Genomic DNA, 103537 nt, shown 5'->3' with positions numbered 1-103537 from the left:
CAAATGTTTTTAACAGTGCCTCCTGAAAAGGGGTAGCATTTACAGGCTTGCCTTCTCGGCCTTCTCCGAGAGGAGAGTACACCGGATATTCCTCAACCCCTGCTCGATGCTGTTGTTCCATGGGTATGGGCAGGTCACCGACCCGGGAAGGCTAAAAATGCTGACCCTGTGAAGATTCAACTTTTGCCAGGGGCCCAGCCTCCATGTGTGAAACAATATCCAATGCGGATGGAAGCCAGGAAAGGACTGAAGCCGTTAGTTGAACGGTTCCTGGAGTATGGCCTTCTCCGTGAACGTACATCAGCTTTTAACATACCCATCTTGCCTGTGAAGAAGCCTAAGAGTAATGAATATCATTTCGTCCAAGACTTGAGAGCAGTAAATAAAGTGGTTGTGAGTATATACCCGGCTGTGCCTAATCCCTACACCTTGCTATCTGCTTTGAACCCAGATCATAACTGGTTTACGGTTATTGATTTAAAAGATGCTTTCTTCTGTACACCGGTAGAGAGGGGATCTCAGGAAATATTTGTATTTGAATGGGAAGACCCAGATACTAGCATTAAGACTCAGTTTTGCTGGACTGTTTTACCCCAAGGATTTAAAAACAGCCCAACCCTATTCGGCAATGCATTAATCAAGGATTTACGCAGGCTAAAATTGCCACTGTCCTGTGCTCTTTTGCAATATGTGGATGACTTGCTTTTAACAGCCACCACTGAAGCAAGCTGCCTGGAAGGAACAATTTGCCTCCTTAATTTTCTGGGTCAACAAGGATATCGGGTTTCCAGAAATAAAATGCAGCCCATATCCCAGAAAGTAACATACTTAGGATTTGAATTACAGCCTGGTCAGAGAGCCCTGTTGCCTGAAAGAAAAGAAGCTATATGCCAGCTGGCACCCCCAATAACAAAGAAACAACCACGAGGATTTTTAGATACAGTAGGTTTTTGCAGGATTTGGATTCCAAATTTTGGGGTTATTGCAAAACCTCTATATGAGGCAACACACGGAGATGAAAAGGTACTCGAATGGACTGAAGAGTGTGGGCAAGCATTCTGCCAGTTAAAGCAGGCTCTCATTGAAGCACCCGCCTTAGGACTACCGGACATGAGTAAGCCTTTTTCCCTTTTTGTGCATGACTGAGGTGGGGTAGCCGTGGGAGTCTTAACAGAAATTGGGTAGCTGGCAACGACCAGTGGCATATTTTTCAAAAAAAATTAGACTTTGTGTCATGTGGATGGCCTGCTTGTCTCTGGGCTGTTGCTGCTACCTGTCTGCTAATACAAGAAGCTGAAAAATTAACCCTAGGCCATGAAATGATTGTATATGTTCCTCACGCAGTACTTACAGTCTTGGAACAGAAAGGAGGGAACTGGTTAACTCCAGGACGAATGGCTCGATATCAGGCCATCCTCCTAGATAAGCCTGAAATAAAATTGGCCATTTCTCGCAATGTAAATCCAGCAACACTGTTGCCATCTATGGGTGACACCAGATCTTGTGCATGATTGTTTGCAAACATTGGAAACTGTTTATTCTTCAAGACCAAATTTGAGAGACAGACCTCTTGAAAAAGCTGACCTGGAGTTCTACACTGATGGCAGCTCGAGTATAGAGAATGGAATTCGAAAATCCGGATACGCTATCGTGACTACACAGAATGGGATAGAAGCAGGACCTTTAAACCCTTCTGTTTCAGCTCAAAAGGCTGAACTCTTTGCTATGACTCGGGCTTTGCAATTGGCGGCCAACAAAACTGTCAATATTTATACTGACTCTAAATATGTTTTCCTTGTTTTACATGTTCACGGAGCGCTATGGAGAGAGCGAGGTCTACTTGATTCAAAAGGAACAGGCATTAAGCATAGCAAGCAGATAAAAGCCCTCAAGGCAGTCTGGGAACCAAAAGAGGTAGCGGTAATGCATTGCAAAGCACATCAAAAAAAAAAAATGATGATCCCTCCACAAAAGGTAATCGATTTGCTGACGCTACAGCAAAGAAAGCAGCTAAAAAACCTCAGACAGACTTGCTGCCCGAAGTAAGTAATCTGTTACCTCTCCTCCCAGACTTATACCAGCCTGTGACACCACAGTACGGGGAAAGAGACAAACAATTGATAAGAGAGTTTCAAGCAAAGAAGGGGGAGCACGGGTGGCTAGTAGCAAAGGATGGCCGCATTATCATCCCAGCTGCCTGGGTTCATATGGTAGTGAAGAGAGCTTATCATGGCACCCACTATGGACCCAGGGCCCTGATAAGGTGGATCAGTCACTATGTAACTGGAGTGGGATTAGGAGAGGCTGCCAAGAAGGTATCAGAGACATGTGAGGTCTGCCAGAGAAATAACCCAAAAGGAGGGAGAAAAGAAACTTCAGGACATCAGAGAATAGGCAATGGGCCAGGAGAAGAATGGCAGGTGGATTTTACTGAGTTACCCCGGCAACAGGGGATGAGATATCTCCTTGTCTTTGTGGACACTTTCTCTAATTGGGTTGAGTGCTTCCCATGTCGGACTGCCCAAGCCCGAGAGGTGGTCAAGGCACTCCTACGAGAAATCATACCTCGCTTTGGACTTCCAAAAGGAATAGGGTCAGACAATGGCCCACATTTCATTGCACAAATTACTCAGAAGGTTTCTGAGTTCCTGGGAATCAGCTGGCATTTACACACCCCTTGGAGACCCCAGTCCAGTGGAAAGGTGGAACGTATGAATCAGACCTTAAAAAGACACCTTGCAAAGATTTGCCAAGAAGCTTGACTCAAATGGCCAGAGGCCCTACCCTTGGCCCTGTTACGAGTAAGGGTCGCACCACATTCTAAATTGGGATTAAGCCCATTTGAGATAATGTATGGTAAGCCTTACCCTCTGAGTCTGCCCATGGGTACTGAACAACAGTTACATGTTTTAGGGGAGGGAATGATTAGAGAATATGTATGGTCTTTGGTTTCTGTTTTGTCTTCCATCCATCAGCAGGTACGGGACATGCTGCAGACACAGAACCAGTCTCCTGCCCTGGAAAATCGATTATTACCTGGGAGTTACGCTCTTGTGAAAGATTGGAACGAGGAACCACTTCGAGCCAGATGGAAGGGCCCATATAGAGTACTTTTAACGACCCCGACGGCAGCAAAGCTCAAAGGAATCAAGACTTGGATGCATTCCAGTTGCCTAAAGCCGGTGGCTGAACCAGAACAAGAAGAAACTCCTGCAAACTCCGGGACCGGAGGCAGAGAACAGTGGAAGGTGGAGCCAATAAGGGACTTAAAATTCCTATTCAAAAGAAAGGAACTTTGAATAATTTGTCAATCTTTGATCAAGTTTTACAAGCCTTATTATGAAATTGTTCAAGGTTTTAGTGTGGGGCACCCTGATCTGTCCACTCCTACTTATAGGAGGGGAAAATCTTTTACCACAAGAATTTGACCCTCAGGAAAATGTCTGGATTTATCTGGCCCGGGAAATATTAAATAGAACAGACTTCTGCTTAGCGGGAGGGATCAATGCTCATCTGGTTTTTACCTCATGCTTAATTGCAGTACCTACCCCTTTGAAAATTTTACAGACTTATACTATGCTGAAAGATGTAGAGAAGGAAAATACATATCAGGATATATATAAGTGGGGGACTATTGTAAAAGAGAAAAGCAGAGACATGTTTTCTGTACGGGTTCAGGCAACAGCTAATGCTTCTGAATGTTTCTTAATAGTGAATTGTACCAATAATTGCTTTGAATTGAACCAAGGTAGAAAAATCTTCTGTAATAAGACCAGTCAAATATCCTATGTATACACACATACCATCCTTCCTCGAGGTTGGTTTCTGGCCTGCGGAAGAATGATATATTCATACCTTCCAGCAAATGCTACTGGGGGACCATGCACCATTGCCCGGGTAACTGCAGCTCTTCCAAGGAAATCTGACCTAATGCACACTGAATAAACCCCTCTTGGTGGGAGGTTTAAACGAGCATACACTACTCTCACTGCTGATTGTGACGAGAATGATTCCCCTGGACTATTATCTAAGGCAGAATACATAGCATTAGCTGCATCTATGGTGGGGGTTCCGGGTCTTGCTGTAAGTAATAGCAGAAATCTTAATGCAGTGGCCTGTGTTTTAGCAAAAAGACTAAATGCTACATCTCGAGCGCTCTCAGCCTTGAATGCTGAACAAAAACAACTAAGGGACGCTGTCTTAGAGAATAGAGCCGCTATTGATTATCTCTTGTTGCGACACAATCTGGGGTGTGAAACCTTAAAAGGAATGTGCTGCTTCAACCTCACTGATAATTCTGTGCTAATTGAAGACAAAATTGGTGCCTTACAACGATTGACACAGACGTTGAAAGAATCATCTGGCTTAGACTTTTCCTGGTTAACTTCCTGGCTTCCCAATTTTGGATGGTTGAAACAGTTATTTTGTATGGTGGTTCTGTTTTCTTTTATAGGGATTATGGTTTGTTTCTGTATCCAATGTATACCGGTTCGTATCGCATCTATCTTCAGGCCTAAGGTAAATCAAATGATTTTGCAAACAAAGAAAGCTGAGAATACTAGATTTGTGTTAAGTCAAATTGAATGGAGCAATCATAATTAATAATAATTATGAATGTTCCAGAGGAGGGAAATGTAAGGTTCGACCTAGAAACTACTATGCAAAGCCTAAGCAAAAGTGAATGTTATGTGACGAATGCCCATCTGCAATGATAAGGAGCAGACAGTCTTAGATAGAGGAAGCTTGAAAACAAAAACAGAATCAGAGGTACTGGAACAAAGAGTTCATTAAAATACTAAAAATCACACCCCTAGGCGGGGAAGATATATGCTAATGAAACATATATGTATGTTAATGAGATACATAGCTAAAACACAGGTATAGAGACATGCTCAGTAAAGAACTCCTTGCGTCACTCCTTTATAACCAATTAGCAAACAAGGATGCTTATGAAGATTCAAACTCTTGTATATAAGGGGCTTAGTATTGCATATCTGCTGTGCTTGTTTTGTGAAATTATTCCACTTGCACCTTTTATTGCTAGCAATAAATCTTTTTTATACTTTCACCCCTGGTATCTTTATTGGCCTTTGCATACTGGGCACGAACCCAGACTTGAGCTGGGGCCTAACACCCTGACATTCTCCTTTCAAGTGTGAAAACTGGATCTTTATATTTAGGGAGATACTTAAAAAAGAAATACTAAATGCAAGCATTTGGCATTCCAAAAACTTCAAGAAAAAAATATAGTGAAATCTATTTCACTATACAATTTTCCTTTTTTTTGATAGTGTATCCTGAAGTGCACTAGAAACAGCAGTCCTAATTTGCTTACAGCAAATGATGCAGAATCAAATTATTTAAACCAATGTTTTTATCACTAAAAAAAAAAATGGAGGCATTTTGATTTTTAAAAAAAATGAACACTTTGGATGCAATCTAAACCACAATAAAGTCAAAGCATTTTACAACAAACTTCAGAGGAATCAACATCTTCATCAGTGACTTGGATGAGGGGGTAAAAGCACCCTATTCAAATTTGCTGATGACACTAAGATGTGGGGTGAAGTGGGCATGCTAGAAGGGAGGAATTGGCTGCAATTGGACCTAGACAGGTTACAGGGGTGGGCAGATGAAAACAGGATGGGTTTAAACACAAGTGCAAGGTACTACACCTGGGGAAGAAGAACTAGCAGCAGCCCTACATGCTGGGGAACTCCCTTCTCATCAGGGCAGAGGTAGAAAAGGATCTTGGAGTTATTATTGATGCCAAAATGAACATGGGCCGACAGCGTGGGGACGCAGTCAGGAAGGCCAACCGTACCTTGTCATGCATCCAGAGATGCATCTCGAGTAGGTTCAAGGAGGTGATCCTCCCCCTTTATGCGACACTGGTCAGGCCACAGTTGGAGTACTGCATCCAGTTCTGGGCACTGCACTTCAGGAGGGATGTGGACAGCATTGAGAGGGTCCAGAGGAGGGCCACTCACGTGATTGGGGGGCAGCAGGGCAGGCTCTATGAGGAGAGGCTATGGGACCTGAACCTGTTCAGTCTCTACAAGAGAAGGCTGAGGGGGGATCTAGTGGCCATTTACAAACTAGTCAGGGGGGACCAGCAGGCATTGGGGGAGTCCCTGTTCCCCAGAGCACTCCCAGGAGTAACAAGGAATAATGGTCACAAGCTGGCAGAGGGTAGATTCAGACTAGACATCAGGAAGCCCTGCTTCACAGTCAGGGCGGCTAGGATCTGGAACCAACTTCCAAGAGAAGTGGTGCTGGCTCCTACCCTGAGGGTCTTTAAGAGGAGGCTAGATGAACACCTTGCTGGGGTCATTTGACACCAGTGCTCTTTCCTGCCATGGCGGGGGGTCGGACTTGATGATCTGTCAAGGTCCCTTCCGACCCTACAAACTATGAAACCAGGATTTCATCAACTGCCTAAGTTTCAGTCTATTCTTGTTTATGCAGGTCAAGCCTTCCATCAATTAAATACCCATTTCTGTATCCCCCACCCAGCTTTACATGTGGCACAGAAAGGTGACAAGTGGCAGTCACCTACAAGCACAGTTGACTTCAATGATAAAGAGTTTTCAATGCAGAGAAAGCGGAGTGTGACATCTTGCACTCTTTGACCTTCTGAGTAACCTATCAGGAAAAGGGACAAAAATCTAGATAACAGCAAACCAAAAAGTCATGGATGCTTAGCAGAGGCATAACGGGGCACTTATGGGGCACCCAAGGCTGAACCATCTGCCAACTGCAGCAGCAGTCAGCCCCTACGCCTATTTTTGTGCTCCCCAACAAAGGCAGTGTCTGGGGCTGTTGCCTTAGTTGCCCTCCCTTACCTATGCTACTGAGGCTTGCTACACTGCAGTTGTGCATTGATATTCAGTACAGTTTTGCTGGAGAGAAACAGAGAAGTCAGAAGGGGAAAGGAAAATGTAAGACAAAACAGAAAGGTGAGACTGAGTGGGGGTGGGAAATAGTTTCCATGGAGTGCTAGCTGTCAACACTAATACTGGAATGACTAGGATCATATGTTCTGTGTCTTGGGCAGATTGGCCCCAATCCTATTGTCAGACCTCACATAAAAAGTCCTGTAGGCAAAGTACTCTTGTTGACTGTCAATTTTCTAGGACCAGAATCATTATGAGGCAATGAAAATAGAAAGGCTAAAATACACATCGAAGGACAGGAATGGCAAAGTATGAAAGGGGAGAAATGGTTCATCAAATGCTATGGAGGGACTTGCAGAAAAGGAAGAATGAAAGATGGAGCAAGCATTTCTCTTTGGTACAGGCTAAATGTTATGTGTATTCCACAATCCTGGCTGAAAAAATCAGAGCTCTGCAAGTCGAGAAGAAAAATAACAGCTTTGAAGTAATTCTTCTACACACTGTGATGACTATTCCTTCCCTACTCATTCTTGTTTATCTCATAAGTTAAAATGTGAGGAAGGCCAGGACCAGAACCCTCTCCAGCTTGAGGAGTTCTGCTCTTGAAACCTTCAGGCTGTGGTCACCATCACACACAAATTATTCTAGACTGTGCCTTCGATCAGACAATCGGCAAAAGGAGGCATTCTTAAAATCCCAACCAGAGCCTGCACTACAAGGTTTACAGGTGTAGCTGTGTCAGCTAAGGGGTAGGAAAATATAATATATCCAAGCTAATGTAACTGCCAGCAAAGCCATGAGGGCTTCTGTCATCTTAGCTTATGCTGTTAGGAGAAGCAGTATAACTGTGCCAGTGAGAAAAAACTTTTTCTTCATTGGTATGCATTGTGTCTTCACTAGGCACTATGGTGAAATAATTACAGCAGCATAAGTTTTGTAATACTCATGAACCCTAATTAATTTCTTCATTTTCCCTCAGTCCCCTCCCATTTCCAATTGTTGCAATGGGGAGATGCTGCAAATGGACTTACAGAGAGCACGGGTATGAAATAGAAATAAATAAGGTTGGAATGTTACCCATTTTTCTTTTAGTTGCTTTCAAACTTAACTCTTATTCCTTTCATTCAGTACAGACTTGAATACTGGCCACGTGATGTGTACAGGCAAGGGCCAGGAAAGGCCTGGGCAGGGTAAGCACCAGGAATGAGTTTTCTGCTTCCTCAAAAGCCTGCAAGGAAAATGTTGCATTGACCTCTACAACAGGGGCAAACAAAGGTGTTCAGGATTACGGCTCACACCTTACATACATACATACTTATACTCTCTTGGCTAACAAGCAAAAATGAGGTAAAACACTCCTTTGCAGAATTATCCTGTTCTTGGCAGGTATCATCTATGCAGGGAGACATTGGGGTAAGGGATGTTCTCCACCCTCATAATAGCTTTGTTTCTGAACCAGGATCCATCAAGCCATTTTGGGTCTGGTTCTACAGTGGACTTGGACTCAACTTTCAGACTTAATCATCTCCAAACTGCCTTTCATTAACTCAGACTCCCATACCCATCCTAAATATACTGGTAATTCTAGTCAAACACACATCTTTATGTTTGGCAAGCTGAATCCTATATTTGTTTAACTCCAGCACCAGGCAAATGGGGCACCATGAGTGTCTGACATGCCACCATTCCAGCTCTTCTGCCTCTCTGTGTGTGCATTTGTATTTTCAAAATGCATGCATGATTATGTTTCAGTTAGATGCTTTCTCAGATAATGCAATGCTCCATTACTGAAATCTACTATGATCCTGTATATGTGGCATTTAACAAACAGATGTTAGAACAAGAACAGCAGCTTTTCAGGAGAAATTCTTGCCACCAAAACAAATTTGAAACCCAGAACTTTCATCCATTGAATACAATGAGAGTTTTGATCTTTACTTAGAAAGAAAATTGAACTTCACAGAAATCTCAATCTTTATTTCTAATTTATCTGTACATTTCCAGTTTTAGGACTACAAAAAATAGGCACAAAAGTTTCCTTCAGGCAATATCATACTAGAATCCACAGAACCTTCACGGGTTTACATTTTTACAACCACAGGTGTCAAGCTGCACATGCAGTAACATTAATTGGAAAGATAATAGACTAATTAACCACCTAACTGATTGTTTACAGGCACTGTAGTACTTGGCTAAGTAATAATATTGATAATTTTGCACCACAGGTTCTGAAAATCTGGTTTACATTGCATATAATATATAGTATATGTATTTTTTAGATTAACTCAACTGCTTTTTTAAGACTGAATATTGCGGAGCTACACAGAAACAGAATTTTTTAAAGTACATTCTCATCTGGTTTAGTGTACCATCTTGAAGAGTGCTATTTTGTCAGCGTTATCTACATCTCTCTAAGAATTGCAGCAGAGCAGAGTTGAAGAACAGTTTTTCCACAATGATATATTTTCATACTCTGTGACCCTACAGGGATACAAGGACTACACCAGAGATGATGAAATGCTCTGCACATTTAAAGTTGTTGACCTATGATTAGGTCTCATGAAAGCACCTGAGTATTTAATCTTAACAATTAGTTTCAAAAGCAGCAGCAGGCGAGCTTTAGCAAGTTGCAGGCCAGAACCTGGCTCTAGTTCAATGTAGGGTGGGTAGCTTCGGTGGCCTGTCAAGCAGCTGGAGTCTTTCCCTGCACCCTTACTAGGGCCAGGCAGCTAAAAGCTGGGTCTGCACTAACATTGCTTTTCCCAGGCCCCCAGCTCTCCACCCTACAGCCAGTGAGCGATGAGCTGGGGGAATTGGTGACTATGCGGATTCAAAGCAAAGTCCTTTGGCTCTGCAGGATGGATCCTGCTCTTGGGCTGTGCATTGCTGATGCTAAAGGGCCTGGAGCCTGTGTTCTAACTCCAGTTGAGCCACCAATTTGTTCTGTATTTGTTGCCTACTGTCACAACATCACTTATTCTGGGAGCCCAGACACAGTGCCTGTATCTCAGTTCCTTTCTACGTGTTTTTTAATTGAGAGACTTTGCAAGAAGAAAGTAAAGTTACTAAACAAATGCGTAGTGCCTGTACAGGAGGGTGTATTGCAATTCAATTGGTTGTAAAATTAGTTTCACAAACAACACTTTCCGCAGCATGTGTTCAGTTCCAAGCAATGCACTAAAATTCACTGCAGATACTAATATTTAGAATCACCACTGTACAATATGACAAGAACCTGTTTGTTACGAGTAGGAACAGTTATTTCTTAGAAGAAAGGGGAATTCCACAAAATAAGAAAGGTAACTGTTTAAAAGTAAACTGTACCATCTTTTATCTATATGAAAATGTTTCTCTAGAAAGTGAAATTCATCCCAGATGTAGCTTCCCTGTATCTAATGGAACTGAATTATGAACAAAATTTGACCCATTTATTGCGATATAGCATTTTCAAAACAGCAAGATGCATTTAGTTTCCAACTCCTGAATACTGTAGCAAAGTCATCTTTGTCCCTTGCTTTCGGAAATGCAAGTTTTCTTACGTGGAAACAGAATGAGAACCGGTACTTAGCATTTAGTGTTCAAGGCTGTAATCAAATCTCACAAAGGTCATTTCATTTGTGAAATCCACAGAGTTTTCATAGTAAGAACTGTGCAATCAGGTTTGCCAGTCCTAGGATGATTATAAAGATGTGAGTGACTAGTATTGGCCATGTCAACTTCCCCACAACACGCAGGGAGATCATGGAGATGAGGGATAGATACAGAAATACAAAGGAAAGAAGAGAAATAATGATTTTTTGTTGGTTATGGATAACTACCTCATTTAATCTGGTAGATTTTTGGTGGGTTTCTCACTGTAGCGGTGTTGGCCTTTGGTAAATTCTCTTTTAATAGAATATAGTAAATTAAATTAGGCAGGCAAGGTTCTTTGAGTAGATGTGATGATACCTTTTATTAGAACAACTGAGTAGTTGGAAAAAAGTTTCAAGCACAGGGAGTCTCTGCTGGTCTGAGACTCCAAGGAATGAAACTAAAAGTGTGGCAGGATGTCATTGAGAATGTAGATACAGTAAAAACTGTGCTATCTGGCACTTTATTAACCAGCGTGCTTGTGAAGGAGTGACAGAGAGCAAACAGAAGCCCCAAGGTGTCTCACATGCTGGGCAGGGGAGGTCAGGAGAAGAAAAGCAGCTTGCACCAACAGATGGAGGAAATGCAAACAAAAAACATTCGCAGCATGGAGGGCCAGCACAGCTGCAGCTGGAGAGCACAGGTGAAAAGCTTCCGGTTTGATAAAGGGTACTGTCATAACCCAAACTGAGAAGTGTCCCTGACACAATGAAATCTGCCTAGCAACTATCGTTGCTTTTAAGTTTGGTAAGTTCCATTTCCTCACTTGGCAGTGTGTTACAATCCTGGCACAGTGGAAAATCCCATTTAGTCTGCATGCCTGTGCCATAGTGGAAAATTCCATTGGTTTGGTTTGATACATATGGCACAGGGAGAAACTAGGTCACAGCGAGGAAAATAGGTCACAGTGGAAAATTCCGCTGAGACACAACCCAAGGACTGTATGCTATGTCATGGAAAAGTACAGCTTTAGAAAAAGTTCCCGCCAACTGTATGCAGACCTGCACATCACTATTGGCTTCTTCCATATTATTCATATTTAGTGACTGGTGATTGGCCTTCTAGCTATATAAAAGGTAAATCAGTTTCCGCCCACGTTGGAGAACTCCGCGCACTGAGAACTCTGCAAACACTTTGGAGCTGGAGAACTCAGAGAACTCGGAAAGCTCCGCACATTTCTCAAGTTGAAAGAACTCGGAGAACCTCGCGCATTTCTCAGAGTAAAACCTAGCGGACTGATCACCTGCCAGTGACTCCCCGTCATCGCCTCTCCTGACGTACCCCATACCCTGCTAGCTCGGTTCTGTTTCTTCGTTGCAACTGTAACCCAAGTCAGCATTCAGCCTACCTGTATTATAATCATCTACAGTGTAAGTAAAGCAATCTTAGTTTAACCAATACGATTCGGTGCCTAGTTCCTCTCCGTCTGTCAAAAAGTACCCACCTGCCGTTTCGGGCTACTGGCCACAGCCCGGCCTGCCACTCGACCGCCACAGGTACAACATGTCACACCGTGAAGGGAAGAGTACACTACACTTCCAGAGCAGCATCTCACTCAGGTTTGGGGGAAGGAGGCTGCCCAGAGGTATTTCTGGCCCTGGAGAAGGGCAGAGCTCGGTCAGTTTCCTACAGGCCACAGGGAAAGAGAAGCGGTGAATATGGATACATAGCCACCAGTGGATTGGCAACAGGCCCTTACCCTCACTAGCTCTTCCATTTGGACCTGTTGCCCCTGCAATATCCTGACCGTGAGGGTAAGGGCCCAAGAGGCAGAAGCCAGGATAATGATACTGTCACAGCAGCAGGAGCCGAGTGAGAAGCTAGAGGCCTGACCTATAGCTATTCACGCTGGAGTGGAGGGGACTAGGCTATCAATTAAATGCCTCTACATCATCAGATGCGGCTCTCAAAGCCTTCCAAGAATGACAGCAATAGCAGCAGGATGGGACAGAAAGGAGTGGGCAATACAGTTAGGCCCCTTATTGACAGGGCCAGCACAGGCGGCATACAAGGCCCTATCACGGGAAGAGGCCAGGTGTTATGGAAAAGTGAAAGAAGCCACCATATTAAACAGGCTTGAAATTTCACCTGAAACATACCAACAGAAATTTAGGGCAAGGAAAAAAATGGAAGAGTTGTGGCCCAGGGTAGTAGCTCAGATCCTAAAGGATGTGGCCACCTGGTGGATACAGCCCAACAGTAAAAAGGCAGAAGAGGCGGTGGACTTAGTAGTGCTAGAGCAGTTTGGGGTTCTCTATCACAAAGGGGAACTCACCTGGGGTGTGTGGAGCCGCTGCCGTGGAGCGCGGGGGGGGTGGCAGCAGCGACCCGGAGTGCGGAGCCGCTGCCGCGGAGCACGGGGGGAGCAGCAGCGGCCCGGAGTGCGGAGCCGCTGCTGCGGCCCAGAGCGCGGAGCCACGACTGCAGAGCATGGGGGGGGCAGCGGCAGCCCGGAATGCGGAGCCACCGCCGCGGAGTGTGGGGGGGTGGCGGCAGCCAGGATTGCAGAGCCACTGCTATGGAGCGTGGCGGCGGCAGTGGCCCAGAGTGCGGAGCCGCCGCCGCGGAGCACGGGGGAGGCAGCGGCAGCCCGGAGTGCGGAGCCGCCGCCATGGAGCGCAGGGTGGAGGGGGCGGCGGTGGCCCGGAGTGTGGAGCCGCCGCCGCAGCCCAGAGCGCGGAGCCACCACGGCGGAGCATGGGGGGGGCAGCGGCAGCCCGGAGTGCGGAGCTGCCGCTGCAGAGTGCGGGGGGGGGCGGCAGCCCGGAGTGCAGAGCCGCCGCCACTGCGGAGTGCGGGGGGGGGGGCAGAGGCGGCCCCGAGTGCAGAGCCGCTGCCACGGAGCACAGTAGGCTGGATCAGAAGTCTCTGTATGCTTAGGGAACATAAATGACGCTCTGTGAGGTGGCCCAGAATGCGGAGCGGCTGTGGGGCGTGGGATGGTGGCGGCCCAGAGTGCAGAGCCACCGTTGCGGAGCGTGGGGGCGGCGGTGGCACGGAGTGTGGAGCCGCCCACAGAGTGTGGGGTGGTGGCAATGGCCCAGAATGCGGAGCCTCCGCCACAGAGTGGACGGTGGTGGCGACCCGGAGTGTTGGGCAGCGGCGGCAGCCCGGAGTGCGGAGCCGTCGCCACGGGGTGGCGGCAGCGTGCAGAGCCGCCGCCACCACGGAGCACGGGGCGGCAGCAGCCCAGAGTGTGGAGCCACCCCCGCAGAGTGTGGGGTGGCAGCAGTGGCCCAGAGTGCAGAGCCGTCACCGTGGAGCGCAGGGTGGCGGCGGCAGCCCACAGTGCGGAGCCGTCGTGGAGTGTGGGGTGGCAGCAGCTGCCCAGAGCACGGAGCCACCGCCGCGGAGTGCGGGGTGGCGGCGTTGCCCCAGAGTGCGGAGCCGCTGCCGCTCCGCGGGCGGTGGCGGCCCAGAGTGCGGAGCCACCGCCGCGGAACACAGGGTGGCGGCGGTGTCCCAGAGTGCGGAGCCACCCCCGCGGAGCTGCGGCGGCAGCCCAGAGTGCGGAGCTGCCGTGGAGTGTGGGGCGGCGGCGGTGGCCCGGCGGCGGCCCAGAGTGTGGAGCCATCGCCACAGACCGCAGGCCAGCGGCGGGCCAAAGTGCAGAGCTGCTGCCGCGCCCATGGAGCAGTGGAGGTGAAGGAAGAGAGGATTGCAGGCTGCCATATGCAGTACTGGTACGGCAAACTGCCGCTTTATCGCAAGGGTGGGAGCATGGAAAATGCCATCATTCATGTTCCCTAAGCATACAGAGACTTCTGACCGAGCCTACCGAGGCATTGTACCAGTAGAGCTTGATCCCACGCCAGCAGTTAGGGATGGCAGCAGGACTCACTACAACATGTTGTACCCTTTATCAAATCAGAAGCTTTTCACCTGTGCTCTCTTTACCTTTTTCTTTTTACTCCCATTGAGTGCAGACATGGGAAGCAGGTGCAAACATGCCCATTGAGTGATCCAGGCAGCTCTCTCACAACCGGCATTCCAGTCAACGGGGCAAAACCCACAGCCCCCGCCACCCCATTCTATCACTGTAATGTCTCCCTTTTCTTTCCCCTGCCTTCCTCCTCCCTTCTCTGCTTTACCTTTTGCCTTTCTAATTTCTTCCTATTTACATTCTCACTGACATCCTGCCACATTTTTAGCTTCTCTCATTCCTTGGAGTCTCAGAACAGCAGACTCCCTACGCCTGAAAAAGGCTGACTGAGCCCAAAGGCTTGCTGAGAAATTTTTTCCAACTACTCAGATGGTCTAATAAAAGATATCATATCTACTCAAAGAACCTTACCTGCCTAATTGAATTTGGTAAATTCTCCATTAATAGAATATAGTAAAGGCTATGAATTGGTTATAGTTTAGGTAAAGTGAGTAAAAAGATACCCCTGCAATAGTGTATCTAACCACAATCTCCAAACTTAAATGAAAAACCATGCGTCTTCTTGAGTTTTTGTGATGATGTTTTGACGGCCTGCATCTTTTTTAAGGTCTGGAGGCTTTGACCGATATACCAGTGGTCTTCCCACCTAAAACATAAGAAAAGATGAAGCTACTGAACACAGAAAAGGTCTGTGCAGAACTGTGTAAAGACTTGTCTAAGTTAAATTCATCCTCTCCGTCCCTTTAATAGGATTCATAGAGATGCATTAAACACTGCATGAACATAACAACAGCTGCTGCCCTTTTAAACCCACCCACTCCGCCAAAACTGCTTCAGCTCTACATCTCTACAGTATTAGCTTATCCTTGCCATAGTTGATCATTTCACAATCCTTATGCTTTAATACTTTGGAAGTAATTACTTGATTTCCTTTTCCACTGGGGGGTCTCAACAGCTTTAAATGTACTTGCAGTGCCTTTTATCAGGTGTTTTTTATCTGACAGCAGTCTTACTTCACTTTCTCATTAACTGATGGGTGTCAAAGATCTGGCCTTCAGAGAGACATCATCTAGTCCCTGGAGCTGGCCCATGCAGGGCCAGTTCAGGACCACCCTTTCACCTAGGGGAAGGTCCTAGAAAAGATTATCAAAGAGACCATTCTCAACAGACTGGCCGATGACAAAATCCTGAGGGATAGCCAGCATGGGTTTGTTGCAGGTAGGGCTTGCTTGACCAATCTTATTTCCTTTTACAACCAGGTGACCTATCACCTGGACAAGGGGGAAGAGATTTATGTCATATATCTTGACTTAAAATAAAATCAGCTGTGACTAAACAAATTCCACCAGTAGGACTATAGCAGCCTTACTTCCTTTATATGTGAATGGAGGGTTCATTAAACAGTTGTTCCATTTGTAATGTGACACTGTTTAACTGATAAAATGGAAATTAAATGCACTTCTATAGCTTTAGATAGTTATGTATCAATTGGATTATTCAAGCTGTGTGTTTGCATACACAGTGAGAAGAATTACAGCTGGGAGAGGAACTTCCAATTTCCTGCTTTTACATTAGGCCAGTGATTTACAAGAAGCAATGGTCTCAAGTTGCAGCAAGGGACGTTTAGGTTAGATATTAGGAAAAATGTTCTCACTAGGGAGGTAGTAAAGCACTGGAACAGGTTACGTAGAGTGGTTGCGGAATATCCATCCATGGAGGTTTTTAAGACCCAGGCAGACAAAGCCTTGGGTGGGATGATGGAATTGGGGCTGGTCCTGGTTTGAGCAGGGGAAAAGATGACCTCCTGAGGTCCCTTCCTACCCTCATTTTCTGTGATTCTTGTCCAGGGTACTATGGGGTGTTGCCAGATCCTTGGACAGTTACTGAGAGGTGTGAGGAGATAAGTATGTAAACTAAATAGATAAAAGGAGGCTTAATTTTGTCCCTGCCTGGATGATCCCATAACCCTACTGCCAGCCTTTCAGCCAGGAGGTAACCACTGTAATACATAAATTAGTTTTTAAAATAGGGTGCCACTCAATCCACAGAAGTTATGGAGAGGTGCCTTGAATCCAAGAATACTTGAAAACCACTGCACTTAATGTAATCTCTTGTGGAAATTGAACATCTGCACACATCATTCTATATGTAAACTCTGAACCAGTCTACTCAATTTATGTAATAATGCTACAAGGATATGAAGTACAGGTAGTCCTTGACTTTACGTCGTTCGAGTTGCGACAAATGGCACTTATGACGTTTATAAATTGACACCCTGTTTCGATTTTTCCGACGTCAGTTTCGACTTTCTGACACCCATCCCCCTGACTCAAGACACTCGATCCAATATCACACCACACCAGCAAACGAGTTTGCTGTGCTGCCTATCTCCCTGCATTGATCCGCTGCACCACCAATCTCCCTGACTTAAGATGCTCAGTTGCTGTTCCAATGCCATTTTTACGTGGTGATTTTATGTGATTTTTTTATGTCAATACGATTGAAAATAGGGTATTGGGCCTTGGTTCAAGAACCAATCCCCCATTTATAACATTGTTCCTATGGGAAAAATCAGTTCCGAGTTAAGTTTCAACTTAAGACACGGTTTTCAGGAACCAACTGTGTCATAAGTCCAAGGACTACCTGTAATACTAGCATCCAGAAAATACTAAACAGATAATACTACATATTTGATATATTTCAGTCGTGTTGAAGGTATGTAGATAGTTCAAGCATCAGCCTATTAAACTGTGTAGTTCTATGATGATATCTGTCTGGTAATGTGTCCTCTGAAAAGAACATTGAATTGGATTATACACAGCCCAAGTAAATATCCTAGTTTCCCCATGAACACCTTAAAGTACAATTTTACTGGAACATCTTATTTGTCCCTATTCAAAATAAAGGCTATGTGTTTTCAGTTAGTCCCTTAATTGGCTACTTGCATACTGAAGTGCTTTACAATCATTTTGCAGTTAGGAGATATGTGAGCCCGAGGTCTATAAATTAGTGGTAATAACAGAAATACTGCAAGCCATTTTAGAGGCACAAACTGAGATCACAGCACAGCTTCTTTGGCCAAGAGCTGTCCAAACATGGTAAGAAATTATCTTAAAACAACAAAAATAACTTGGTTTAGAGAGATCAGAGAGGTAACAAGTGGGAGGGAAGAAATGAGTTGTCCCTAGTTCTCAGAAGGGGAACGGTGAGCTTACATGATACGCCTGATGTTATTTAGGAAGTGTGTGGCAAAGATGGGGATTGAGCCCATAACTGCTGAGACTTCCATTGGTGTGACTCAACCTTAAAAGCTCATTCTTCTCTAGTGTGCTAGCTTAGTAAACAGTAGAGGTATAACACCAAGAAGCGAAAAGGCTTTTTCCAAAGTCAAAAGTTGCAAGAATGTAAGAAGGGAATCCTTTACAATTGAACTTTCACCAAATACATATATTTACCTTTAGAAGCATACTAGTGCAGAAATTTTCCTAAGGAAGATACCTTAAAATGAGAAAAATGCACTAACCTTTTTCTTGGGTTCTGCTATTGCTCTTTGCAGAGAACACTTCAGACGTTCTTCCTGAATTTTCTTTGCTTCCTTTGCTTTTTCTTCACGCAACCTACAGAAGGGCAAAAAGATACTCCTTAGTAACTAAAAAAAAAAAAAAGTCTTGCAACTTTAATACATACTTTTTTGTCTCTAATTTTGGAGGCAATAAATACAGTGGTTTTAAAATGGAGAGCTGTCATCTTTGTGCAAGGAAGTTACTATGCTGAGTTGTTGGCAAACTGACTTAAAGAGAAGAGATTGGAAGGAAGTTGTAGATTAGAATTTTTGTAATTGAGGCTTACATAGTTTTACTATGGGAACAGTGCTGTTTCAGGTCTCACAGAGACAGGATCCATTCAGGAACTGATGGAGACAGCTTAGTTCTGGCAAACTTGCAGGATAGAGGGAAAGAAAAGCTATCATGAGCAGGGCCTGGGGAAAGCTGGTAAGTGATGCATTATTTCCACATCAATCATTTTCTTTTTTTGCCTTTTTTTCTTTGCAGCAGTATTTTTAGTATCTATAGCCATACCATTTTGTACCTTTCTCTCAAGCTAAAACTGTACGGCCTCAGCAGCACTTAGATGGGTTGCCATTACCTATCGTAGGACGTGACTTTATGGCTCTGTGTGTGGCTCTTCTTCCCCTCCAAATTCTAAACGGAGTTAATGTTACAATATGCTGGTAAGTAGGCTGCAGGAAGAGCTGCTTTTGGAAATAAAGCATTGCCACACCAGTGAGGACCTTACCAACTTTTTGCAAAAGAGAAATGAACCAGATGTGAATTTCCCCTAATACCAATTTGTCTGATTAATCTGACACTGCAAGTAAATAACAGTAGTATCATAGCCATGATGGTTAGTAATAGTAGTATCATAGACTATGTGAGAAGCAAGATTTACTTAGTAACATCTTATGTTTCTTAGATCAACTATACCGTTGGGAGAGTTGTTACACAAGCTCTAGGACACAAAATACCCTTCAAGTCACCTCAGTGACCTTCTGGTGCTCAAAAGCTTTTCTAACATTTCTCTTAACTAAAAGCAAGGAAAGAAGAAAGAACCCCTCTTGCGGCTGAATTAGAGCACCTCTTTTAGGCTTACATTTTGGCACTGTATGCCTTTACCCTCTGCACTGGACAGTCAGTAGACTATAAAACAAAACTCACCAAATGTACTGTGCAAGGAAAAAGCAAACAGGCTTCATAAAATTCTTATTCTTCCCTTTTAACTAGTGCACAACAACAGTATGCTGCTGAACGTGTTTAGTGTTTTATTTAAGAAGTTCATGTGCTGATGAATCCTGTAAGAGGGCAGCATAGTACAACTATTTACCCTACTAGACTGTAGACTGCAGTTTAATGCAAAAAGAAGAGCGTAAGTTTTCATCTACAAACGAGCAGATGGTAACTTTTCCACAATGCAGTAGAATCCTTAAATAGTGCTAGGAAAAAAAACAATTTACGTTTACTAACTGCATAGCAGGTGGTGCATTGGAGAGCAATGGTCAAGCCCTACATTTTAGGCTCTGGCCTTGCAAATACTCTTGCATGCAACATATTCCTGGGGTTTGCTGCCTGCAGGATCAGAGCTTCAGAGGAGGTTGCACAATCTGCTCAGGCCCTCTGATAGGGAAAAGAAAATATCCCTGCCTTGCAGAGAGGAAACCTCCTGCTGATTTGTAGCAATGGGCATGTTTCCTCTCAGTCCCTTCCTCCTGTGCTAGAAGCGCTTAAGTGTCCAGCAGTGGTACATCTTTAAGAGAGCAGCATTCATTTGTGAGAGGAAATCTTCCTGAAAGAAAGGCCTTCTGGCAGTTTAAAACTGGGGAGAGCGTACCACTGCAGAACAGAAAATATCTGCTGTTATTTGGAAAGGGCAAACTGTTTTTGTGTTTGATGTTTTGAATGAGGCAGACACTCCCTGGTTTAAAATGGACTGTTGGTGCTCCAGAACAGACATCCTGCACCCTGCCACTGGAGAGCAGCCAGATTGCGGGCTTTGTTGTTTTTGTAAGGGATCATTTAGAAACAGTCTGAAGTACTGAAACTTTTAAACATGACCTTGTTTCAACAGATACATCTGGTGTGTTGACTGGAAAGGCTAAGGAACTTGAATTTTTACTGAAAGACTACTAAAAAATATATCACTGATTATATGTAAATAAACACACACACACAGAGCTCTCATTATATAAGACCTGCAATATAAAACAAAACACTTTGCACTACATAAATATAGCAAGTGTAGACCAAAATTTGCACCAAAAGTAGAGAACAAAATGATACCAACAACACTTTAGAGTTCAGAAATACAACTAAGGTATTTTAATAGAATAAGAACATAAAATTAAGAGAAATATTTCCAGAGTTTTTAATATACTTAAAAGTTTATAGCTTTTGATAAAACCAAATGAGTGACTGATCATACTAAATGATGTGTTTTTCTGATCTATGGTAACCTCTGGTTTGGACTATAATGACAGAGGAGGGTGTTTGGGAACATATTTGCTCCCATAGGGAGTTCCAGCACAATAAGACCACACTGGGAATATTGGCATATCACACAGTGTGCCGAAAACTACATGCTAATGAAAGGAAATATAATAAAAGCAAACAGGAAGGAAAAACATCCAATTCATTTGTTTCTAATGGTATACAGTCACAAAATATAGCACTTCCAGGTAACAAGCTATTATTGAAACTGGATGCTTATCTTGCTGGGATCCTATGACCCCAGCTGACGTCCTGCCCTTTGGGCGGGGGGCTGGACTCGATGATCTTCCGAGGTCCCTTCCAGCCCTAATGCCTATGAAACCTATGAAAGAACCAACCAAAGATTCCTAATAAAGCTAAAGAACAGAACTACAACACATGACTGGCTTTTTCTTTTTACCTTCTATGCCTATAATGCATGACTTCAGATCTTCTCCCTGCTCCCAATTAACTCAACGGGGCTGGAACAAGTTCCAGCAACTATCCTGATTGTTTTTATCATTCTATGACTGGATGGGACACTAAATCACATGCAGTTATCCATTTACTAACAGTAAAATGGATGACCCACTACTGGATGCTAAGGGACTATAACACCAATTACATCCAGGATGTAATTCTGGCAGTGTCCCTGCCTTCACACACAGCTGAGACTGCTTATATGTGCCTGTCCTTCCAAGGAAAGGGTGAATAACTAGGTCTCCCATATCCTCTGTGTGTTTGCAACAGAGGAGCTTCTATTAGAGCAAAAGTGTTATAAACAGCACAATATGTTGGGAAGCTGCAAGGCTTAGCGTATTTATTCGAGTCCAAGACAAGATCCATTTAACATGGAAATTGAGTATGAGAGGTGGGGGGCAGGTGGCTGCTGCAGAGCCAGGCTGGGACTGTGCTCTGTGTCCCTGGTAGGAGCCATACCAGAGCCAAGGGTAAGCAGCAATGGGGAATTTGGGGGGGGGCAGGCAGGGGAGCAGAGGATACAGGGGAGAGAGATGAAGAGGAAAAATCATCAGAAGGAGGGGCAAGAGGCAGCGGGGTGGGGGGATGTACAGGCAGAAGGGAGCAAGCTGCCTGCCCTCCCCCACGCTTGCTCCCTACCACTACCTTCCCCAGAGCCCGTCTCCTACTGCTGCCTCCACTACTTGCCCTACCTCATGCCCCCCAACTACCTCCCCTACCCCCCTGCCACTGCTTTCTCTGGTGCAGTGATGAGGGAGAGAGGGTGAATTTAAGACAACCCTCCAATAATTAGATTCTGTCCATGGAAAATCATAACCAATCTATAAATTTTCCATGGACAGAATTGAATTATTGGGGGACTCATCTTAAAGCCATGGTTGTCTTAGATTTGGGTAAGCACCATAACTAAAAAGGGTGGTCCTGAGAGGAAACATAAAGAAATGAAAGGATTAGGTATAATAACATATGCACATTAGCATATGCAGTTCTGCAGTCATTGTAACATAGGCTGCCTTAGAAATGCTTTCTTAAGGTCTGTCAGCTAAGCATGAGATCCTAAAACAAACTCCAGGATTTTGGACACAGTGAGTGCATCTACATGTGAAATTGCAACTGAATTAATTTGGCAGTCATTTCACTCAGGTAAATTTTCTTGGTTTAGTTACCTCTAGCAAACAGTAATAGCAGACACATGACAGTTACTTCAGAACAGTTGATATGGGATAAGTCAACTGTTCTGTGTTACCTTTCCTTTTTACTTAATATAATTTTTTTCCTTCCCACACCCATCCTCAAAGTATTCACATCTGCAACAACAGACAGTCCTGCCATATAAATGGTTTATGCCATACCTATACTTCTCAAAACTGCCAGCTGGGAGGAAAAAGTGGTGCTAGGAGGGGAAAGCATACCATTAGTTTTTAGTGAATAAACATCACCTAACGAGGCATATAGAATCATCCTTCTGCAGTTTGGTTATTAAATATCACACAATAGTGGTATGTTTTCACAGCAAGATATTTCCTGATCCACAAATCTGCCAGTTGTAAACGAACAAGAAAAACAAGCATGTGCAGGGGTTCAGTTCAAGAAAGAGTAAGAAAATAGTGTTGGCAAGGACATGGAGGAAGAAAGAATTCCTGAAGGAGAGGGATGATCTCATAGAAGGGGACCATGGATACTGATCTAAGTATAGAGGCTATAGCATAAAACACACAGAGCTGGAACTGTGAAGAAGACAAAAGGAGCAGAAGGCACAGAAGGAAATGAGAACGTTTGTCCCTATTATGGACTGAGGACTAGCAATGAATCCACTGAGAACCATAATTTGGCACCAAACCTTTCCAAACTTCTTATTCATAGGATGATGTTCCCATTTAAAATGCAGGAGACTGGAGGGAAGATGGTGACTCTCAGGATCCCACTCTACCTTCCATTCTGCTCCATAAACAGTGCAATCATGTGTTGGGCCCATACCTGGCATAACATCTATCCTCTAGCTCCCCACCCTTCTGTGTATGGACCTGACGCAGCAGCTCTACACAGCCTGCCATCTTGCCTATGCTGCAATGCACGGTGAGGCAGCCAATGCAAGGGAGCAAGGGGACAAGCTCTAAAATGGCCGCCGCAATTAAGTAAGCTCTAAAATGGCCACCACAATTAAGCACCTGCTGACTGCTTGGCCCCAGGTCTTAAAGTGCACCCTTGTTAGACTTAAGACACTCTCAGAAGATGCCAACTCTTAATTTTCACTCATGTTTTTGACTACAGGAAAAGAACAAAGTAGTTCTTCTGTTGCAGAGAGCTCAGAAAGACCACAACAGTGGCTTTTAACACTATGGATTCCTATTTGAAATCTCTGGGTTTATCTTGTGAATCATGTGTTTACACCTAGCAGTGCTAATGGTGCTGTCAAGTATCATACCCTAAAACCATCATTAAAAGAATCTCAGGGCATCCCGGGGTGCTGTGGTACCCTCGTTGAGAGTCACTCCATTAATTAAATGCTCCAATTCCTAGCAAAGAATGCTCAGAACAAAAACCAAGAAAGGGTCTATTTATTTAAAGTATATTGGGCATTCCTCTTACCTTTGTCTTCTTTCCTTTCTCTTAGTTTTCTCAATTGCTTCAATAGTTTCTTTTGGAATGGTCTCTATTATATCACACAGCTCCTCAACCCTATTTTCTATTTGTCTCAGCATTTCAATTGCACTAATGTGTGTTGTCTCCATCTCTCCAGAACTAACTCTGTATACTTCTTCAATCTTTTTCCTGAGCATATGCAATGTCTTGTCCTTCAATTAAAAACAAATCAATCTGTAAGTGGCTATAGAACAAAACATGAATTTTATCTGAATACAAGTGCATTTCTGAAATGCACGGACAGCAGCAACGGACAATATAAACACTCAGTTGTTATAAGGTTGACATCTCAATGATAGGGAGTTTTTTTGCCATGTGTCTTGTTAAATAATACGCTCCCTTGTTATAGCATGTTGCTACCGCAATGTAGCGGCCAAAAATAATCATGCATGGTGTGCACTGCGCAGTATGGACTGTTACTGTGTCATCATTTAGTACTTCCAAAAGGATGGTGCAGTAACAACAGCACTTTCGGGGCACATGTAGACATGCCCACTTTTGTACTAATTTTTAGTTCAAGACTCAAGAAACTACCCAGTCCTGTAGTTCCCTCTCCCTTTTCAGATTTTCTTCCTCTTCCCCCTTTGCTAAGAGCAAACATTTAAAAAATAATTGTATGATTTGTTCTCTCAATAAGAAGCATGTTTTGCAAAGCTATTACCTGGACTTCTGGATTAAACTCCCCAAAAGAAAACATCTTGGCCCTAAGAGCCAGCTCAGCACTTTTTTCCTCTTCTCTGAGGCAGGCAGCTTCTAGAGTTTCTTTTTGTGCTAGTAGAATATTTACTTTTTCATCTCTGTGGCAGAAAAAAGATGTATATCTCAGTCATTTCATTGGTGGTTTAGTTTTTTTGTGCACCAATCAGTAAGCACCATTCAGCAGATTAAAATGTTCTTTCAGTCATCTACAAACTTTTTAGAAATTGTCAAGGTAAGGAAAGTTTTTCGAGCTCCACAAAGTTAGATTGTGTTAGATTGTGTTTTTATGAAAACATATTAACTCAATTTAAGTGCAGTGTGTGTCAGAAGGCTTTAAACCTTATGTCATATTTGTGAAATAATATCACATTCAGTTCAGAAAGTATTGTTCATACCAAAATGCACACACATTATATACAGGTTACTTCATCTTCTTTAAACGTTCAGCAACCTGCATTTGGAAAGATCAAGTAGCTGTTTTACAACATGTCTTGCAACCCTTTGGGGCAGAAAGTGAAGAATATTCTCTAATTTAGCTGACAATGGTAATTTAAGTAGGGGAAAAACAAGCTTCCATACTGACATGTACAGAGAGCTCTAAAATCAACCACCCTGCCCCAGGGGGATGTTGGTGTGAAAAAGAGGATGAAGGCATGGCCCCACCTCCTCTCTTCTCCCTCTGTCCATTGATATATGCACACTAGCACAGGACAGGTGAAGGAATGGTAGCAGGAATAGTGGTTCCTTGTGCCCATCTATTCAACATGCTAAAATAAGGGATTATAGATCACCTGCCAAAGGGATATATAGAACAAGGGGCTACTTGCTCACTAGGCTTCCCACTATCAACCTCCAAATGACAAAGGTATATATGGAACCTGCGTTTCTTATTACGTAATCAAAATACCAATGATGAAGAGGTTCTTATACATCTTCTGAACTCTCTGCTGTAAAAACCTTACATTTTTAGTTTTATAGATTTTGTTGTTTGTTTGATATCATCCCGTATTTCTGCTAGGTCTTCGGTATCGCGAATCAATGCAAGATTTTGTTCCTCTAGATCTGTGAAGATCTCCAGTAACTGTTTTGGATCACTGAAATATATCTCTGGTTCCTAAGACAGAGGACAGAAAGCTGTGAAGCACCTATTGAAAGATGAGCTGCATGTGCTATGTAACTTCAAATTTGTTCCACACTTATTTTTATAGAACTTAATGTCACAAAAAATATCATCATGGATGGGCACCCAGGAGTTAGTTAAGCATAGTTTATAGCCACTTTGAGCTTTAAGAGCAGGGGTGGGCAAAATATGGCCCCTGGGCCAGATCCGGCTCACCAACTGATTGGATCTGGCTCATGGGCAGGTGCCCACCAAATTAATGGATCCAGCCCGTGGATGGGCAGCGGCTTCAGCTGCCACATGGTACCAGGCAGCTAGGGCTGCTTCTGGTGTGCTGGGTGGTTGCTCTCTTTCTCTCTGGAATGGGGCTGCCATCGCCATGGAAGCGGAAGCATGAGCCTGCCTGCAGCTGCCCACCCCAGCTCCAGACCAGACCCTGCAGCTTCCAGCTGCATCTGCAACTCCCAACTGCTCAAATGTGGCCAGCAGCTTCTGAGTCACAGCAGCAGCTGCAGGGTGTGCTACAGCTGCGGTCGAGTTCAGGCTTCTGCGCTGGTTGCAGCCCACACCTGTAGCACACCCCACTCCTGCCCCCTGTCTTGTCTGCCCCGCCCCCCACTCCTGGACCCCTGACCTGGAAATTGCCAGCCATATTTGGGCAGCTGTGGATGTGCCCGACAGTTGCTGAGTCCAGACTGGGTGGGAGGAGGGGGGAGAGCAGGGCGCATTAAAACTGTGGGCAGGCTCCAGCCATGGGGGGGCGGGGAGTGCTGCTAAACCTACAGGTGGGTTCAGGCTTCCACACTGGTCGCAGCTATGGCAGGGGGAGAGGGAAGACCCTCACCAGGTCACCAAAACTTATTAAAGTGGCTTGCCAGCCCAAATAATTCCCCACCCCTGTACCAGAGTCGTACAAAGCAGCCACAGCACAGCTGAGAATCTGGCCAATGGGGTGACAATATACATTCCATCAATCATGGAATCTGTAGTTTTTGTATAATAATCATCACATTTTTAAAAGCAAACAAAATATCTCATTTTTCCAGAGAACAAAGTGTAAATTAGGAAGTGTAGTTTCATTACCATATCACAGTTTAAGTCGTCCAAGAAACATTCATAATCTGTAAAGTTTTTTTCATTGTCATACCTGATAGACAAGAAAGGTTAAAAGATTTAATTCTCAATTATCAAAAGTAAAATGCCAGTCCTATGAGGTGACTCTTCAGAGCCTCCTGACTTCAGTGGAAGTTATGAGCACTTTCATGGACTCTTCAGGACTCTGTACTAACTGAAGGAATATTGTTTCTGCCTTGCCTAGTCTAATAATGGCAGCTGCCTAAGCATTTCAACAAGAAACAGTTTATGTACAGTTATTAGTGACTCTGGATGCGTCTACGTGAGATGTTCACTGCAGAGCTGACTAATTAGCTCCACAGTAAAGTCTCCATGTCAATGCCGCCGGAAACTAATAAATGCCGCCAGAGGTTAGTACTTGTAAATACGGTGGCATTATTTACTGTGCAGCAATGCCTGTGTAGACGCTGACTGGGTTGGTTGGAGCACAACAGTGCTAGCCCTGCACTGTAGCACCCTTGTGTCCCAGACGCCTCTGCAGCATGTTGAGCTGTGTCAGAGCAACCCTGGCTGGCAGGCTGACTACCAGGGCTCCCTGCCAGCTGGGGCTGCTCTGCCCATGCTCAACATACTGTGGTCCCGGATGCATGTGTAAACACTGTGCCCAGAAACAATAAACTCCAGTGTGTACAGTGCCAGACTTTATTGCGTCAAATTAATTTCACGTGCAGATGCATCCTGCATGAACAAACGAAAAAAATTATTTCAGTTCAATAGCTCAAACACAGCCTCGAATATTTGATTCATTGGGAGACTCCCACATTGTATCCCAGCACGTAACTTAGGACAAAAAAAAGGCAGAAAGGATAAGAGAAAAGAGACATTTCTCATCACAGAAAGTGTTAACAAGCAAAAGACAGAAAGGACCCATGAAACACTTTTCAGCTTTGGCCTTTGGTACTTCTAGAAAACCTTTGTGGGGGGGAAGGAGGAGTTGGAAGAAATTATCAACAGTCTCCTTTGCAGCAGTAAGTAGGTAACTGGTATAACTGCAAATGGCATAGTTAGGATTTGCTTGCTTACTGGATCTGTTTTATTTCTATTGTACACTGGCAGATAAAGAAGGCAAACTGAGAATGGAGGAAGCCAATTTTATTTGATACTGTACCTGGGTGATGACATTTTCCTATTAGTCAATATTGATTGGAATTCAGGTAGTGCCAAATTTGATCCTGACAGCTTCTTTGAAGGCAATGGCCCACCTTCAAGGGATGAAAAGATAAAAGAATACATTTCCATGTTAATTAGGAGGCAAACTATAATAATATTATCAACCTATATCTTTTAATAAAGTAAATGGTATACTCTTATCCTGAGCCTTGTAATGTTATCAGCTACACACTTCTTACATTAAGAAGGTATATTTTCCCCAGTATATTTATTCAATATGAATCTATCAGATATGAAAAAAAAGATGTTTTTTACATTTAAGAGAATACAGAAGTGGTGGCAGCATCTGTTCTGGCATGGGGCACATGGCACTGCTCCAGTTCTCACATGCCCCATGATAGTTGCCATTGCCATAGGGTGCACTGTGATGAGGCCAGTGCCTGAGGAGGTAGGGCCATAGCAGTAGCAATGGATGATGAGGCTGGAGGGCAACTGAGGCTATGTCAGCCCCCACTCGCCCTCCTGCCACATATGTCCATGTCCACCAGGGCTCAAGGGCTCTGGATTCTGTGGCAGGCCACTTCCTCTGGCCACGCTGCACAACTTTTGGTAGCCACCTCCCCTGGCTGCACAGCACAACTTTTGGTGGCCTGTCACTAGCCTCATGGGCCTCTCGGTTCTGTGGACTACTCAATGGTCTGTCTGTAATCTATGTCAGGTTATCTAAAACTGAGAACAGAGCATGTCTCCATTCATATCTCTGGTGACTTCATCTACGCTCCCTGCACCTTGCTTCCAATGCACAGTTGCAAATGCTACCACAGGCATTAATTAGCACAGAAGGTATTGTATGCACCAACAGAGTCCAAGTTTCACCCTTAGAGGAGAGGACTCCTCTTCCTGCTGCAAAGACTTCATATCTTTGTTATCAAGAAGGCCTCTTTCCTGATGACCATTTTCACTTGCAGCTGCTTCTTTCGGGTTGTATCCCATACGTTTGTCTTAAACACCAATATGTTTATTTTTATGGCTTGCTGTACACAATCTGGCTCAAAGGATAAACAGAGCTATAACTTCCCAAAAGAAACAAGTCCTGATGGGCAACAGAAGTGAAGTCCCTGGCCTGATTTATGGCAAGAGAAGTGCAGAATATGAATTGAATTCCAATACAGAATGACTTAAAAGGATTTTTTTCTGAGACATGGCTAAGCAACGAAAGCTCTTCTAAGTACTGCAGGGAAACATGAATAAAAACACAGGGAATGGTCTTTAACCTGTAAGCCTTCTCTGTACAAGAAGCTTGCATGGGGTATATGAGCTAAAACCACTTGTTAATTTGATTTTGGCCAGTGATTTAAATCTTGTGTATATGGATTTGTCTTCAAATGGTTCATTATTAAGATTAAACCAAAGTTACATCATTTTCACTGTCCATACAGGAGTGTCCACTGGTATACCTAAATTACTTTAAAATACATTTTTAATTAACCAGGTGAAACATGGAATGTAGACAAGATCTAAATGACGCTGGCAGTGAAGGCTTCTAGAAAAAAAAATATGGGTTATATCTGTGGAGTTACATTAAATAGCAAGTTTCCAAAGGCCATAACTAGGGATCTACCAAAATTGTGATTTCACGATTTTCACAGAAATTATGATTTCAAGCAGGCTTCATGAAAAAAACTGCAGGCTCTGTGAAAAAGTGTGGGCTCTGTGCTTTTGGTGGGCTAGCTGAAAAAAAAAATCCTGAAAATAAAATGCTGCAGCCTCTGGCATGGCAGGATAGCTGCTGCTTCCACCCCTCAGAGCTGAGTGGCTGCAGGGGCAGTGTGTCATACAGCCCTGCCCCTTGCCACCAATCAACAGCAAGGGGCAGGGCTACATGATGGACAACCCCCACAGCCAACCAGTGGCAAGGGGCAGGGCCGTATGATGGACAGTTCTTCCAGCCAATCAGTGGCGAAGGGTGAGGTCACCAGGGCCCCTTGGACAGAGGCATGGGGGGCCCACCATGCTCCACCTGCAAAAATGGCTGCTGGCTCCGCAATTTGCATGTAAAATCAGCTGGCCACTGCCTTGAGTTTGGAACATCCCCTAGCCATAACCCCACACTGGGAGGGTTTTGTCAGCCATATTACTTTCCCAGAACTATCAACCCCACACATTCAAAAATCCTATGTCAGGCCTCCCAGGATCACAAGAGTTAAAAAAATAATAAATGTGAAGTTCTTCTTATTTACCTTCTGGATTCTGAGCTTTTATAGTGCACTTTCTTTGTTTTGTTTAAGCTTTTCTCTATCATTTTTTTCATTTAAAAAATGAAAGAGAAGAGTCTCATTCTGTCTATTATTACAAGCAGCTGGGGCTTAAAGAAATATAAATCTCATGATTAGTATCACAAATCTCACAACTGTTGGCAACAATCAGTGTCAAACAAATTAGTATCTGACCCCTTAATCTTTAAATTTCCTGATTTGGTTGTGCACATTTATATAGATTATATTTAACATTTTCAGACACATGCTTAAAAAGGAAAAGCATACACTGTGGTTTATGTAATTTTTCTACTCTTGCTTTCTTCTTTTTTGCATTTTGCTCATCTTGCCATTCTTTTGGAGACAGTTTCATTAAAAATGCTTCATAGTATAAGTAGTCATTGAGGCAGACTTCAGCTTCTGCAATTTGTCTACAAAAACAGGTAATATTATGGTCAATATGCAAACAGAGGGTACAGTTACATTTTAAGTAAAATGTAAAGGTTAAATGATATTAAAAGTATCATTATCATCATCATATATACTGACACTTTCAAAATATATCAACTTGTATTATTGAGAAACCTTTTCACAGTTGGTCCAGGAGGTATAGGTCCAAGTTCTGCAGTTGAATCGTTAGGACATTTGAATGCATTCATTATTGACATTATGATGTAGAATTAAAAGGGTGTTGTATTGTTAACTATACTCAGGTGTGGCAAAGTGGGGCTCCCTGACTAGCCACAGTACAAGTTTCCCCACTAGCCTTTGGGCATGCTGCCCATTTGTCTTGCCCGCCACGCCTTGTTGGTAATTAATTAAGTTGTTAATTAAGGCAGGAGGCTGCCCATTCTTGCAGATGGCATCCAGATGACAGTGCTCCCAGCCTACAGCCAGAACAAGCTTAGGCCTTGTTGTCAGGCCTCCGACACTCACATTCATACCGCCCTCCTTTCACCCGGGCCTCACACACTCCACCCTCTCTCACAGGGTCTCTTCCTCATATCGACAACTTATGCTACCTTGCTCCCTCTTGGAGCAGGCCCCTTAGGCCATAGGTTTAGCTAGTTCATACCTTAGGTGGCAGACGTACCATCTTTTGGGCCTCTCCCGTGACCCTCCCCAGGGTAGTGGCCAGCCAATTACCCGACCAGGTCTAAGCTTGCCCTGGCACCTTCTGGGGCAACTCTATACACACTCTGGGCTCTCAGCCCTCTGGTTCTTCTCCCCCACTGGGGTCCCTCCTCTCTGCCCCCTTTCTAGGGCCACCCCTTACCGGGGCATTCTTATCCCACACCACAACTGGCGCTCAGGGGTCTCATGGGGACTCTCACCCCCCCCTTGGAGCAGCATGTCGTTGTGCTCCACCATAGATCTTGCTTTCAAACTACACTCGGCCTCCCAGCGGTGGAAGACTTACTGGAGTCAGGGCTCGCCCCTACCTCTCAGACTGAGACCCCTTACTCGGCCTCTGGCCCAAGCTACAGCCTTAGGCGTCCAGAAACATACCTAGGCCTACTTCCCTCACTTGGGGCTCCACACCGCCCTCTTCACTCAGGGCCATGGGACTTCCCTCCCCAGTGGGCTCAGGTGACCGTAGCCATGCCTGGCCCCAACTACCTTTCCTCGGGGTCCTCCACCCCACAGGGCTCAGATGGCCTCAGCCATGCCTGGCCCATTACCTCTGATGTTGCGTGACTCACCCAAAGGTGAGGGCTAAGGTTAAGGCATTCTTACCCGCCTTTCACTGGGGTGGTAACTGGCCTGGCATTTCCTCAGGGGTCCCCTGCCACTGAGCGCCCCACCAAGCTACCCACTCCTGGCAGGGTACAGTTTTAGGTCATGCCCAGGACCAGGACCCTCCTGACCATTCCCTACAGCTCCTGCCCTTACCTCCAGGATGATACATGAAGCCTGGCTGCCAGCAGCAAACTGCCCTGTTTATATGGGCAGCCAGAGATCTAAAATGGCCGCTGCAATCAAGCACCTGCTGGCTGCTTGGCTCCGCTCTTAAAGTGGTAGGCACCAACAGTGCCCTGCGACACATCGTCCACCTTAAAATGACTCCTGGGGGAGGTTTCCCCTGCTGCTCCTCCAAAGCAGGCTCCCCTCAGAGCCTGTGAGAGCCCCCAAGTGGCAAGCACCCCCAAAGGTGTTCCACCACACCAGGTCTTAATTCTGCTGAATGACTTTGGCCCCAGACATGCTTTAACAGAATTGTACAAACATTTTCACTTTTTGGTTCATAATTTTTTCCACTAAAACCAGTAACAGACTGAGTGTAGGGTAAGACAGACTTTTTCTCTATTAGTTTAACAGTTTTTCTCCAAAAAACTTAGAAACATTTTCCCCAACCCTCAAGTGCTTGCTTGACTCCTGGCCTGACAGAACTTCTAATATCACCCCTATAGCTTCACAAACACAGAAATAAGCAATTCATATAAAATATTAAATAAAACCCTGAAACAGGGAAAATATCCTTAGCAAATTACTGGCAGTACCTGATGTGCTAGGATAACAGAACACCTTCACCACTCACAAACCTGACCAGTTTAAATCCTAGTACTGCTTACAGTCAATATACAAGCTGGCTGGCCTGAAGATCTAAGTACTATTAACTGTTTTACCACGAAGTCCAGGAGTATTAGTCATCAAGACCCTGTTGTGGTAGGGACTGCACAACCACAGAACAAAGTGACAGGGGGTGCTTCCAGTCCCAGGAAAAGGCAATATACAACAAGTGGAGAGAACCACACAGGGGGCCACAAGGCAACAATATTTCTTCCCCAAGACAGTTCTTTAGACTTAATTACCACTGTGATCAGAAAAGCAAGGGTAAGTTAGTAACATAACATCCTCACCTTTGAACAACACGGAGTTCATTAAGAGCTGATTTGAGCTCTCCCGCTGCTTGCTCTTTTGATTTTTTTTCTTGGGCTACACTATAAGTAAAATAGAAATATTTTAGCACCCTGTATATACAGTTTTTTGTGGATCCAAAGTCAAAACAAACATTAACTGTGAGAGAGTCTAACATTTTAGCTGCATTTGCAGAACTTCCATCATTTGCTTTCAGGAATTCCTCGAATGCGATGGCATCTTCTTTCAGCTTTTCTTCAGCAACCCTGAACTCTTTCTCCTTCTGGAGTGCTGTTCTTTCCAGCTCCTCTATAGTTCCTTGTTTTACTGTTATTGCATACTATGGAAACAAAACAGGGATAAAACATTACATTAAAATGCTGTCCTCATGTATTCTGTGTTACTTTCATCATTTCAGCAAGCAAAAGCAACTGAGCAATACATGTATTGGGAGGGGACAGAAATAACCATCCTATTACCATGCAGTAGGAATTAATGGACCAAATGTTATTTCAATGCTGAGGTTACATATTTAAACACAATGCCAGGAAATGCAGAATCAAGAATCATGCTTCTGCTTTTCACCCACACTGTTAGCACTGCCCCAGTTCACAAGTGTCATTCTGTTGTTTTTGCAAAAGAGTTAAGCATTTTAGGAGGCAAACCTTCCTCCAGGGATTATCCCCAATGTAAGGAAAGCCCTTTGTCAGCTCAGAGCTTGAAAAACATTGCTACACTGGTGTCCACAACAGAAGGCAGAGACAGAATACTGCTGTGCTTGAACTTCTCTCACAAAGCCAATAGGAGGTTTGAATATAAATTTAGAGGTGTGGAAAAGTTTATACTAGCCTTGTCTGTACTGCATCTTCTCTTTAGATGTAGGAAGCATCTGTGTACAATGACATTAGTTTGACAGCTTTCACAAGCACCAGATTCAAAATCTGCTACCAAGCTATGGCTCAATGGCTGCATCCAGACAACCACAGCTGTGTGGTATGTGGTGCTGCAGAAACGTCTGTGGCACCACGTATTGCACGTTCAGTTGTGCTCCATGCTGCAAGGGAGCAGTGCAGAGGATTTTTTTGACCCCTGGACACTGAAGGGTTCAAAAACCTCGCAGGAAAAAAAAAAGCAGAGTAGTGCATGTGGCGGCAGTGTGCACTGCCCAAAACTGGAGCCTAGCTGCCTGGAGCTGCACTCTGCTGCCAGCCAGGCTCCGTACAGCAGGATGGCCACTAGTGCAGGCCCAGGAGGCTCCAGCACCCCAACTAAGGTGGCTGGAGCCAGCACAGTGCTGGCCCCAGACTCCCCTATGCCACTCAAGGTAACTTGCCATGTGCCCCACTGCATGTGGAACAGGCATTCCACTTTGAGCTGGGGCGGAGTAGCCCCAGGCTGGCAGCAGGCTCACAGGGTCAGCCCTGGGTGCCCAACAGCAGTGTTGGGCAGCAGAGGGGCTGGCTGGGGGACAAGGATGCAGAACTAAGGTTACCATATTTGCAGGTCCAAAAAAGAGGACACCTGCCATGGGAGGGGTGGGGGTTGGGGAGGGGAATATGATGGTAGGGGGGCAGTGACATGCTAATGCCCTGCCTCTGCCCATTCTGTTGCCCCTCAATGACAAACCATGCCCCCCCAGCCCTGCTGTCTCTCACTCCAGACCCACTGACCTGAGCCCTGGAAGTGCCCCTCACTCCCAAACAGCAGTACCCTGCCCCACATCTCTTGCTGGTGCCTCCCACTCCCGACCTGCAGTCCCCTAGCACTGTCAGGGCCCTGCACACCCAACCCAGTCACCCATCCCGTCCCCCATGCCCCTCACTCCTGCCAGTGCCCCTCAATCCCTGCCAGCAGCCCCTGCCCTCTAGCCCTGCCAGTGCCCCTCACTCTCAACCTGCAGCCCCCCAGCAACTCAGGCAGTGCCTCTCACGCCCTGTCTGCAGCCCCTTCCCTCTCCCAACTCCTGTTGGTGCCCCCCACTCTCCACCCACGGTCCCCCCTACCTAGTGATGCCCTTCACCCCTGACCACAGCCCCCTGCCCCGCACTCCCCACCTGCAGCCCCCTGCCCAAGCCAAGCAGCTCCCACATTTGCTCTCTTGCTTTCCATTCTTCCCTGCCTCCCCCTGGCTGATTTTTGCTGTTCCTCTGCTCTCCCGCAAAGTGACTGGCTGCCTGTATCACATGGCCCCCCTCCCCACAACAGCCAATCACCTTGCCCACTGTTCCCAGCCCCAAGCAGCTGGCCTGGGAGGGCAGAGGAACAGCAAGAAACTTGAACATTTTGATTGTATTGTAAAAACCCACCCAGTCGCAGTGCAGGGGGCCAAAAAAGAGACATGTCCAGGAAAACCCAGACGTATGGTAACCCTATGCAGAACGTGCAGAGCAGTGTGGCCAGCCTCTGTCACCATCTACACGTGTGTTTCATTGCACTTAAATGCTACACTCTAAAACAGTACTGTCCCAGACAGTATTATCTTACTGACGAGTTAATTAATTTACTGTGCCCTAATACCAGTGCACGTGTAGACAGTGACACTTTATGCACCTAATTAGTCTACTCTTCAGTAAAGCGCACCCAGTGACTATGAACCTTGCTCAACTTCCTACCAGATTCAGGGTCAAGTCCTGCAGATACTTATTCATGCAAGTAGTTCTTCTGACTTAAATAGTTTGTCCGGTTAACTTTTACTGTGCGTACTGGCTTCCCAATTTGAGAACAATGGGATTTTTCTTCTGAATCAGTCTTACCATTTTTAATATACAGACACATAGATAAACAAACTTATTCTAATATAATTAACTGTTATTCTTATTTAATTTTAGGTGTTCCATTAACTATAGGAAGAAGAAAAATATTTTATGGTACCTGCAGTCGAAATATTTCCTTCCTTTCATTGATAAAATTTCTTACAGACTGTTTGTTAGTATGGCAAGCTTTAAAAAAAAAAATGTGTTCAAATTAACCTGATGATGTTAACATATTTCTCAAATTTCTACAGAATAAGCTACAATAAAAGACAATTGTTTTCATATATTTATAATGTATTTAACACATTGTTTAGTTTATTAAACAAAAATGACTTTATATTAACTCTTAATAGGATTCATTTAAAAGAATTCGCGTCCCTGCCACTCTACTGTTGGAGAGAGCCTTCCACATAATGGAGCGAAGTTTTGTACCAGGTTAATCTAGTCATAGAACATTGTAGTAGCAGTGAGATGGGGAAAAAGGAAAAGTTACGGTTTATTACAAATATTCCCCCTCTCTTCAGAATGACAACGTATGCTTAAATCCTTGTCCAGAGTCTGCAAAGGAAAAAGTCCTTTAGCAAAATCTCTGTGGGTGAGCTGTAATGGATCCCCATTGAAATCAAAAGATTCTAAACAAATGAAGGGTACAATTATAGGATTTGGCCCTAAACAATAACTTTTAGATGAATGATTGATGTGCAGTCTTATGGAAAACTGTACCAAGATGAGTAACACTATAGGCAAAGCTAAAAGAATATGCTTACTTTTTGCAACAGTAAAAGCCCGGCTGGGATCAGAACGAGCGTACTCATTTTCCTCTGGAATATGAATCTCTTCTTCAAGTTCCAAGTTCAGCGCTCTTCTAGACTGTCGACGTTTGACTCTTGATGCAAATGTCTGCTTTTTATGTACTTTGACAATCTTTCCAAGTAATTCAGCCTGTATTTACAGATTTTGAGATACGTGTGTCTATCGAATTGTAAGTTCTTCAGGAGGGAACCTGTCTTTTATATAACACTGTACCTCGATGGAATGACATGAATACTAACAAGGGGTCAATTGAACTCATTTATTACCTTAGGACCCAGATTTTTGAAAGACTTGTGTGCAAGTTTAACTTTGCTCTCATGTGTTACTCTATAAATATCACCAGGATTACTTACAGAGGCAAAGTTAAACACATGCCTAAGTCTTTGTAAGACTGGACATCAGCTGTAAGTAATCCATTAGTCTTAAAGGGATTACAATAAAGGGGCAGCAAGATACTGCATCTGTGTCAAGGTAACAGAATCTGGCCCTTGGTTGGTATATAGTAATGTTTGTGAATACAGGCAGGTGAAACAAGCCATTCTGTTGAGAGTCCAAAGAACAGCATGCCTATGAACAGTCATACACACTATGTATGAATTATATATACAAATTAAGAAGCCATATGACTTTACATGTGGAGTACACAGGATAAAAGTCATTAAAATAATAAGCATTATAAAGCCTAGCTGAAAAGCAACAGAAAACCACCAGCTGCCATTGCAAGTTACAATGCTTCCATCTTGTGCAGAACATCACCTATAAAAGGCAGCACCCCCACTCTGAATCAACAAGATACTTAAGCACAATTGTTAGAATTTTCAGAGACTCCACTATCATCACACTTCACATCACATCGTGAGCATTATTACATCAGGCCAAATAAACTGTAAACAAATACTGTTAACTCTGTGTAGCAGATGGGAAGACTGAAGCACAGTGTTATTAAGTGACTTATTCCAGGTAACACAGGAAATTGATGGCAAAGACTGGACTGAAACTCAAGCCCGTTTACTCCAATTTCCATGATTTACTTGTTAGTGATTAGACCGTACATCATTTCCTGTTTTTAATATTATAGAATCTATAAATGTGCTTGAAGGACATACTATATCTGGGGCATCCTTCATTTGAAAGGATGCTCTTTGAGGGTACATCTCCATTGCATTCCCAGCAGTATCCCAGCAGGGACAGCGTGTCACTTTCAGGACTGCCCTCCTGACTTTAGGCTCCAGCGTATTAAGAGCAGTCACTGAGGATGTTCTTGGAGCAGCTTCACCAGTGCACTTCTGGGTTTGGTGTGTACCAGGCAGAGTAGACGAATGAGACTTACATGGGAATGTCCCTCCAAGGACACTCTGGTACCCTGAGAAACTCCTGCAAGAATTCTATGCAGACACATCCAGCATCAGCCAAGAGATAAGAAATACAGCCTTTCCATCTACAAAAGCTTTTATAGCTTGTAGTCAACTGATTAATTTTCATGTTATCTCTAATTTTAGCAGGAAAGAAACTCACTTCACCACACAAAACAGTTGAACTAGGGGAAATTTTGACATAAACAGACTCTGTACAGACTATGTTAATTACAATTGACATGAACACATACCTTTTCCCTTTCTGCACGCTCAACACTTGTGTAAAAAGGTGGCTTACTGCTTAAAGGTGTAGGTGGGTTTGACCTATTTTTATTATCTATATATTAAAAAAAGAAAAGAAAATACAATGTAATAGTATATAAAGCATTGCCATAAAAAAAAAATCAAACTAAAGGGCAATTTTACTGGAAAATTAAGCTTGCAATCTAAACTGAGGAAGCTCAGGACCTTTAAATTCTGTTCTCCTTACCTTTGCCATGTTTTGGGTATGCAAGTGGTGCCCTACACAGTAATATTTTGAAAATATACCTCTGATTCTAAATTCATGAAATTCCTGTGGTCACAGGCTACATTCAGCTTTGCATTTGGTCTCTTGGGCAATGGCCTGTAAACTGCATTAAACACTACAGGCATGTTTACATTGTTGGTCCAGGAAACTCAGTCATGTCATCAAGGAAATAATCCCTGCCCATGTGCTAGTTCTACTCCACGTGCATGAATAGCAGAAATGAGGCAGCAAGCACACCCTAAGGATGCTTTAAAGAGATTTCTGGGAGTTGGAGTGAGTGGGCAGGATGGGCTTCTTGGCATTATTCCCAGGCATGGCACAGAGGCTGTGTAAACAAGCTCACAGATGGACATCTGGAGGCAGGACAAGACAGTAGATCTATGATTATACAGACCCATTAACCTAATACTGTAGTCAGCGTTCCTGAGTAGTCTGTGCAGTTTTGAATCTCCTCTAGAAGTTATATGAGAAATATGCAGGTGTTCTGGACTCTACTCCTGTATTCTGAACTGGGATACAGACTATTCCATCCCGTGTAGCTGCTTGCAACATGGCCGTCCTATCTGGGATGTATAACAGCGCCCATGATTTGACTCAAAGACATTCACAGAATCATAGGACTGGAAGGAATCTCAGGGGTCACCTGGTCCAGCCCCTAGGAGCATTCACTTGAAGAGACTGAACCTTGAACCTACACTTTCTTCAGAAAACAGATGTTCTTGAGCTATTCTTTCCTACCCTAATGGAGGAATTGTTCCATTGCAGGAGTTTATTCTGGATGAAATACACTCCTATTCAGAGTGTATTTCAGAAGCCTTGGTCTTCTGCATAAGCCCTTAAAGTACAACAGGTCTCGTCTCACAGAGTAAGCAGTACACACAATTAGTCTATAGCTTATTGTTGTTTTACCCAAATCAACTGAAGGCAGTCGAATAGACTGAGGTGAAGCCGATGGAGCTCGAGCTGTTGATGCCGTCCTTGCTCTCGGAAGCTGTCTATCTATCACCTGAAACAGACAGTGAGGAAAGGTAGGGGGAGAAGTGTTAGTGTAGGAAAGTGAGAACCACTAAATGCTTTAGCCCAATTTTTACTTGTCTTCTCATCTGCATATATAGATTAACTTACAAATAAAGCATGTGATTAAAAATGGACATGTACAAATACAGGTTTGGATTTTATGCATGTAAATTGGCATTCTTGCAAGCTTTCTGTGGGCACAAAATGGAGACCTGTTGAATATTGTACCCCAAATACCTGTAGACAAACTGACGATCTTTTAGCAGTACAAACAACTGGATGAATGCCAAAGGAGTGTCACCTGTGGCTAAAATATCCAGTGAGATTCCTGGAAGAAATCCCTCAAGCATCCCATCTGCTAATCCTTTTGCCTACTTCAAGGGGAAATAATTTTTACAAGGAAAGTGCCCAAAATCACTGCCCAGGGCTCACCACTGTGCAAGCGTCCTTCCCCCCGCCCCCCCTTTTTTTAAACAAACTTCACAATATTCATCCCTATCTGTACATTTTATCTCATCTGGAAAAGGATTATGTCACTAAGAGATATCTCAGGAGCCTTAGTTGCTCCTTCTGCATATATAAACATCTGGATTCACATGTGTCTGTGTGTTAATGGCAGTATATTTTAATCTACACATTGCAAGAAAAATATTTAAATTCTGGAGGATATCTAGCAGAAAAACAAAAATGATCAGCCTGCTGGAAAAACCAGTGTGTAAAGAAAGATTAAAAGAATCGAATGCTAACTAAACAGGAGGCAATGATCATAAGCTGTGAATATTTGACAGTTGGTATACATAAAAGAGGAAAGAATTATTTAGAGCCATACATGGCTAGAGTGAATGAATACAATGAAGGAAAGGAAATTTAAGATTAATATAAGGAAAAACTCCCTGGTAGTAAAATGGGCTGGGATGTCAAATAGTCCCCCTAGGGAAGCACTTAAAGCCTAGTAATTTTGGACTTTTTAGAAGAAGATGGAACAGAGCTCTAGAACATGAATGATCTGAAACAATCTTGCTTGAGAGAAAGATGGGAAGAATGATCTACTAATAGGACTTTTCCAGCCTTTAAATTTTTGACTTATTGTAGAAGCCTGGAAAATGACTAAGTGGCAAGGAAGCACATACATGTATACTGTCCTCTTGTCGCCCATCTACTGCTAGACCTCCCCATTACCTCTGTGTTACTTGCCATCCCACTGAAAAAGTAAAATAGCTACATATGACATGGTGGGCAGCCACCAATGACATAAAATCTGTGTCTACAGATACCATAGATTAAAAATGGCCAAAGATTTCCAATTTAAAAGCCTAAAGTTAGGCTTCTAAATCCATAGTTACTGGGTTTTTGGTTGTAGCCATGTATATATCTACAGAGAACCGGCAATCGCCCTGAACACATCAAGAAAGCTTTAATTTACAGCCAAGCTCTCCAATACCACCTAATTTGCAGCAAGAATACCCATGATAGCCACTTCACTCAACAAGGACATTCCTCCAGAGAGACAGATCACACTTTTGAAAGAGCTATCTGGATACAGTGGCTGCAGTTCAAAAAGAAAAGCTCCATAAATTGCACACCATTAGTTATGACATATCACCCTTCCCTGGAACCTACTGGCAACCCATACTAGAAGACAGCACAATTTTTAAAGGGATCTTTCAAGAACCACTCATCCTAGCCTTTAACCAAGCACCGAACCTCACTAACCTCATCACCAGAAGCTTGCTATAACCCAAGCCACATCCAATGGAACCAGACCATGCCAAGAGAAGAAATGCAAAACCTGCCCACACATCTCCACAACCCCCACAATAACTACACCCCACAACTCAATCACCATTCCTGGATCTTACACCTGCACCTCCAGAAACGTTATATATTTCATCTAGTGCACCAAATGCCCTGATGGAAAATATGCTGGAGAGACCAAACAACAACTGTGCATCAGAATGAACGCACACCGAAAATTGATCAAAGACAAGAATATCCAACTACCTGTGGAGGCACATTTCTCACGAAACAATCACTCCGATCTCTCAGTTCTAATCCTCAAAGCGAACTTACAAAACACCTTTCATAGATGAGCCTACGAACTTCACTTCATAAATCTACTGGATACAAAAAATCATGGACTCGATATAGACATCGGATTTATGACACATTACAACCTGCCTGGCATCTGATTCATCAGGTACCTGTCAGCCCTGATGTTTTACCGTTTTCTTTCCCCTCCCCCCTCCTTTTCTGCCCTCTGTCTTCCCAATTTCCATCCATTTCCTTTTTCACAGACAGCCTCTTTTCTACCTTGAATTCCACCACTGTACAGTCTCCCTTACTCAGCTTTGGCTTTTCCCCCCGTTTTCCCCCTCCCCTACTTTACCTTTTGTTTTCCTAATTTCTACCTATTTACATTCTCACTAACACCCTGTCACACTTTTAGCTTCTCTCTTTCCTTGGAGTTTCAGAACAGCAGAGACTACCTACCTATGCCTGAAGATGGGCGACTGTGCCCAAAAGCTTGCTAAGAACTTTTTCCCAACTACTCAGTTGGTCTAATAAAAGATATCACATCTATTCAAAAATCCCTAATTAGGCATTTAAACACGGTGCTTGGTTTTCAACAGTGCTAGGTATCTGTGGTGCATCTACAGGAGACACTTTGCAGTAGATTAGCTTACTGCGCAGGAATTATCTACTGCACAGTAGCATCACCTAAAATGCATGCGCTGGTGGTACTGCGCAGGGCTGTTCTGGGTGGGGGTGGGGGCAGGGGGCTGGGCCGGGCTGTGCTTGGGGTGAGCAGCAGTGGCACTGGGAGGGCAGTTGCAGGGGGGGCTATGGCAAATGCCGGAGTGGATGCAGCCCCTCCCTCCCATAGGCCCCTAAGATAAGGAAAGGAGTGGGGCTGGGGCTGAGGGCTGGAGCAGGGGCTGCCCAGCTGGGTTGCAGCGTAGGACAGAGCCGTGAGTGGCTTGTCCGGGACACATGGGGGTTGACGGCTCCCACCGCTGCACACACCCCAGGAGGGCACAAGGGGTGCATGCCCCCAGATATGTAATAGGGTGGGCTGTGGGGAGCTGTACGCTTGGACCAGGGCAGTACTGGGCTGTTCCCAGCAGGGGTGTTGGGTTGGGCTGCACTGGGAGGGGGCCTGGAGGAGCTACAGTGAATTCTGCAGTGGCTGCAGCCCCTTCCCATAGCGCCCTCTCAGCGCCACCAACATTCGCCTGAAGCACAGCCCGGCCCAGCCCCTGCCAGGAAGAGCCTGGTGCAGGCCCGGCCCTGGCCCCAGCCTGCCCTGCCCCACATGCAGATCCGGGGCGTATGTCCCGTGTCCTCGCAGGATGCATGCATCGGTGGGAGCCACCACCCCCCACACCTCCCCAACGAGCCATGGCTTCATCCTGTGCTCTGCCCCGGCTGGACAGCGCCTAACCCTGCTCCAGCTCCAGCCCCACTCCCTCCCTCACTGCAGGGGCCTACGGGAGTGGGACTACAGGGAAGTGCTGCAGCCCCTCCAGAATTTGCCACAGCACCCCCAACTTCCCCTCCCAGCACCAACACCCACCCCGAGCGCGGCTCAGCCCAGTCCAGCCCCCTGCTGTGAAGATCCCATCGCTGGTTGCAGCCCACCTGCACCCCATGCACAGATCTGGGGACATATGCCCTCCCAAGGGTGCCTGAAGCGGTGGTAGCTGCTCCCCTGCCCTACGCAGCTCAGTCCCGTGTCCTGCCCCGGCTGGGCAGCCCCTGCCCCAAGCCTCATTCCCTCCCCCACTGCTGTGACCTCAATCTGCCCCCCACCCCCCACAATGGCAGCCAGCCCTCACCCCATGCGCAGATCCAGGGACACGTGTACCTCATGCCCTCCCAGGATGCGTACAGGGGTGGGAGCCGTCCCCCCCCTCCCCCCCCGAGCTGCCCAGATGAGCCCTCATGGCTCTGTCCCATACCCTACCCCGGCTGTGCAGCACCTGCCCCAGCTTCACTCCCTCCCTCACTGGGGAAGCCTGGATCTGCCCCGGCTTAAAAACAAGAAAAAATATAAAGGGGTGCATGAGCTGAAACCTTGAAACAGAAGCGGTACACTTATTTAAAAAGGCTGAAAACCCCTGGTCTAAAGTATTCAAATTGCACCCTTGAAAGACAAAACAAACCCTAAAATTTGCATCTTGTATGTAAAATCTCTTGCTGAAACTCTCCCTTCTCCAAACCTACAGGGAACATTATCCTCTATCACGTCTCACTGTCCGGGGAAGTCAGACAAGCTGAAGTAACTGGGAGGCCAGACGTGCCGACGAGTATCACAACCCCGCTCAGGCTAGGCGCCTACGCGAGTGGTGAGGTACAGAACCTCTGGGACAAACAATCCAGTGACAAACCCAAACATTCTGCGCTCGGCAACAGGGCTGGGAGATGTTGCCAGGCAACAGACAAACTGCATCTCCAAGGGCAAAGCAGGGAGAAAGATTAACTGGCCAGTTAAGGCAGCCCCCTGGCAAAGGGAAGTCTCCAGGTGGCACAGCTCCAGCATACAGCTCCAAGCACCCCCAAAAGGCAGAACAGCCCTCAAATTCACCACAATTCACAGCTGTCCTCGTGGTGCACCCAAGTGACTAGCCAACCCCAGGCCTGGGAGGGTGTAGCACCACCAGACATTTGTTTTTCCTCTAATTTTATGTATCCCAGGCCACATTAGCCAAAACTAATACCAAATCCAAGAGTCTAGAACCATAAGTGGCCCTACTACCTAGGGCCGTGAGAAATTTTGCTGCCCGTTTTGTTTTGAAGCTGTTTCGAGCCGTTTCAGCCTCGAAACAGCAAAGTTGAAATGAAACGGAGGCTCCAAGCAGGGTTGAAATGAAACAGGGCAGGTCAAAATGTTTCAAAAAGTTTGACAAGGGGTTCGCCCTTGAACAGTGAAGTTTAGAGAATTCCCGGTTGCTACATTGTCTCCTATTGATTTCTTCCATTGGTTGATCTGCAGTTTTCCTAGGTGTTAATTGCTGCCTGCTACTGTGTTACGCATTCAATCACTGATTCACTCGCTCTTTCAGGGGCCCGCCTGATACAGGGAAGCGGCAGTTTAACTGCTGCCCTTGTTAACATTGTTACAGTGTATAACTTACTTCTGAAACTAAACACATTTAGTTAAAAGGTGAGGAGCATAAAATATAAGCTACAAGAGTAACGCCATGGCACACAAATAGATAAAAATACCAAAATACAAGGGGAGATACAAAATGCACACATACAAACTTTAAAACACAATTCCTTATCTTATACTGAAAGAAAGAGGAAGGAAGAAAAGGTAGAAGAAGAGAAACATATTCAAAGAGGGAAGAGCAAATGCAGGCAAGAGGAAAAGGGGGCTTTCTGCTACATTATTCCCCCTCTTGACATGGGCCTTACACAAGGGTGATGTCACTATACTGTTTGAACACCATTGTTCAGCTGTATAGGCAGGAGGTGTGTCGTCTTCAGCTGGTTTGAAGTTAAAACAAAAGTTGGACAGTTAAAAGATATTGAAAGAGAAAAGCCTTGGGAGGTGGAAGAGAGAAAATAACATAACAAGGTTGATTTGAACAGTTACAATGGTATTGTTGTCTCTTTGCTTATTAAAATGTGACTTTGAATGCAGTTTTTTTTTTTACATACATCTTGTTATACTGATATTCTAAATAGCATTTAAATCCTTAAGAGAAGTACAGAGGAAAAAAAAACAAAACCCAAAAAACAAACTACACATGATTTAATACATATCTTTTTGCTAACCAAGTGAAATCTAAAACCTTTTGAGAATTACTGCCCTTGTTTCAAATATCAGAACGACTTTCCAGTTCAACCGGACGGAAGTGTTCTGGTCTGGGATCCACAGACCGGTTCAGTTTTTAGAGGGGGTATTACCAATTACTCCTATTATATCTTTATGATATTCATATGTATTTAAACTGTCACAACTTAAAACAAACCAAACAAACAAACACAAAACATATAACAAGACAACACAAACAGACAAGACAATTTTTGCCATGGCTTTGATGAGGAAGATGCTGCTGATGGTAATGAGGCCTCATGGTTTGTCAATCACCTTTGACTACACTGTGGTTTCTGCAAAAGAAAACAAACACACACAAACCTGCCAAGGAAAACTCCTTGCAGTGGCTGATTATTCATAGTTACAAAGTACAATGTTGACATGTGCAGTGGCAGTGCACACATCATTTTCCATTCTTGGGGTGCTTTTCTTTTATACTGCAAAAGTGGAGCAGTTACCTACAGGATGGTGGCCATTCTAAGTTGAGGATTTTTCTGGCCTTTTCCTGCCTCAACATCCGGGTGGGCACTGATCAGCCTGTCCAATGTGTATTTTCCAGTGGCTCAGAGCCATTCCTTCCTGCTAGCCAAGAAGGGTGGCCGGCAGGATTAAGAGATTGGTTACCCTGTTCCTCAAGGGTCAGGTGGTTGGTGGCTCATTTTTTTTCTTTTTCCCCAAGCTGGGTCACTGGGATGCTCTCCTCATGACACAAGGAATCCTATTAACAAAGCTAGATTTAGGGTTAGATCTATTCTGCCCCCTTAAACAGTTTCAATTGGGACACGTACCCATTTTCCTGCTTCAGGTCCCATTTCCTCCCAAATACATTTAGCGCAGCTCCAGTGTCCAGGAGTGCACTGGTATGTCCTTCAGTTCCCACTGTAACAGGTATTCGGGGTCTCCCTCCTGGATCCCAATTGAGGGTCCCCAATTTCTCCCATGCGCTAGGGCTTTGCTCAGGGGTCTCATTACAGGGGCTCCATCAGTGCTCTCTGGAGACCGGGGCTGAGGCTGCTACCATGTTAGAAAGGGGAGGTGCTGCTCCCTCCCCACTCAGCTCTGCCATTCTGATAAGCAGCTCGGCTAGAGGCTTTCCATGCCATTTCCCTTTCGGTTCCCCATGCTGCATTAAAAACTTCCACGCTGCTGACCGAATCCTGTTTTCCCCCTCTCTTTCCTTTGATACCCTTGGGTTGACCCAGTGTGGGCTGGGGCGATAATTTGGACCCCCAAACCCCTATCAGTTTTGAGGTATGCACTTTCATTAGAATAGGTAACCATATAATTCGGTGTGTCATTAAGCTTTTCTCTGAACTGGGTGGCTGCAATTGCCCCGCCCTTGACGTCCAATTAACCTCTCTGCATCCTGAGCCCGGGCTAGGACTTCTCCTAGCACATATCTCCCGGTCTCTCCGAGCGGCCCCATCAGTCCAATTATGGACTTACGCATGCCTTCCTGTACCTCCTTCCAAAACCCAGGAGGGTAATCTATACTTCTTATGTCCGATGTCCGTTTGTTCTCCTTGTCTAGGGGCAGAACCGTCCCTGACAGCAATCCCAACATAACACACCGGATCACATAGTCCCTAACAGGTTTCCCAGGTATCTGGTGGCCAGCCTCAAACTGTCCCTTAAATGTCTTTCTCCCCAAACTGATCCCCAAACCCACTATGGTATGGGGAATATTGTCTCCCCCAAAACTGTCCTCCTGATCCATAGCCGCCTGAATCTCTGGGGTGGCGCAAGCCCTTAGTAGGCGGTGCCATTCCCGGACACTCAGGGTTTCACACTCCACTACGTTGAGGGATTTCTGCAACCACTGTCCCAAATTCCTAAAGTTAGCAGATCCCAGGGTCTTGCCCAGAGCTGCTAGATCAGCTCCGCTGAGGGGGACCGTTACCTGTGTGATTTCCATGGGTTTTCCCTGAGCATCCCAAGTGACTGAGGTCCATGTGATTGTGCTCACCTCAGGCACCAGGGTCCTCTCCTGATCTGACTTAGGGTCTTCAGGAGAGTGATCCCCTGCATCCTCTGGATCTCCCCACATCTCCCCACCCCAAATCTCTCCCAGATTGAAGGGGATGTCTGGATCCCTGGCTTGGTCTCCCCGGATGACAGCTGCTATTTGCAGGCTGCGCTCCTGGAGTTCCGTGTTCAAACGGTTAATGGTATTTAGACAGGGGCCATGGTTGACCTTGGCTCCCTTCTCGGCTTGGTCTTTAGCCATTGTCTTTACCAATTTTTGCAAGGCTTCTCGGCTAGCCTTTTCTTGGACCAATAATTCCAATTGTCGGGCATTGTCTTGATTTATTTTTCTCAATTGCTCATTTTCATTTTCCAAGTTCTGAGACAACCCTTTAGAGTCTGATTACTGGTTTCCAATTGGACACATCTATCTTTTAGAATTTGTATTTGCTCCTCCTTTTCCTCAATTTCAGAGGCTTGCTGAGCTTTCTCCTCAACTGCTGTTTTTACAGCATGCCATAGTAGCCAGACCAACGCAATGTGTTGCCTTTGAACCGAGGGTTTTTCACAAAGGCAAAATCTTTCAAATTGGGCTTCAATGTCCCCTATGGAAAAGCCTGAGGTGCACACATCCTCCCTCCATGGGCTGGGTCCACCCTTCAGAATCTCCCTATGAAGAGGGGAAATTTCCTCCCTCTGTACCCACTTATCTTCTTGGTCTCCTGCTCCAACCTTGGGGGGGGGGGGGTTCTAAACAAAGACATTTTCCTCAACATGCCTCAAGCCTATCAGTTTCCTTGAGCCCTCATGCTCCCAACCAACTCTGTCCTTGCCCCTGCAGTTCTACAACCAAATCCCTTCCTTGGGATATGCCCACCTCCTTAGGTGACTTCTAAATCCAGACCCTCCTTGGGTCTGCCCACCCCCTTGGGTGAGTCTAAATCCTAGTCCACCCCCTTGGGTGACTTCTAAATCCAGACCCTCCTTGAGTCTACCCACCCCCTTGGGTAAGTCTAAATCCTAGTCCACCCCCTTGGGTGACATTGCCCACCCACCTCTGTGGATGTGGATTCTAATCTGGAGACACGGTCTCCCCAATTACCAATCTGCTAATAATCCTAGAATAATGCCCACATTCTCCATCAAATAATGTTGGCTACAAATGTCCAACTCGGGATCCTTAAAATTCTGGTTTATTAGGCAGATTGAAACACTGTAATGAAGTTAAATCATAAACCTTGGGGCTAGTCCCCACACACACACACACACACACACACACACACATGCACATACACAGTAGCGAGCTACAAGAGTCAGGTATACCTATCGCACAGGCGCTGGAGTCTGCCGTCGATGGCCAGTCGAGGCTTCTTTCAGCGTGGTGTTATCTTCCAGAAGGGGGTCGTCGGCTGGTCCTTCTGGCTGGACAGGTCGGGTGCTGGTCAAGTTGGAGATCAAGAGGGTCACTTCACTGCTTATCTGTCCTTGGCAGACTTTGGTGACTCCCCAGTTTTCAGGTTTGCCCAATCCAGGGGTCGTTGACCCTCGTGGGACTTCCCCCTTGGTGGCTACTGGATGGCATCTGTCAGCCCCAAGGGTCGTCCGCATGTACGTGCAGGTTTCGGAGTCCGTTGATGAATTTTGAATAGGGCTCTGGGAGCGCTCGATCTGGAGATATTCAGCTCAAAAGCTGGTCCCCAGTGTTGATTAACTCAGACCAGGGCTTCTTGCCCTTGAACAGTGAAGTTTAGAGAATTCCTGGTTGCTACATTGTCACCTATTGATTTCTTCCATTGGTTGATCTGCGGTTTTCCTAGGTGTTAATTACTGCCTGCTACTGTGTTACGCATTCAATCACTGATTCACTCGCTCTTTCAGGGGCCCGCCTGATACAGGGAAGCGGCAGTTTAACTCCTGCCCTTGTTAACATTGTTACAGTGTATAACTTACTTCTGAAACTAAACACATTTAGTTAAAAGGTGAGGAGCATAAAATATAAGCTACAAGAGTAATGCCATGGCACACAAATAGATAAAAATACCAAAATACAAGGGGAGATACAAAATGCACACATACAAACTTTAAAACACAATTCCTTATCTTATACTGAAAGAAAGAGGAAGGAAGAAAAGGTAGAAGAAGAGAAACATATCCAAAGAGGGGAGAGCAAATGCAGGCAAGAGGAAAAGGGGGCTTTCTGCTACTCACTGTGTGGCACACAAGTTGGACCCTGTTGTCAGGGACACCTTGGAGGGGGGACAGGGCTGCAGTAAGCTCATTTCCAAATACAGGAAGGTGACAGACTACTTCCACTGGAGCATCAAGAGGGGCAAGATGCTGTGGGACAAAAACAGAACTGAACATCCCGCAGCAAAATATCATGCAGGATATAAAGACTCAGTGGAACTCCACATACCTGATGCTCAAGAGGCTGGTGGAGAAACAGAAGGCCATCCATGAGATGGCCCTGATTGGGGAGATCGGGATCAGTGGCCCCCTGAACAAAACTGAGGGGGATACCATCTCCCAGATCTTGGTGGTCCTCAGACCCTTCCTCGAGGCCACCAAGAGACTCAGTGCTGCTGATGCCCTCCTTAGCCAGGTGATCCCCATAGTGAGGGAACTTCAGAGCCAAATGGAGAGCTTCCAGGGGATCAATGTTCCTGACTCGGGCAGGCCGCTTCCATCAGACGTGCAGGCACTGGTGAGGCAGCTGAAGGAGGGCAACAGGAAACGGCTTGATCCCTTGCGGTCCAGTATAGTCCATGTCCTGGCCGCCATGTGTGACCCAAGGGTGAAGGGTGTGGCGGGCCAGTAGAGGGCGCTTCTGCATTGAGCCGCCCACCTCACTGCGTCCGACCACCTTCCAGGCTCCAAGTGCCCTCCCTGGGGTGCCTCACGTTTGGCCGACCCCTTCCCTGGAGCACACCCGCTAGCCTGGGGTTCCCACTGCCACCATCCAAGGCTCTGGACTCAATTCTGGCTCTGCGCACCTTGGAAAACACAGGCCTGATCGTTCACTTGGTACTAGACCCAATACAGTCACTTGGGGCACTTCCCCAAGTCAGAGGCTTAATAGGAAAATCACCCTTAGTCCACAGACCTAAGGGGCCTCCTCGGCATAATTTAGACACACCCCTCAATAAGTCTCCCACACCGGTCACAAAGGAAAACTTTATTGATTACAGGGGGTAGGGTGAAAACAGGGTAAAAGGTAGAGCAGTATCATAGGAATATCAGAGGAATCCCATAGAGCAAACCAGCAAGGCTGAGGTAGCCCTTTTAATCACACATCTGAGTTACTGTAAGCTAAATAGCTACTCGGATCTCGAGTAGCTTACTCACACACATCATCCAGAGGTGGTTGGAGTTTTCCCCTGGAGGCAGGTCACTCTTTGAGCATACGGTTATGAAGAGAGAGCCAGTTTCAGATGGTGAAGGTCCTCTGCCAGTTTCAGATTCACCTGGATGACCGCATGGCTAATGGCTGCCTTCTTCCTGGACCAGGCCTTTAAATAACCTTTCTGACCTCAGCAGCCCAGTCCAATCGAAGCTGCCAGTGCTAGCCACTAGCCAACCAATTTAAAAATCATCACGGGTCACCTGGGCCGGTGAGCGGGGCTTTTCCCTCCCCCTTCCCGGGTGACCAGAGAATCCACACCCGAGGCACCAGGCTTTTGTGATCCCCCTCCCTGAGGAATTCAACACCAGCCTCTCACGCTGGCAGAAACAGATTTCTGGAGAGGGACACAGACGGTGGCATTTCTGCCACAAAGGGCACTGTATGTGGCAGCCAAACACTGAATCAGTGGACGGAGATGCTGGTAAAGAAAGTCAGGGAGGCAGAATGGAAGAGGCGAGGGGGACATGGAACAGAGGGATCCACTGTCCCATGCTAGCATACCATCCACGAGCCAGTCTTGTCCTCCACCACAGGCACTGCTAATATAGGCTAAGGGCATGGCTTCTATGGTGGGGTCCAGAGCCACCAGACCCCAGCATCAGGCAGGAAGCACTCATGCCTTGGTGGCTGCCTATCTTGCCAAGGATGTGGAGCTGCTGCTGTGTGACCCCTTGGCCTACTGGGCAAGCCGCAGCCCAGTATGGTCAGATCTGGTCACAGTTGCCCAGCAACACCTGTCCTGTCCACCAACTAGTGTGCCAAGCAAGAGAGTGTTCAGCATCACTGGGGATGTAATGACACCCCACCCGCACTGCTTGGATGATGGTTTGGTGGAGCAGCTGGTGTTCCCCAAGCTCCAGGTGCAGATGGACTGAATGCCAGCCTCCTCACTCCGTCCACATCTATTTCCTTTTTTCATTATTTTAAAAACTAGGTAATGCCCCACTCTCAGCTTGAGGGGGCACTAACTGCATCACCAGCCAGCAGGGGAAGAACATGTCCCTGCTGAGCTCATTCCTCTGCCAAGACAAATTTGGAGGTATGGGTTTGGGGCTATGGGGAAGAAGGCTCAGGTCCTGGGCATGACCACTAAAACTGCATCCTGCCAAGGCCTGGTGGGACGGCTGGCAGTGTGGCAGCCCCATAAATGCCAGGACCGATGATCCTCTGGTGAAGGTGGGTAGGAGGCACCATAACCTCCAGCTAACACATGCACACACAGTCCTGGTTGGGGAAAGCCCAGACCTACCTGATAGGCCTGATGCTTGCTGGTTACTGTGCAGTTGTAAGGCTCCCGGTGTGCTCAGATTAGCTGCCCGGGATGCCAGCTTTCAGGTTGAAAATCTCTTTGTCAGGCTGAGGAAGTGCCTGCAGTTGGTCCTGGATGGAAGGAATAGTGAAAAAGCCAGAGGCTAGCTTGGCCCACAATGCCGGCAAGAAAGCCAGTTACTGAAAATGAAAATGGAGGCGTCAGGGGGTGAGGGACAGGCAGGGGTGGAGGGTAGGGGGCAAAGGGGAATGTAGCAGCAAAGGTAAAACTGCAGAGGTACCTGGGGAGTCAGATGTCTGGCAGGTTGCAATACGTCATAATTCCATTGTCTATTCTATATTGAGTCCATGAGTTTCTGTATCTAGGAAACTGATGAAATGAAGTTCATAAGCCCGGCTGTGAAAAGTTGTTGGCAATTTGTTTCCTCTCAGGATCAGACCTGAGATACTGGAGGCATAGTGTTTTTTTGGTGAAGAATGTGCCCTCACAGGTAAGTATTGTTGTGTTTGATAGATTCTGGTGTGCAGTTTGTGGGGGTACTGGAGATAGATAGCAGGTTTTGTGTTTTGAGCTGTAGGAAGTTGGCTTCAGTTCTGGTGATGAGGTTAGGTGCTTGTTTGAAATTACAAACCACTTATCAGAGCTGGGCCTATGAACTGCACTTCATCAGCCTCCTAGGTAGTAGGTACAGAAACTCATGGACTCAATATAGATTAGACAGTGGAATTCTCACATGCTGCAACCTGCCAGACATGTGACTCCCCAGGTACCTCTACACTTTTACCTTCAATGCCACATCCCCCTTTTCCCCCTACCCTCCACCCCCTGACACCTCCATTTCCATTTTCACTGACTGGCTTTCTTGCCTGCATTGCAGGCCAGGCCAGCCTCTGGCTTCTTTACTGTTCCTTCCATCCAGGACCAACTGCAGGTACTTCCTCAGCCTGACAAAGGGTTTTTCAACCTGAAAGCTTCCTAAGAGATATTTCTCTAACTATTCAGGGTTTTTTTCATAATAAACATAGATTCATAGATGCTGGGGTCGGAAGGGACCTCAATAGATCATCGAATCCGACCCCCTGCATAGGCAGGAAAGGGTGCTGGGTCTAGATGACCCCAGCTAGATGCCTATCTAACCTCCTCTTGAAGACCCCCAGGGTAGGGGAGAGCACCACCTCCCTTGGGAGCACATTCCAGACCTTGGCCACTCGAACTGTGAAGAAGTTCTTCCTAATGTCTAGTCTAAATCTGCTCTCTGCTAGCTTGTGGCCATTATTTCTTGTAACCCCCGGGGGCGCCTTGGTGAGTAAAGCCTCACCAATTCCCTTCTGTGCCCCCGTGATGAACTTATAGGCAGCCACAAGGTCGCCTCTCAACCTTCTCTTGCGGAAGCTGAAGAGGTCCAGGTGCCCCAGTCTCTCCTCATAGGGCTTGGCCTGCAAGCCCTTAACCATACGAGTGGCCCTTCTTGGACCCTCTACAGGTTATCCACATCCCTCTTGAAGTGCAGCGCCCAAAATTGCATGCAGTATTCCAACTGCGGTCTGACCAGCGCCCGATAGAGGGGAAGTATCACCTCCTTGGATCTGTTTGTCATGTATCTACTGATGCATGATAAAGTGCCATTAGCTTTTCTGATGGCTCCGTCACACTGACGACTCATGTTCATCTTGGAATCTACTAGGACTCCAAGATCCCTTTCCGCTTCCGTGCCACCAAGCAGGTCATTTCCTAGGCAGTAGGTATGCTGGACATTCTTCCTCCCTAGGTGCAGTACTTTGCATTTCTCCTTGTTGAATTGCATTCTGTTGTTTTCTGCCCATTTGTCCAACCTGTCCGGGTCTGCTTGTAGTTGTTCCCTGCCCTCCGGCATGTCCACTTCTCCCCACAGTTTTGTACATACAAACATAAGAACACAAGATAAGCCATCACACATACCACGAGTAACCTATATCCAACACAACATCTTTACTTCTTGCTGCCAATTCCTTTATAACAAGAAAGGCTCTGTGACAGTTCCGTTTGGCTACCTTAGATGCTACTGGTGCTATTGCTGTTGAGCCAGCTATGTTATTTTCACCTGCCGTCATTTACAGTGGTGGACTGGACCAAGGCTGTAGGTGAAGAGAAGACCTCACAGGGACACATTGCTGTGTTGTGCAGAAGCCCCAGAGCCAGGAAGGGCGTACCTGAACACATACAGAGTGTCATAAGCACCCATGTCATGAGTTTTGCTTGTCGACAGCCAGAGGTGCAGGGCCCCAGAAACCCGAGCCCCGCTGCACCTATCTCGTTGAGAGCTGGCAGGCTTTGTGGCTGCAGCAGGGCTTGACAGCCAGGCCTGCAGTGGTTTCCCCCTGCCCCAAGCCAGGCACAGTGTCACAAGCACCCATGTCATGAGTTTTGCCTGTCGGCAGCCAGAGGTGCAGGGCCCCAAAACCCTGAGCCCCACTGCACCTATCTCATTGAAACTTGGCAGGCTTCATTGCCTCAGCAGGGGCTAGCAAGCCTGCAGTTTTGACCCCACTGTGGCTTCACCCATACAAGTGACAGGAGTTTGGCTCTCAAGATTTTGGGGTGCAATTTCTCTGAACCCCCTGCACCTATCTTCTTGAAACTTGGCAGGCATCATGCCCTCGGAAGAGGCTACCGTTCCTGTAAGTTTCATCCAACTCTGGCCAGAAGTGACAAAGTTATAGCCTGTTTTGACCTTCCCCATTATATCCTATGGGCGAAATGGCGAAACAGGGTTGAAATGGCAAAACATTGAAACGTTTCGATGGAACAAAACTGAACAGCTGTTTCAACCTGAAACAAAAGTCGAAACGAAACACTGTTCTGTCAAAACGTCAAAATGCTAGTCGAAATGAAATGCTTCCGTTTCGCACAGCCCTACTACTACTGGCAAACATCCTGCAGACACACATAGGAGGGAGAAAAAAATGTGAGGGGGCTGAGCTCGTGCACGCATGTGTGCATGCCCCCCCGCCCCTGCGGGGGAAGGGGTGGGGGGGGAGGGAGGGAGGCTGGGACTGGGCAGTGATCGGGGCTGGGGCCCAGGCCCGCTGCACCTGTGCAGCCACCCCTTCGCCATGCCAGGGGTCATTGTCTGGCGCCAGCATCCACAGACCCCAGTTCTGCACCCTCCCTGGCTGCCTCCCCGCACAGGTACCCACCCAACCCCTACCCAGCCTGGCCCTAGTCCTGCACTGCCCAGGGAGGAAGCCCAGACCTCGAGAGAGGACAACCTCAGTTGCACTGCTGGGCCAGAAGGGATGGAGCCCCTGGGACACTCGTGCCCACCCTGCCCTGAGAACAGTCCGGTGGCTCCTTCAGAGCCAGGGCACCAGGCCCCCCTGATCTTTGCACGGGGCAAGGGAGGGCTACAGCTGCACTCTGGCTGCTCCCTGCCTCACTGCAGCCTTTGAAAGCGGTGCAGTGCCATGTGCGTCCTGCTGCTGAGCAGGCTGGGCAGCCAGGCACATGGTGCCACTTTCAAAGGCTGCAGCACAGGGGCCACAGCCGTTCCTTTTCCCCACCTTGCTACCCCACGCTGCAGCTCTGGAGGAGCCACTGAGCTCCAATTGTCCCAGGACTTGGCTGGGGCCCCATTCACTGTGAACGGGGCCCCAAATGGGCTGGTCATGGGGGCAATCAGAGCCCAGCAGCTTGTCCAGGGGCGTAGTGCAGGGGAGCCAGGGGAGGGGAGTGTACCCCCTTCCCTGGCTCCCCTACAGTGCGTGCAGCAGCAGGAGCCACCCGCCCACACCCCTGGACAAGCTGCCAGGCTCCCATTGCCCCACGACCCAGCCTGGCTCCGTGAATGGGGCCCTGGCCCAGCTGGGTCATGGGGCAATCCCCACAGTGCAGTAGGGAGCAGGGCAGGGGTGAATGATTTGCCCCTGCCCCTATTCCACTCCCTCCTGCACTGTGGGGGTCTCAGTCTGCCTCCCCCAAGCCCCGGCAGTCAAAAGAAACTTACTGGCATGCTGGGCCAGCTGCGATCCTGATGCACGCCTCTCCCTCCTGCTCCAGCAGCCTGCAGTCAGGCTGCCCTGGTGTTTGGGGGGGCTGAGCCCTGCTAGCCCCTCCTGTCCGCCACCTATGCAGCCATACCTGGGGCTTCAGATGTTTCCAAATCCTTTGGCGGGCATCCTACATGCAGGCCCAAGCCTGGAGACTTGGGGTTCGGATGCCCCGAGTTTTGCTTGCCCTCAGCCATAGGGCCCTAGGAGCAAGCTAGGGAGGAGACTCCCATTTCCCAGCAGGCACACGCATGGAAGGACTTACGCTTTCTGCTGCGTCAGGAAAGCATCCGGCCCGTCACGGGCAGCGCTGGGACCAAGTCACAAGCCCGCCTGGGCCGTCCGCGGGGCTGTGCTGTGGCCGGCGCGGCTGACCGAGGACCTCGCGGGCGCTGTTTTCTCTTTGCCTCCGTGTGGCAGCGCCTTGTCGGAGAAACCTGCAGGCAGCGGCTGACAGAGGGAACCGCGGGTGGCGGAGGGAGCAGGGGCAAGGAGGGGGCAGGGCCAGGCATGGGGCAGGGCTAGGCATGGGGCCACGGCCAAGGACGGGGCTAGAAATAGGGGCCGGGGCGGGCTGGTGGGCGGCAGACCCGGCTGAGTCCTGCAGGGTGGGGAGCCGTGAGGCGGCGGCGCTCGTCCCAGGCCCCGGCCAGCCATTCCCGCCCGGGGCGCTGCGACCGCGGCTCCCTCCTCCCGCGCCCGCCGTCCCGCCACGCCATGGCCGGGGAGCAGCGGCTGCTGCTGGACAACGCGCGGCAGCTCGTGCTCGTGTGCGCGCGCGGGGAGACGCACCTGGCGCGGGGCGGCGCGCGGGGCCTGGCCGTGCTGGAGGCCGCCAGCGCCGTGGTGGGCAGGTAGGGCCGGGCGGGCAACTCGGGGCGCCTGCCCGGGCCAGGGCTGCCACCCCTGGGGGGAGCGCAGCGCGGGCACCCGCGCCCCTGCAGCATGCGGCTCGGGCTGTCCGGCTGTCCAGCTACACGTACGGCTAGATCGGTGCCTAGAGCCAGCTAGACTTACTAGAGCTGGAGACGCCTGTCTGGATCTGTCTGTCTGGACATACCTGGCTGTCTTCTATCAGCGGGGATCTGTGTATCTACATCTAGCTGTCTAAATCTATCTCTATAGATAAATAGATCGGAGGGGGGACGACTCCTGTCTAGAGATACCTGTTATCTGCAGTTGCATATCTGGAGATATCTATCTATCTATCTATCTATCTATCTATCTATCTATCTATCTATCTATCTATCATGTCTCTACCTATCTCAGAAGATACCTCTATCTATAGATAGATCTATAGATATCTATTGCTAGCTATCACTGTTTATCAATATTTTAGCTATCGCGGTCTACCTATCACTATCTATAGATAGATCTACAGCTATATATATAGGTATAACACAAGCTTTCAGGGACTGAAGCTCACTTCATCACTGAGCTTCAGCCCACAACTCCTGTGCGCTCGCTCGCTCCTCTGCGTATTCTATACGGTGGAAATCGCCTTTGCCTTCTACATGACGTCGAACTCAACAGGTTAACAATGTCTGCGTTGAAAAGATTCAGTTCAGAAGAAGATTTTCCAGGTGCTTATTGACTCACAGCTTATGGCTGAAAAACAGAGAAGATGTGTTGTTCTTAATGTGGATGAATGCACCCAAGAAGAAAAGCTGCAAAAGGAGATCCATAATATTAGCTCTTTAACGGAAGGGAATCTAATTTGGGAAAAAATATATACTTAGTTCTTTTTAAAAGAATACCCCTTGGTTTGGGTGTTCTAATAACTGTGTGACATATAAAAAGGTGCAGTGTTTTTGTAGTGTGGAAGGTGTGACATGCCATGCCAGTTTGGAGTAAGTATGCTGAAAAATAGTGTAAATTCTAAAATAATCATTCTCATTAGCTAGAAAATTAGTATTCCAACCCGCGAAGGTGTAAGCAGACAATCATTTTTATGGAGGACTTGAGCCACTGATGTCTTTACTCACTTGTAAAGACTTGGTGAGGCATGTCAGACTTTGGAGGATAGAGACATTATGTAGACAAAATAAAGCTGTTGTACTTTCTTTGTATACCTCTTTTTCCATCAGTCTAGGCTAAGAAGGTCCCAAATTTGTAATTAGACCCATGTTCATAGAAAAATAGGTCTGGATGGGACCACAAGAGGTCATCTAGCCCAATTCCATGCTCAAGGCAGGATATATTTTGGACAAGTGTTTATCTAACTGATTCTCAGCCAGGGTGCCATCGCACCCTGGGTTGCCTTGAGACCCTTTCAGGGGTGCCACAGGGTGTCAGACAGTGTTAACACTGTTAGGTGTGCAAACACAATTAACAAGGTAATCCTAGAAATTTCAACTAGGACTCCATAGTGCTAAAAACACTCTGTCTTTCTGAGCTGTTTAAGACAAGATTTTCTGTATTATGTTTCTGAAGTAAAAAATTGAGTGAAAACTAAGAATTGACATTTTCCCAGAGGTGTCTTGAGTCAAAAAAAAGTTACGAACCATTGATCTAACCTGCTCTTAAAAACTTATAGTGGCAGAGATTCCACAACTTTTCTAGATCAGTGGTTCATTTTTGGACCAGGACCCATCTGTAAACATTGATGGCCAGTCCCAACCTAAAGAGAAACCAGCCCCCTGGCCCTGCCGGTTCCCCTCACTCTCAACCCACCGTCCGCCACTCCGTAGCCTGGCTGGTGCCCTGCACTCCCAATTTACTGGCCCCAGCCCCACAGTGTGTGGGGCAAGGGAAGGGGTGGGACGTGGCGGGGAATATGCCACCCCTGCAGATTTGTGCACCCCCAGCAGGCATGAGGCTGCAGCCTGAGTTGACCAGCATGGGCAGGACTTGGTGCGGGAGGGCAGAGCAGTGCGACAAGTAATGGACGGTGCACAGGGAGGGCCGCGCTGCCGTCACCTTGTCTTGCTGCCAGCTGCTTGTGCACTGGACTGTGGCTGTACCCTGCTGCCATACCCTGACTGCCACAGCCGCTCCCCTCAGGCCATGGCTCTAACCCAGAAAGGAGGTGGGGTAGAGAGCAGTGTCACCTGTTCCCCTCTGCCCCGTGACACGGTGTCAATGCTCCTGCCCCTCTGGCCCATAGACTTATCTGCAAGAAGCTGCGGGAGCTTCTCCACACTGCCTGGCTGCCATGTCCACTTGCACATGGCTGCCCCCGCCTGATCGCCCTCACCGCAGCCCCTGGCAGGCTGGAACGTTGCCAGCCTGCAAAGGGAAACCAGCAGTTTCCCATGTTTTTCTCTTTTAAACAAGAAGCAATTTTTAAAGTTTGCTCACAACCCCATCATATGTTCTTGCTACCCATTTGTGGGTCATGACCCATGGGTTGAGAAATGCTGTTCCAGATAACCTGTTCCAGTGCTTACCCACCCTCATAGTGAGAAAGTCCTTCTTAATATTTAACTTTAATTTCCTTTACCATAGTAGTTAAATAAAAGTACACAGGTATTGTGATACCTGACAGTGCCTTTTTTAGCATTTGCTCTCTAATTCATGCAAGGTCTATCTATCTAGATTCCAAGGGAAGAATCCTATTTCACTTCACATGCCCACATTATATTTTTCCAGCTGCGTAACTGCAAGTTTTGGCACTTACATTTTGCAGTCCTATTCCAGTGCAGATACTGACTTGAAGCGTGGCATACATTTGCTGACCCGCTGGTCTACAATAGTTTCTATCTATCAGAAAGAAAACAAAATCTTCTAGTAAATATTAAACATAATTTCAGTATTGGAACAAGAATTTGAAGTTGTTTTCTGTGAATTTGATACGAACAGAATGAAAGGATAATGAGCATGTTAATATTTGACCTCTGAGTTACAGGGTACAAATAAGTATTAATCCCAATACAAAGGGCCCTAAGATTATCATCTTCTGAATCTAAAATGACATGGGGAGGAGAGGCCTGGGTCATCACAGGTACCTTAAAATGTCAACAGAATAATACATGTATTTTTAAACATCCACTGAATTAGCAAGCGACTTGCCCTGTCCATCTTTGCAGTCCTGCTAATAATGACCTCGCTTCTCTCCATGTACAACTTGGTTGAGTTTGATGTATAAACAAACTAATGCTTTTTTGTTGTTTGTTTGCTGCTTACAGAGATGGCTGCATAAAAGCTGTAGGCCCTGTTGATGCTATTCGCAGGCAGTTTTCAGAAACATCATTTGAAAAAATAATTGACTGTTCTGGGAAATGCGTATTGCCAGGTTCGTGTATTTTCTTAATTTTAGTGATGCAGAAGAGATTGGCTGACTATGTATTCAGATAAAGCATGGGCACCTCAATTTCCTAAACTCTCATTCATTAGGCCTGGTTCTATTTTCATCAGTGATATTTTAACTTTGCAAAGTATCCACTTACAAAACACCAGAAAAGTCTTTTTTATCTAGTATGGTAAGTCCCAGATTGTCACTGTACCTGGAGCCCTCTGTGAGGAGTGGCACGTATTTTTTTTCTGCTGCCAGGAGCAGTCCAAGGGTGGACTTGTGACTCTGACGACTGCAGTGCCATTCTTGGCTTCACTCTGAGGGGGAAAGTATTCTGCTGCTACTCCATCCCAATACCAACCAATTACTTCCTGCTCTACACTGGCTCAAATCAACTTGTTGGCAAGTTAGGAGTGGCAAATCAAAGCAGTGCTGTTTCCCTACCATTTTCCATCCTTGCTCTGTCTACCAGCAGTCCATCCATGACATCTTCTTACCCCACTTTGCCCTCAGATTGGTGGTTGTGGGTCAAAGTCCATGGCACTTAGGAACCTGAAATAGTAAGGCACTTTTGAAAATGTCATTAGATGTAAAGTAAATCTGGGCAAGCACATTATCTTTACAAATCAGGCTGATCCTATGAGCATTATAGGTAGGTAACAATATTCTTCAACATGGATTCCAGCATGCCATGGGACTTATTTCACAGTCTTTACTCATGGACGATTCCCACTGAAGTCAACTGAATACTGCCAGATTAATGACAACGTATGCAGTTTATACTTTTAAAAGGGTGCCTATTGAAATCAAGTCATCAGTTTCAAAATGAGTTAAAAATGCATTCAAGTACTACTCCTATTAGTTCTCTGGCAGTTTCCCTGTTTTTTAAAAACATGTCTATATTTCTCATTTTGTTTTGCAAATGACCCACAGGAGACCGATTGATCTCCTGTGTCAGAGAAACGGAATCGCTACACAAGCTGTCACCAACTTCACTAAAAATAACCCGGAAAAAGGCAAAAATATTTACCCTTCTTGTAATCTTGGATCTCGTGTATAGATTTTTTGGGGGGGGTAACAATGTGACTTAAAATCTTTTTGGACAGAAATACACAGTTTCATAGTTGGTAGGGTTGGAAGGGACCTGAGCAGATCATCAAGTCCAACCCAGGGTTTTTTGTATGCTTGCTTGTTTTAGTTTGGGGAGTTGGAATTGATACCATGTCTTTAATTTGCTCGCATGTGCATGTTTTAATTTTTTCTGGTTTGTTTTTTTTAAGGTTTAGTAGATGCTCATACACATCCAATATGGGCTGGGGACAGGGTCCATGAGTTTGCAATGAAGGTAATTTCCTATATTTACAGGGTTTTTCTTTCTGTTCCTATGGTTTGCTATCACACCAAACTATATCTGCTTTCTCTAAAGCCCTGTTTTCATCTGCAAAAGATAGTCATTCATATCATATATAATAAGGAATGGGAGAATAATAGATGGCTTTAGAGAAAGAGAGGGGACTGGAGCAAAAGAAAAGAGAGATGGGAAAAACAAGGGGAAATTAAAAAGGAAAGGGAAATCCAGGGAAAGAAGAGAAGTGGCACTGGGACATTTTGTTTGTTTTGTTTTGTTTTGTTTTGTTTTAAATCAGTGTGTGATTTCAAAGGTTGAGAGTGAGCTTATTATTTATTATTAAGCACTTCCAGGGAGGGACCATCTCATACACTGTTTGTAATGCACCTAGCACAGTTGTTGTACCAGTCTCTGTTGGCTTGTCAGGAACTACAATAATAAACAGAATTAATGATAATATGGTTTTCCTATGTGAGAGGAGAGATGCTAGTTAATTGATTCTGAGAAGTAGAGAGATGGGGATAACTTAATTCTGGCATCTCAACCTGGCAAAAGGGTTCCTACTGACATTATGGTAAAGCTGTCCCTATTGAAGGGATAATACAGTCATATTCAGGTGCTGAATTCAACTTCTAGTCAAGACGATGTCAAAAATAAAACAGAAGACAGAACCAATAGTAATAACTGTTCATGGCAAGGCAAAATCCAGTTCATTCTCACTTGCTTCCTCTTCCCCTGGTAGCCATTTTTAAACTATTTGGGTTATAGGCAGAGGTTAAATTGACTTGTGCCTTCAAATCTATGTTAAAACAAGGAGATACGGTCTTCTAAAAGACATTCCTTCCTACAGTTCTTCCACCTCTGAGGAAATTTCTGTCTAACCTAGGCATAAGGCAGGACTCAGACATGCTGCTGTTCTCCTGCCGAGGACACTCATGGTCTAATTTACTAGGTGCTGGCTCATAGTGAAGGAGATAGTGAAATCCCATTGGATTCAGCCAGCAAGGAAGATTGTTTTCAGAGCTGACGTGCTTCTCTCTTGCAGCCTGGCAACACTATTTGTCTTTCAGGGGCCAGATCCAGCACGGATGCAGGACCAAGGAAGCTCTGAGTACTTCCCAAACGTTCATCATTGCTGCAATTACAGTGGGGCAGAATGGTCATGCCCGTGGCCTATGCCAGAACACTTCTTAGTCCAGAGGCGGGTAATGGTACTTAGACATGTCTGGCAGACAGCCTCCGGCTTTGGTATTTCTTTGCATTTATTTAACTGGCCCAAAGCAGCTACAGCATGGGAAGAACTACCCAATTACCTTTTCTGATCAATTCCAGGTACATTTAACTTCCTTTTTTCCCCATCAGTAGCAGACCGGATCCAGGCTGAGTTATTGCCTCCATGAGAGAGTTTCCCACATTTTAATTCCATCTTGTAGCTGGTTACCCGTATCCACTGCAGAACAGGCCAACAACTCAGAATCCCTTGAAAAAAATAAAAATCCACATTTAATTGATAATTTTGCTTCAGCTGGCAGGTGCTTCCTATATGGATATTCACCAAGCTGGGGGAGGAATACATTTTACTGTGGAACACACCCAGAAAGCCTCAGAAGAAGAGCTGTTCAATACCTTCAAACACCGACTGTTACGTATGATCAGTGCAGGAACCACTTTGGTTGAGTGTAAGAGTGGATATGGGTTAAACCTCGAAACAGAACTTAAAATGCTCAGAGTGATTGAACGGGCTAAACGGTTACTGGACATCAGCATCTCCTCGACATACTGTGGAGCTCATTCTGTGCCTAAGTAAAGTGATTTTTTTTTTTGTTTTTTAAACACTTGCTTTCATGTTGTTTCATAAAATATGAAAATGGGTCTTCAGCAGATGAACTGCAAAGAGATGGCATATTTTCCAGATTTTAAGGTGAGGAGCCAGGTATCAGGTAAAGAAAGCTGTAATAGAGTTTAGTTGGTCTTGTGGCAACAAAGAGCACCTGAAACAGCAGCATTCAACATCAAGTAATGCTTAACGGAATTTAAAGTAGTGGAGATTGCATTGGTGCAGCAGGGCCAGCTATAAAAAATATCAGATCATTGGGTTTTATGCAGAAATTGAATGGATTCAGCCAACAGGCATGCAGTTATCCTGAGCAGTTTCTGATTCCCCCCATAGGAAGGATGTTTTTAGGGTCTCCTCTTGAGAAAAGAAACCTACAAGGTAGAAGAATGCATTAAAACAAATAAATATTGTGTGCAGCATCCCCCTTCAATGACACAGATCCTGGGAGTCAGCTACATAACAGTACTTTTGATTGTCATCGTTTGATATTATCTATTTCTCCCTAATTTAAGATTTTCTTTTAGTGTAAAATGTCCTTTGTTAATTAGTGCACATATCCAAAAGGAATATTGTACCAACTTTAATAACTGGAAGAGAGTTAAACATAAAAACTACTAGAAGCTGACTGAAAAACGCTAAACATTTTATGATAGTGTTCAGGTGATGCTGTAACCATGATGGTCTGGGAATTATGCAAGATGCAAGGATTTCTTTGGGTGATCTCTTATTGGACCAGCTGCATAATTGGGATAGAGCTACAAGCTTTCAAATGCAAACCTTCTTCAGGTTTGAGGAGAAAAGCCAGCGCAGTGACAGTACAAAACATTTGGAAAAGTGGGAATTTACAGTGGAGAAAGTGCCTCTGATGTACATGCAACAATGTGTTCACTGCCATTGTGAATTTCAGTCCAGGATATCTGTTTACTCCATGCAAACTGGCTTTCCTGCCACCTAATAGCCAGGTATTATGAAGTGCTGCTTTGCACACTCCTTACTCCAGAAAGAAACCTGCCTGCAGAGCAAAATCTGGCATGCATGACTCTGGAGTAAACCTGGGTGTTTGTACCCTTTGTCATTGCAGTCTTTGGTTTCATAAAACTATACTCTGTTCTCTTTTCAGTTCATGTGCCTGGGCCTAGATTAGAATTTGAACTCCTCAAATTCTTCCCTTTTTGGGTCAAAGCCATGGATGCTTTAACCCCAACAATAAAGGGATAATGTGGTGCTCATTTTTGGTGACTGTGAAACGGGTGGCTTCCAAATCCTCAAAGTACGTTCAGTGTTAGGAATGATGGGAAAAAATGAAAGCCTCAGGTTCCAGGATTGTAATGAAAGAGAGGGGCTGAGATTCTTAAGTCCCTCACTTTAACATGAGTTTCCGATCTGGGATTGTAAAAATGAGCTGAAAATAAAGAAAACCCTAACAGTTCAATCCAGTAGTCAGGTAAAAAGACCAAATATTTATTTTTAATCCCCTGATTTTCAGGTGCTGATGCAGGCTTTTTAGAGGACAGGGAGGGGTTGGTACTGTGGATCTGGATCCCTTTCTCTCCAGGCAAACATTTTTGAAAGCGATATCCAGAATGAAAATCTCATTTTAGAATGATTACAGTCTTCAGTGTATCACTTGGGAGGCCTTAACAGCAAACAGAAGAAAAAGAATAGAAACAGACTCATCTTTCTTCCCTTTTAGCTCTAGAATGAATCTTCAGCTCTACCCCCTCCACAAACTGTCAGGCCAAAAGAAGAAAAGAGAGGGTGGTGAGTAGACATGGCAAAAGCCAAATCAGCCCTCAGGATTGTTACAACAAGAAGGAAAAGCAGTTTGTCAGAATCTGGTCTGGTTTATAACCATGCAGCCACATTTATAAATGTGAGCAGAATTTTGCTGTATGAATTTACTGTCAATGAAAAACTCCAAACATCAACCACATATGGCACTCATATAATGCTGTTGCAGTTTCACAATGACCTAATTAAAGACCAGATGCTACCTTAGATACTTAGTTTCAGGGTGTCACTATCATTTTTATATTTCAAAGGTGCAAAGTAAAGCCCAAACTCTTATAAGGCAGTTCCATCTTCAGGTGCCTAAGAGGTTGTGAAATTAGCAGCAGTCTATTGTTGGGAAGCTCCAAGTCAAAACCAGCAGTGAGTTTGAATGATATACTAAAAGAGAAAAGTATATTTAAAGTCATTTTTCTGCAAAAGGGCCTTCTTAGCATTGACATATGAGGTATAGGTAACTTTTGAGTAAAAATCAAAAGTATTTGGAAGTCGCTTCTAAGGATAAAATCTTAGCAAGTTAGAATGGAAAAATAGGAAAGTAGAAGAATATTGTAGTATTAAAGGTCACACATTTTGATTAGTATCTAAGGAAATCTGGTGTATGTATAATCTAGATAGCAAGCATACTTTCCCTTTAAAAAGATATCAGGACTAATTCTTGTGCTTATATGACATCACAATATTTCCTGTTGCTTTTTGTTTTTAAATGTAATAATAAACTACGCTTAACAATGGAAATAGAATGCTATAGAGAAGATTGGAAATATCAACTCAGGTAAAAAAAATTAGAAAATATAGCTACTCAGGCACTTACTAAAAGTATTTTGAATTCCTTATATGTATGTCTTTTTCTAAGGGCATGATTTAAAAATACTGGAAAGTTCAAAGATATTTTTCTTATGCCTTAGTGACATTTTCTTTTCATTAGAGGGAAAAATGTTACTGAAGCCACAGATGACATTATCAATAACCATCTCCCTAAACTGAAGGAACTTGACCTAAGTGGTGAAATCCATGTTAACAATATAGATGTGTTCTGTGAGAAGGGAGTCTTTGATCTAAATTCTACCAGAAGAATTCTTCAGGCTGGAAAAGATATAGGGTTACAGATTAACTTCCATGGTGATGAACTTCATCCAATGAAAGCTGCAGAGGTACTTCATTCTTCTTTATCACATTTATGTTTAAGCCACTTTTGCTTCTGTGTTCTTTTATAAAAGTATGATTCATAGTTTATGAAATAGATCACAAGAAGGATATCATCAATATGCAAAACTGATGAGTTGAAGACATAGAACTCTTGACCTTTATGGGTAAATTCTGTACTGGCTATTCAAACATTGACTTTGCTTATCTTCTGCAAGTGAGGCAAAACAGAAAGATGGATATCCATGAACCCATTCATTACTGGTACAAAGCACAAGCTTTGGCCCGCGGTTTAAAAAAAAAAATCTTAAATGTGTTTTTCCTTAAGACGGTACAGTTCCTCTGGCTGGCAGTTGCAGAAAAACTGCAGCAAGTGTATGCAGGGAGATGGACCCAAGTAGCAGTTTTGTCAAAGGGAGTCTGTATGAGTCTGGACATCGCCTCTGCATACTCCATATTACAGTCTGGTCTGCCAAAGCTATTCTTGTATTTGAAGAAAATCAAATTTAATCAAGCACAGAAGTCTGTATGGTACATTGCTCTTGGATTTCATAATTTTTCCCATTTCCATTGCAAACAGTATCAGTTTCCACTAGATTTCTTCTGTATTGTATGCACATTTTATGCACATTTTAAGTTTTATGCACAATTTGTGTACAATAGCATTATACATAATTGCCATAACAAATGATCTGTCCAAGAACTTTGATAGGGACATTGCTTCAACAATTCATTGGTATCGCTGACTGATTTTTCTGTTAATGTTTTTTTTTGATGTGCTACTTAGCTTGGAGCTGAATTAGGAGCACAAGCTATAAGCCATCTGGAAGAAATTAGTGATGAAGGCATCGCTGCTATGGCAAAGGCTAAGTGTGCAGCTGTCCTTTTACCAACTACTGCCTACATGCTGAGGTAATATCATTTTAATGGATTGAAAAGTATAGTCACAACTGTAACAGCAGAAACATTTTGAGGCTTGAGAGTCTTATTCAAGAATTGGAGTCATAGATCCTTGACTTTCTTAACTCAGTGATTCCATTAATACATATTAATCTAGCTGATAAATTAATTAAAACATCAAGATATCAACTGAAGATACAAACTGGTTAGTTTTCATTAATTCAAATTATATCTGCAATATGCATATTTGCTCACTTGTTTCTACAGTAGCATGATGTTAAGAAATGGACCATTTCTTTCTCTAGCCAGGTGAAAGATTGTAGGTCTCATTTCAGAAACTTTGATTCTAAGCAGAAAGCATTAGAAGTTTTCTCAAAAGCTCTAGTTGCATTTGACAGATATTTAAAATATGCAGATTTCTTAGACACTAGGGCTGGAAGGGACCTCAGAAGATCATTGAGTCCAGCCCCCTGCCCCAGGGGCAGAAAGTCAGCTGGGGTCAAAGAATCTCAGCAAGATAAGCGTCCAAACACTTCTGAAAGGAGTCCAGAGTAGGTGCTTGCACCACCTCTGAGGCACTCTATTCCAGGCCTTGGGGGCTCATACGGTAAAGAAGTTTTTCCTTATGTCCAGCCTAAAACGGTCTTGGAGGAGTTTGTGACTGTTTGACCTTGTCGTCCTTGGGATGCTCTGGTGAACAGGTGTTCCCCCAGATCCTGATGTACACCCCTTATAAATTATAGGCAGCCATTAAGTCACCCCTGAGCCTGCGCTTTTCCAGGTATAAAAGGACAACCTCATTTTATCTTTAAAACCAGAAATATAGCAACAATAGCTTCATTTTAGTAAAATCCTTTCATGCTAATACACTAATGATGCCAAGAAATTAAAATCAAAGTAGTATAAAAGACGGTGCTGAGAAACTAGTTTGACTAGTTAGTAAAGATCCATAATCTGAGAGGTGCTAAGAAGGAGGGTGATAAATGGCTACTGAAGAGCAAGAAAGCACATCCAATGAGATGCAGATTCCCCTCAACTCCTTTTCACATTAATGGTAATCAAGAAGTCTGCACTCTCCCAGGATGAGGCCACTGCAGCTCCCAAGTGTGCAGTAGCAAGTGTACAGGAGTTGGCCCAAAGAATCCAAGACAGCAGTCTCCCAGTTGGACCTTTTGTTAGTTTTTTTCATTCCCTCAGATCAGTGTATCCAAGGAATATGAAGGTGGAATGGCATGTGAAACATAGGAGCACCTTAAAAGAAAAATTTCAAGTATAGTAATTATCATAGCATGATACAATTCAAAGAACAGGCACTGTTTTCTCACTGATTTACTGTCACATATAATGAAATACAGAAATATGTGACATATTTTTAATTGTCCTTTTTAAGTTAATTTAAATCCACACAAAATGAATTTTAAAAATAGTAGATAGTCATCTGAAAACCTTTAATTTTTTTCTCCATTGATTTATTTCTAGGGGCAACATCCAATTCCATTTCGATTTGCTGCACAATGACTAAAACAGTTCTCAGTTCAAAGTAGCTTTCTTAACAAAGACCATAATTCTGCAATCTCTTATGCAAGTGTTTAACTTTACTGTCCTAAGTAACTTCATTTATTTCAACAGAACTACCCATGGCAATAACGTTAAGCATTTGTGAAGTGTTTATAGGATCCAGGCTCACATGAGCACACTCAAAATGAAATTTCCAACTGCTGTCTAATTTGATCAAGGATCTCAATGTCATAACATGGAGAGAGGAATATATTAAACTTTTATTTGTTGCTGAGGGTCAGCTCACAGGAGATATCCCATTGATTGTGGGAGGTTTGTATAATTGCTGGTGTAGAATTATGACTTTATGTAGTAGCTAACCTTTGAGCTAGTCAAGTTACCTTTGCATTCAGCATCGTTCAGTGTGGAAAAAGGACAACACTTGTATTAACTAGTATATCTGGCCTTTTGGTCACTTGAACATACACTTACTCAATTTACCTACTTACCTTCCAGGATTTGCACAAAGTAGATGCACAAGTGAAGACCTTTTGTTAAAAAATCCTTTGATGCGTCCTAATTAAGCAGAAGTGTTAACATCTCATTGAGATGAATGGGGAAATGAACATTTTTGCATTTCAGAGTTGTTTTAGGTTGTCTGTCAGTTCAGGAAGAGAATTCTACAAACTGCTCATGTTTGGAAGGTTCTCTACAACCATAAGATCAAGAACTACATTTAAAAAAATTAAAATGGATTTTGCAAAATCTGCAATTGTCCTGGAGGATAAGTAACCTTAACTACAGAGGCCTGAAGGGCAGGTACTTGATAGAACTATAATAAACTAAGTAAACTAATTACAGCTACTGCAAGAGCAGTGCACAACATCATTAGGGTTTTGGGTATGGAGTAGAAAGCAAAGTTTGGTCTTTTTCCTGCAAAGCAGTTAGTGAAACTGAAAGCATATAGTATCCAAACTCAAAGATTTTTATTCCATAGTAATGCAAATTGTAATAGCTGGATGTCCTGTATTGACATTGATATTTTTTTCTAGACTGAAACAACCTCAGGCTAGAAAAATGTTACAAGAAGGCGTTATTGTTGCTCTTGGCAGTGATTTTAATCCTAATGCATACTGCTTTTCTATGGTAAGATATTCTTTATGCATATTACACTACCCCCAGTTGCTAACAGTCTCCGACAGTCACAGCTCATGGATAGGCCTGTGCGAATAGGGAAGTATTCAATTTGTGTTCAGATTCGGCTGATTCAGAGGACAGTGATTTGATTTGGTGATTTGAATCACTGTCCCCATTCGATTCAGCCGAATCAGAATCAGAGATTCAGTGCTGATTCAGCACTGATTCGGAGATTTGGATTGGCCAGGGAGAGGCAGGCACAGCTGGGTGGCTACAGGTTCTTTCGTGGCTCATCTGGCTGTGCCTGCCTCTCCCCAGGCTGGGGGAGCCATGGGAGAAGCCCCCATGGCTGCCCTGCCCAGCCCCATTCCCCACCCGGTCCCAGCCTCCTGGCACTTAAAAAAAAAAAAAAAAAAAAAAAAAAGCCCTGCACTCACGAGCTGCAGCATCAGTGATCAGGGCCTCTGAGGGCCTGTGGCAGAGCCCTACTGCACAGCACGAGGCAGTGGGGATTGCCCCGCCCCCCCCACCTGGCACCCGCGCCCCAGGTGCAGCGTGGCTCAGCAGGGTGCCACGCGTTGTCTGGGAGCTGGGGTGGTTCCACCTGTCAGCCAGAGCCTGGCACCATTTAGCCCCAGTGGCCCCAGCTCCCAGACAGCATGCAGAGCCATGCTGCACCTGCTCCATGGGGCAGCTGCCGCACAGGTGCCAGGCAGTGGGGGAGGGCAATCCCCACTGCTCTGCGCTTGGAGGGGGGTGCTCTGCCACAAGCTCTCAGACGCCCTGATTACCGCTGCCAGAGCCAGTGAGTGCCTGGCTTTTTTTTTTTTTTTTTTTTTTTTTAAGTGCGAGGAGGCTGGGGCCGGGCAGGGCAGCCATGGGGCCTTGTCCCACAGCTCCCCCCGCCTGGGGTGAGGCAGGCACAGCCCGAGGAGCCATGGGAGAACCTGCAGTCGCCTGACTGTGCCTACATCTCCCTGGCCTATCAGAATCTTCCGAATTGGTTCAGAGGTTTTGGATTCCATTCAGACCTATGAATGGGTCTCCCAGTTCAATTCAGATTCGGAGATTTGGCCGCCAAATCTCCTCCAAATCAAATCAGTGACTGAAGCTTTGCACAGCCCTACTCATGGAATCACAGGAAAGTAGAGCTGGGAGAGACCTCATGAGATCATCTAGTCTAACCCCCCTGCTCAAGGTAGGATTGTCCCTGACTAAGCCATCCCAACCAAGCATCTGTCCAACATGCTCTTACTTCTGGCGAGGCCTTGCTCGATTAGGAGCCTTCTTAATACACAGCCTGAGAACTATATCCTCAGTTTAAAATAATTGCCCCAGCTCTGTATCAAACTCAGAAACTATTCCCCATAAATTCTTTGAAGACTCAGAAGTTCCTGATTTTCACATCTGAATTGGGAGGCCCAGACAGTTCTGTAGAAGGAAGAAACATCCAGTGTTTCCATTTCCTGTTTAAAAATGAACTTGTGTCTTGCATTTTGCTCTTTTTCTCACCCATCATGGGGAGCCTTGGGCATTATGGAACAGGTAGCTGACTTTTTTTTCCTGTTTTCCTCTCCCTTTTTATTAGCCCATGGTAATGCATTTGGCCTGTGTAAATATGAAAATGTCAATGAATGAAGCATTAGCAGCTGCCACCATTAATGCAGCTTATGCTTTGGGAAGATCCCATACACATGGCTCCATAGAGATTGGCAAACAAGGTGATTTTATTGTCATTAATTCATCAAGGTAGGTACTTACACTGGTATTTAAAACCTAATTTAAGACAAGAGAGTCTGATTTTCCATTGTCCTATACCTTTGGAATCGTTAAATCTGTACAGTAGGAACATTTTACACCTAAGTTTGTATTCCTGTTCAATAGATATAAATCACTCCTGTGGAGATTGAGGCCCATGATGATAAGATTAAAACCTAGAACCATATATATTTAAAAGGGTTTTTTTACAAATTTAGCTGAAAACAGTACAAGAAATTCACTACTGATTTCTATGTTAACTCACTCTATTAATATAATATTGTCTGATAATATTGAGACAAAGGATCAATAAATAATTGACAAATATTTGTTTCTTGTAATTCAAGCAGGCCCTTTATGATGTGTGTGATCTGTTTTTATGAAGTTATTGAATTACCAAAATGCTTTATTGTCTTTTTAGGTGGGAGCACTTGATTTACCAGTTTGGGGGACATCAAGAATTGATTGAATATGTTATTGTTAAAGGAAAAGTCGTGTATAAAAATGAAAGAGTTATGGGCTACTAAATAGTTACCGAAAGAAGATGATCATGTTGAAGGCTATCAGGAGAAAAACAGTATTAAAGTGTTTTTACTACATAAGGACATCAGATTACTTGGATTTGTATTTAGTAGTGTATCGCTTGCATATACTCATTTTGCTTCCTCTATTAAAAGAAACTTTATCAAGCATTTCCAGTTAACTCTTTTTCCTATCAAATCCAAACTTGTCTCTTCAATTCATTAAAACAACAAGAATTTATAGCTTTGAAATAAGGCGGACACCTGAAACCAAGAAGTGAAAGACCAGGAAAGCCAACAGATGGAATGGCTGGTGCACCGTTGTTCAGGTCTAGGTCAGTTTTATAGATCAGACTGGGTAAGAAGCTTAATAAAGGCATAGAGTTTGGAATGGACGGTGCCACAGACTTGCAAGCTGTTCTTGTAAGCAGTTATCTTTGTATTGAAGAAGTTTTGGGAGCTCAGTTTGTATTCACAAATTTGTCACCTTGACATTTAAAATAAGCTCGTCTCAAATGTCCACATTTGAGACACAAACATTCAAAAAACTATTTTTTATGTATTTGAGACTTGATCAGAACTGAAATACCTACAGTAGTGAATATTGTCTTAACTTCATAACTTGTGTGATCATGGGTTGATCATGAATATGATGATCCTTTAACTCAAGCTAATTGAGTGGTTTCAGGATTTAAGATTCCTGTTATGAGACTTCTTTGTCCTCCTCTATATATATTTTCTGTAGTTTGCATGTTCATTTGCAGATATTTACTAAATACAATATTTGATCATGCCTTAATCTGAACCTTTGAAATATTGATATGGAATCTCTAACAGGGTGGTCTGGCCTTTAAGGCAGATGGACAGCCCTGGGGTAGGAACCCAGCAGTGGGTGAATAGCTGGAAGTTAAAACTCCTTAGGGAGAAAGAGCAAAGAGCTCAAGCTGGGAACAAAGAGTTTATGGCTAGGAAGCAGCCTGGAACTCAAAAGAGCTCACTATTAAGAAGGGGCCAGAGCTACAAGGGCCTTTCCTGCCCCCTGAAGAAAGGTTAAAGTTGTGCTTTACTTTTTTCTTTTCTTTTTTTGGGACAAAGTCGATTGTTCATATTAAAAAGACCAGCTGAAGGGCTCCCAGGGGAGCAAAGCCAGCTTGCAAGGCAGTAGGGCTAGGCACCCCAATCCATTTGCATGATATTTATCTAAAAATTCACGTTCACACATGCATGCCTTTATACATAATTGTCTTAATTGTAGCATACAGTCTACAGTGCACAGAGGAAAGAGCAATACAGCTCAAAAGTCAAAACTATTGTAAGTAATATGTTGTTTTCCTAGTACTTTAAATCACTACAGCTCTTCTACAAATTAGCAAAATCATGAAAAATGCTGAAGGAGGAAGACATCTCAACTTTGTTAATAAAAACCACAGGCATGAAAGTATGAACACCTAAAGAGGAAAGACAAGCCTTCAGAAAAGCAGTATTATTTTTAAAGGCACATTGGGTCAGGAAACCCTTTCAGAGAACTAGACCCTTGGCACTAATGATGCCAATCATATTTTGACTGTAAGGTAGATATTCAAAATTTACAATGCATGCAATTAAAACACGATATGAGCCTCTTATCTCTTAGAACTTTGAGGTCTTCAAAATATGGCAGCCACTCCAAAAAGATGCTTATTATGTTTCTTGCTCCTAATTTTATTTACGGTGTAGTAATCAACTAGATCATTTCTGTAATACTTTAATGACATTCCTGTCACTAGATGTTTTCACTGCAAGCAGATGTGGATGGGGACTTCACTTTTATAGACCTTGAAACAACATCTAACGTGTGCTATCAGTTTTTCCTTAAACCAAACTTGGACAGGTTTCATTAATAACATTTATATAGGCAGTTAGCAAACTTGTCAGAGGATGAAAACAGACACTCTTAAAAATACAATTCTGCACTGAATAGTGACTGTCCCAAGGTTGCATTATAGCACTCTAATTTTCAGATTAAGTTAAAACTGTCCACCTCGCAAATGAACCTGCAATCTATCAAACTGCATTCTTTTCTTCTGAACTGTCATTGCTACCAATAATGTCTTAGGAGCCAAATTATGCCTTCTATGATACTTGGATAACACTGGGAATGTCTACATGCACTATAATGTGAATGATAAACCCAGTGCAGTTCGCATCAGCGTTTATTGTTGCCAGGTGCTGTGTTTACACATGCACCTGGAACTGCAGCACGTTGAGATGGATTGGAGCAGCTGCAGCTGGCAGGGAGCCCCAGGGGTCAGCCTGCCAAACCTGAGACTGCTCTGACCCAGCTCAGTGTGGTGGGAGGGGCTGGCTGGAGCACAGGGGTGCTCCAATGCAGGGTTAGCTGGCAGGCAGTCCCTACACTGAAGCATCCTCGTGCCCCAGCCAGCGCCGTCAGCATCTACACGTGCATTGCGCCGCATTAAATGCTGCTGCAGCATAGCGCTTGTGTTTACAAATACTAATCTACAGCAGCATTTAGGAGTTTACTGCAGCCTAATAGGGCTGCATGTGTAGACGCTGAGACTTTACTCTGGAGCTAACTAGGCAATAAACATCTGGTGTAGACACACCTACTATTATGTTAGGTAGAGCCGTAAGGATGATTTAAAAATATAAGGATACTTAGAATTTAATAAGACTCTTTCAAGGCTGTACAAACAGCCAACTTACTCCACAGAAGTGTGTACATATACACATACATATACATATACACACAGACACACACACTAGCCGATTGCCCATCAGGAATGGGAGGGGAAGAGAGCGTGTGGGGATGGAGCCCCGTGCCCACCCCCGCTGCCCAGGTCTGCTCCCCCTTTTACCTCCTGCTGCTTGGGGTCTGGGCCCAGGCCCAATGAGGGGGAGGACTGGGCCCAAGGGTGGGGAGAAGCCAGGCCGCCACGGCCTGGGCTGACCTGGTGGCAGCAAGGGAACGGGAGGAGTGGGCTCGGAGCTGACGGGGGGAGGAAGGGGAGGAGTGGACCAGGGCCCGAGCAGGGGAGGAGGCCCAAGCCCGAGCCAGGGGAGAAACCTGCCCGCAGCAGCAGTGGGGGGAGCAGTGGGCCCAGCCTGACAAGGCAGCGGCTGTGGGAGAAGAGTAGCGAGCCTTCTTCCCGCCTTGGGCCTGGGCCTACTCCTCCCCCTCCCCGCCCTGGTCGGCTCCAAGCCCACTGCTCCCTCCCCCACCACCGCTACTGCCACCATTTGGTCAGCCCAGGCCCACTGCTCCCCCTGCTGCACTGGCCCAGCTTCTCTCCCAGTTCGGGCTCGAGCCTCCTCCCCCCCTGCGTGGGGGCCCAGGCCCACTCCTCCCACCACCACCACCACCACTGCAGCGCGCCTGCTATTACCCCTGTACTTGCCAGCTTAAAATTGGTTTGGGCATGTCAACATGGCCTGGAGTTACTGTACAGTGCTGGCAAAATAGTCATACCCTTTACATCCTGACCTCCTGAACAGTGTATGGAACCCTACTTACTCCCTGCAGATATCTGATGAACCATGGAATTTAAAACCTGTGTCCTCTAAAAACCATAGGTGGTCCAAGCCCCCTTTTCTTACAGTTCAGCTCCCCTTTCTGTAGCATTCCCAAACCTTAAGCTGCCCACCCTCCTTCCACTTTTTCTGAACTGATCTTTTGCTTTCAATTTTCATTGTAACATAAAATACAGTGGCACATATACAGAGGCACATGAAAATTGACCCTGACCTTTTCTATATTTGTTTTAGCTGTATATCCTTTACAATGTGAATTAAGTTTATCCCATTGTTAACATCACAGCATTTCTTATCATTACCAGTTCAGTTTTGCTGATGTTTGAAGGTGCTGCCACTATAATAGAAATACTGCATTTACTCAAACATAAAATTACTTTGATTATAGGACAAGCCCCCCCAATAATTAAATTCTACATTAGGAAAATTTTTAATTTATTATAATTTTACAGGTATAAAATCTAGTTATTGGAGGTTTGCCTTGAATTTGTCTCCATCCCACTGCTACAGCAGCAAAAATAAATCTGGGGGTGTTTCAGGTATCCCCTTTGCCCTCTGCCTTCCCCCAACTTCTTTCCCCTGCAGCCTCTTCCTCCACTTCTTGCTCTCAGACCCTGCTTTCCCTGAGCCCATAGAAGTGAGAAGCAAATTTGAAAACACTGGCCACGTCTACATGAAACACTGACTGCTCAGTCATTACAATGCAGTAATTTAGTTTACACAAGTACTAAGTGACTGAGCAGTAACCAGAGTTACTGTGCAATAACATCACTGAATGGCTTCTAGGTCAGGCTGATTGTGCAGTAGTTCATTTCTAGTGTGCAATAGCATCATGTCATGCTTTCTGCCACACGATGCTACTGCACACTAGTAACAAGCTTCTCGTGTAGATGCAGCCACTGACCTTGAAACTAAACATAGGTGTAGTAGTTTGAATGTACTACCTATAGACTTAGTTCATGCAGAATTGATGAATGTTACCTTTTTGGGAAACTGCTGCAAATTTTAGCACAGGTGCTCCATAAACACATTTATATAAGCAGCACTTTGGCACCTACTTATATATAGTACAAACTTTGTTAGGGGGTGGGGTGGGGATGTTTTGTGTTCCAAGCCAAATCAATTCCAAATCTGTGAGTCGACCCAGAACCACAAGTGGCCCTACTACTGGCAAATATCCTCTGCCACACCTGGGGCTTCAGATGTTCTTTGTTCAGATCCTTTGGCAGGAATCCTATGTGCAGGACGGACCAAGCCTGGAAGCTCAGGGTTTGGATGCCCCCAAGTTTTGCTTGCCCTCAGGCATAAGGGTGCAGGAGCAAGCTAGAGAAGTGCCTCCTATTTCCATAAAGTGGGCATAAAGCCAGGATCTTCCCACTCCAGCAGCAAGTGGAAGATGAAGAATACATTACCTCTGCAGGTAGTACCCAATGCCAGAAAAACAGTTATACCCAAGTGCAACTAAAAACACTGCCTTAGTGGTAACACCACTTCCCCATATAGTGCAAACTATGCATATTAGTTCAAAACCAAAAAGCTCATGATTTACCATATAGTTAATTGGGCCAGACCCCAGCAGAGTCAACAGCATTTCAAGTCAAGGTGGTCTCCACAGCTCGGAACTGCTCAATATGTGTGTGTACTGCATATATCCCCTACAAAGCATGCATGTGCTAATTAGACCCTGACTCATGACTGCAACGGAGTGTTCTTGTCATGATTCCTGGGATGCTCCAAAAATTTATATGCAGATGAGACACAAGACAACTTGGTCTGGCTTCATCTCATGGAAGGCAGGGCCACATGAATCATATGCAACAGGCTGAGAGAGGGGGCAACAGAGCGATTTGGGGTGAACTGTTTGGGACCCCATACGGTGACATTTGCCAGACATTTAAGGATGGTGAAGGAACAGGAATCATTGGAAATGGGAAAGAAAGGCATAGCTCAGCTGTGAGAATGAAGAGGAAGTCAAAGTGTATGCAATGCAGTGGCTCACCATGCTTTGAAAAAGAATTGGCAGTTAAGAGGACTGTGCTTAATGGACACTATTCTATATCTTATTCAGAAGCACTCACCTGGCATTGCGGTAGGTTTCCATCCATATTTGCCAAATGTGGGTCGTGTGTTTTATAATCATGCTCAGTGCTGGCTGCATTTAATCAGCTTCATAGTCGGTTTCCATTTACTGAGCACATGCTGCTTTTGGCAGCAGTTTAATGCTAGACAATCTAGTTAATAAAGTTTCCTTATATGTGAATGTAAGGCAAGGGTCTTTTTTTCCCCATGCTGATTGGACAAAAATCCTGGTCTTGTATTTGAGTAAACATAGTATTTAACTTCCACTTAATCAGCACTATGTTTGAGAGAGATGTAAAACAGATAGGGATAAAGGTAACCAAGAGGAACTCTGGTCCTGTTGGAATGCAGAATGTCAGACAGGCCGCTGACCCAAGAGTGGGACCATCCAGATGGACTGAAGTATGAAATTGAGGTCGCTTGGTTCCAATCCTCAATTATACTGACATCAATGAGAATAGAAAAAGAAACAAAAAGTATACCCATTCCTGAAGGGTGACACAATTCTGTTTAAGATGAACAGAATCAAAACCAAAATCAAATTACTTGCTTAAAATATCCTTTTTTAATTTTCAGTAGGGTAAAGTATTAAGCAATTTGGCTTTCTCCAACTGCAAAGCCCTGGAATTAAAAAACTGTATTATACCAACTGCAGCACATGAGCAAATTATAAAAATAACTAGGTTTATTCACAGGAAGAACTTATTTTTATTTAAATAACATTCAATCAGTAAGAAAGTGGTAACCCAATAAAATTCTGCAATTATAGTTACCAACTACATAATATGAAGAAGTGTGTTCCACCTATATTTATACATAGTAAATAAAAGCATTAACCCAAATCACACAGCACTTCAGCTAAGATCCCATTTACTTTCACAGAAGTTTTACCCAGACAAGTACTGTAGGGTTTGGCATATTGCTACTGAAGCCAATTGTACCATCTTTAATCTCATTTGTCCAAATTCAGAGCTGGAACTGGTAGATGCAAGTCCCCTGAAATCATCAGTTGTACAAATACATTTTAATTTAGCCAACCGTTTTAAGTTTTGTTGTTGCAATACATCCTATTCAACTTAAACCACTCTATAACGCCACACTGCTTTATTACAGGTGGAGAAACTGGCAAATAATTTCTCAGTCATCCACAGATTTTCAATCAATTCGTTGACATAAATATGATTTTTCTGGGGGCATGAAATAATGTCCCTCAAAGGAAGCATTGGAAGGAATGTTTCTCTATATCAGACTTAACTGAACGTTTAAAGCTTTTCCTGAACATCATTATCCTCCTGCTCAACACATTTATCATTTACCATCAAGGAACCCAAGGAAAAAGCTGTAGGTGAAGTGGGTCTTGATTCAGGAATATGTTCTCTTTTGTATTTCTCAATGTAAGGTTCAGCTACTTTCCAAACCTACAGGACAGAAAGAGAAATGACAGTCAGGAATACAGACTGAGTGACTTCATATTTCTACTTAGATGTCAATACACAAGTTTAGAAACCTCCCTGCAACCAGTACAGGGGAATAACCAGAAGTTATAAATAACCATGTGAACCCCAGAAATAGGCACAAGTTCTGAGATGGTGACTGGAGATTTATTTGACACCTGAGCACAAGTATGAGGGGACAAGAAATGACCACTGCCCCAGAGAGGCAGGATTAGTGTTGTCAGTTTGGAGATCTACACCTTCTCTGGTGGCCCAAATGATGAAGATGATGATGAAGTAGGAGAGATAAGGGATATTAGGGATGCCTCACTGGAAATCACCTCGTCATACAAGCAGCGAAAGTTGTTTAGAATGAGTGGGTGGATGCCAGAGAAGAAGGAAAGCATTGCTGTTGGTAACAGATATGAGAAGATGCTGGAGTGGAATTTACAAGAGAAACTAGAAGTTGAAAGGTTTTCCCTTTTTCCCCTTGACTCCTCTAAGACTGTGAGAAAGGTAGATTGTTAGAGTCTATAGGGTTGCAAAGAGTCTGATCAGTACCTACTTCTCTTTCTAATTCTTCTGGTTTTTATTTTAATAGTGTAAAAAACCCAAACAGCTGGCCTGTGTTAATAGATGTCCCAGTAAATGCTTTTTCCTCTTCATTCTCATGCTGAGGATAGGACTGTCCTTCTTTCCTTCCTATTCCCTGATTCTGGACCCAAAACAACAATGAGAAGAGTGGATCCACTCTGCCTGACCAGCACCCAGAGTCTTGCTGTCTTCAGTGGAGTTTGGCATGGATGTAGGGCCTGCCATCTGGAAGTTTAAAAACTGAGTTTCGATCTTTATCTGTAAAGTTCTGTTATCTAAGCCATTCTTAAGAATACAATTGAGGAAATGTGTTTCTTAATATATCATTTAAAATGTAGGTGTCACTTTAAAACTTCAAGCCAGTGGTTCTCAATCTTTTTATATTCAAGGCACCCTCTTTCACTTGCCAACTTGTTCACTTGTTTTCTTGGCTACTGAAACATAATAAAGCAATTCTTCTGTTGCAAAGAGCTCAGAAAGACCACAACAGATCCAAAATGTTTTTGACACTATAGATACCTATTTAAAATACTGCAGTTGATCTTGTCAATCCTAACACCATTAGCCATTGGCACACCTAGCACTATTAATATTGTGAGGAATTGTGTCACCCTTAAAAGGATCTCTCAGCACCCTCAGGTGCTATGGCACTGTGGTTGAAAATCACTGCTCTAACCCAAACGATCTCCATATGTTTTCTTCAGAAGATCTGGCAATAAAACTGCACATGGAAGGGTAAGAATAGTCTTCTTTCTGTGAAAGATAACACTGAGGGACATTTTAAAGGGAAAATGGCACGGTCCTTCCCAAAGGATCAATTCTATTGTACAAATGCCGAATATCAACACATGCCTCTTGGTCTACAAGGAGCCTGTGAGTCACCTCAATGTCCGGAGCCATGAAGCGATCCTTCATCCAAGGCCTGAAAGGAGACAAGTTGAGAACATTGGCCAAACATTAACCACCACCAAAGTTAGCAGGGCTTCAAAACTGTAACCTCTGGGAAACATTTATTTGATGTTACCTTACAACAGAGCGCACAAGGTCATAGACTTTCTCCAATGGGGTAGTTGTTTTCAAGGGGCGTAGAAACTCAATGCCCTGGCAGGCTGCAAGAAGTTCAATTGCCAACACTAGGAAACCAAACAGCGAAAGGTAGGACAGAGATTTTCAGGATGTACAATTCATTACGAGTTTACAGTTGAAGAGCATTTCTAATTGGAGTGTGGTATGATTATTGATCATACTTAGGCCCTCACCTCTTCAGTGCTATGCAAATACTAATTGATCCATGTGGCATACTGGGGAAGGCAGCCAGATAAGAGGCCTATTTACAAACAGGAAAACAGAGGCAAAAGTCCAGCACTTTTAAATAGTCTCTTATTTGGATACTCAGAGATGTTAAGTGTGATTCTTCAAGGTGCTAGGCAATCACAGTTCCTTTTGTACTCAGCTGTGATAGATGCTTACTGCTCCTAAAAATATCTCTCAAGTTATCTTTGTTTCAACACCCAATAAAAGAGGCAGCCTTAAGGCCAGATGAAATATGGAGATGGGCCTAAGCTGTAAAAGTCAGATCCAGGTTTAAAACACTCAAGGGAACTTGGGGGTTCAGGTCTGGAGTTCCTTTGTGCCCACTTCTCAGAGCTCTTTGGCAGCATGAAAAGAGTTTTCAAACAAATGTGTACTGGAAAAAATTGCACAGCCTCTGTCCTTGTCTCACCTGATGAACTAGTGGAATTAATCCCTCACATTCATAAGGGCCAAATTAAACTAAGGAAAACTTTATCAAAGAAATATTGTATTCTTCAGTTGCACATTCACTTTCCTGAGCATGACAAACAATATTTTGTATTTTATAGAATCTGACTGCCGAAGCACCCATTGGTGTAAACCTATATAAACCAAGGTACATATGCTGTTTTTGTGCTATATATTGTTAATGTCTTTCCAGCAACAACTAAAATTTTTACTGTCAAAAGATGCCATTTTCATCTCTAATTAATGAAGAATGGAAAAATTTTGGCTGACTGTCATATTATTAAGTAGTTCTGTTTCAATGCAATTCACCTGAATCATACCTGTTAGAAAGAGATTTGAGTAAAACTAACTATTTAAGAACTTACCTTAAAAACATTTTTGGCATTACCAAAGTGTCTACTTGCTTAAAATAATGACATTTAGAAGGAATCATTCTTAGTTTTAATCCAGTTACGATACAAAAGATCTCTGTACAATCAGGTCTCAATTTTACCTTGTTCAACATGTTCAATAACTCTCAAGGCTTTTCTTGCAGCCCATCCTCCCATGGACACATGATCCTCTGTAGCAGCACTGGTTGAGAGAGAATCCACAGAAGAGGGGTGGCACAAGGCTTTATTCTCAGAAACTGCAAAAGTCCAACATGACTAAATGGTACACTGTGTAGGCAAAGAGGTGCTAGAAACAACAGATACATCTGAAAGATGCTGCAGTGAGAAACACATCTAATTCAGTGCACACAATGAAGCATTGCAAGTGTGCAGCACTGCTGTGGCTTGACCAAGTCATCTGCTGTATCTATTATTTTGCCTCTACAGATGGCAGTCATTAGGGGTCTTCAGATGCTGATATGAAACTAACTATAAAAAGCAAAATGTATATGAAAAATTAATTCAAAATATATAGTACTGCTAAGCCCAGTATTAACACTAATCTTCTATTCTTGCTTGTCCACCCCCATTCTGCCTGGGAGCCACTGGAATATTCCTGTGACAGAGAAGGGATGGCCAGACCATCTCTACAAGCCAAAAATTCAAACTTTGATTCCCAGTGTAGGTCATATGTAGAGTGCCCCATTATGTGCTGCTGCGTACCATTACTTCTATGTTATTTGGCACCCTCTTCTGTTAGGATGCACGGTGCCCACTGGCACCAACCTTGCTACAGTACTGGCAGAATTAACTCTTCAAATGTCCATGAGGATGTTTTAACTTATGGTAGGGACCACAGCACTCTATTTTGACTCCAGAACCAGGAAAATACAAGGACTACTTTTTCTTCCAGCTCCTTTGGTACTAAGCCTTGGGATATCTGGCCTAGAGTGGGATACAATTGTATACTTTAAATAATTCTGTTTCCCCATTTGACCCATTCCAGCTAAATAGTCTAGAGCTGTCTTCAGTCTTCTCCTTCTTCTTGGACAAGTTCAGTTTCTGACCACCTCACATCAGACCTTTCCAGGTGACCCTCACTTCTTGCAGTTTATGGTTTGCAGGGTCAAGCCTACCAAACTTGCAGTTGTAAAAGAGTCCCTGAAGAACACAGAAGCAAGCTTGAACAGTGGAAGTAGTACAGGTCTGGAAAATGGTCTTGTCTGCTGCTTCAGGAACAAGCATTTTGGCATTTCCAAAGGGATCAGTTTATCCAGTTTCTTTTTGTCCAACATACTATCCAAGGTATAGCTGGAGGAATGATTGAGACTATCAGCTGATGCATCAAGCCATTTCTAATGAGCACTGTGCAAACTCTCTCTGTAAATGTCAACCTCCCCTGGTGCTAGATCAAGGATGACAGCCGTTGGTTCAATCATCCCAAGAGCAGGTTGGTCTGTTTCAAGACTGTACTGTCCATACCCCATTGCAAAACTCACAACAGGCCCAGTCACACAATTCTGGCTCCCCTGAATCTTCCCCAATAGTAATGAGAGTTTTTGACTAAGAAGGGATTGTAGGATCAAACCAAACATTTGTACTTGCAGGAGGGGGCTCAGTTGGTAAAATCCATTCTCACTTGAGGAGAGATGAAATGAAGCTCTTTTCACAGTGCTCAGGCTCCATTTGGTCCCAGATTTTTCACTTAGAAGCCATTCAAATAGAATATAGCTACAGCCTCCCTGCCAGCTGGGGAGCTCCAGAGCTCCAAGAGCAACACTGACTGACTGCAACCAAGATGCTCTCTTCCCAGGTGCTGGAGAGCAACACACAGCTTGTCAGGACTGGGCCACAAGCCAGTTGGCATGCTTGAGGAAACAACAGCAGGCTCCTGAAAGCCTGCACATGGCTGACTATATGAGCTGACCTTGGTAAAAACAGTGCGACCAAACAGAGCTGCCCGCAAAGAGGCTAGCAGTGTTGCCAAGACTTGGGTTTTGGCTGAGAATTCAGACTGGGACTGAAGGCAATCTCATGATGGCATAAAGCATGTTGGCCTCCTGCAAACTTCTGAAAATCCCTACTTGATTTGCTGCCTGCTCCTGTTGCCCGCCTTCTGGGGTAGAGGAGCCAATCACAACAGCTGCACAAAGCAGCACTTCAAGCAACCTCAGAGAAAGAGAGCAAGGAGGTGGGAACAGCAGCAGCAATTCAGCTGCTTTGAGCAGTTCCACTTCCTTCTTCCCTGTACCCTTCTGTGCACGATGGGGATGCTTCCTCTACTCCACCCCCTTCAATGCTGTCGTCCTGCAAGTTAGGTTGACATGAAGGCTGTGATCAGAATTTCCAGCTAAGTAGGTGGCAGGCAAATGTGGGTGCAAGAACTTCTGAAGTGACAGCTGAAATCATCTTGCTCAATATGCTTGGGAGAACGGTTAATGCTGACTTACATACAAAGGCACTGGAGATGAACAGGGAGAGCTAAAAAAATAACAGCACATAACAATAAGGAGTATTTTGCTGTGCCCATGCTGACTGAAAGCCAATGCTGAATGCAGTAGTCCTTCCCTGCACAAGAAGCCAGAGTCTGGAAGGGAGGGCTGGCAGTCTCCCACCAAGAGATACTACATGGAACTCCAGCCCTGCCTCCTGAATGTATAGAAGTACATGTAATGTATGTAAAGTTCTCACTTTATTGAATTTGTTTGTGGGCTTATTTTGGTTGCAGGGTTGAGATGGGTCCTTGCTTATTTAACAACCTTGGTTCCACTGTCAGTTCTCCTCCCCTTCCAATTTACCCCTTTCCTGGAATAACACATTATTTAACTTTTTATTTGTTCCTGCTGCATATGTGAACTGTGATTTCCAAGATGTCATGTGGTTTGGTATTGGTTTCTGCACTGGACTACTAGTTGGAGTCACCAGCTACTATAAGGAGGCCCAGAGATCCCTGAGGTCCACTATGCTTATGGATCTAGAAGATATCACTGGGATATTTTTTTTTTTTTTGGGGGGGGGGGGGGGCAGAGCTCCTTATCTACCCCATCTATTACTTCAGGACCAGCATCGTGTTTATCAGGAATGCACAGCATTTTGTTTTATCCTCAGTCTAGAAAAATGGAAAAGGCCAAACTAACAAAATCCTACTGAAAAACAGGGACAGATTCTGAATAGGTCTCCCTCATCAACAAGATACGTCTTAGCTTTGATGAAGCTTATCTGGTTAGTGTCCTGCAATCAACTAGGTGCTCTGAAGAAGTCAAAGCCAGATGAATACTTTACACCTCTGATCTAAAGCAATTCACTGTAACATGCAAGTGCAAAGCAGCATGATAGTGGATTTGCACCTCAGCAGGTGATTTCAGAAGATGGCTTCATACCTTAAAAGAAAGGGGTTAAAGAAAAGAGAGTTGAAACTACCTTGGTCCATAATATTCTACTCATTTCACAGCAAACCTGCTAAGGTTCTTACCCAGGAAGAGAGGATCTAGGCTAATGTCAAGGCACACTAAAGCTCATAGTACCTGCTGCACTAGTCAATCAATGCATCCTTTACAATTTCTTATAGCTCCTAGATAATGAAACATGTGGTGGAGGAATGCAAGCAATCCCAGAATAGGAACAGCCTTTACCAAAGGCAATATGCCTGGAAAGGTTGTCAGCCAAGTCCTCAGTGGGAGGACAGTTTTGAAGAATGGAGAGAACTAGGTATTCACATGGTAATGGAACAGATGCCTGGAAAGTGGGGCAAAGGAAGAGGGTGATAAAGAGTTCGAGATGACCTATCTAGTTTTGGGTGCCACTCTTCAAGAGGGATGTGGACAACCTCGAGAGGGTTCAGAGGAGGGCCACTTGTATGGTTCGGGGCCTGCAAGCAAAGCCCTATGAGGAGAGGTTAAGTGCCCTGGATCTCTTCAGCCTCTGCAAGAGGAGGCTGAGAGGTGCTCTTGTGGCCATCTACATCGGGGGGGACAGCAAGGAATAAGAGATGCTCTGTTTACCAGGGCACCCCTTGGAGTAACTAGGAACAATGGCCACAAACTGACAGAGAGCAGAGTTAGGTTAGACATCAGGAAGAACTTTTTTACGGTAAGAATTGCCAACATTTGGAATGGGCTTCCAAGGGAGGTGGTGCTCTTCCCTACCTTGCGGGTCTTTAAAAGGAGGCTAGACATACATACACCTGGCTGGGGTCATCTGACCCCAGTGTTCTTTCCTGCCCAGTGCAGAGGGTTGGACTCAATCATTTGCTAACATCCCTTCTGGCCCAAACTTCTATCAATCTATGAATCTATCAATAATATCTTTTATTTGCGGTGCACCTGAGTCTAAGGTACTAGAATATGTACTGAATATCCTAGAACACTGTGCACTAGAAGATGTATTTGAGAGCAGTAGGTGTAGAGAGGACTCATACAAAAGGTTTAGAAAGTCTACTAAAAATCCAGGAGAAAAGCTCTCAAGCTATCTAATGAAAAATGATAAACAGCCTGATAGTGTGTACTCTAAAGGGGAAATATTTTCAGAAGGGCTGAATTATAGTTGCCTTAACCCTCTTTATAAAAGAGCACTTTATTGTTGCCAAAACTCTGCTTTTAAGACCATAGGGACCAGCCTCCCCTGGAATAGGGACTAGGAGATGAAACACAGATGATGTGTACCTTTGTGTAAATAGTCATGTAGGTCTGGGAATGGATCCCCAAAGAACCTCCTGTTATATAGGCTTTCTGTATTTTGTATACTCAAAGTTTGAGGTAGTTTTCCAGAGTTGTTGTACCTGGGATGGTCCAGAAAATATGGCAGAGACAAGGCTCTTTTAGATATCTTTTACCAGACTAACTGCATAGCTGAGAGCTGTTGGACAAGCTTTCCGACATCAGGTGCCCTTCCTCAGGTCTCAGGGTCCCTGATGCCTGAAAGCTCATTCAACATCTTTCCCAACTATATGCTGATCCAATAAAAGATTTACCAAAAAAAGCCTTGCATCTCTCATAAATCTTGTGTTTTTGAACTTGATGAGATCGTCAAGGTCTTCAAACTGGGGGATTCAGAGGGGCAAAGTACTGCCCACCACTGAGAAAAGGCCTGTGGGGAGCTGAGAGGCAGCTCTCATTACACTTATTTAGTTTGTGGGCTTGAGTGAATGTGTTGAATCTGTTAATGGAACTAAATGCATAGCATTACTTTACATTCACAATACATTCCATGCTTGCTAACCTGGCAGCATTCTTTCCCACACTTGTGGCTGGAGTCATTTATTTCTGAATTCCCTTACAAAAACACAACAGTGGAACTTTTTGTTGCACAACTGATTAAGCCCTTTTTTATTTACCATCCTTGATTCCTTTGCCTGTTCTCTTCCCTTTCTTTTCACTTTCTCCTCATCTCTTCCAGAAATAATATGCTCACCTTTATGTTGGTCCTTACTGTACTGTGCCTGGAAATCTTAAGATCCTATAGGACTTTGGACTGACTTATGTATCTGGCTGTCAGATGAAGATACTGAGCCTTAAGAATGCAGAGCTTCATTAAGTGGGTGGGAAGTCACCAACTCTCTGAAGAGGGAGGAATATAAGTGGCTCCATATTCCTTAAGGATCACAAGTGTCCACATTGAAATCAACGGGACTGCTCACATGCTTAATGCTAAGTACATGCATAATTCATTGCAGGAACCAGCCCTGTGATTCTAAATAATTGCAGCTGTACTCAACATTCAGGACCCAACATCTGGATATCTGGAGGTAAGGGGAAGCAAGTGTTATTTGTAAGAGCTGAGAGCCATTTCTCTGAGGAGATTTCTGGTTTGGTATGGGTGCCATGTGTAGTTTACATCCTGGACCCAGTCTCTCATGCACGCATACGGCCAGTCTGACACGTGTTACATACAGCATGTGGGTTCAGTCCAAGACCCTCAGTCAGCACTAGAGGTCAGATGATACAGCACTACAGGCTGGATCCAGCCTGTATCCTTGACACCCCTACTTTAAAGCATGGGTAACAAACTTAAATGAGTTGGTGTGTCAGATCTGGATAACCTACCTCCAAATACAGCCCACAGAGATTCTTGACACAGCTGCCAGAACTACTGTGTCAGCATGGCCAGTATGTAGGAGCTAACATCACCACTCTGCTGCTGATTTGTGCGCCAAACGACAATCCAAAAAGCAAAAATTGGACGGCAGGTAAGGAGCAGAAACTCCATGAGTGCTGGCCATGACAGCACGACAGCTCTCAGAGAAACAGTGAGAAGCCCTATGGGGCAGATCCTGATACAAGTCCTCTGGCCACAGAGAAACCATGCAGACCTGATGACCCACCTCCCCAAGATGGATACAGCCCAAAGGTCGTATGCGTCAAGCCCACAAAGGATCTGCCCCTTGCTTCATAGGGACATCCCCACTAACTCAGTCCCCAAGGTAAGTTGAACTTTCTAATTTGCCCCCTTGTCAATACTGCTTAAGCCTTTAATGAACTCACCCAGGGCTGCAGCTGTGCAGTGTGCAATCATGAAACCAGAGTTCAGACCTCCTTCAGTGACGAGAAAGGCAGGCAGCTCACTGAGTGAGGGGTTGCAGAGTCTTTCAATTCTCCTTTCACTAATTGCAGCTAGTTCATGAACACCGATCGCCAGGTAGTCCAGAGCCTAGGAGAGAACCTTGCTCTATTTAATCAACTATTTAAAAAACAAATCTGAAAATAACATTCAAACAAATGCTTAATTACCTTTGCAGGGTATTCACCATGAAAATTTCCCCCAGAAACAGTCTCTCCCCTGTCAGCAAAAACCATCTTTAAAACTAAGTTAAGGTGGAAACATGAATAAAGCATTTCATAAGTACATATATCTCTGAAGAATATGAATACCCTACTTGAATGAAGAAAGAATAGGTGCTTATTACACACACACACACACACACACACACAGTATCACATCTGCACATTCACTTTTCAGAATATGCTAAAAAACCCCAAACTCCAAACCCAGGCCCCAACTTTTTCATTAAAGAGATACAGCTTAAGAGAGTCTTTTATAAAATGGACGAGACAGGATCATAGAAAATGGGACAGGAAAGGACCTTGAGAGTGACTGAGTCCATTTCTTTGCCCGGAGGCAAAGAAGGATCCACAGGATCTAAACAATTACTGACCAATGCTCGTCTAACCCAGATGTGCTGAACCTCCGGCCCACAGGCCAGAGTTAAAAGCAAGGCTCTGAAATAGAAGCTACTTTACAGGGAGCAGCAAACAGACAGCAGAATTGCAGAACAAATGCTAGCTTGATTAGTGGAACCACTCAAGACCATTAAGAGGAAGAGAGGGTTGTTAACACCTGTGGAATGAAGAGCTTAGAAGGAATCAGGTGTATTATAATGAGCCAGGACCTCAGTGGTCTTCATTACTACTGCCATTGCCAGGCAGTTAGTTTTAAACTTTGGGTGAAACAAGAATCAAAGTGGGGTGCAACTGCATCACTCTGCCCCTCCTGAGTCCACCCCAGCCCATAGTGCTGCCTGGGGCCCGTCTTGGACTGCATTGCCCATGACATTTGCTCAGGCTGAGGCCCAGGCTGTGCTGCCCATGGCACTTGGTTGGGCTGGCACCCCAGATACACCCTACACTGGATCAGGCATGCAGGTATGAGGTCCATGAGCCTGATCCAGCACATGCACCAGCCCCGTGGCACTCATCTAGTAGAGCTGCGCAAAGCTTCAGTCCCTAATTTGATTCGACAGAGATTTGGCCTGATTTGGTGGCCAAATCTCTGAATCCGAATCAAATCAGAGGACCCTTTAATCTCTCCGAATCGAATTGGAACCCTCCAAATTGATTCGGAGAGATTTGGAGATTCGGATATAGACACAGCTTTAAATTTTTTTTCTACAAACCTCTAGGTAGCAGGGGCTCATGAGTGCTGTGATGCTGGGGCGCATGGAACATCCCACATGACCACGGGGGGTTCTCCAGCGTGCTCAGCAGCAGACCCAGAAGTGGACCAGAAGCACTTCTGGTCCATTTCTGGGTCTGCTGGGGGAGCACACACCCAGCTTGCCTCCTGGGCCTGGAGGCTCCCCTGCACCCCTGCACCCACCCAGCTTGCCTCCTGGGCCTGGAGGGGCACCTGGGGTCCCACTGTGGCCGATCGCTGAGCCGGAGGGACATGGGGGGAGCTCCCTGCGCGCTCCCCGACAGACCCGTCCGCCAAGTATGCCTGTGAGACACTCCATGCACCCCAGCATCGCAAAAATCATGATTCACACCTGCTACCTCAAGCTTTGTAGAAAAAACTTCTCTGAATCAGCATCGAATCTTTAGATTTGGATTCAGCCGAATCGAATCAGGGACAGTGATCCAAATCAACAAACTGAATCACTGTTCCTAATACTGGCCAAATCCGAATCCAAATTGAATAGGGCCCGCTTTGCACACCCCTATCATCTGGCCCCTGAGGACCATGGACCCATGAGGCCAGATGAGTTTGACACTCCTGCTTTAAAGCGTAGGTAGTCCCACTGACTAAGTGATTTGCTACTTCAGGGCCACCATAGTTATACCAGATATGTGGGCTGTTGGCAACCTTGGCGGCCCATTGGACTGGAAGGTCTACAGTGAATTTACTACCTTGTTAGCAAATATTTATTTAGAAGGAAGAAAAAAAGGAACCAAACAAAATTTTATAAAAAAACCAAACAAATGGAAGGATACAGGATTGTCTGTTGCGCTATTAATTTCAGTTGTGATTATGCCCTTTACAAAAGCTATTGTATCATTCACCACACCATGGACCTAAAAGAAACAAGAGGACATTTCTACGTGGACTCATCTTCAGGATGCTGACCTTCAATAACTCCATGGTTTAGCAGCGCACCCATGCTTTACGGTGCTCAGACTCTGCCCCTCTAGACGGCTAAGGATTTTCATTTTCATGAAAACTTGGGGGTGCTGGACATACTATAGTCTTCAGAGCTGACTTAATATGATTATGATGATGATACAAATGTATCTGCTTCACCTGTGGGCATTAGTTTTCTCCTTAGCTATAACAACATCTTCTTAGTGAAAATAAATGGTAATTAAAGTTTAGCCAATAGACTGTAGTGCAGTAAATGTTCTTAGGGAGTTAAACTTAGAAAACCCCTTGTCTTAGAAATCTTAGCGTTGTTTAACTCCTTACACAGGCAAAGCATTTACTGCTTAAACACATAAAACCTATGCTTTTTAAGTCATAAATATATTACTTTTTTTCTAAACTACCAAAACAAAATGCCTTCTGATCCCCATGACTGACTGTCTGAAGAGTTTTGTTTTAATAGCGCCGGACAGAGTTCAACACATATTGAATTCATTCCTGAACATGGACCCAGCACAAGATCTACACGTGTTGGAGAGAACCATAAGATAATGTAATTTAAAGGAGATGGCCAACACATAATTGATATTAAACTGAAATTGGGATTTCAGCATCATTGGCCTATCCTTGCATGAGGGAGGGGAAAATTACTTTTTACCTGAGGACAACAGCGCATTGTATATGCATCCTGGACTCTATCACAAAATCTGTGACTCTCTGCAAAAAAAAAAAGAGTTCTTGAATTAAAAAATTACATGCATCATTGAAAGTCCTCAGACTACCCTATACATCAAACAGTCATCTTGCCAGGCAGGAAAGAAAGCTTAATCACCTGCTATTTCTGATGGATGGTGATCCGAATCCAAAAGCGATCTAAATCGGAAAGCCACCTCCATCTGCCCCCGATGTGGACGCACTGAATGAATATCTATTAGAACAAAAGTGATCTTTACCCTCTAGTCTTCTCTTCACGAACTGCTGCCAACAGGAGCAAATGAACATTCAGTAAATGAAGTACATTAAAAATTCAGTACCAACCAGTATCAAAGGCTTTAGTTGTACCCTTCAGGACCTCAAGTGTAAGTGCAGCAACTATGTCAGCTTGTCTAGCAATAGCACTGGCTCTTTCAACTGCTTCACATCCCAGAGAGGTGATCATCTGTGTTCCATTGATAAGAGCCAGACCCTTCAAAAAGACAGCAGGCTTTTATTTGAAGGAAGCCCATTGCAGTTTGTTACTTTAATTCTCATGCCCTGTGCCAGTGAAATAAAGGCTTTTTCTCAATTTCCTAAATTGTCCTAAGCGGAATCAGAAAAGGTACACAGATGCTAATTATCTCAGCTATCTGGTTATTTTTAGTATAGATAAGCCATCGATTGCCTGAACCATAGCAATTTTTAACAATTAGGTATGCATCAACCACTAGACCTAGGAAGATCATGGGAGACCTCCCACTAACTTTAGTGGACATTAAATTAGAACTCTTGCTGCAGGTACGGTGAGCTTTACACAATGAGTATGCTCTACTGTTAGAGCAAGAGTATCACATATGCACACAAAGATTTATGCTTAGAAACTAGTAAGATTTTATCAGTGGGGGTTTTATGGAGTAAACAGATTCATACGTTCACGCCAGTAAATATCTGTACCATGCAAATGCTGGCTAGTGCACATGAACATCTTTAAAATGTGTGTTTTTCAAGTCACAAATATGTTTCTTTTTATCAACTACCAAATCAAAATATCTTCTGGCCCCCATAATACATAATCTAAAATTTAAACATATATTTACATTCATGGTGGCAAAAATCCACCTAAAAATCCTATATTTCTGGTAATAGATGGCTGAGATGACTCCAGAGCAGTGAAACTTAAAAGAGTGACCAGATAGGTCAGTTCTGCAGAGTCTGGTGCTGTGTGGAATAACAGCGAGAGGATGGTTTGCACTGCTTTATAGTAGCTACGAAAATGGGATGTGTACATACTAGTATTATACCACTTTAGCTCCTGACTAGAGTCAGTCTGTATCAGTGAGAGTTAGAGTAACTTCCATTGATGGTTATCCCAGGAATCACTGACAATGGAAAATGTGCATGTGGATGAAGCGATACTGCAGCTGTGATAGTCCAGAAATGATGCGAGCAGAAAGAATATTTTGGGTGATATCTTTTATAGGACAAACTGCATGTTTGGGATAAAGCTGGACAAGCTTCTGAATGCAAAGCATTCTTCATCAGGTTTGTGTGGATGAATGGCATTTACCACCGATAGAAGGACAGAGTTCCAACAGTGCAACCTTAACACATAGGCAGGATATAGCTTTTATCCCAGAATGAGGTCTCTGGTATGTTTCCCCATGCCCAATATGTAATTCCCTTCTAAAACCTGATTTAAAATAATCATTAATTCAACTCAGTTTTAAAATATAGGCGTCATAAACATGAAGCAACAACTGATTAGGTAGGTTGGGTTGTCACCAGTTGGCAGCAGTACATTTTTTTCTTACCTCCTTTGGTTTCAAGGTAATTGGCTTCAGACCATGGGCTTCCAACACCTGTAAAGTAGTTTATTAAAGATTTAATACAAATGCATTTCAAGTATTTGATTGCATGAAATCAGCAAAACAGTTCAACTTTCGGCTTGGCTTTGTTAATGAACAGATTACAATACTGCACAAGAAAGGAAAAGGGGAATTTTTGGCATATAGACATTTAAGCTATTGGTCAATGTAGAGTCCTGTCCAGTACTCTCATTCCCCAGTCAGAAAAGTCTGGAAGTGCTTTGGAAAGTTTGCTGTCCAAGACCATGAAGGAGTAATGATGTTATTCCACATCCTGAAAAAAACTCTTACAGAAAATTAGGGAACAGTCTTGCTTTAAATGCAATCGGAATCCTATCCAAATCCCCTCAACTGAAAGAACAGAACCCGTGGAAGACTGGGAGAAGAAGAGAAGCAGCAACACAAGAGGGACTGCACAGCTTCTTACAAAAGATGCAGAAGCAGCCAGGACACTGAAATAAGAAAGGACAGTCTAGGGTTAATTTACTGGATGGGGAATCAGCAGATTTGGGGTCAGTGCCCTGCTTTGCTTCAGCAATCAATGAGGCCATAAGAATACTAGCCAGTAAAGAACAGAAAAAGATTTAGAAATCCCTATCTTTTTGGATATTCATGGATGGATCAAAGCACTGATCTATCATGGCAGTGATGGAATACAATTTTTAAAAATAGATTTTCATAATGCAGCTGAACGGGCTTCATAATTCTGAAAGTATTCCTTTCAACTCAAATTAATCCACTGAAAACAATATACATTTAAGTCATGTATTTACTGAAATTTATCTACTTAACACCATTATAATCTTGGAAGAAGTCTTAGCAACACCTCTTTCCTCAGGTCTGGAGTCACCTTGGAGTCTTTACTTGGAAACCACACCAATAATCCTTTCTCTTGAGGAATCATCTCAGGTGTGGTGGGACAAAGCTGATGTTTTTAAGATGGCAGATTCATTAGCTTCAGAAATTTTGCTAATGTAACATTATATCTTATCTTTCTACCCGGGTATGGCAGGACACTGTTGGTACCTGCCACTTTAAGGGCCGAACCAGCAGCCAGCAGTTGCTTAATTGCAGCAGCCATTTTAGATCCATGGCTGCCTATATAAACAGGGTAATTTGCTGCTGGGAGCAGGCAGTAACATTGCTTAGCTGCAAGGCTCCATGCAACATCCTGGAGTTAAGGGCAGGAGCTGTAGGGGATGGTTTGGAGGCTCCTGGTCCTGGGCATGACCTAAAACTGCACCCTGCCGGGAGTGGGTGGCCTGGTGGGGCTCTCAGTGGCGTGGGACCCCCCAGGAAATGCCAGGCCAGTTATCGCCCCAGTGAAAGGCGAGTAGCGGCGCCTTAACCCCAGCCCTCACCTTCAGGTGGGCTACTTGTAACGTCAGACTAGAGTATGCCAGGTAAGCTTCTGGAGTCGCCTGAGCCTGCTGGGGGCCAGGCACGCTTTTGGAGTGCATGAGCTGGGAATGGGGGACCCCAACCCATAAGTGCAGGCAGGAGGCGAAAACCCTGCTGAGGTATTCAACTGGTAAATGCTGGAGCCAGGACGAAAGGGTCAAAAGAGCCAGAGGCCCACCGTGAGAGATGCCCACAAAGAGCTAAGAAGCTTGGGGTCCTGACTGGGCCTGAGACGGGGCCAGAGCTTACGGAAGCTGAAGGTCCCCAGGGTTGGGGGCTAAAGCTTATGGGTGAAGGCGACGGTTGAGCTAACTGCCTGAGATGCCATGTGCAAGGCTTGGGCCACGGTATAGGAGTGGAACGGACCCAAGGATAGCCCACCAGTATCAGGGTGTACAATGGACAGTCTCCCGCGTTAATGAACAACTTAATTAATTACCAACAAGGCATGGCAGACGAGATAGGTGGGCGGTGTGCCCAGAGGCAGGTGGGAAGCTAGCCCTGTGGCTAGCCAGGGACTCCCACTTCACCACACCGGGTCCTAGTACCTGTAGTATCTTGCATCATAGTTCTTCTGCGTATCAAAAGATCATGTATCGGAAGGCATTAACATAATACCCAGGGTGGCAAATCCAGGATGCATGGGTTTGCATATTCTGTTATTATGTTTTACCTTTCTCCACAGTATTAGTCCTGTACAGCAAACTAATGTTGGCAGCAGCCCTAAAAGTCAATGTCCATTGCAGAAACAAATACTTCAATCATAAGTCAGAAGTGCACAAAATACACAAGATTTTAAATGTTTTGAATATAGTGTGGTTTTTGATCAGAAATTCTCTCCTATCCTCCCACAATACCCATTATTTAACCAAAGCCAATGGAAGGAAACAGGTGAAGTGTACTGATCACCAATATCTTACATATTTAGCATCAGCCCAGCCACTCTTTGGGGACCACATCTTTCCTTCTCCTATTAACCCCAGGGCAAGATGAGAAAGTGGGGCTAAGTCTCCACTGGCTCCAACTGTTCCTTTCTCGGGTATATAAGGCAGGCAAGATGCTAAGGAGAAAACAGAAATCCATTTTTTGTTAGAGCTGCCATCCATCATCTCTTGAAAACAAAGACACAAGTGGAAGAATCCTCCTCAGGTAACCTTGTAGTTGCATACTGAAATATGGACCAATTAAATAAAAAACTTTGACCATTCTTCTCTTCCAGAGCAAACTGGGATTTGTTTGCAGTTCCATAAAATACCTTTTTATGCAAAGTTTGTGGTTTAGAAAAAACACAACTGGGATTTATTCAGCAAAATAAACCTATTACAGTTTTGATTTTAAAAGTACCTTAATCCCAAAAAACACAAGAAGCCAAGAGTTAAGGTTGAAAGCCCAGCTCTATATGGAATGGAAAAACATCAGATAGGTCACAGCATCTCCAAATTATGGGGTGGGGACTAACAGAAAAGACACATTTTTATTTTAATCATGTTAAAGGGCTCATCCTAAGCGAATCCTTTAAAAACTGGAACTCACTCAAATACTACATGGCTTTGATTAAGTCACTGGAAATCTCAGTCCAAATACAGATCATACTGGCATCATGTACTTGCCTGAACAAATCTGGGATGGAGCTTCAGTCCCTGAAGGCACTATATACCCAGCTCCCTATTACAGGTTTTGCAGCATGGAGCATTTTTTTAACCCTCAGACAAGGCAAGAACGAGCCAATAGGCCACTGTAGCTGATCTCAATCAACCTTTGGAGATGGTATTATAATTATAGTGTGTGTATGTACACATGTACATACACACACACACACACACACACACACACACACACACACACCAGGGGAGTACTTATCATATTTTTGAGAGCTGAATCCTCTTTAGGAAAATGAAATCAAATGACATCCCCACTCATCTTTAAACTGGCCATGTATTGCTGAAAGCCTAACCATGTTCTTTTGATAGACCTTCTATGCTACCATCTTACTCCTCTTAGTTTTCACATCTCTCCCACAAGGCATCCCCCCCACTCTTCAGCAAAGGCTTATTAGTAGCTATTTGTGCACCCATGGTGAAACCTTGGCCATTAAAACAGGGTCCTGAGGCAACCCCCCAGAGTATCCTCACCACCTCATTTCAGATGTTTATATAAGTGGACCTTATTGCTGTAGTGGCAAGACTGAGGTATCAGCCACCACGCTGTAGGCACACGTTCACATACATGCACACAGAAGTACTGTTAGATGGTTTTAATTTAAAAAAAAAAAAAAAACCCAAACAAAACCCCAAGATCAGTGAGCATCACGTTTTTTAGAAAGTTAATTTCCGAGGGCAATCCATCTGGTCTTCCTCCCTTGGAATAAGACTCCTTGTCAGTTATAAACCAAGAGGAAACCCAATCATTACACTTTTTAAATGCTACAGCTTCAAAATGTATGATAAAAAAATCTCACTTTGGGACAGAAACGTATACGCTAAGTTTTACCCCCAAACTGTTTGATGTCGAAAGGTTTTAAAAATCCCTGAACATAGTGAGTTGCAATGGACAGGCACATATGCCTTTTACAACAATAGCATTTCCATTTGGTATTGCTGTAGCAACCAAGATTTCACACACCACTAGGGATGTTCACCTCACTTACAGGTTCTTTTATTCCCAACTTGAGGGAATAAAAGAACTCTGATTTTCAGAGGGCTGGTCCTCAGCACTAACAAGAAACTCAGACCCCTTAGCAAATGCCTCAAGTTGGACAGCCAAAGTCACTGTTGGCTGCTAACAATGGTGTGTTATGCTATATATAGTCCAGGCTCCTTCGCCACTTTTCCAATAGGTGTGAACTTTCCAATCCAAACATAACCTGAAAAAGGCAGAGCTCCATGTCAGACCAGCTCCACTGCTATAGGAGAAAAACAAAGGTAAAAACTAAGTTGAAATAGCCATAGTGATGGAACTGGTGATAACTGGAACTATTCTCCCTTTGTGGAGGAAGGGAAGCACTGGGGAATGAGTGTTGCCCCTAAACATCACATTGGTCCCATTTTTTCGCTCTTCCAGTCCCCATCTCCCTAGCAAACTAGCTCCTCTGAGACGTGCCACCACTAGATACTCCTGTCCCCTGACATTTGTAAGTCTAGTTTTAGAGCACACAGGGACTGAGCTAGTGTTTGAGACACTGGACTACGATTCAGCATATGGTTCTGCAGCTGACTTCCTCGTATATCTTGGGCAGGGAGGTCATCCAGAGCCTCCAAGCTTCAGCTCCCAATACCCTGTTCCCTGCATGCTTTTCTCCCACCCTTTGCCTCTGCGACCTACTCACAATGTAATGGACTGTCTCTAACTGAGCTTATGCACTGTCTACTACAAAGGGGCTACAATGTTTGTTGGTTTCTCTTGCTACAACCTTCACATAAATAATAAAACAATGGTTGTATTATATTTCTAAACAGCCTTTTACCATTAAATGCATCAATAACTTGCTGCAGAGTTTCCAGGGATATCCCACTGTATCCTTTTGCTAGGACATTGATCCTTAGAGCCAAAAGCATGCGAGATCTCTCTGGGCTCAAAGGCTTCCCAACACCTGCAATGACAGCAATGACCTCCAGGTTATAAACCTCTGTGATAACACTATAGATGAGGAAACTATCAAAATCAATGTTATTACTACCTGCAGAATGGGAGCGAACTAAATTCACTTGGAGTTCCCTACAAAGGAAAAAAAAAAAACATTTAAAAAACAAACAGGAGGCAATGTTTAAAAATAAACTGTTGAAATGATCCAGAGGTCTTTTCCAGACATTTTCTTAAATAAATAAGGAAGTATGGACAACGTACTTGAGCTTACTGTTTGGAATGACAGTCCGGGCAAACTTCCCAAAGCCAGTAGTGATTCCATAAACAACTGAAACAGATGTTACAGAGAACGAACAGGACTCAGAGTCATTTAAACTGACACAAAATTAATGATGGGGGGGGGGGAGGAGTGCAAATACCTGTCTGTTCTTTTACAATGCTTTCAATAACCTCTCTTGATTGTCTGACTTTAGCTTCAGCTTGAGGTGTGAGCTAGAAAAAACAGTCACCATTTATTTATTCCTCTACTTAAAAATCGCACAAGAATAAACAAAAACATACAAAAGTCAGATTCTTTTCAAATCCTTTACCTTGATCTTGTAGAGCCCCTTTCCCAAACTGACCAAGTCTTCTGTTGTCAAATTGTCTCCATCTAAAGAAATATACTACACAACAGACATTTCTTAGAGATGTATATATATGAAGTTTCTAAACCATGATAACTAAATCACAGCACACCATGAAAACTCAAGAGTGAGCTTTTTCTGATACGGAGCTTACCCACAATCTCACATAACAACAATGCCAATAAAAAATACCAGCAAAATACAAATGGTTGACACTGTGCATTAAACAGTCACAGATGATCTTGCAGCAGTTTACTGCTGAGCAAAATGCTTCTGCTGTACTGTTGGTGAAACTGTTCCCTGTAGTAATTACCATAATGCTTGATAATTAATGTTTGTAGAACTGACCGAGTCCTTTGAAAGCTAATGTAGTTCACATTACAAACAAGCCAAGCAATCTGAAATATCTTGTGGGGACTGTGTCTTTCTTCCCCATAGACAAATAAAGACACTGTATTTTCTTTGAACACCGACAGGGCAAAAAAGCAATCAGGTCTTCACTGTTCAGAGGATTCCACTTCACTTCCTTTTTGAACCCCCTTTCCCCCCAAAAAAACAAAAACAAAAAAACCAAACCAACAACAAACTACTAGAATATGACCATTTTTTAATAAGAATACTATTGATTCCTACCTTTCCTGGTTCTCGGTATTTGCTATATCTGAAGATGCATAAAGGAAAATAAGGGACACATAAGCCTAAGAAACGACTAGTTTCTAAGAATGGTGTTTCTATTTTTGTGCATGAGACAATTGCAAGATGAAAAAAATAAATCTTAGTAAAGGATACGTATAAATTTCATCCGGCTGAGATGGAATATAATCTGGAGACATTGCATCTCCCTCAATAACTAGAAGGAAAAACATAAGATACAAATAGAATGAAAACACTCTCCAGTTCTGTGCTGCCAGATGGGAACATTCTGTTATTAGTCATAATAAACCATTAAGAATATTAAACTTATAGCCACCCAGATACCTTTGTATGCTTTTAAGAAAACTCATTAAATGTGCTCATAGTTTGCGCACACACAAACTCTAGAAAACATCTAAAAAAATCCAAGCCATATTGAACACTCAACCCCTAATCCGCCTAACCAGATGGGGCACGCTGTAGAATTTAAAACCTGGCTCTCTAAACTGGGATTGCATATAGTATTTTCCCACGAGACTTAAACTTGGTTTACCACAGAAATACAGTAGAACTTTTCAAATAAATACACACACTTTACCGACTCCTATGCAAGCACAGCTGCTGCGTAGTTAAACATTTTGGGGTTGCTTACCAACTTCAACAAACTCATTGTCCTCTAGGACATCCTCCGTGGCATCATCATGATCCAGCAAGCCACGGCCTTTACATCTCCGAACAAAAAAATTTACTGCTTCTACAGAGGCAAAGCCCCCATTATCAGGCTTGTTTTTCATGTAACGTCTCACAGCTTCCTCTCCCAGCCATCTGATCGTGTTAGTACCAGCTTGGCAAGGCACTGCCAGCCATTCCCCTCGGACATGCACTGTGTACCGTGGCATACTTAGCCTCTGTCTCGTTTTGCCCCTCCACTGAGAACAGCTCCAATATCAAGCAGCTGTCTTCACTATGCATTTTAGCCTGAAAAGCAGAACACCTGACAGGATCCCAATGCTCCAATCAGGCAAAAAGGCAAAAATCCACCCCCAAACATCCGTCTGTGCAAATGAACTAGATAAGAAAAGACCTTTGATTTTCAGCATCTGCAGGATGGTTGAGAGGGGAGATTTTTTTCCAACACAAATTCTACACATAACACTACCAATAAAAGTAGTATTTTTCACTGCCTCATAATCAAGGATCTTGGTCCTTGCTGGTTTAAAAAAAAATCCCCAATTTTCTGATGAAAAAAAGGAACCCAAATTCCACATTTTTCCAGGATTAAAATGAAACACCGCTCTCTATTCATCTATATATTAGTGGTGTTTTATTTTAATCCTGGAAAAATGTGGATTTGGGGTTATGTTTTTGGATCCAAAATTTGGGATTTTTTTTTTTTAAATCAGAGAAAACCAGGATCTCTGCTTATAATAGACAAACTTGAAAATAGATATAGGTAGATCCAAAGGGAAGATTGAAATATAATACTTTTAAAAGGCACCAAGTATATAAATAATTGCATTTGGAGATATGGGGAATCCCAACCAGGTGAGTCCCTTGCATAGGAATTACATGATGACAGCTCCATCCCAGAACTCCCACTATGAATGATACTTTGGGATGGTAAGCCTTTTCCCCAGTGAGAGATATTGGGCAATAGGTTTTCCTGCACTAAAGTGGCGAGAACAAGGGCAGGGAAAATACAGTCCGTGAGCCGAATCCAGCCCGCCAGGCAATTTTATTCGGTCCACAGGTGCCTACCAACTAAGTGTACCCCACTCAGCCCTTCCGCCCACAAGGGTGGGAGCAAGGTGCCCACATTTACACCTCCTGTCAAACATACCCTATTGGGCAGAGCGTGGGACTGGGGCTGGTGGCAGTGCAGAGCCCGTGCCCAGGAGGGCGGCAGAGGCATGGAGCTCAGGTGGGCGGGGTGTGGATTTGAGGGAGTGTGGGGACCCCCCAGACACACCATCCCTCCATGGCACACAGCCCCTGCTGGTGGCAGCAGCAGGCAGGGGTGTTTGTGCCCAGTGCAAGTGCTGCCACCAGCAGCATGCGGCTCCAGCCAGCACTGCACATGGGGGCAAGCAGTGCAGCCACGCTGGCCCCCCTCTATTGCACACAATATACAAGAGTAAGACTTTATGTTTGAGTTATTATACAATCATCTCTATATACACTATGCAAACACAAATCATGCCAAAAATATTTTTTGTAATAAAATTAGAATATGTTATAGTAAGGTGTTTAAATTTTAGTATCTGACTTGGTTTTTTTCTGGTTCCAAGATGACAACCCTCCCCTCCCAAAAGGAGTGTTTCTGGGAGATGTTCGGGGCAGGACTTCCAGTCCCAAGATGGCAACCAGGGGCAGAGCACCTGTCAAGGGGCAGGGCTACCCTTACACCCCTGGACAGCTCACCAAAATTCATTAAGCGGCCAGCCCTCCAGCTGAAATAATTCCCACCGCTGCGCTAGAACGTAGTAGGACCTAACACACTGCCGTAGGTACCTGCTAGAGCAAATTCTCTGCCCTGCAAAGAGAGCACAGGGGAATAGCTTCACCTTGAAGGAAGGAGCTAGGTTGTACCAATACATTTATGCCACACATTATGGCCACAAACAGACATTTATTTCCAGCAATAGAAATTTTCTACCACTAACAATGTTTCTGAGGGAGGGAACAGTACAGGTATTTAGCCTGAAACTGCCCTCTCTCCTCTGCTCTTCGTGCCTTCCCAAGACTGGGTGATCCTGGCCTAAGAAAAGTATGGGAAGCAGCAGCAATTGCTCCAGTTCCAGTCCTGGGGAGGCTGGAGCAGTGGGACAAAGCCCCAGACCCTTGTTTGAGGAGGAGACAGAGAGCAAGAAGCAGTTGGTCTTCCCTTTCTGGTCTATGGCTGGGGCAGGAGCAGCATTCCTCCTACACCTCCTCCAGACCAGAATGACCCCAATCTGGGGAAGGCTTGGGAAGCATCTTCCCACAGCTCAATTCCCTGTCCCCAGGAGGAGTTCGGCACCAGGGAAGTGTAAAAGCATTTGTTCTCCCAGGAGAAACTCTCTTATGAGTGACCTCTGCTGGGAACCACTATTTTTGTTCCAAGAAAATCTCTGTGAATGCCTGTATGCTTACGACTTCTATAGGGTGGTGGAGTGCTCCTCCCTTCTCCCTGCACACCTTCAGGTCAGCCCAGAGGAGTGCAAGAAGCAGGGCTCTTCTCATGTGGGGGCGAACTGGGAAGATTTCCATCGTGGAATAATGTACCCCTCCTGCTAATCAGCTGATGTACAGGATTGAGAGGGGGCCTCTCTTGGGGAGGGAACACTTCCAGTGCCATCTGTTACAACTACTGCTTTTCAGAGGCTGCCAACTGCCACTTGACAACTTGCCCCCTTTCCCAGGCAGGGGAGAAGGCAGGCTATCAATTAATAGGCTCTGTTAAGGGCAGGGTAGGCTCAGAGAGCAGCCCACTAGTGCCCCCTGGCTGGAGAGCTTGCCTGTGAAGCCCTCCAGCTGTGGGGCTGGAAGAACATCTGTACACACCAGCTCTTGGGCTATTTTTCTACCAGAAGAAATTCTTCAGGTGGATGCGGCCAAAAAATCCTCTTCAAACCTGACTTTATCTTTACCAGCAGTTTTTCTCCACTGATGAGTAATGAGCGGGGAAGCCGATAGGCTCAGTGAAGTTTTATATGGATGAAAAACTTGTAATGTGCTTTATTCTAGCAGCACAGCTTCTTTCTGAGGAAGCTTTACTGCAGTACCACTACCTTGCATATAAGTTCCCTAATGGACTTAAAATAGATACAACTTTCTCATGGAAACGGAGTGCAGGTAGAATTGTTGAGACAGTTGTCAGAATCCCTATTTTCAATTATTTTAAAGTGTCTCATAAGTTTAAGTATGGGGTGACCAGTTAAGAGTTGAATGAAACAATACATATCGGAGAAGCCCGAGTCAGCTAGCCAAAATCAATGTTTTAAGTCCCTTATGGATCAGAGCCCACACTGGGAATGTTTATACATGTCCTAGCTGCAAGCCAACATGTTCCAAACTACAATATTTGGTCATTGCTCATAAACCCTAAAAAACAGTAAATAAAATTTTTATAGCCTGTGGTTGTATACATCTTTTGAAAGTGAATTTCAAAACCAACCTAGAGATGGCAGAATTCACAGTTAATAAAAACCCCTCAAATATTGTACTTTTTCATCAGCTCAGTATTCTGCTTATAAACAAAGAGTAGTGCCTTAATCTTCATTTTCA

At 44.5% G+C, this 103537-nt stretch overlaps 3 protein-coding genes across 6 annotated transcripts; 1 reads left to right on the top strand and 2 right to left on the bottom strand.

The window, feature by feature from the left end:
- Positions 1-8852: 8852 nt before the first annotated feature.
- On the bottom strand, positions 8853-51772 carry CCDC38 (coiled-coil domain containing 38). Of its 2 annotated transcripts, XM_059726349.1 has the most exons (16): positions 50331-51771; positions 49194-49322; positions 39089-39185; positions 37902-37987; positions 36250-36424; positions 35601-35668; positions 32906-33069; positions 32732-32812; positions 30159-30301; positions 27614-27707; positions 26455-26518; positions 25214-25365; positions 24214-24349; positions 23499-23704; positions 17933-18026; positions 8853-15055 (listed from the first exon to the last, which is right to left on the bottom strand). In XM_059726349.1, exons 1-16 carry the CDS (start codon positions 50337-50339, stop codon positions 14948-14950), a joined length of 1806 nt encoding a protein of 601 aa, XP_059582332.1. In that variant the 5' UTR covers positions 50340-51771; the 3' UTR covers positions 8853-14947. The 2 variants fall into 2 exon arrangements, with proteins under 2 accessions (XP_059582332.1, XP_059582331.1); XM_059726348.1 differs by having other exon boundaries at positions 49194-51772.
- Positions 51773-56304: 4532 nt separating this feature from the next.
- AMDHD1 (amidohydrolase domain containing 1) lies at positions 56305-72020 on the top strand. The gene is made up of 9 exons (XM_006272991.4): positions 56305-56537; positions 59811-59917; positions 61198-61262; positions 62791-63068; positions 65819-66044; positions 66824-66948; positions 69486-69579; positions 71159-71319; positions 71750-72020. The coding sequence occupies exons 1-9, from the start codon at positions 56401-56403 to the stop codon at positions 71853-71855; spliced, it is 1299 nt and encodes a 432-aa protein (XP_006273053.1). The 5' UTR covers positions 56305-56400; the 3' UTR covers positions 71856-72020.
- A 5981-nt stretch (positions 72021-78001) lies between these two features.
- On the bottom strand, positions 78002-100302 carry LOC102565766 (histidine ammonia-lyase). Of its 3 annotated transcripts, XM_059726345.1 has the most exons (20): positions 99924-100298; positions 99428-99488; positions 99272-99299; positions 98603-98677; positions 98432-98504; positions 98274-98340; positions 98107-98144; positions 97894-98019; positions 95351-95490; positions 92976-93023; positions 91507-91654; positions 91301-91396; positions 91127-91185; positions 90324-90404; positions 88344-88409; positions 88098-88263; positions 81741-81875; positions 80511-80619; positions 80339-80408; positions 78002-78877 (listed from the first exon to the last, which is right to left on the bottom strand). In XM_059726345.1, exons 1-20 carry the CDS (start codon positions 100168-100170, stop codon positions 78722-78724), a joined length of 1989 nt encoding a protein of 662 aa, XP_059582328.1. In that variant the 5' UTR covers positions 100171-100298; the 3' UTR covers positions 78002-78721. The 3 variants fall into 3 exon arrangements, with proteins under 3 accessions (XP_059582328.1, XP_059582329.1, XP_059582330.1); XM_059726346.1 differs by lacking the exons at positions 80339-80408; positions 80511-80619 and having other exon boundaries at positions 78833-78877; positions 99924-100300; XM_059726347.1 differs by lacking the exons at positions 80339-80408; positions 80511-80619; positions 81741-81875 and having other exon boundaries at positions 78833-78877; positions 99924-100302.
- Positions 100303-103537: the final 3235 nt, after the last annotated feature.

Source organism: Alligator mississippiensis, chromosome 4 (genome assembly GCF_030867095.1).
Source record: "Alligator mississippiensis isolate rAllMis1 chromosome 4, rAllMis1, whole genome shotgun sequence".
In the NCBI taxonomy this organism is placed as follows: Eukaryota; Metazoa; Chordata; order Crocodylia; family Alligatoridae; genus Alligator; species Alligator mississippiensis.
Note: the sequence above shows the minus strand (reverse complement) of the source record. Positions and strands in the feature narration are given on the sequence as shown.

Excerpts from the sequence above, each read along its gene's own strand:
- CCDC38 (XM_059726348.1), bottom strand. The coding sequence starts at position 49,367 with ATGATATTTTGCTGCGGGATGTTCAGTTCTGTTTTTGTCCCACAGCAT. Across the intron at positions 32,813-32,905 it reads TCTGCAAATGCAGCTAAAAT|TGTAGCCCAAGAAAAAAAAT; the intron begins GTTAGACTCTCT and ends TTTTACTTATAG. Across the intron at positions 23,705-24,213 it reads AGTTTAATCCAGAAGTCCAG|GACAAGACATTGCATATGCT; the intron begins GTAATAGCTTTG and ends TTTTAATTGAAG.
- AMDHD1 (XM_006272991.4), top strand. The coding sequence starts at position 56,401 with ATGGCCGGGGAGCAGCGGCTGCTGCTGGACAACGCGCGGCAGCTCGTG. Across the intron at positions 59,918-61,197 it reads TGGGAAATGCGTATTGCCAG|GTTTAGTAGATGCTCATACA; the intron begins GTTCGTGTATTT and ends GTTTTTTTTAAG. Across the intron at positions 61,263-62,790 it reads TCCATGAGTTTGCAATGAAG|CTGGCAGGTGCTTCCTATAT; the intron begins GTAATTTCCTAT and ends ATTTTGCTTCAG.
- LOC102565766 (XM_059726345.1), bottom strand. The coding sequence starts at position 100,170 with ATGCCACGGTACACAGTGCATGTCCGAGGGGAATGGCTGGCAGTGCCT. Across the intron at positions 98,020-98,106 it reads AGTTCGCTCCCATTCTGCAG|GTGTTGGGAAGCCTTTGAGC; the intron begins GTAGTAATAACA and ends CTGTCATTGCAG. Across the intron at positions 91,655-92,975 it reads TTACCTTGAAACCAAAGGAG|GGTCTGGCTCTTATCAATGG; the intron begins GTAAGAAAAAAA and ends GTCTTTTTGAAG.